General features: G+C 41.2%; 3 pseudogenes; 2 read left to right on the forward strand and 1 right to left on the reverse strand.

The window, feature by feature from the left end:
* Nucleotides 1–25,542: 25,542 nt before the first annotated feature.
* Nucleotides 25,543–110,700, forward strand: LOC147433390 (uncharacterized; annotated as a pseudogene).
* Nucleotides 110,701–128,635: 17,935 nt separating this feature from the next.
* LOC147433391 (uncharacterized) lies at nucleotides 128,636–140,847 on the reverse strand (annotated as a pseudogene).
* A 31-nt stretch (nucleotides 140,848–140,878) lies between these two features.
* Nucleotides 140,879–141,871, forward strand: LOC147433392 (uncharacterized; annotated as a pseudogene).
* Nucleotides 141,872–144,179: the final 2,308 nt, after the last annotated feature.

Consider the following 144,179-nt stretch of genomic DNA (forward strand, 5'->3'; position numbering starts at 1 on the left):
TGTTTTACCCCCGTTCTTTTAAAGGTTTCTTTTCGTTAAATATTCGATTGATTGAAGGGCTTTCTGAAATCACATTGTGAAATTACTAAAGTAAAGGAATACATTTTTTTTAAATGTCTTAACAATGTGGTAGTAATTAGTTAAATTATGGGTGCGTGCGGGGTGGAAAGCGGGGGAAATTGGATGTCCTTGTGACACCATTTCCATAGTGCTGGGTGGACCCGATAAGTCGAGTGCTTTCCAACTTAAGTTAGTTTTTTAATGTCATAATAATCAATATCTAATTCTCCTAAATGATTTTCTCATATTAAACTGATCATTTAATGTGGGGAAGTGCCAAGGGAGAAAAAGCTAGAATATTGGTTAAGTTAGCAGACCGGCCACAGTAGGGATCCAAAGGAGGGAAAATAGGGATCCAAAGGGGGGGCCATCTGCAAAAGAGCCATGAGAAACAACGGGCTAAAAAGACCCTAGGGTTCAGCCCATTAAGACTTCCAAAATGCTAAGGTTCCAAAATTCAAAGGTTGTGTCCAAAGGTCAACCTTAGGGAAAATTGGATGCTTGGTGTGTGTGCCCAAAAAGTCTTTCTGCATCCCTACATGGGAGGGGGCGAGCCCCAAATCTAGGGGATGAGAGAGAAAACCACACACACACACACAGGCTCCCTTTACACAAAGGGAATGAGGGACACATGTCAGCTCCCTAGGCCAGATGCCCACAAGGTGTGCCCAATTCCTATTGGAAGACCCTTGAAGTGGACCAATGAGAATTAAGCTAGAGTAAATCTAGTTTAATTAATTTAATAAAAGAAACCAATAAGAATTAAGTGTCCTAGAAGACTATTGGGCAGTCTCCCAAGGGGTCCAATGAGCATTCAGAAGCCCCATGGCTTGCCTGATTCCTATTGGCCAGGAGGCAAAGGGGTCCAATGAGAGTTTAGTTTAATTATTTGATTATCTAAAGCTCTCACAAAAGGGGAAAGAGGGACACATGTCAGAAGGCTATCACTTATGCTGCTTAATTCCTATTGGCTTGACCTGGGGAGGTCCAATGAGGAAAAAGCCAGCCTAACTTAGCAGCTAGGGCTCGCCCAAGAGAGAGGGGGGGCTGATTTTTGCTTGGCATTCACTCTCACACTCTCACACTTGACCATGTGTGAAGGAAAACACTCTATCTCCTCCCAAGCTTTAATGGAGAGCTCATCACCTACTCCAAGCTTGTGAGATAGAAGCCTACATCAACACTCTCTTGGCATGTGGATGCAAATCCAACCAAGAGCCAAGCTTCAATGCATGCTCATCTTCTCTACCAAGCTAATTACTAAGCTAAACTATGCTAATATGAGTGATTATGTGAGGAGATGTACTTCTTTCTCGTAAGATACTTCTTTTTCCTCTCAATCTACTCTCATACCCTGCTAGCTCTCACCATCTTCGAAGGTGTGTGAGGTCTTGGGTCTGAGAACGGGGATAATTCAAGTTGTGTTTGATTAAGTGTTTTGCTAGGTGTATGAAGCTTCCATCTTCATTGCACTAGCTAGTCTTGAAGGAACACAAAGAATTGTATTGTACCATGTCTCTCTTGATGGGAGAAACCATAATACAAAGCCTTTTGGAGGGGGGACCGGCTCCATGCAAATCCGGTCCTCAACTGTTGTCAATAGTTTAATTGCTCTCTCTTTTGAAAGTATTGTCGATGCTATCTAACTAGGTGTTATGCTTTTTGTTGCTCTCTCCACCCAAGCACTCTTGTAATTATCATTAGGAATCTATTCTAATGAAATGCCCACTATGTTCATGCTAATTTCCGCTACAAATAAGATTCTAGGCCATTAAATGTTACAGTTTTTTCTCTAGCTCTCTCTTTTAGAGTAAGTCCCTCATCTTAGGGGAAAGTATGGTGGTTGTGTCCGTAAGAGATCGGGAAAAAAGCACCATGCCTTGAACCAAGGTGAAGTACCTCCATGTGAGGTCCCCACCCCGCGGTATCAACCAGTGGATGTGATGGTGAACCTAGTGGCCACTAGATCTATTGCGGAAGCAAACATGGTTCAGGGTTCGGCTAGCGGACGATCTCTCATCACAAAGTGAGTCGAGTTCGAGCCTACTAGGAGGGAGATCTAGCTCCACCTCGCAGGGGAAGCGTACTTGAGCTATCTAACGATCCTAAGACCCACCTTCCAAGAGGAGATAAAACTCGAGTGCCTTTTTTCCCATATTTCAGAGGCACGTACTCTCGAGGATTCGTCGCTCTAGGGGCAATGAGTATTACTAATATCGAGTAAGCACTATGGGGACAGAGAGTTCCCGACCAATCGGGACCACCCATCTCGTAGGCATTGGCAACCCAAGCCAAGCCCCCACTTTCCACCCCCACACTCACACTTCCTTGTGTGACCTAATTACTACCAGAAAGGTTGTTCAACATAAAGATTCCTTGTTTAATTCCGAATCACATCGTTCGTTAAGACAACCCTTCAACCAGTATTGCAAACAACACCAAGACAGAATTCTAGTAAAAATTCTACTCAAACTTATTCATAAAAGTTCCAATGTTTTGGAGGTACAACATCTCCCCTCCAGCGAGAGTTCACTCCTCCCGTTGTCGCCTAGTTGCCCATACAACTGGGTATGTCCACCGCATAGAAAGCATGTCATGGACACTCCCACCGCATAGAAAGCAAGACGTGGGTTCCCACCGCATAGAAAGCAAGTCGTGGGTATCCACCGCATAAAAAGCAAGTCGTGGATTCAAGAGCCCTTAACGAGGAACTCTGCCCCCTGTGATCAGTAGGGGGATCAGGACTGATTCAACATTGAAAATAAAATGAACATGCCGAGCTAAATTTTCCCTAGCAGACATTCTTGCCTCTTCAAACAGCGTACCCATCAAGTATTACCTTCCTACTTTAGAACTTAGTGTACAATGAATTCAATGCCGAGGTTTTCGTCGGATTTCTCCAACATATTTGGGGATATGTGCATTCCTAACTAACGTATGCAATGTTAATTTAAACAACTTGAACAAAAATTTGACCTACCTCTTCCATTTCTTCATCGATGGCCTGTGAGATGGCCGGTATTTGTTCCTCCATGGGAGCTTTCCCCTTCCCGTTGACATTGCTGGTTCCCGCCTCGCGGTCATGGGCACCACCGAAGCGTGTTCTCTTAACCGGAGCCATTTGTCTCACTACTTTAATTAATTAACTTGGAGAAAGAGCTAAGGTTCGCAAGCATCATAACAATCCAATAGATAGATTAGCAACATTAATTAATCCCTCCTATATGAGAGGTCTAGATTTTCGTATAGCAATCATTAAGGATGACACATAATCCTATGGGAACCGGCTCTAAATGATAATTACTCGGCTTACATGATTAAGAATAATAGGATTTCACTAATGGAATTACTAGAGAGATGAATTAAGTATGATTAATCTCTTTCCTAGCAACTAGATGATGCAGATTTACCTTATGCATATGTGTGAGGAAAGTCAACTCATAGAGACTTAATGACAGATTATATTTTTTGTTAATTACACCTTAATGCATAAAGGAAATGAAATTAATTTAGTTACAATATTAATGAGTGATAGAAAGAATGATTCTCTTCAATCTACACAATTACTAGCTTACCGATTAATTACTATGTTACCTAGAGAGAGAAAATTCCAATAATTATGCACTAATCATTAATCGAGAGTGATGAATGGCTGATAATTCAGCTATGGAATGATGATTACATAATAAAATATGGTTAAAGAGAATTTAGAGAGTAACTATAGAGAATTACGACTAGGAATAAGCATAATAGACGAGGAATTTAGATGTTAGAGAAAAGAATTTACAGATGGCATTAATTAAACCGTGGTTACCGTGATTAAGGGCTGATAATCTTCTCAATTTTCTGATCTAATCGAGCTTCTTGAGATGAGAATTCGGCGGCACCTTCCTCCTTGCTTCTCCTTCAAAAAGTTGTTGGAATTAGGGTTGCAGAGAAACACACACAGCTTGGAGAAGACGAAGGAAGCTCAAGGCACACAATAGAGAGTGTATAACTTAGTGTGCAATGGAAAGATAGATAGCCCTAGAGTGATGGGCGTATATACAATGCACGGGGGAAAAAACCTCCTAAAGAGGGGAAAAATGCCCCGGCAGTCCTAGTGTGTTCACACACATCACTACCACATGTATATGGTAACAAATCCCCCCTGGAGTGATGCGGTGAACGAGAGTTGGCACATGAGTAAAGGGAAGTGCCATGCCCTGAGGACAGGATCAGTCCACAAAGGGGAGTAAGCCCAAAGCTTTGAGGAAAGCTTCAAGCTTCTCACGAGACAATGCCTCTGTGAAAAGATCTGCAAGGTTTTCCTGTGTTGGCACATAAGCCAAGCTGATCTCTCCTGCTAAGAGCCTCTCCCTGACATAGTGGTAATGCACCTCAATGTGCTTTGTGCGAGCATGAAAAACTGGGTTCCTCGCAACTGCCAATGCGCTCTGATTGTCAGTGTAGATAGTGTTGGCAGTGTCCTGTCCAACACCCAAATCAGCCATAAGGCGTCTGAGCCATACACACTCAATCGTAGCTGTGAAGACTACCCTGTACTCAGCCTCACAACTCGAAGTGGCCACAGTAGGTTGCTTCTTGCTCAACCATGATATACATGAACTGCCAAGCATGAAACAAAAACCACTTGTGGACACTCGCGTGTCAAAACAACCAGCCCAATCTGAGTCCAAAAAAGCATGTAAGTCTGGCGGCAATGATCCCCCCTTGGGATAAAACAAGCCAAGATGTAAAGTGCCACTAAGGTAGCGGAAAATCCTCTTGACAGCCTGCCAATGCTTAGACCCTTGGCTATGCATAAATTTGCTGACTTGTGAGACTGCAAACTGAATATCCGACCTCGTGTTGCATACATAAATGAGGCAGCGAACAGTATTTTGGTAAAGAGTGACATCAGCAGGATCGCCAGCATCATGTAGACTCAACTTCAAACCTATTTCCATGGGAGTCGCAATAGGTTTGCAATCCTCAAGTCCAAACTTACATAGCAATGTCTCTATGTAACTTTTCTGACACAAGGCAATATCACCATCACACTGCTTAAACTGTACCCAAGTAATGATGCAACAGCCCCAAATCTTTCATCTTGAAAGTAGCATTCAAATCAGCTTTAAATTCAGCAATATGTCTTTCATTTGGTCCAGTGACCAACAAATCATCAACATAAAGAACCACAATGATAAGTACATCACCCTCACGCTTTACATACAATGTGCTTTCTGTTGGACTGTTACGAAAGCCTTGTTTGACCAAATGAGTGTCAGCTTTCTCATACCAAGCACGAGGAGATTGCTTCAACCCATACAAAGCCTTGTTATGAAAAAACCGCGAGGCTGCGTTACATAAACTTCCTCAAATATGTCACCATTCAAGAAAGCAGTAACAATGTCTGATTGATGTACATCCCAACCAAAATGAGCTGCCAATGCACATAGAAAACGTACAGTAGTCATACGACAAGTGGGATCAAAAGTTTCTTCATAATCTATGCCTTTTTGCTGTGCATAACCCTTTGCAACAAGTCGAGCCTTATGGCGATCGATCTCACCATCCGGCTTGTGTTTCAACTTGTAAACCCACTTCGTACCAATGGCCTTTTTGCCAGGAGGCAAATCACATAAATTCCATGTGTCATTTTCTATAAGTGCATCATATTCTGATTGCATGGCAGCCATCCAATTTTTTGAATTCTGTGCTTCATCAAAAGACAGAGGCTCCTCAACATCATGTAAGCTAGACACAGCCAAAGCATAACAATCTGATGCATAAGTTGCATGGCGAGAGCCTGAACGAGTATGACTAGACAAAGGTGCATCCAATTTACTGTCACGCAAAGTGTGCACCAGCCATTTTGGCATACCTTTAGCCTGCTCATTTTCAGCCCTTTCCTCATCAAGTACATCATGTACGTCTGCATCAGTAATAGGATGATCTAAAACATTTTCAAAAACCAGGCTATACATTTGCCTCATTGGAACTTACATTCGTATTTCCACCACTGAAAAGAGGCAACAAAGTGTCATAAATGTCATGTGAGCTTACATTACTGTCTCTAGTACATGACAGCAAGGGCTAAACAGAATCTTCCACAAACACTACATCCCGAGAAACCAAAATACGTTTTGTTTGCGGATGATACAACCTGTAACCTTTGCTTTCAGTACTATAACCAACAAAAATACATTTGATAGCCTTATCATCCAATTTTCTGCGCTGCACTTGTGGCACCAAAGCATTTGCCAAACAACCAAAAACACGCATGTGCTCAATAGAAGGCTTTCTATCATGCCATGCTTCATATGGAGTAATAGACTGCAAAGCTTTCGTAGGACACTTGTTAAGTACATAAGTGGCACACATGATGGCCTCAAGCCAAAAAGAATGCGGTAAAGCTTGACTTTTGACCATACATCGTGCCATTTCCGTCAGTGACCTGTTTTTCTTCTCAGCAACACCATTTTGTTGAGTTGTATAAGGCACTGTACATTGGTGTTTTATCCCACAACTAGTCAGAAATGCATTAAATTCATGAGACATATACTCCCCCCCTCGATCGGAACGGAGGGTGCCCATAGTACATTTCGAGACATTTTCAGCCATAGCCAAAAATTGTTTGAAGCACATAAAAAAATTCGGACTTCGCTTTAAGCGGAAATACCCATGCATGCCTGGAGTAATCATCAATGAAAGTCACGAAGTACAGGTAATTGCCCAAGGACGGGGTTTGCATGGGCCCACAAACATCACTATGCACAAGCTGCAACCTGCATGTGGCCCAAACTGAACCATTCTTTGGAAATTTAGAACGTTGCATCTTACCCAAAATACAACCTTCACAAACATGTTTGACAGGTGGTTCAAGAGGCGGCAAAGAAGCAACCATATCAGATTTCTGCAAACGCAACAAACTGGCAAAATTCAGATGACCAAAACGTGCATGCCAAAGTTTTGCATCTGAAATAGCCCTTGAATCTGCAACAGCATTTGCAAAATTTTGTCTACACTTGTCATACAAAGTGAGCTTATACAGCCCACGGCACAAAAGTCCAGATGCAACAATTTCATCACCAGAACTGAGATCATGAACTGTACATCTGTCATCCACAAATTTGACTACAAGTCCAAGTCTAGCAAGTGCGGATACAGACAAGAGATTCTTCTTGATCCCAGGTACATAAAGTGCATCAACAAGTGTGAGGGAACTGCCATTAGCAGCACTAAGCACAATCTTTCCAACTCCCTGAACTGGATAAGAGGCGTTGTTGGCACAAGTGACTGAATTCCCATGAGGGACAGACTCAAGAGAGGTAAAAAATTCACGATGTGAGGTAATGTGCTTTGTAGCACCACTGTCGAAATACCACACATGTGAACATTAGGAAAAATTTGAACTCACAAAGGGGCCCTTTAAGGAGTTTGACTTTACCTCTCTCTACCAAAACGGGCGCATGGATAAATTTTTGCAAATAAACTCCAAAGTTGGCGGAGGTTTGACAGTTAAAATGTCCTCTTCAAGCTCTATCTATTGATATATAGCATGCCATGAGATTCCTCATATTTTAGAAGATTCTTTTTTTGATTCACCTATGATGTGACAACTCTGTCGGAATCTAAGTGAATCAAAAACAATAATCTTCTAAAATATGAGGAATCTCATGGCGTGCTATATATCAGTAGATAGAGCTTGAAGAGGACATTCTAAGTGTCAAACCTCCGCCAACTTTGGAGTTTATTTGCAAAAATTTCTCCATGCGCCCCTTTTGATAGAGAGAGGTAAAGTCAAACTCCTTAAAGGGCCCCTTTGTGAGTCCAAATTTTGCCTAATGATCTGCAGCAACTGACAAGCATGCATCATGGACAGCACGATTGTAAGTGCACTCTGCGCTAAAAGCCCATTCTGCATCAACATCAGCAACACAATCTCCTTTCACAGAAGACTCAACAATGCCTGCATTTGTAGTGGAACCAACATTTGCAGTGGAACCACCCTCTTTCTTCTTAGCCTCTTTGGCCTTCAACTTAGGACACGACTTGATCAAGTGATCATTGGCTTTACAATAATGGAAACGCATCTTCTTTTTGACCTTATCACCAGAATTTCCAGACAAATTGCTGCCAGCAAAAGCATTAGGAACATAATTTTTTCTACTCGCAGCAGAACCATAAGAAGTGGTTGCATTACTGTTACCACCCTTTCTTTGAGAAGCAATAAAATCCTGTTCAACTGCACGCTGCCTAGTCCTGTTTTTTCTAGAAAGTGACTCTTGCAACAGCAATGTGCATAATGCATCAAACTTGACAACTTCAGGATTTCCTTGGGTCATCAGTCTCCAAGTACTAGCAAAAGTCTTGTAGGAATCTGGTAAGGCATCAAGAATAGTCTGCAAAAGGGAACTGTCTGAAATGACTTCACCTACAGAAATAAGCTGCTCATTGATATCCTTGACACTAGCAAGGAAAGTGTCCATATCATCGTCCTCATGCATAATCTTCGACTCCAACTCTTTACGCAGCAAAGCAATTTTAGCCTCATTGCGGCTTGCATAAAGACCTGCTAAAATATCCCAAGCGTGTTTTGCAGATTTTGTTGAACGGATGTGAGGAACAATGGTGCGCTTCACAGACAACGCAATCAATGCATGAGCCTGCGCATCCTTAACATCCCAATAAGCTTGTTCTACAGTAGGAAAAACAACTCTAACAGCTGCAATCCTTGCAGCAAGACCTGCAACATCCTCAACATCGCCTACATCCTCAGAACCAGGACGTACATCAATGCCCTGCACAATGTTCCAGACACCCTTTGACACAAGAACATGTTGCATCATATAAGCCCACATAGGGTAGTTGTCCCCATCCAACCTGTCCTTAGCAGAAAACATCTTGAACACATTTGTGTTGTTGTTGTCAGCCATGGTAAATGTTGCACCTGATGTGAAAACTGCCCGAAAATAGGAGAAATGGAGCAGGAACAACCTGTGGTATATAGCACAAACCGTAGAAGACTATAAGGCACCTGTTATGCATAAAACAACACTGACAAAAATTCTGCACAAAATGACGAAATAGCCTGTGCAGTACTGCCTGTAGTGGAAACGGAGGCTGAAATGAGCCCAAATCAAAATTCTGAGTAGACCAAGCTCTACGAGTTCTCCCAAAATTTTTGTCGACTTGCGAACGCTCGCCAAAGCTCACTGAAATCGGAGAAAGTGAGCAGGCGTGTGCTGGAGCAGCTGGTGACTAAGACCGGGAGGATGTGACGTGCTCTGATACCAATTGTTGGAATTAGGGTTGCAGAGAAACACACACAGCTTGGAGAAGACGAAGGAATCTCAAGGCACACAATAGAGAGTGTATAACTTAGTGTGCAATGGAAAGAGAGATAGCCCTAGCGTGATGGGCGTATATACAATGCATGGGGGGAAAAACCTCCTAAAGAGGGAAAAAATTCCCCGGCAGTCCTAGTGTGTTCACACACATCACTACCACATGTATATGGTAACAAAAGTGTGTAAACCGGCAGCACCTTCTTAGGGTGTGTAGGTGTGTGCGTATGCACTGTGTGTGTGTATGAGCATAAGTGTGTGTGTGTGCGTGTGTCTGTGTGCAGGTCTTTAAATAGGCTCCTACAAGCTGAGTCTTTGTGCTGCTATAAGCATCTGAGTGAGCACTCAGTCCTTGCATGGTAAGTCTAGTTCCCTACTTACAAAGTGTCAGGTTGGCTAGTTTAAGTGACTCTGAGACTTAGTTGCTGGCTTGGCAGCTTTCCCAGGACTCCCACAAGGCAAGAGGGCGCCCCCTAGCTGCTAAAGCTGATCTGGAGTGGGCTGGAACCTGTTCCCACACAGCCTCGAGCCCCCGATACCTCCCCGGACAATTTTTAGGAAATTTGGTTCTAGGCTAAGACGGGTCATATGAGTCGGACTTTGATGCCAAAAATTGCTATACGAAGCTCTAACTAAGACGTACTGGCTCGAGTACCTACCATATTTAGCAGCCCTCGGGGTCCGAAAATGCATTTTTTCAAATTTGGGATACGGGTGCAGTTTCGAGACGGTCAAAAACTGGACGGGTCGGGTGACCAAAAAGTTACGATTTTTGGAAATTTTTCACAAAAATTATTTTAATTCGCATTTTGAAGCTTTATAACATTCTTAACATCATGGCACTGACAGAATTTGGAAAACTGCTAAAAATAGTAACTTTTTTCATTATATTCATTTCATGGTACAAGGGTGCTCTTTTTGATCGGGGTCAAAGACCTTACACTCCACTTTCCTACCGCATCTCGGAGTGGATTGAAAGTGTTGATGGGAATTAAAAGACTGTTTAGGTGACCATGCTTTCACAATGCGAGATAGAACTAGGTTAGATTCCTCTAGCTCGTATCCATTGGATTTGGTGCAAGTCTAGGGTGTCGTCCATTGGATTTCCTTACAAGCCTAGTCGACTATCTAAAGGATGTTCGCCAACGGTAGGTTTTCTGCGATCGTGTTAGGGCGGGCACCTCACTGGTGGTATGAGAGCCTTAAGTTTATTTGGCTAGATTTGTTAAATGCAAAAGACTTATTTTAAGACATTGTTTTAAAGGCTGTATTGATCTTCCTTGAATGTTATAACTACAGGAAAACCCTGACTCATACCAAGGGGGTCGTATGTTGCAGCAGCTATATGCATCCGCTTGTTTGTCTCCATCCATCGAGGTCAGGAACACTTGTGATGTAGACCTTAGAGCTCTTGACAAATCCCCGTCCTTCCCGTATCGAACGGGGATGGGACCGCATTGTATGTTGGATTTTTGGAAGTGATTACTTCCATATCTATGCCTCGACAGGAGGTATCCTGGAACTGTTGGGTATACGATCAGGTTACATGTATCATTCCCCCAGATTGTGTAGCCGTGATCAACCGAACCTGTCCCCTTTCAGGATTCAGTGTCACCTTTGGACTTCCCCAACTCCCCCTTGTATATAGGGAGTTGCACACCTTAGCTATCCGCCCCTAATTCACTTCTATTTCAGCTAGTGTATTCCGTGGTTATGAGGAGCCACATTACTCACCCCTGTCTGATGAGAATCTCAGTTCTCGTCACCCTGACAACTTCTTTTTCCTAGCAGAGGGAGAAGGGTATTCCGTGGTTATGAGGAGCCACATGAGAACTAAGGATCTCAGTTCTCGTCACCCCGATGACTTCTTTTTCCTATTAGAGGGAGAAGGGGAGAACGAGATCGAGTTTACCCCCTTAGCCATCCTTGATCATGTTCCTAGCTACCTAGCTGACTCTGTCCCCCTTGAGGGGGAAGAGTAAAATCCTTGTAGTCACTAAGGCCACAGTTTTCTGGCCAGATTTTGTATATACTTCCATATAAATAAAGACGGTGGCTTTTTGTCATTCTTATTGTTTCAAAATGTTATGTTTTAAGAAAGTTAAAACTCTCATTTTTCTATAGAATGGTCTTCGTGATTACGAGAAGGTCTTAGTCCTTATGCATATGGAGCAAGCCGCTCAGACTTCTTCGAATTATTCCTTCCGGTTTTCCATATCCTTAGAATTTTGGAAAAGACCTTCCTTCCATGGAGTTTTAGTCGACTTTGCTTAAGCCCTTTTCCTCTGCTCAATGATACTATTATTTCATTGAAGCATCTCAGTCAACAACTATAGAGAAAGATCTTATCTGTCTGGGATGGATAGAGAAATTAAAAATCATTAGACTTTACCTATTCCTTGCCCATCCAAATTCTGATATAGTAATTAATACACCTGATGGAAATGTATTAATGAATAGATGGGTCTATGATCAGGCCACAAAGGTGATCTCTCCCGACCGCATGGCAGTCGCAGGGTGATCGAATTCCGATTTCTCTTTGGATTACCTCCTTTACCAGAGAGGTATAATGTCCTCAATGAGAATGCTAACCCTCCCACTTATCAGATGATGGAGTGGAGACATTATCATAAATCGTATGAAATGCCTGGTTCTTCTGGTTTTTGCCTCATGGGCTGCTGTAGGATAATGTTTATGTCTTGAATGGTATACTTCTTGAAGTTAGAAGGTGCATCAAGAATGTCCCCTTCTTTCTCCAAATTATCACTCATGGATGACCAAGCAGCTTTAAGAGTCCTCTTGCATTCTTGCAATAGAGCCTTCCTTTCTACCTTGGTTAGTGTACTTGATTGGCTAGCAGCTGCTATAGATTTAGTGAGTTCTTTAGAATTAGTTTTGGCCTTTTGTCACCTCTTCTTCTTGTGATTGCCCCTGGCGGGAGCAAAGCGAACCCCGAACCCCGATAGCCTCTAAAACATCGGGGACCGAATGGCGCGCCTCGAGCCTGTCACAGTAAAGCAAACAGGGGCACCACCTAGCTTCAGCGGCTAGGACGCAAACAACACACCACCATAACAAAGTTTTCATCCAAGGGAGATGGATGCTTGGGAGTAATGATGAAGAGGAAGGGAATGAGATCAAGTGAGAGAGAGAGAGAGAGAGAGTGAGGGGGTATAGCGGCTTAGTACTTAGGCACCACAAAAGGATGGCGAATCCGCACACCCTTCACACATACACAAGCTCACTCCAAACACAAGACTAGGTGGCGATTCTGCACACCTCACATGGGCAAAACATTGCAAGAAAACATACTCACAAAACCTCAAGCTTTATTTAGAGAATAAGGCGATGAAATGGGGAGCATAGGGTAGGGGAATGAGAAGGGAGAGCGTGGTAGAGCACATGGCGGATAGGTGGGAGTTGATGGCGAAGACTCGCACGAGGGTTATGGCCATCATCCTTCATTTAGTTTCCCTTCATCTTCCATAGTCCAAGGGTGTAGAGGTCATGCTTAAGACGAGCATGGTGATTGCGGTGATGGTGATGGTGTGGGTGTGTGTGTGTGCACTAGGCACACACAGTGCATAGTGTACTCTTTGGTGATGTTGTGTGTGTGTTTAGTGTGATGGTGACCCCTCTTTATATAGGGGAGGAGGGGGGAGAAATTCTAGAATTTAGAAATGAAGAAATCATTATCTACATAGGCCATGTGACTGTGGGCCCCACTTGTCTGGCTGTGTGTATATGTGCCAGAACAGCAGTCTCATGAGAGAGAGACTAAGAGCGAGAGATGGGTGGATAAAAAAAAGTGAGAGGTGACATGGAGAATAAAGTAATTACAAGAGGGGAGAGAGGGGAGTGTGTTCAGAGGTGAATCTGTGTACAGATGTGTGTGAACACAAGAAAAAATCAGGTAACCACCGGGTAGGGATGGGTCTGTGGGCACCTTTTTTAGTGAAACTGAGTGTGTGTGAGTGTGGGGGAGGTTATTTAGCTACAAGACAAGAGACATGGCGCCCTTTAGAGAGAGAGGGGGGTATTTGGGTCATGGGATATGATAGGAGAGAGAAAGAGGGGGTGGGGTATACTATTTTGGAAGATAGGGTAAGTTGCATGTGAGTTAGGGTGCATTATTGGTGAGTTATAATGCATTATTGGTGAGAGGTGGGGTGGCTTGAGGGGAGAGAGAAAGGAGAAAGGACAAAGGGAAGAGAGAGGGGGTTGACCTTTTGAGTGGAGGAGAGGAAAAGGGCACACGGCGGGGCAACAGTGAAGCAAAAAGGAGGCAAGGTGGGGATGGGCTACCCCGCAGGCATGAGGTGGCCTATTTTACCTTTCTTATATATTTACATAATCATACTTTATTTTTTTCTTACTTTTTCCAATGCCTTTTATCACTCCCTCCCTAAGAGGGGGTTTTCATGGGGTGGGGACGAGAGAAGAGGGGTATGGGAGCTTGGCTTGTGAAAGGCCCCCATCATTAGCCCTCCCCTTTTGGCTAGAGGCATTCATGTCTCTAGCTCATCTGTTTGATCATTATCGTTGGAGGTGGCGGCTGATGGTGTGTCCTCATCTGGAATGTCAATTGGTGGAGCCTGGTCAAATCGAAGAAAATAAGGTTTAAGTCGCCAACCATTTACCCTGGCTTTATGAAGTTTTCCATCAGCCTCCATAGTCTGGTAGCTTCCATTGGCATACTTTTTCCTGACGATGAAAGGACCTTCCCATCGGAGTAGGAGTTTCTTATCCTTGCGCGTGTCGAAGCGATTGTCGTAGCGGAGCACCAACATTCCTTTCTTCAATTATTTTTTCCAGAGATGCTCGTTAAAGCTAAGCCGTCTATGCTCTGCTTGTGCTGCATAATAGTTTATTGCTTCTTCTCTGTCCAGTTGCAGTCTTTCCAAGTTGATGATGTGATCTCTCAAATGCATGTTGGGCTGTTGAAGCTGGCTTGCCATTACTCTGAGACTTTGTAGTTGCACTTCAATGGGCAAGATTGCTTCCTTACCAAATACTAGATGATACGGTGTGAATCCCAAGGATGTACGAAATGAAGTTCTGTAGGCCCATAAAGCTGGTAGTAGATACTTATCCCAGTCTCTAGGATGATTGTTTACCTGCTTGGTAATAATTTTAGAAACCATTCCATTTACCTTTTCAACTAGGCCATTACATTGAGGGTAATATGGTGAAGAGTTCCTCCTTGTAATGCCCAGTTTTTGCATTAATTCTCCTACCAAGTCTGCTCTGAAACCTGGCCCTCTATCAGAGATGATCTCTAAAGGTGTGCCGAACCTACAGCATATGTGCTCGTAGATAAATTTAGCTACCTCTACCGCTGTGATTCTAGTGGTGGCTGTAGCCTCTGCCCATCTAGTCATGTAGTCGACCCCCATGATAATGTAGAATTTTCTTGAGTTGGCCCTAGGTAATGGTCCAATGGCATCGATACCCCATTTTTCAAATGGGCCATATGAGAGAATAGGTGTCTGTGGTTCAGGCATAAATGACCTAGTGCCGGCCTTTTGACACAACTTACACGTTTTGCACCAGTGGTGTACATCACGGTTGAGGCTAGGCCATATGAAGCCTGCCTGCAAGATTTTCCTACTTGTTATGTCTAGGGCAAAGTGACCACCACAAACTGCGTCGTGACAACTAGCAAACTCCCGTGATTTCCTGAGAGAGAGGGACCTTCCTAAGTATTTGGTCTTTACCCTTACAGTACAAACCGTCATTGATGAGTCGATACCTTGTGGCCTTCCGTGTCAGCCATTGCTTTTGTCCCTTTGTTAAATCTGATGGGCATTCCCCTGTTTCCAAAAAATGCATGATGTCAGGCAAGGCATCACTTCCTTGAAATAAAGGGAGCTTTAGTTTTATTGCTCCAACCACCACTCCCTGTAGTCTTTCACTTGCTAGTTTTGAGCCCTTGGGATATGGTGTATTTGAACTTCTTCAAACTTACCCAACAAGGTTTTTACACCACTTAAGTGAGTCCTTAAACTAGGATTCTTGCATGTCCATGCTCCATTTACTTGCCTTACCAGAAGTAGAGCATCCCCAAATACATTAAGGCATTGTACACCTTGTGAGACGCACCATTGTAGACCCTTGGTTAGTACTGCATACTCAGCTTCATTGTTAGAATGTGAATCTAACAATTGGCCCAACGAAAATACCTTTGTCCCTTTTTCATCTAAGACCACTATGCCTGCAGCTGCTTTGTCGGACGCTCGCTTGTAGGCTCTATCAAAGTAGAGAGAGTATGATCCTTCTACCATCGGTGGTACTGGAGGTAATCGGACTTCTCCTTCCTTAGATTGCTTCTCCTTCCCTTCAAAGACTTGGTAGGTCATGAGTCCCCCCAAACTTGCCCTTGTCGTGCTTTCTACCTGTACCATGTAGTCAAACTCTTGTAGACGAACTAGCCATTTAGTAATTCTAGCAGACACATCCATGTGTTGTACAACATAGGGAAATATTTCATCCGTGGTTAGAATCACAAATTGCTTAGGCAGCAAATATGACCTAAACTTTGTAGTTGCAAATCTAAGAGCTAGGACTAATTGTTCCACATGGGTGAAACCTTTCTCTCCTGCTGTCATCATTCGACTAGAGAAGTAGATTGGCCTCATGAAAGATGTCGTCGTATCCTTTTGGAGTAGCACAGCCCCCAATGAGTCATCACCAACACTTGAGGTGACATAGAATTTTTCATCCCACTTAGGTGGTGAGATAGTTGGTAAAGTGGCTAAGACCTCCTTTACCTTGTTGTAGTGATGTTCTCTTTCCTCGTCCCAAGTGAAAGTTGATCTTTGAGTGAGTTGTTGCAGTGGTAGAACAAGTTGTGATAGTAGATGTATGAATCTACTTAAGTACCTCACCTTCTGTAGAAAAGAGACCAGTTGACGTGCGGTCGTTGGTGAAGGTAGGGCAATGAGTGCGGACACCTTACTTGGGTCGGCGTTGATACCTTTCGCTGAAATTTCATGGCCTAGTAGAATGACTTTACTCTCCCCAATGTGGCATTTATCCACATTTAATTGCCCACCTAGGCTCTGCAACCTGGCCAAACCTTCAGTTACCTTTTCTAAATGTGAAATACGGGAGCTATATATACAAAAATCATCAATGAACACTCTTATGGATGTTCCAAAGAACGGTTGAAAAACATATGTGACATATCTTTGGAATGTGGCAGGTGCATTTGTGAGACCAAATGGCATAACCCTGTATGCAAAACAACCCCATGGCGTGATAAAAGTGATTTTTAGCTGATCTTCCAAGGCTATGCGTATTTGAAAGTATCCTGAATAACCATCACAGACGGTATAGCATTCAAAACCCACTACTTCATTCAAAATTTCATCCAAGAAAGGGAGAGGAAAGTGGTCTCTCTTTGTAGCTGCATTTAGTGGTTTGTAGTCAACACAGACCCTCCACTTACCATTCTTTTTAGGCGTCACCACTACGGGTGACACCCATTCTAAGTTTTCTACAGGATAGATGAATCCCGCCTCCAGCAGTTTCCTTACCTCGGCCAAGAGTGCCTTTTCTTGTATTGCCCCCAGTCGTCGTAGCTTTTGCACAACTGGTTTCCTTCAACTTAATATGATGTTCCACCACTGTAATGCCTGTGATTCTTTCATAGTTGTCAATGAACAGGTTAGGAAATCGCATCAACATTTGCAAAAAACTATCTTTCTCCTCAAGTGTTAATTCCGTAGACAACATACCCTTCAACCTACTTCCTCCCAGGCCAGGTGATTGGCTCTCCTCTTCATTGGGTTGCCCTTTTCGTGATGGATCACCAGTTGTGCTTACCCTTTGTGGATCCTTCATAATGATACCCATCACATCAATGGAGCTGTCACTTTCGTCGGTGGATGTGGTCTCCTCCTCAGAACTGGAAGATTCGCTAGTGGTTTCATCTGCCGATGTTTCCAGATTCATTTGCTTCTGCTTGCCAATCCTCATGTCGTAGTAGATTGTCTCCCCTTTCTTACTGGTCATGCGTAGAAGGCCAGTACCCCAGTCCTGTTTTGCCTTCATGGCCATCAACCATGGCCTTCCCAAAATTAGTGGATAGCCCTCCCCCTTAGTAGGCATTACAAAAACATCTACCTCTACCTCAGTGTTGAAAGCTTTGATTTTCACGGCACTTACAACACCCACACACTTTACTTTTGCGTTGTTTGCCATCTTTGCCTTGCATGGAGAAGGCCTGTCAACCTCGAGCCCTAATCGAAGCATCATAGCTTCGCTCATTACACAGATTTGTGCACCTCCATCAATGTAGGTGTTTCCAACCCTCTTTCCTTTTATGTTTACGTCGACAATTGGAAGGATGTCATCCATGTTGCATCCCGAAATTGCTCCGGCTACCTTTGTTTTGGAGCGTCTTGTACTTACCATTTTAGACCATTGTCGCCTTACTTTAGGTACAAGATGTAGCAACTGTGGCCATGTAATCTTCGTTCCTTGCTCTGCCACATCCAATGTTAGATCATAGGGCTTAGAACTTTCCCCTAGCTGGAAGTCGGTGATGCCCAATTTTCGTCGTGGCCTGGATGGCCTCTTGCTAGTTTCTCCTCTCATGCTTCTCTCATCATCTGATTGTGTAGCTTTCTCCCTCCTAGCTCTTTTCACAGTCATGGCTTCAAGTGGTTCTAAAAAGGTTACCTTCTCCTTACCCTTGTCCCTCTCCTTTGCTCTGGGTGGATCCACTACTACGGCTTTTCCTTTCTCTTCTAGCCTTATGATGTTTACAGGGCGATCAGGTGGTGGGGCTGGTGGAAGAGGTGGGATGGATGCTTGTAGTGGTGTCTGGGGTGGACGTAGAATTTTTTTTGGTGGGGGTGGTGCTCGGGGTGGGGGTGTTCTTTCTCTAGGGGGTGACAATTGGTTCCTCCTACCTCCTCTATTATAGTTTTGTCGTGGTTTGGGACAGTAGTACATACCGTGACCGTCTTCTCCACAGTTGTAGCAATGATACTCCCTGTTTTGTCGTCGTGCTCTTCCAGGGTCTTGATCTCTTTCTTGACTCCTCCCTTGTTGTATTAAGTGGACAGAAAAATTCTGCAGTTGGTCAGTAATATGGGCCAACATATCTTGTTGGTCATCTCTTACCCCAAGAGCCGGTGGTGGTGGTATGGTGGTTGTCGTAGTTGCTGGTCGATGTGATGTTCCTGCTTCTGTTGACTCGGTTTCTTTGGCTTTCATTCGCAGCTTCTTGTCCTTAAGGCGAGCAATCTCAACGGCTAACTCGTACGTAGCCGGGAATCTACCTTTCACCTTCTCCTTGAGAAGCGGCCATAAGCCATGCGTGAACCGATATTTTTTTAGGAAATCGGGTGCGGCTTCCCCCCTTGCCAGTGACTCAACCCACCGTTCCCACAAATCCACAAATTTGGACTCATAGGTGGCATATTCTAAAAGACCCTCCTGCTTCAAGTCTCTCAACTTGTCCCACAACTTTTCTGAAGTGGTACCTCCCCCAAAGCGCCTCTTAAAAGCGGTTTTTAAGGGTCCCTAGGCATCCTTGGTTGCTTGTGGAAGTGCATTGTACCATGATCTAGCTTCTAGCTTCATGAGATACTTAAAGATTCTAACCCGGGATTCATCCGTATCTTTGTTGCTCACTACACATGCTACTTCTAAGTCATCTAGGAAGTCTGTTACCAAATCCTCCCCCCTTCTTTCCTTTAAATGTTGGAAATGCTACACTTGCCATGATTACTGAGAGAGATCTAGAAAGACACACTTCTTAACTTGCAAAAGTTTTTTTCTTCTTTACAAGGAGGCGTGTATACCCTCTTATACTAGGACATAGATTAAAACTTCAAACGGTACATTGCCTTGTACCAAAGGTAGGACAAATGGTTGATCTGATGCCAGAACCTCAAAAAATCGCTCCCCACCCAGCATGGTGTCAATGACGTGCTGGTAGTGAGCCTTCAAATCCAGTACTACCTTGATTGAGCGTACACGTGTTGGTATGTGTGATCTGTCTTGAGGTAGGTTGTACTGATTCATGTGAAGCTTAGAGGTGCTTAGTCACTGTCCAAGCTTGTGGGAGAGGGTGGTGTTCTTTCCTGAAACAAACTCAGTAGATCCCTAGTTTCTCTAGTGAGAGTGTGAGCCAATGATTCCGTTATCTGTGTTGCAGCATCAGGTGCCACTTGAAAACTGACTATGATAATTACCTCGGTGACTTGAGTTACCCGATTCTCAAAGTAGAATAGTGTTGATTCTCTATTTTGTAGAGCTCCTTCCATTTTGTTATTGTGGGTTGGTTGTAGGTTGCGGACATGGTTTCGACCTTCTCCTTCTTCTTCTTGGCACTTGGCCTATGTATATCCACTGGGTTTGGCGTGTTGGTTGACTCTCCCACTGCAAATCGATTACCGTTACGCCTAGCACTCGAGCTTCGATGGAGATGCGGCGTTCGTCTAGTTGTGCTTGGAGCTCTTCTTCTTCTGTCGTCCAATTAGCAAATCCTGCTAGCCATTCATCCATTCACAATAGTTTAGGGGTTTCAGTCTTGTAAACTGAAGGGTTTCACGAAAAGATCCTCCGTGGGGGCACCAAATGACAGGAGCAAAGCGAGCCCCGAACCCCGATAGCCTCTAAAACACCGGGGACCGAATGGCGCGCCTCGAGCCTGTCATGGTAAAGCAAACAGGGGCACCACCTAGCGTCAACGGCTAGGACGCAAACAACACACCACCATAACAAAGTTTTCATCCAAGGGAGATGGATGCTTGGGAGTAATGATGAAGAGCAAGGGAATGAGATCAAGTGAGTGAGAGAGAGAGAGAGAGAGAGAGAGAGAGAGAGAGAGAGAGTGAGGGAGGGGGTATAGCGGCTTAGTACTTAGGCACCACAAAAGGATGACGAATCCGGACACCCTTCACACATACACAAGCTCACTCCAAACACAAGACTAGGTGGCGATTCCGCACACCTCACATGGGCAAAACATTGCAAGAAAACATACTCACAAAACCTTAAGCTTTATTTAGAGAATAAGGCGATGAAATGGGGAGCATAGGGTAGGGGAATGAGAAGGGAGAGCGTGGTAGAGCACATGGCGGATAGGTGGGAGTTGATGGCGAAGACTCCCACGAGGGTTATGGCCATCATCCTTCATTTAGTTTCCCTTCATCTTCCATAGTCCAAGGGTGTAGAGGTCATGCTTACGACGAGCATGGTGATTGCGGTGATGGTGATGGTGTGGGTGTGTGTGTGTGTGCACTAGGCACACACAGTGCATAGTGTACTCTTTGGTGATGGTGTGTGTGTGTTTAGTGTGATGGTGACCCCTCTTTATATAGGGGAGGAGGGGGGAGAAATTCTAGAATTTAGAAATGAAAAAATCATTATCTACATAGGCCATGTGACTGTGGGCCCCACTTGTCTGGCTGTGTGTATATGTGCCAGAACAGCAGTCTCATGAGACAGAGACTAAGAGAGAGAGATGGGTGGATGAAAAAAAGTGAGAGGTGACATGGAGAATAAAGTAATTACAAGAGGGGAGAGAGGGGAGTGTGTTCAAAGGTGAATTTGTGTGCAGATGTGTGTGAACACAAGAAAAAATCAGGTAACCACCGGGTAGGGATGGGTCTGTGGGCACCTTTTTTAGTGAAACTGAGTGTGTGTGAGTGTGGGGGAGGTTATTTAGCTACAAGACAAGAGACATGGCGCCCTTTAGAGAGAGGGGGGTATTTTGGTCATGGGATATGATAGGAGAGAGAAAGAGGGGGTGGGGTATACTATTTTGGAAGATAGGGTAAGTTGCATGTGAGTTAGGGTGCATTGTTGGTGAGTTATAATGCATTATTGGTGAGAGGTGGGGTAGCTTGAGAGGAGAGAGAAAGGAGAAAGGACAAGGGGAAGAGAGAGGGGGTTGACCTTTTGAGTGGAGGAGAGGAAAAGGGCACACGGCGGGGCAACAGTGAAGAAAAAAGGAGGCAAGGTGGGGATGGGCTACCCCGCAGGCATGAGGTGGCCTATTTTACCTTTCTTATATATTTACATAATCATACTTTATTTTTTTCTTACTTTTTCCAATGCCTTTTATCACTCCCTCCATAAGAGGGGGTTTTCATGGGGTGGGGACGAGAGAAGAGGGGTATGGGAGCTTGGCTTGTGAAAAGCCCCCATCACCCCCATTGGCAACAATGAGCTTTTCAATGAGTTGAAACCCATGTTGCCACTTTACTTCATCTTTAATGCAGTCTTGTGCTTCCACATAATACAAGTACTCATTCTTTCTAGAGAAATTAGAAGGTGGAACGAAATGTGCTTTGTCGAGATCCTCCTCTTCTTGTTTCTTTTTCTCTCGTCGCTCTTTTTCAGCCTGTTTTTGAAACTTCATATGCCTCTTACAGAATCTTCATCCTGGTTTACCTAGAGGGATCTCAAGAGGAACCTCCCTTTCTTTCAAGATTAATCTTACCTTTTCTAGCTCTTCCTCAGGGACCTCCCAATTGTTATCAGAGTCTAGGTTTATAAGGGTGTCAGACCACCCCTCTTGATCTGCATCATTTGACACTTTCGTCATTTTCAACGTGCAATGCAGAGATTTGGAATGTCTCTTAGAATTGTTCATCCAATATTTTCCATCCTATAATTGGTTGTACCATTCTAATTGGAACAATATCATATCCATCTAGGTCATAGAATTGAATTGGTCTTAGTAGAGCACAGGTGGATAATGTTGCCAACACATGAATCCACTCCAAGGGATCTATCAAATGTTCAGGGAATGGTTGTGGAACATAAGAACCATCTGATACACTTCTATTTCCATTAAGTCTTTCTGGGTTGAAATCCTTGTTGTGAGAGGCTCCACACATCCATAGGTCTTCTCTCCCATCAAATGTGGTAACTCTTGTTGCTTCAGAGGAAGCAGAATCAAACTCATGCACTGGAGACTGTGTAACATATGGATAGGAATGATTCTTGCGATTGACTCGTGTAATTACAGAGTTATGCCTTAGATATAGGTAATTATAACCCCAATCTTGAATCATTTGCAATTGGCGCATGAATGGTCTACCTAGGATCACCTCATAGTTGGTCTCCTTGCCAAAGTCAACAATGGCAAAGGTGTGCTCGTACTCGATCCCACATGACTTGACTAAGGCCTTCTCTAGTAGCCTTATAGAACTCTCCAGACTACCATCAGCTAGTTGTAGATGCATTTGTGTGCTCCGAATGACAGGTTTTCCCCATTTTTCCCACATCAACTTTATGGCTATGCTCACTCCATCCCCACTATCAAGTATGGCTGTTGAGACTACTTCATTTATCTCCATTGGAAGTGTGGCATTGCCTTGATCATCCTCATAGTACTGGCCCACTTTATTGATTGGAACCGGCATCACCTGTTTATTTTCTTGAGATGTAACATCTTGAGTGTGTACCTTTTGTAGTACTGTGTGCTTCCCCCATAAGCCTTGATCAGTTAAGCACCCAGCCAAATCGTTCCATAATTCTAGCCTAAGCTTTAGGAGATCAATTAGGGTAGGGTACATGTAACCGGTGTAGATAGTATAGCATGTAAATTCCCCATGTCCCTCTCTTTTGGTATTTCTCTTCTTGTAGATGGTATCTTTAGAACCGTGGAATGGCTCTCATACTCTCCCAAATAGGATGGCATTGTATGAAGAGTATGCTTACTACGTGTAGAAGCCCTTATTTGTGCTCTCCCTCATGGAACGGTAAGTTCTCAAAATCTTTTTCCAAAGGTTGATCAAAGTCAACCTCTAATAGTGGGGGGGTACCCATTGAGGACAATAGTTCTTGGACCTTATTGTGAACTGATTCACACATTTCCCTAGCCCAATTTTCATCAATCTCTGGAACATCCTCCCCATGAAGAAACCTATGATTTGGTCTAAAAACTTCCTCTGGTTGCATTTTGTAGGTCATTGGCTTATTTATTGGCTCTGGTGGTATAGGCTCACTCGATCCCCCTCTCCATGCTAGATGCACCCTCAGGAATGGTTTCTAACGTAGGCTTCAATGAGATAGGTCCTTTAGGAATGGCAGGTGGGGGCCCTTCTAACATTGATTGAGCTTCTCTGATCAATTTTTGATGTACAACAAGATTAATATTTTCTTCCTTCACTCTTGAAGCTTCTTAGGGAGATCTTCTAGAGCTACTATGTGACTTCTATGTGCCTCAATGGTTGCATCTAGGGTCTCATTGATCTTATCAACTATAAAATATCTTTTTGATCCTTATTTTGATAGATGTATAGTGCTTGCCATAGATGTTTAAGGACTAGACATGAAAGAAGGGTCTCGTGTTCTAGAACTAGCATATAGCTTCACATGTAGAGCCATTAATACTGGATTTCCTTCTATCTATGAGCGATAACTCTCTGCGTTAGAACATACAGATCATACCCAACAGCAGTCGAAAGGCCAAAAGATAATTATCAAAGCTGATGACCATAGCCAGAAACTTCTTACTCTAGATAGGATTCCTTGGTCTGAAGTTAAGTTACCTGAAGATTGGCATATTGATATTACTTCGACACTACTGATGTGCGCCCTAAACCATAGACCTTGACAATTTCAGATATGGTGCAACCCCATTAGTATGTGGTCACACCATTTGGCAAAGCCTTGCTGAAACTCAAGCAAAAAGTTGGGGAGCCTGTCAAGGCTCAACGCCGGCTGCAACGTTCCTTGTCCATTAGTCCATCGTCTTCAGCTGTTCCTTTATCTCAAATATTTCAACAGTGTGCCCATGACACCACTCTTTAGGAGGGGTGCAATGTTCTTTGTCAAGCATGCAAAAGGTTGTTATCTTCTGCACCTCCAGTTGCATCTCTTGCACCACCACTAGAGGATGAGCCTACACCAATTAAGTGAGTCCAACGTTCTTCAGGTCCATATAAAGCCTTTTATTATTTTGATGTTTTTTAGAAACCTCCTGTAGGAACCTCAAAATCCATAGAAATAGCTTCATACATGGTCCTAGCAGATAATGTAAAGCCTAGATACACTATGCACGCTAGGCAAACAAACTGGATCACTGTAGGAATGAGAGACCTATGGGAAAAATGTACATTAATAGATGCACGTGTAAATAGAGTACATATAGATACTCAACTTCTTATTGACCACTACAAAACCGATTTTCATAATACATTTAATGTGAAAAACACTGTACTTTATCAACTAGATGTCAAGCTAGATCAACTAGCCTCTATCTATAGCAAGCATACACAGAAAGATAGCCATACTAGCCCTAGTTCTTGGCCATCAACTTGTTGGGGTAAGCCCAACTTGTGGTGACAAAGTGGTGTCTATCTATGAGGCTTGCATAAATTGGTTAGACCGGAGGTCCCTAACACCTTAAGGTTTTGGGGTCTGGATGGCTAGACCAATTTGTGGAACGTCACAGTTAAGCGCATATGCGCGGAAACAATACTGGGATGGGTGACCTCCCGGGAAGTTGTTGCCCCCATGACCTACAACTGGTATCAGAGCCATGGTTCAAAGTACAACCTCTGAGTCCGTGGAACAGGACATGTTGATGTTGACTTCAACCTCTGAGCTAGCTCCCGGCCACGTTGAAGCTCTCAACCTCTGAGCCCAGAAAAAGACGAAACACGTTGGTACTCAAGGGGACGGGAAAGTCCCAAGTTTGGCTTAAGGGGGCGATTGTTGGGGTAAGCCCAACTTGTGGTGACAAAGTGGTGTCTATCTATGAGGCTTGCATAAATTGGTTAGACCGGAGGTCCCTAACACCTTAAGGTTTTGGGGTCTGGATGGCTAGACCAATTTGTGGAACGTCACAGTTAAGCGCATATGCGCGGAAACAGTACTGGGATGGGTGACCTCCCGGGAAGTTGTTGCCCCCATGACCTACACAACTCCCATTCCACAGTTTAGGTTCACCAAGTAAAGAAAAGAATTTATGTCGCCAAAACATATCCCATTGAATATGTATAGATCTAAAGAAGGTGAAGCCTCACCTAGTGCAGAATCCGTGGTAACCTCTGTCGTCACAGATTACACAATACCAAAAAATGATTTATCACACTGCATTAGGAAAGTGTGAGATGTCACTTATTTTAACATTGATAAAGTATATGCCATAGATATAGTGACAGTACTATAGTATATGTCTAATTGGGCATATAAAAAAAGATTAGTTGGTAGTTCTGCACAACAGGCTACTGAAATGTTAGCTGTAGGGTTTGTGGGTATTCTAAAGGATTGGTGGGAACATGCAACCCCTGTACAAATAAATTTGGTTGTGCCTGTCCAAGGAGTAACCCTGTAAAATCCAAATCCACATCTGCATATAGGCCCAAAGCTTACATATGTAGACGTAGATACATATCTCATCCCACTTCTTCACTTGCTAATAAACATATGTGTTTTATATGCAAACAGAAAGGGTATTGGGCCAAGGATTGCACTAAAAGGTCGAAGAAGTTCAGACACATGGAACTTAAAGAGAACATGTATTACACAATTGTTCTCTCTGTCATTGATGTTCTTTCTTCTTCTGAAGAATCTAGTTCTGAGTGGGAAACGGAGGCTACACCCATTAATGCTCATACATTTGATTACATTACCTGCACTCAATATGATGCAACCTACATTCCGGGGGAGAGGGAGAAGGTTTTCTCAATCTAAGCATTCTACATTATTGCAACCTCGCCAACCTCATTCATCTCAACCATGGTCTCGCCCAGCACCAGAAGATTCAACCAATGAATCTACAGAAGAACAAGAGCAGACATATTGGGAACCATGAAAAACAGAACCTTTTGTCAGAACAGGCACAAGTAAAGCTGCATCAAAGTTCATGGCTACTGCCTTTGAAACCTATGCAGAGTCTAGCAAACAGCATATGGCAATTACGCAAATACCTCTGTTTGCTGAGAAACGCAAAGGAAAGACCTTAGAAAAACATTTGGCCAAAGAAGTCCCCAATCCTAAGAACTTTCTACATCAGTTAATCACTGATAAAGTTAAACCTAGAAGTGTAGAAGAATTCCAGATTCCATTTTCTCCACACCACCACCAAGAAGGAGAAACCCAATAGGCACTAAATATGGTTATGAGACATCAGGTATTTACATTCCATTATGAGCGTAAGGAAACTACTTGTGCTTTGGTATCTACCATTGGCATGCATCATTTAACTGTATGTGATAATCAGCTTATCAATAATCTAGTTTTACCTAATCCTAAGCATGATAGGTTTCTTACATGGTTTCCAATCACATTTGAACATTAGGTATTTACATTCCATTATGAGCATAAGGAAACTACTTGTGCTTTAGTATCTACCATTGGCATGCATCATTTAACTGTATGTGATAATCAGCTTATCAATAATCTAGTTTTACCTAATCCTAAGCATGATAGGTTTCTTACATGGTTTGTAAAAGAAATAGAAAAATATGCAACAAAGATTACAGAGCTGACTACCAAGATTCTGGAGCATGCTAGTGATTATCCATTAGCATTCTGGGAACATGAAAACAACATGATCACATTGCCTTCTGTTCCAGATGCTAATCCTACAAAAGCATCACACAAAGACATGAGTTTAGCCGACTAGAAGCTCTGCAAAGAAGAGATTGATCCTCTTCTACAAAAAGGAATGATCACCCCATCATCTTCTCCATGGACGTGCAAAGCTTTCTATGTAAACAAGCATTCTGAATAAGTTTGGGGAAGAAAGAGTTTAGTAATCAACTACAAATCTCTAAATAAGTTTTTGATCTTGCCAAAACATCCAATCCCTCTCAAAGATGATCTATTAAGAAGAATCAAGGGATGTCAGATCTTCTCAAAGTTTGATGTCAAATCAGGTTTTTGGTAATTCAAAGTTCATCCTGCCCACAGGTACAAAACAACATTCATAACTCCTTTTGGGCAATATGAATGGACTTGGCCTTCCTTTTGGTCCCAACTGCTTCCTTATGTCAAGAGAAAGTTAGCAAGACTTTCCTGCCCATTGCACACTGCTGCATTACCAACATTGATGATATCCTCATTTTCTCTAAGGATATGGCATTCCATATGCACCACCTACAAGAATTCTACAACTTGCTACAGAAGTGCGGGCTGACACTATTCTTGACCAAATGCAAGCTTGTGACAATAGTTGAAGCTGATTTCTTGGGAATCTCTATTTGTAATCATACAATCAAATCCCAAGAGCATGTACCTTAATGTAGGACATCCTCAGCACTATATCACATGGAGGCCACGTCATCAAAAGTGATGGGATCCACGGTAGTGAGCTCAGGCATGCATCACGATGCATTTCGGGCCATTGGAATTTTTAAAAAAATCGAACTTGCGCGAATTTATCGAACACGGGCATGGGCGTTTCACAATATAACCACAAAAACTCGGGCACTAGCACAACATGGTCATGCGGGTGAGTTGGTCAAGGTGCTTGCTTACCAAGCACCAGGGCGTTGAAACTCGGGCAACCCCAAAAAAATTTGGCCCCTCCATTTGGCCTCTAGATCTGTGCAGCGAGAACACTGGCCACTGATCCCATCACTTGGGCTTCATGTATGGCCCATGTGATTTAGTGACGAGGGTAGAGGCCATCCAATTTCTAAGTGGTGAGTATATATAAGAGAATCATTTCAATTCTTAAGCCTATCTAATGACTAAATATAAGAGAACCATTTCAATTTTTAAACCTATATAATGATATACCATTGTCCTAAATACTAAATCAAATCTTTAAAATACTTAGGCATAAAAGTGTTCCAAGACACTTTTATTTACCAAACCCCGGTTATTAAACTATTGTTAATTAATAATTGATCATAGGTTTTTCCGGGGAAAATGCACCACTAAGTAGGCCGAGAAAGGGATAGGAGAGGACATGTGAACAAAGTGACTGGATGATTGGGTTACTCATATTTTGGTGTACTACCACTCTAAAGCAAAGGCATGATCAACATCCTGGCTTTTCTTTAGAGTCTTAGAGGACTCTCATTCCAATAGTTATCCTGATGTCAAATCAAATAGCTAACACGCTCTTACAAGTTGTGTAACTATGTCCTTTTCTAAAAAAAGATTGTTGCCACTTAAAGGCATTGTTTTTTCTTCGAGGGTACGGTCACGAATACCCACACTCGTTCTCCCCATGTAGGCAACAATGGAGGACGTTTGGACATACCACTCCTCTAGACTATCTACGATGGGACATTTATTAGGGGGTGGCAAGGGGATCAATGGTCCTCATTGTGCATGGTAGGGTTGGGAGGCTCATATTAATCGATCATCATGCACTAAACATGGACAAGCTTAAAATTTAAGCTCGGGTCCAACGAGCACCCGCGTTCTTTTTTGGTAGTCTCTTAGCTTTTTCGCTTATGAATGTATTTTCAAGTGGTGAGTATATAAGAGAACCATTTCAATTCTAAACCTATATGATGACTAAATGTAAGAGAACCATTTCAATTTCTAAGCCTACATAATGATATACCATTGTGCTAAAGAATAAATCAAATCTTTGAAATACTTAGAAATAAAAGTGTTCCAAAAGAAGAAGAAGAAGAAGGTGTGTCACGCACCTCCTCGCCTACACTTATCTCCTTGGGTCAGATGGGACGCTCCTCTCACATAGTCGATGCTCGTGGTAAGCCAAGTCGCAAAGAGGAATCCTCCTTGTAAGCCCACAACACCTCCCTCACACACACAGAGAGAAGCGGAAGCAGAAAAAGCAGAGAGAGCAATACCATTTTTTGACTCAAATCCCAAATTATGAGTGTGTCATCATAGTTAGGGAGCTTTGTGAGCAGCAGGATGAGCTTCAAGAAGCGACAAGTGGCCGCGATTACTAGATTGGGAATCAAATTCCATGCTTTGACCAGGTTCACCATTGCATTTTGGAAAGCTCCTAGTGATGTGTACTCTTGATTGGGGAGTAGTGGGAAGTTGTATGAGATCCTTTTGTCGTTGGCATTGAGGGCTTCCCATTGTTCCCACTTCCATCTCCTCTCTGTGGGGTAGTAAAGCGGGTCCGCTTGTATAGCTTTTAGGGCCCCTTTGTACATCTCATATAAAAATCTTTATTCCTCAAGTACCTGTGTATCCATGAGGGCTATTCTTGAAACATTTTCTCCCACTCTTGTGTCCCAAACTGTGGTGGCTTTTGGTCTCTTTTGTGCTTGTGAGATGAGCACATATCCAATGGCGCGCCAAGTATTGGATTTCTGCAGTAGCAGCAGTGACAATGCGGATCTCCGTGAAGTCTGTTAGATTCTGGTGGGCCGCAAATGAATTTTCTTTAAAGCGCATCCATGCCTAGCCAACTTCTTCTTTGACGAGCCTTACTATCTGTTGTGCCATGCACACCAATATCATCTGTCATATATGGGTACACTTGAAATCTTTCAGCCTTATTAGGCCACTCAATGTAGGGGATAGGAGCAATCTTCTTTAGCCGAATATGTAGGAGGAATGGATCTGAAGTGAACTTCCAATCCTCCCCATATCGTGCTTTCAGCTATGAGATATATATATCTCTCTCCTCTACATCTTTGTTCCCAAATAAGTCCCTTAGATGCCTCACCTGTTCTTCAACTTGGGTTTTTGCGTGGCGGGAACCCGTTGTAGAAGACTGGCCTACGGGCATTGTCATTCTTTTGTAGAAATGTTTTTGAAAGCATCTATGCCCTCAGCTTGCACTGGACTATGTGGGGGAGTGTGAAGTTGAGCCCAGTCTGGATACGAATGTGAACTTATGGGGTCCTTCGATGTACTCCCTTCATCAAGATGCACCGTGTTTTGTTGTTCTACTAAGGAGGCTCTAACCCTAGAGAGAGGTAGTGGGCTTCTAAGCCTAAAATCACGCAACCATGAGTAATTAAGCTTCCATTTTACTTATTTGTTATTGTAATTAAGATTAGGAATAATTTCCCCTCTCAAATCTAGAGAGAGGTGGGTTTTAAGAGGTTTTTTAAGCCTTTTCTAGAGAGATAGGTTAGGAAGGGTATCTATTAAGCTATGACCTATTGAACAGAGGTTAATTAGACTCTCATTCTCCCTTATATTAATTTTAACTGATAGGTTATTAAGACCAATTAAGAGGAAAGAGTCAAAAAGCAGTTTTTTACACTGTTTTTCACTTTTTCTAGAGAGATGGAGTAGTAAACAATTTCATTTTGTACAAACCTCCGTTATAGAGGTGAATTGTGTTATTTTTACATTCCTATCAATTTAGATTTGATAGTTGATCTCTGTATTTTTGTTAAACCTAGAGAGATGATGTAAAAACCCTATTTTTTAATTTTGTTAGAGAGATGGAGTAGTAAACAATTTCATTTTGTAAAAACCTATAGTACAAAGGTGAATTAGGGATATTTTTAAATTCCTATCAAGTTATATTTGATAGTTGATATCTGTATTTTTGTTAAACCTAGAGAGATGATGTAAAAATCCTATTTTTTTTCTTTTTTTTAGAGAGATGGAGTAGTAAACAATTTCATTTTGTAAAAAAATCTAGTACAGAGGTGAATTAGGGTTAATTTTACAGTCCTATAAAGTTATATTTGATAGTTGATCTTTGTATTTTTGTTAAACTTAGAGAGATAATGTAAAAACCCTGTTTTTTATTTTTTTTAGAGAGATGGAGTAGTAAACAATTTAATTTTTTTAAAACCTCTGGTATAGAGGTGAATTAGGTTAGTTTTACATTCCTATCAAGTTAGATTTGATATTTGATCTGTGTATTTTTGTTAAACTTAGAGAGATGATATAAAACTCTATTTTTTTACTTTTTTTAGAGAGATGGAGTAGTAAACAATTTCATTTTGTAAAAACCTCTGGTAAAAAGGTGTATTATGGTTAGTTTTACATTCCTATTAAGTTGGATTGGATAGGTGATCTCTGTAATTTAAAAAATCTAGAGAGATGATGTAAAACCCTATTTTTCTCACTTTTTTAGAGAGATAAGATATCAAGAAAATATATATTTTAAAAACCTCTTGTGAAAAAGTGTATTTAGGTTAGTTTTACCTTATTATCAAATTAAATTTGTTAAATACTCTCTATACTTTTAGAAAAGTTAGAGAGATGATATAAAAACACCACCTTTCTAGAAAGAGAGGGTATCAAGCAAAGTTATTAAGTAAAAACCTCTAGTGAAGAGGTTTAATTAGTGTGTTTCTTCATTCTTATTAAGTTAGAATAAAATAATACTCTCAACGTTTTAATTAAAGTTTAGAGAGAAGGTATTGAAACACTAAATTAGGAATTTTTAGTTCTCTAAGAAAATATCCACACCTAGATTTTTAAAATTACTACTAAGTTAAGTAAGTAGGAACATCCAAGTATTAACCTTGAAATCTTTCTTAAAAAGTTGTCTCGCACGAGAGATAGTGTATCTCTCCAAACTGAACAAATACGCTAAAAATTATTTATTTATTTTTTTCTTCCCTAATCTCGTAGAATTGAATTCTTACAGCATTTGTCAAGAATCCTTCTCACCACTTTAGTTTCTAAGATTAAGTTAACCGGGATGGCACCAAAGCTTACACGTAGTGGGGTGGTATACAACCAGGCCGGTCCAGCCAGCCTCCCCCTACACGGGTCGAAGAAGTCCCGGTGATGATGGAGGAAGAGCCTCTACAAGTTGGGTCTTTTTATAGGACTAAGTTCTTTATTTTAGTTTTTTTAAAAGTCATACGAGTCCCTAGTTTGTTTCCCCAAAATGAAAACATCGACGATAAGAATTGGTTTCTCTAAACCAAAGGAAACACGGTTACGTTCACGTATTTACATTCAAGTTGAAAAGAATGTCTTCCATTAAATTACCTTTTTAGGTTATAACGTTTCTTTAGTAAAACCATCAGGTCAATTCTAAATCAGGTGATTTTGATCCCCAGATGATTGTACCTGACGGACGGAATCTTAGGCACTCATAACTCTTATGGCGTTTCAACACGAGTGCTCGACTTTTTTGATTTCTCTGCCTCTTTAGTTTACCTCATTTTTGGCCAGCCTTGCCGAGGTAAATAAGCTACCAACTCCCTTGGGCTATGGGATTGGTAGTGTATATATGCCCTCCAAGAATTGGATCACACTCACTTTGAGTGGGGGTCCCTTGGTGCTTTTGTTTTAAGTCTTGGTGACGGTCTCAACAGGGCCAAGCCAGGATTTGAATAATCCAACTCTTAGGTTGAAAGAATTACTTTTTTCAAAGTATAAAATGTATTAGATTTTCTAAGCTATAGACCACTCTTTTCAAAGAAGGGGGTCTCGGTTATCTACAAAAACTAATGTTTTCCCCCAATCCTTTTAAAGGTTTCTTTTTCGTTAAATGGTAGACAAGGTTAAAATACTATCTTCCATTGATTGAAGGGCTTTCTGAAATCACATTGTGAAATTACTAAAGTAAAGGAATACATTTTTTAAATGTCTTAACAATGTGGTAGTAATTAGTTTTTAAAAAATAGGTGCATGCGGGGTGGAAAGCGGGGGAAATTGGATGTCCTTGTGATACCATTTCCATAGTGCTAGGTGGACCCGATAAGTCGGGTGCTTTCCAACTTAAGTTAAGTTTTCTCTAGGTCTCTCTTTTAGATTGAGTCCCTCATCTTAGAGGGAAGTATGGTGGCTGTGTCCGTGAAAGATCAGGAAAAAAGAACCATGCCTTGAACCAAGGATGAAGTACCTCCACTTTCCCACCGCATGTCTGAGCGGATTGAAAGTGTTGATGGGAATTAAAAGACTATTTAGATGACCATTCTTGAGAGAGAACTAGGTTAGGTTCTTCTAGGTCGTATCCATTGGATTTGGTGCAAGTCCAGGGTGTCGTCCATTGGATTTCCTTACAAGCCTAGTCAACTATCTAAAGGATGTCCGACAGCGGTAGGTTTTCTGTGATCGCAATAGGTCGGGCACCTCACACCCCAACACATGAAGCTATAAAGATGAATGAGTTCTTTGCCTTGAAGCAAACTTGCATAACCTTGGAAGAATATTACTCCAAGTTTGTGACTCTGTGGAGGTATGCGCCAGATGTAACAGGTGACCAACAAGTGGCGTGTTTTTGTCAAGGTCTCATTGAGTCCTTGAATACTAGCTATACGACCCTAGTCAATCCAAGATGCACTCATAAGGGCAAAGCCTCTTGCAAAAGGGCTTACTTTTACCCTTGTAGGAGAAAACCCATCCCAGAATGCTCAAGCACCATAGTTGAGGTGTAACCAAGCAAATCCCGAACCTACTCCATTCAGGCCTCGTGTTTACTCCACAAATTAGGCTAGATCACCACGTGGAAATTGTTTTGGATGTGGAGAACATGGCCACTTTTAGGGAGATTGTCTCAAACTTGTCCAAATAGATCAACAAGCACCTGGGAGAGGTGGACATGGTGGACGTAATTAAAATGGTGGGCGTAACAGAAATGGAGGACAAGGAAGAGGACGTGGAGCAATTGCCATAGTGAATGTTGTTAATGCGGAGGAACCCACTCTTGCAGATTAGTCTAGGAGTCGGACACTTTTTTTTTTCTGATAGATACCTAGGTGTAGGTATCTCCAAGATGAGGGCATCTTGAGCCTTTTTAAGGTTGACCCTTTTTAAGGGGGGTTGAATGTAATGTCCCCATTACTCAGTCTTGTACATATATCCAAACCTATCATGTGTTGAAGAATATGATGTTAAAGAATATTTCCATTGTGCTATGGGCGGCTGGACACTGACTATACTTTGTTGTAAATATACTTTGGATAATAGTTCAAAGACAAGAAGAGAAGAGCAGCTCGTTGAATGGCTACTGCTGCAGGGTAACGATTCTGTGTGTGTGTGTGTGTGTGTGTGTGTCTCGATGTGTGTTGGTGTGTGTGCGTAGTCTTCTTTTCTACCTTCTCCATCACTTGCGCACTCTACAAAGTGGTATCAGAGCTCAGTTTAAGGAGCCACAGTCAATACACAGATTTCCGCAGCTCTGAAAAACAGCAAAAAAGAGAGGTTTTTTTTGTCATAACTCGCTTACCCGAACTCGGAATGCAGTGATACAGGAGTCTATCTTTATGTTTTTGGGCATTCCGGACGCATTGGCATACTGAGATTTGCAAAATCTGCAATTTTTTGTAGCAAACAGCCAGCTCACACAAGCATAGGAGATTTCCAGTTTTGCACTCGACAGTAGATTTACAGGTTACAGGTGAAGAATTTAGCATTTACATAGGTTTTGGAGAGCGACATGGAGCTTTTGCATCATGATATTTTGTTATCAAAGATTATGTTTGGTTGTTGTGGGTCCGTTATGGACAGCCGCCTATGTAAGAAAGGTTGTGGGAAGAAGTTGAGGCGGTTATATTGTCAGATTGAGTACTTTGTGGTTATGTATGGATATGCGGTTAATGTATTTTGGAAAACTGCAGCCTTTGTGAGGTTCGAGTGAGGTTTTTTGAAGCCTTGCCTTGGGAGCTTTGGTACCTTGGCAAGGTGGATTAGTTACTGGAGCGAACCCCCGACTGGCCCCGCGAAAGACCTCATATGTCGTTTACGACTATGGAAAGAAGGTGGATGTATGGATATGTGGTACATGACAACGTATGGATTGTATTTGCATATAGGTCCATGTGGACATTGTTTTAGAGTATTTATGCATAGTATTGAGTCAGTCTGTGGAAAAATTAGTTAGTGGATTTTCCCTTGATAGTGAGAGATTTTGTGTCAGTGTTTATGAGCACTTTGGTTGAGATTGTCACTTGAGATATTGTCAAAATACAAACGAAACTCTGCCAAAATTTTATCAAAATCCTTTGGAAGCAATTGAGAGAGTGAAGATGGCAGAAAGTTCAACTGAAGTCACACAGATTGTTGGAGAGAAGCTGACCAGAGGGAACTACAGCATATGGTCTTACAGGATGCAGAACTTTATCATGGGCCAAGGTTTATGGGATTACATTACAGGTGAACAAGAGTGTCCCGAGGTTGGTTTGGAACCAAATAGAGAGAATGTTGAAGCACATAAAACATGGCAAGCAGGAGTAGAAGCTTACTAGAAATGGATCGAGAATTCAAGGAAAGTGATGCATTGGATTTCACTATGCATTAGTGACTTCTTTATACCACATGTGAAGAAGGCTCAATCTCCAAAGGAAGCATGGGAGATACTACCAAGAATGAACAACTTCAATACAGAACCACGAAAAGTTCACTTGAAGCAAAGGTTACATTGTCTATGGCGAGGAAATAGATCCATATCAGATTATGTGACAGAGATAAAGGAAATACAGGAAGATCTTGCGAGTATGAATGTTGAAGTTCCAGATGATGACTTAGTTTCGGTGACATTGAATGGTTTGGGACCGGAATACAAGTCATTGGATACATCTATATCTGTTCGAGGACACATGTCTGATTTTGAAGAGTTAGTAAACCTTTGTTTGCAAGAAGAGGTGAAGTTAGGCAAGTCAGGTCCTTCTACATCAAATAACTATTCCAGAGATCAGATTTTTTACTGTAGAGGTCGTGGAAACAATAGAGGTGGAAGAGGAAACAATGTTGGAAGAGGTCAATGGAAAAACCAACAAAGCCAAAGTTACAATGATTATAGCCAAAGAGGAAGGGGGAGATCCCGATCTCATGGATGTGGAGGTGGACGATTTGTACATCCTCAAAGAGATGGATATTGTAACAGATGTGGCATTTATGGTCACTTTGAAAGAGAATGTTACACAAGGCTAAATCAAAATCGTGATCATGGTGGAAGAGGCCGAGGTTATGGTAGACATGGAGGAAACTTTGTTGGATACAATCCTCATGGTCAAAGTATATATGACAATAGATCAAGTGGACATTTATTTCCTATGGAGCATGTTGTTGGAAGCATGGTGGAGTCACATCATACAGATGATTGGTATTTAGATAGTGGTGCCACAAATCATATGACATATCATGGTGGATGGTTTGACAGAAAAGAGAAGTTAGAAGAGGATGAGTTTGTCGCTACAGGTGATGATACTATGCATCGGATTACACATGTTGGTTCAGTTCCATTGCTAGAAAAAGACGGGACATACAACACATTGGGAGATGTTCTATATGTGCCTTCAATCACAAAGAATTTAGCATTAGTTGGACAAATCACAGATCAAGGGTTGCAAGTCCGTTTTAATTGTTATGGATGCTTCATAGAGGAGTTTCACAAAGGCAGGCCAGGTAAGATATTGGCACGCGGAAGAAAGAAAGGTCGCTTGTTCTCATTGGAAGCTGGAGATCCATGTTTACACAGTGATATGTATGCAAACAAATCAGCTACTCAAGATAATTGGGCAGAGTTATGGCATAAGAGGATTGGTCCTGTCAATTTTAGAAGACTAAAGCATATGCAATCAAATCAAATTGTACGTGGATTGCCAAAGTTTGGCAGATTGAATGTTGATCATGTTTGTGAAGCTTGTCAATTTGGAAAGAAATCTCGTTTACCATTTCCAAAGAGGGAGAGAATTTTCCAAAGTCCTTTGGAAATTGTTCATTCAGATATTTGGGGACCTTGTGATCATGCAGAGTGCACCACAGTTCAAAAGATCAAAGAGGGTGCGTTATCTAGTTGATAGATTGACATACAACGGCTACATGCGTACACATTATGCATACATGGTTTCACCTATGCAACATAAAGAGCCTACATGTTTTCAAGAGGAAATTGGAAAATCAAAATGGGAGTCAGCTATGGATGATGAGATGGATGCTCTTGTGAAAAATGACACTTGGGATTTGGTTCGCTTGCTAAGTGGAAAGAAAGCAATTGGTTCAAAATGGGTATACAAAGTCAAGTGCAAGTCAGATGGTAGTGTGGAAAGATACAAAGCGAGGCTTGTTGCTAAAGGTTATGCACAAACAAAAGGTCTTGATTATGATGAGACATTCAATCCAGTTGCAAAGATGACAACAATCAGATTGGTGATAGCAATGGCAAGTATGTTTGGTTCAAAATTACGGCAAATGGATGTGGATAATGCATTTTTGAATGGTGACTTGGAAGAAGAAGTTTATATGATACTGCCAAAGGGTTATCAACATCCAGAGTTTCCATATTATGTGTGTAAGTTGAAGAAAGCATTGTATGGTTTGAAGCAAGCATCTAGAGCTTGGTGTGAAAAGATAACCAGATTCTTGAAGAAGATTGGATTTAAACAGTCTACTGCTGATCATTCATTGTTTTTGAAGCATGTTCATGGAGAGATCATCGTTATTGTTATCTATGTTGATGACTTGATTCTCACTGGAAGTCATGATGAGCAAATTTTGCATGTCAAGAAGAGTTTGTTGAGAGAACTCAACATGAAGGACCTTGGTGAGTTGAGATATTTCTTGGGAATTGAAATTGTCAATACATTATCAGGAATTTGGATGATACAAAGACAATACGCATTGGATATGCTTGAGAAGTATGGAATGACAGCGTGAAAACCGGTTGATACACCTCTTGATCAAAATGTGAAGTTGTTTGATGATGGACATTACATTGAGGATGTCACTATGTACCGCAAGATGGTTGGAAGCCTTATTTACTTGACAATAACAAGGCCAAATTTGAGTTATGCAGTGGGTGTTGTGAGTCAATTCATGCAAAAGCCATGTAAAAGTCATCTTAATGCAGTGAGACGGATTATGAGATATGTGAAAGCCACTGTCAGTTATGGAATGTTTTATGAAAAGAATGGGAAGCTTTGTCTTTATGGTGAAACAGATGCAGATTGGGCAGGAGATTTTATGGATAGAAGATCTACAAGTGGTTATGCATTTTCCATTGGCAATGGAAGCAATCAACTACAGCATTATCAAGTACAGAAGCTGAATATCGTGGAGTAGCTTTGGCAGCATGTGAAGAGTCATGGTTGAGAGTACTTATGGTAGACTTTGGTTTTGACTATCTTGACAGTATCATTATATATTGTGACAATATTAGCAGCATCATGTTGGCAAAGAATCTAGTTTACCATGCTCGCACTAAACACATTGAGGTACATTATCACTTCATTAGAGAAAAAGTTTTGGTAGGTGAGATTGATTTGGTGTATGTGAAGACAAATGATCAGGTTGCGAATATATTCACAAAAGCTCTTGGAAAGGAGAAGTTTTGCTACTTTCGTGAAGCATTGGAAATTTATCATATGCAAGCTCACTCTGAGCTTGAGGGGGAGTGTTGAAGAATATGATGTTAAAGAATATGTCCATTGTGCTATGGGCGGCCGGACACTGACTATACTATGTTGTAAATATACTTTGGATAATAGTTCAAAGAGAAGAAGACAAGAGCAGCTCGTTGAATGGCTGCTGCTGTAGGGTAACGATTGTGTGTGTGTGTGTGTGTGTGTGTGTATCAATGTGTGTTGGTGTGTGTGCGTAGTCTTTTTTCCTACCTTCTCCATCACCTGCGCACTCTACATCATGTACATATTTGCCAAATGAATAAAGATGTGTCTTTTTCAACCATTCTTGTGCACATGTGTATCCCCGTACAAATCTATGCACATCTTAAATGTCTAATTAGTTAACCAATCTAGAAGGGTTATTTAAATGAATAAAGGACCTTAGGATGTTCGATTTAAATCAATAAAAGAACCTTAGGATGTGAGTGGATAAGAGGATAAGCTTGAGCTTATGAGGCATCTCAAGCTGGGGAAAAGGAAAGTCAACTTTATCCTATTTCCTATTGGTCAGAAAAGGGGCCAAAGTGGGCTACCCTGTGAAAGTTAATTAAAAAGGGAGGCTAGGTAATTAAGGCAAAGGGTAGTTTGAATGTGATTGGCCAGGAAAAGGGGCTTTAGTGGACTAGCTTATTAGAAAAGGGGCTAGCTGATTAAGGACCAAGTCATGTAAGGCAAGTTTGACAAGTGGGAAAGAGGAGGTAAAAAATGCACATTTTTTATCCTAGGTGGACGCCCAGTTAGCTTGCCACTTCATCTTTTCCTGCCCAATCAGCTTTCCATGTGTGCCTAGCCTACCCAATCACTTTCCCAGTTGGCAGTCCAATCATATGAGCTGAAAAAGGTTATAAATGGGCTCCCCCCCCCACTTAAAAAGTTTCATAGCTTGAATCCAACCACAATATTGAAGGAAGGCCATCACCTAAGGTAAATAAATGGTGAAAGTTAATTTGAGTTAAGTGATTTATTTACCTTAGGACATGAAGGAAATTTATTTAGTCCAAATACTAGATGCTACTTTCCTTTGCCATACGTATCACCATTTTCTTTGCAAAATTGTTTTATGTGCCAATGACACCACAAAGGTGGTTCATGGGCATGCAAAAGGGATTATGATGCATAAAATTAAGGTAGGTAAAGGGGGGGAAAGTATTATGTTTTAACGTTTGACCTTACTCTTGGTATGAGACTATATATATATATATATATATACACACACACATATATATGTGTGTGTGTGTGTGTATATATCTATATATATACATATATATGTATATATAGATGTATATATATATATATATATATATATATATGTATGTATATACATATGTATATGTATATGTATATATGTATGTATATATATATATATATATATATATATATATATATATATACACACACACACATAGACATACATGGCTATTTTCATGTGAAACTTTTAGAAGACCACCTATCAAAGGTATTAAAAACTAGTGTTAAGGACAATCCTTTTTGTACCACCTTTCCATGCTATTAACCTAAAGTCCCTCATAGTGCGAAAACTTTGAAAGTTGGCAAAGTGCCAAAATTATAGCCTTGGTATTGTGAAGCTTTCATAGTACTTAAGTGTGTAGGGGATGTTGCTTACAAGCTAGCACTACCGAAACATTCCACGGTCCATTCTCTACCCATGTCAGTCATCTTGTAAGAGGTGGTAATTGTTCATGCAAGTCTCCACCCAACCACAGTTATTATAGTAGCTCAGTGTGCCCCTGACCACCCATTGGACACACCTTTTATAGTTTCACTTAGAACCACCCTTTTATTGGCATTAATGCACACGTTAAGATCGCATGTTGGGATCTTATAGTTTAATCCTTTGTACTTTGAGAGTAGTATGGGCTTGTAGACACTTCACATTGCCTGAATGCACTCCATGCACATCCCGTTTTTAACATTTTTATACATTCTCTCTCTAGAATCCTAGTGAGAGAGGGTCCGTTTTGTACTTGTAAATGATTATTATTTTGACTAACGTAAACTAGAATCAAAATAAACCTTTTTGCAATTCTTTTGACTAACGTAAGCTAGAGTCAAAATAAACCTTTTTACAATTCATTACATTTAGCCTATGCTTCCTTGTGCTTTCTCTCTCTAGATAGCTACTTTTTAGAGAGAGAAAACTTGTGAATAATACTAAAATATAAAATTATTTAAACCTCTATGTATGAGTGTTTCAATAATTAATCTTTGCACCTAATCAATTTCTGTAGATTAAGTGAAAAAAATAGAGAATAACTGCTTTTTAAATGCTTTTCTCTAAAATATGCTTAATAAGTATGTGGTTAAACATGATAATACTAAAATATAAACTCATTTTAACCTTTGTACATGAGCTTCTCAATAATTAATCTCTACAACTAATCAGTCTCTCTAGATTAAGCCATAAGTAGGCTAAAAACCCACCTCTCTCTAAATATAATGATCTCCCTAAATATAATGAGAGATAAGGGTAATTAAGAAGGAGGAAGATTGCATGTATAAAAATTACCACAAAAATCAGTAATTTAGCAAGCCCATTTCTCATGATTGCATGAGGTTAAGCTAAACTCTAATTACCTCTCTCTAGGATTATGAAAATCACTAGAAATGGAGAAATTAGGATAAGGTTTGGGACTATGGAAGCTTGATGATCAGTAATGTACCTTGTATTCTTGAGTTGAGATCTCCTCACTCCTCCTATCCACTAAATTGAAGCCCCAAACCATGGTTTTATAGAAAAAATAGAGAGAATCCATCCCACATGACCTATCAAATCTATCAGGAAGCTCTCTATCTCAAAAATGTCCTTTTTATATCTTATCTACATTCCCTAGCTGACTCAAAGTACCCCACATGTCATAATAGTGCTTAATGTTTATTTACTTCAGGTCCATTAGCTTGGTTTTTCCCGCAGTGGATAATTCTAGCAAGCGGGTTAGCTAGTGACCTTCTGAGAAGGAGAAGGGGGGAATTGGGATGAAGTTCAGTTAGGGCAGTCTCGGCTTCATCTTTCCACAGATATTAATTTGGATTGTTTTTCCCGTTGATAAATTTTTTATGTAATTTGATCTTTCGCATCTTGGTCACATTTTAATTAAGCAAGACACGACTTAAAAGCCGTAGATATTTGTATTAACATATCCTAACGACCTCCTAATTTCTAGGAAAGTAAGTCCAGAGACCTAATTGGACTGTAGCATGTTCTCGCAAAATACTAAATACGCGACTTTGATTGTCGGCCCGAAAAGTGTTTCGTAAATCTGGTCTTGAGTTGCCTGATTCTAGCCGAAAATAAAATGGTCCCTATTTTTAGGACTAGAATTCAAGGAGAAAAATTTATTGGTCCGAACGTCTTTTTGGCCTATTTTGGGACCTAAATCTGTAATGAAAATTTCTATAATTTTTCCTTGAAAATTGGAAAATTTTTTATTGGATCAATGAGTCTTCAAGGAGTAACATCCGTGACCAGAGCTATGGTCCTGGGATAACAGAACAACAGATACATCATTTTCAGACTTAAAGAAAAGAATTTACAAAGATACGACTAGGGAATTTATCAAAGGACGGAACATTACAGTCAATAAGGCAGAGCATCTCAAACAAAGAGGGCTCTTGCAACCATTGGAGATTCCCAATGTGAAATGGGAAAGTATCTCCATGGATTTCATTGTCGAATTACCCACCACTAATCGTGGGTATGATATTATTTGGGTAATAATTGATAGATTAACTAAAATGAGTAGGTTTATTCCTACTAAAATGACAATGAAGACACCTCAATTAGCTCGACTATTTATTGAGAATACATATCGGCTATATGGACTCCATGCCAATATAGTGAGCAGTAGAGATCAAAATTTTAACATTCACTTTTGGAGAGATCTGTTCCAACATTTGGACACCGTGCTGCTTAGTCTTAGTACTGCAGATCATCCAGAGACGAATGGGCAAACTAAGTGCATCAATCAAATCCTAGAAGATATGTTAACACTAGGTTGGTAATGGGACACTTTTATGTCCTGTTAAGTGACCATTTTCCTTGAAATATGTCAAGAGTTTCAAAATGTATTTTGAGGTTCTATCTATCTAGAAAGTTGTCTCATGAGCTGAAAAAAACTCGACATTTTTTTGGAATACCAATTCCATCTTTAACCTTGTCCTTGCACAACATTTCACAATCTAAACTGTGTGAAAAAACAGGTCCTTTTTTTTGGCTTTTTTCAACTTTTTGCAACTATACCACTCTAGAATTCATGTTTGTGAGGTCTATAATGCTAGAGAACTATCTTTAGTAGTTGTCAACATGTCCTGATGCTTCTAGGGAGAAATAAATGTGAAAGTTGTAAATTATGACCAAATTACAAAAATTGCCAAATCTTATTTTTTAGCCAATTTTAGCTCTTCTATGATTTTTTGGGTGGCTTTCATGATGTCCAAATGCAGTTTTGATTTTCTATGTCACATATTGTAACATAAAGCTAATATTCCTTGAGTTTTGGGGCACCTAATACCCTATTTTGTATAGTAGACAACGATGGTTGATTTTCTCAATTATGGAAGAAAACGAAACATTCTAGTATATCAAGTATAGCTTTTTCAATATTGTTTGTTTCTTGTGACGACTACATGCATTTTGTAGGTAGTAACCATATCTAGTCATAAGAATCAAATTTGGCTAGATATTGAATAGTTTCTATGGGATTCTACAACTCATAATGTTGAACCCAGTTTTTTCATGTTTGCTGTATTTAGCACTTCATCTTTGTCCCCAAGATTTCCCTTGGTAAGAGATGTATTATTCTTTTGACATGCTCCATGGCTCCTTATCAACCTAAAGGACAATAGGGAACTAAGAAAACATGCATATATTATTTGTATTGAGCGTGGCTATAGAAACTTTGATGATATGTTTGCAAAATGGTAAAAATTCAACTTTTTTGTACCTATTTCTTTTGGCAAAACAAAAATTAGTGAGTGAGAAGCAATCATAAGTTCTGATCACCAACCCATTGAAGTTAACTAGGGAATTTATCTCAAGTCCTACAAAAATCCCTAATCTTAGTTTTATGCAACAAAACGTAAGAAATGACTATTTTGATGAAAATGTACTGGTCCATCAACTTTGGAGGCTTGGTGTGACCAAAAGGTGAGAAATTTTACAAGTTTTTGATTTTTTCCATGTGTAGTAGGCCTTGAACTATAACCTCATGAAAGGATTTTACAAAATGAGTGGATCTACTATGGTTTTGGAGGTTTTTTTCAAAACCCTGAAATGACACTTTTATGTCCTGTTAGGTTACCAACCTAGTGTTAAGGAACTATGTAAGTAAATCTCAAACAAATTGGGAAGATTACCTTCCAATTCTCTGGAGTTTGCTTATAATAGTTCTAAGTACATAACTATAGGATTTAATCCATTTATATTTATGTATGGGTTTCAACCTAGGTCACCTATTATGGTGGGGTTAGCTAATGAGCGTATATATCAAGAAAAGGATTTTCTATAGGATCATTTTGATATGCTTAAAGTATCTTGTCTAAATGTTCATTAGGCACAAGATTGTTATAAGCACTATGTAGATGAAAACAAGTGACGAAATGAAGAAGGCGATCAAGTGTTTCTCAAGGTCCCTAAACATTTAGAATCTATGAAATAGGACCAACGCCTAAGCTATCTCCAAGATATTGTGTACCTTTCACAGTTCTTAAGAGAGTAGGCCGTGTTGCTTACAAGCCAGACCTACCAGAGCATTCTCAAATATATTCAGTGTTTCATGTTAGTAGTTATGGAAATGGCTACATGATAATGAAAACATTATCGATAACGGTATTCTTCTAGAACTCATAGAAGCACCAATTCTACCATGTGAACCATAATGTATTCTAGAATTTCATAAGCAACACACGCATTGTCATGTTAAGTGCCTAGCTCTTGTCGAGTGGAAGGACCATCCTATCGAAGGTTCCACACGGGAAAAACTTAGCCTTTTGTGAAAATGGTTTCCTACTTTTGTTTTTGAGGATGATAACTCTTTCGAAAGGGAGGAGTTATACAATGGTCCTTAAGAGGTCCCTTTATCATGTTTTCTATTGGTCAGAAAAGGGGCCAAAGTGGGCTACCCTCAGAAAGTTAATTAAAAAGGGGAGCTAGGTAATTAAGGGAAAGGGCAGCTTGAATGTGATTGGCCAAGAAAAGGGGCTATAGTGGGTTATGTTATTAAAAGAAGGGGTTAGCTGATTAAGGACCAAGTCAAGTAAGGCAGGTTTGAGACAACTGGGAAAGAGGAGGTCAAAAATGCATATTTTTGATCCTAGGTGGATGCCCAGTCAGCTTGCCCCTTCATCTTTTCCTAACAAGTCAGCTTGCCATGTATGCCTAGCCTGCCCAGTTTGCAATCCAATCATAGGAGCCCAAAAATCTTTTAAATATGCCCTCCCCCACAATTAAAAAGTTTCATAGCTTGAATCCAACCACAAGATTAAAGGACGGTCATCACCTTGCGAAAACTATTGAGGATATTTTCCATACATAACAAAATACTTGCGTGATGGCTCCTAAGCGTGTACGATGAGACCCTAACATGCAGACGGTACCTAGGGATGCTCCCTTGGCATCCACACATGGAGAAGAAGATGTCCGAGCGGGAAATGTGGTTGGTGCTCTAACTTTTAAGGTTATTTACCATTTATGTACAAATATTTTAATTTACGCTAAGGTAAATAAATAGTGAAAGGTAATTTGACTTAAGGTAATTTGAGTTAAGTGACTTATTTACCTTAGGATAGAAAGGGAATTTATTTAGTCCAAATACTAGATGGTATTTTCCTTGGCCATACTTATAACCATTGTCTTTGCACAATTTTTTTATGTGCATCAATTGAAAGGGATTGCCAATGATGCCACAAAGGTGGTTCATGGGCATGCAAAAGGGATTATGATGCATGAAATTAAGGTAGGTAAAGTGGGGAATATATTCCGTTTTAATCGTTTGACCTTACTCTTGGTATGGGACTATATATATATATATATATTTATTTATTTATTTATATACACACACACACTTATATATGTGTGTGTATACATATATATGTTATATTAGAAAAAGGATCTCTAGCTTTGTAATTAGGCTAGAGAGAAGTGAATATTTTACTAATTTTTCATTAATTTAGAGAGAGTGTTTGTCTACTAAAAATTAAGTTAATCCCTCTGGTATAGAGGTTAATCATATTGTGCGCTCCTTGTCACACTGTCGAAGCAAAGGACTTGCCGATACACCGTGTGCGAGCCACAAATGGCTCCAAGCACACAACAAGCCTAAACTAGCAAGCTCAAGAGAGCAAAGGGTGTGTCACTCACAGCTCTACGCTCGCCTTCGTGGTGGATTCCTCGCTGCGATGAAGAAGAAACTGCAGTCGTGCCGCGCTCAACCGCTTCGCCGCCGTCGTGCCTTCGTAATGCTCGATCGCACACACACTCTCCCCCTCTCTCTCTCTCACATACACACACACACAAGGAGGTGAAGAAGAAGAAGATGGAGATGGAGATGGAGCAAGAGCACTCTTCTATTGCACAAATGAGAGAATGAGTGAATTTTAGGTTTAGTTGGCTTTTATATGAGCTCACCCCATTCACACTTGGGCGCCCATTCTTAGCCAACTAATCCCTTGAATGTCCCAGTTAGAGTGTGCCTCTCATCGGTGATCACTCTTACCCTTTTCCTATTGGTCCGACAAGCCCGGTACCTGACTCTACCAAATACATAATACATGTCCGTGGTAGGTGATGGGGTGTCCGTGAGCCGTGAGGGTTAACATGCCCCCCTTCCTGATGTAGATTCCGTCCTCGGAAGCTATTGAGTTGAAGCTGGTTCGTCGAGGTGGAAGAGCATTTGAGATGAATGTCCTTAGCCTTCTTCAGTCACTGCAAAATCAAACAACATTGGCACAGTAATTGCATTCTCTTAAAAAGCATATGCAGTTTTAGGTAGACAAATTGATTGGTAAAAGAATTTCAAACAATTTGTTAGCAATGAACATTAAATTGCAATGTAATCAAATGCATAAACAGATGTAAAGGTAGAAAATTAAACAAGTCTGGGGTCGCTAATTTGACGGTCGAAAGGCACTAGAGATCGAATATTAATACCATGGGTAAGCTTCTTAATTATCTGTGGTCAATTAAGTTGTTTAATCGCGAGAGCCAAGTATTCATGTTTGAGGGCTGACTAGAGGCTATATCTAGAAGACCTTGTAGTTAAGCTACCATAAAAGGAATTTCTCATGAAATCATCGCCTGACTGATTACTTTTTCTTTGACCCCCCAAAGTCTTTTCACATTGATTCAATTATGATGTGTGTGCTTATTTTGTATGCCTTGGGTTTTTTGCTTTTCAAGGAAAAGCGCCCACACTGGGAACCTCTAGGGCTCTAGTACCATAGGCGATACATGTGAGTGAAGTACCAATTTAAGCAGGGATTTCTCTTCCAGCTTAAAATTTTACATTGTGGCACTTTGATTTTTTGTTTGTTCATTTTCAGCATTTTAATTTTGTAACTTTGGGGGGTCATATAACATTGTTACCCTCCCCAGGCTCATCACATTAGTAAACTCCCTTTATAATACTTAAGCTAAAGGTCAACAGGGTTAAGCCCACTAGAAAGCCCTAGTACATTTCACACAATGCTGCCTAAATCGGATTAAGAACCTAAGTAACCATTGCTTATTAGGAAGGCATTCCCCATGGTATGAAGAGAATATTTCTAATACCTAGCTTGGTCAAACTAGCTTAGTCGGACTGCTTGAGTTTTAAACCTAGACAACTGATTATGACAAAATACTACATTGAATTAAATGTTTGATACTAAGCAAATGCGCTGAATATTATGCTACCAATCACAATCAAAGCAGACAAACATGGATGCAAAAAGATAAGGGCAATGCTAATGGACATAAAACACCTGTTTGTGTTGATGGTCGCGCTTGATTTGAAGTGTGAACGAGAGAAAGGTTCCATGAAGGTCCAAATCCTATCAATAGCAACACGCTCCTGTACACACTAGGAAACAAAAGGAATATCTCCAGGAGGCACATTAGTGGGAAAATAGAACTTCGCTAATCTCTCAACTCTAAAACAGAAACACTCCTATCGTACTAATCTTACCTACCCTCCATCACTCAAGTGATGAGGATCAAAGGTGTTTTATGGCATAGGTTTCTGTTTCACTGTACCAGATGTGACATGTGTAGGTCTGAGTCAATGTTTTGACTTTTAATGTGCATACTCATTTGCTAATTTCTCTTGCTCTTTATTTTTTTATTTTTTTGTTTTTTGTGAGTATAAAGCTTTATATGTACATTCCCTAAGATTGGGAGATATAGAGGTCAGGGAGAAAGGTTGAGAGGGAAGCAAGTGAATGATGGATGTCCACAAACACTCCCCCCTTCCTTGGGTAGATCATACCGTTTGAAATGAGCTTGTCACCCTTTGAAACCAATTGTTCCAGTTGGTAATAGGTGAGGATTTTTGCCAGTAGTTTTCTATTACCCTAGGCGCCTCATCGAGTTGCAAGGGTGGTAAGGTACTCTCCCAGGATCGAACTTGAAGTGGTTCATCAGGTGATTCTTGAACACTGGGAGGTGTGGATTCTTTGGTAGCTTCATGGAGGTCCACTACTATAGATGGAGGCTGTGTAGAATCTTTTACCTCTATGGATGTATTACATGAGGAGCTAGAAGCTTCATGGAACTCCCCCCTTCCTGAGCTAGGTGGAACAAATCGTTCTTTCTTTGGTACCCAAACTAGCTCTGGACTAGGTGTGTAGCATTCTGTGATCTTTCCCTTTCCACGATCATTGATTCGTTTTGGAGCTACGGGATTGGGCTCACTTGGGTTAGGTGATAGATAAGAGCACAATCTACGTTTTGGCACCCAGATTTGATCATTTCCTTGATAGTAGCCTTGGGCTTCCAATAGTCGTTTAGGGATCCATCGCAACATTTTCTTACTTTTCTTGGAGCGAGTGGTACGTTTCTTACAAGGCTTGTCATAATAATCAATATCTAATTCTCCTAAATGATTTTCTCATATTAAACTGATCATTTAATGTGGGGAAGTGCCAAGGGAGAAAAAGCTAGAATATTGGTTAAGCTAGCAGACGGGCCACAGTAGGGATCCAAAGGAGGGAAAATAGGGATCCAAAGGGGGGGCCATCTGCAAAAGAGCCATGTGCAACAATGGGCCAAAAAGACCCTAAGGTTCAGCCCATTAAGACTTCCAAAATGCTAAGGTTCCAAAATTCAAAGGTCGTGTCCAAAGGTCAACCCTAGGAAAAATTGGATGCTTTGTGTGTGCCCTAAAAGTCTTTGCACATCCCTACATGGGAGGGGGCGAGCCCCAAAGGTAGGGGATGAGAGAGAAAGCCACACACACACACACACAGGCTCCCTTTACACAAAGGGAATGAGGGACACATGTCAACTCCCTAGGCCAGATGCCCACAAGGTGTGCCCAACTCCTATTGGAAGACCCTTGAAGTGGACCAATGAGAATTAAGCTAGAGTAAATGTAGTTTAATTAATTTAAAAACATTTAATAAAAGAAACCAATGAGAATTAAGTCTCCTAGAAGACTATTGGGCAGTCTCCCAAAGGGTCCAATGAGCATTCAGAAGCCTCATGGCTTGCCTGATTTCTATTGGCCAGGAAACAAAGGGGTCCAATGAGAGTTTTGTTTAATTATTTAATTACCTAAAGCTCTCACAAAAGGGGAAAGGGGGACACATGTCAGAAGGCTATCACTTATGCTACTTAATTCCTATTGGCTTGACCTGGGGAGGTCCAATGAGGCAAAAGCCAGACCTAATTAGCAGTTAGGGCTCGCCCAAGAGAGAGAGGGGGCTGATTTTTGCTTGGCATGGACACACACACACTCACACTGGACCATGTGTGAAGGAAGAATACTCTATCTCCTCCCAAGCTTTAATGGAGAGCTCATCACCTACTCCAAGCTTGTGAGATAGAAGCCTACATCAACACTCTCTTGGCATGTGGATGCAAATCCAACCAAGAGCCAAGCTTCAATGCATGCTCATCTCCTCTACCAAGCTAATTACTAAGCTAAGCTATGCTAATATGAGTGATTATGTGAGGAGATGTACATCTTTCTCGTAAGATACTCCTTCTTCCTCTCAATCTACTCTCATACCCTGCTAGCTCTCACCATCTTCGAAGGTGTGTGAGGTCTTGGGTCTGAGAACGGGGATAATTCAAGTTGTGTTTGATTAAGTGTTTTGCTTAGTGTATGAAGCTTCCATCTTCATTGCACTAGCTAGTCTTGAAGGAACACAAAGAATTGTATTGTACAATGTCTCTCTTGATGGGAGAAACTATAATACAAAGCCTTTTGGAGGGGGGACCGGCTCCATGCAAATCCGGTCCTCAACTGTTGTCAATAGCTTAATTTCTCTCTCTTTTGAAAGTATTGTCGATGCTATCTAACTAGGTGTTATGCTTTTTGTTGCTCTCTCCATTAAAGCACTCTTGTAATTCTCATTAGGAAGCTATTCTAATGAAATGCCCACTATGTTCATGCTAATTTCCGCTACACAGAAGTTATTAGGCCATTAAATGTTACATTGGTATCAGAGCTCAAGGTTTCTCTTTTCTTGCTCAAGAAGGGAGGTCCTCAAGCTAGCTACAAATGGTTGGTATTATTAATTGCATGTGAGTAAGTAGAATAGGGATTTTTCAGCCTTGCAGTGCGCCTGCCTTTGTGCAGTTAACGGGGCATCACCGTCGAGAGCTATGGTCTTAATAGTGGAGTCCTACGGGGCTTGCCTACGGCTTAACCACTATTGAGCTATTAGAAGCTTGACAGGAGCCGGTGCTGTTTTGGTGTCGAAAGACCCTCTCTTCTATTCCTTGCAATTAATGGTATTCGAGTCGCGGGTAGAGTAGCTTGAGTGCTTTTTTCTAAAGGGGTAAAGAGGAGTAGCAACTAGGGCTTGAAGTGCCAAAGTACACCTAAAAAGTTTACACCTAAAAGTTGTTAGAATGGCTGACAATAGTAAAGAGAGTGAAATTAATGTTGATAACTTTGATTTTGCTCATGAGCAAGCTACTAATGATGCTTCAATGCTTGTTAACTATCTTGTTTCTAGGCTTCAACAAGCCATGGGCAATCCATCTCTCCAAAGTGAAGTGCAACGGCAGCTCCGTGCTCACGGGATTCTCCAAGCTTATCACCATGACGAGAGAACACCTAGGAAGCCTCCTTGTGAGACTACCAAAAGAGGTCTCTCTCCGATTTGGGAAGAAGAAGAGAATCCATATGAAGGGCTCAAAAATTTACTTCTTGATGATGCATCTCCTTCCCAAAGGAGAACTCAAGAGCCTCCACCGAAGGAACGAGAAAGAAGCGAGTCTCCCGCCACCTCGGCGGAGATGGCTCCACGAAGACGGCGGGCTAAACGCTCTCCATCACCACCAAAGAGGAGAAGACCATCACACTCTTCTCCACGCCATAATTCAAAGAGGGATGATAAAAAGCAAGAGAAGAAAAAGGCGAGAAAGAGGACACCCTCTTCTCCATCTTCTTCATCCTCTTCCTCTTATGAAAGCTATGGTGAAGACGACAAAGATCAAGACAAGAAAAAGGCGAGAAAGAGGTCACCCTCTTCTCCACCTTCTTCAAATTCTTCACCTTCTGAAGAAAGTGATGGTGCAACTTTTGAACCATCAAAAAGAAGAGGCCATAGGAAATCCTATGCCGCATGGAAGAGGTCGTCCAAGCTGAAGAAATTCAAAGAGGGAGGGAAGAGCATCTCTTTCCTTACCTATGATGGCACCTTCGGTGCTACAGACAAAGTTTTGGCCTTTATCCAACAATTCGATGCGGCGTTTGGAGATGAGGGCTTCACGGAGTCCTCTAAGCTACGCCATGTAGCTATGCACTTTCAAAAGTCCGCCAGACAATGGTGGTCTAGCCTACGAGCCAACAGTGAGGCTCCACGAACATGGAAGGCTTTAAGACCTTCCATTATGAAGCAGTTTTTGGCCACCGATGCCAAAGACAAAGTACTCACCGAATGGCGAAGCTTAAAGCTCTCTCCCAATGAATCCATCCACAAATATGTAGACAAGTTTTGGGACCTACAACTCAAAGCCACTGTCTTCAAAAAGTTGGATTTTGGAGAGCAAAAGCAACAATTTTGTGCAGGCTTAACTGAAGAAATGGCGGAGTATGTCAACTCCCAAAGGCCACGTACCATATCGGCGGTAATACACCATACTATGGTGGCCTCGCGAATCAATTTCCAAACGGGGGGTAAAAGAAATAATAAGCCCCCGGAAAACAAGGGTTCCAATGAGCCTAAGGGGAAGGACAATGTCCAAAAGTCTCCTAAGGGCAATTCCAACAAAGCTAAAGAGAAGGGAGTTTACAAAGGAAAGAATAAACTCTCTCCTGAAGAGCTTGAGCGTTATCGTAAGGATAACCGGTGTTTCAAGTGCGGCGAACAAGGGCATGCGTACCGCGCTTGTCCCCAAAAGAACAACCGCCAAGATCCTCCTAGAGCTTCTTTGGTTGAAATCCAAGAGGAGGAGATTCACCAAACTCACCACAAAGGATCTCCTCTATGCCATGCTTGGGGAAAGGTAAGAGAACATGATGCTTTTATTCTCTTTGACCCTAGTTCTACTCACAATTTCATATCTATGGAGTTAGCCACCAAGCTAGGCATACAATCCTACGAGATGGGAGATATCCTACCCGCAGATAGTGCCTTCAAGGGGCAAGAAGCTTCAGTCACTCCCTTAATCGAGAAATTGAGGCTTCATGTCCAAGGCTATGTGGACAAAGAGGACTTCTTTATCTCTCCTCTCAAGCATGAGGATGTAATCCTAGGGGCACCATGGTTTGACCGCCTGGCTGCCGATGTTAAATTTCCTAAAAGGAGAATCTCCTTTAAGTTCAGGGAAAAAGACATGTATATAGATGCTAAGGAGATGGGTAACACCATCCCCATTGTACATACACCAGCTTTCAACAAGTCAATAAAGAGCTCTATTTCTGTGTACATGATTTTTGTTAAAGATTCTCAAAATGAACCTAATGCTTTAGCAAAAGAAAATAAAAGCAACCAAAAGGAATTAGAGTTATCCAATTTTCTCAAGGGGTTTCAAGATGTTTTTATTGACGACATCCCTTGTGAGCTACCTCCTAAACGAGGTAATGACGACCATGCAATTGAACTTCTTCCAGGAAGTTCACCGCCTAACAAACCTCCTTATAGAGTTTCTCAAGCTCAACAAGAGGAGATTATGCGGCAAGTGCATGAGTTAGTTGAGAAGGGCATGGTTAGGCCTAGCTCATCTCCATTTTGCTCACCTGTGCTATTAGTGCAAAAGAAAGACGGCACATATCGTATGTGTGTCGACTATAGAGCACTAAATAGGATCACTATCAAGAATAGGTTTCCCGTTCCACGGGTAGAAGACCTATTTGATAAGCTACAAGGATCGACCTACTTCAGTAGGATTGACCTAAAAAGTGGCTATCATCAAATAAGGATAGTTGATCAAGACATTGTAAAGACCGCATTTCGTACTACATTTGGTCTTTACGAATACATTGTCATGCCTTTTGGCTTGACCAATGCACCAGCCACATTCAACCGCTTGATGGAGAAGCTGTTCAGGCCTCATCGAACCTTCACTGGAGTGTTCTTTGATGATATTATCATCTACTCTAATTCATTGGAGGAACACAAGCAACACCTCCAGGTAATATTTCAAGTTTTAAGAGAGAATAAACTTTATGTTAATCGAAAGAAAAGTGAATTTTTCTTGCAAGAGATTCAATATTTAGGTCACATTATCTCTCAAGATGGAATCCAAATGGATCCATCCAAGTTAGAGGTAATAAAAGGATGGCCTAAACCAAGGAATCTTCATGAACTAAGAAGCTTTATAGGTATGTGTGCATACTATAGACGCTTCATAGAAAAGTTCTCACGAATTGCGGGACCATTACATGACCTAACAAAGAAAAGTGTTAGGTATACGTGGTCTGCTAAGGAGAACAATGCTTTCGAAAAGCTTAAAGAAAAGCTTATCTCTCAACCTGTGCTTACACTACCGGATCTCTCAAAACCATTTGAGGTCCAATGTGATGCTTGTGGTGATTGCCTTGGGGCTGTTCTACTCCAAGAAGGGCACGCCATAGGCTATGAGAGTCGAAGGCTCGACCCAGTTGAGCAAGCTCTAGGCATATACGAAAAAGAACTCCTTGCAGTTCTACATGCCTTAGACTCATGGAAGCACTATTTATTGGGGACTCCTTTCATTCTGCGAACGGATCACCAAAGTCTTAAGTACTTCATGACGCAGACCAAGCTCTTCGACAAACAAATGAGGTGGGCAAATTTCCTTTCGCAATTTCATTTTCATATTGCTCACATTGCTGGCATGCATAATCAAGTAGCCGATGCACTCTCAAGACGACCGAGAGTGAATGCGGTTTCCATAGCAACTCACAATGATCTATCTTCAATGATAGATGAGTATGCTATTGATCCCGATTTTAGAGATGTGATTTCAGCCCTTGCATTAGGGAAGAAAGAAGAACCATTTACTTTACAAGATGGTTATCTTCTCTATGGCAATAGACTATGCGTTACTAACTCACTACGTGAGAAAGTAATGTATGAATCTCATGCTCCCCCATATGCGGGGCATAGAGGGATTCAGTCTACCCTAAAGGGAATTGAAACATATTTCTATTGGCCTACCATGAAAGTGAACATACACGAGTATGTTTCCAAATGTGTGGTATGTCAAAAGACAAAATTTGATAGAGGGAAGCAACTTGATTGCTTCAACCCTTGCCAATCCCTAATTCACCTTGGGAGAGCATATCCATGGATTTTATCTTTGGATTGCCTAAGTCTATCCATGGGAATACGGGAATATGGACGATAGTAGACAGGTTCAGTAAACAAGCTCATTTTATACCTGTCAAAAAGACTATCAAAGCCCATCAAATGGCAACCCTCTTCATTTCACAAATTTTCAAGTACCATGGCTTGCCAATGTCCATAGTGTCGGATAGAGATCCTAGAATGACCAGTAATTTCAGGAAGGGTCTCTTTGAGAATTTAGGAACAAGGCTAAACTTCTCTTCGGCCTATCATCCACAAACTGATGGCCAAAGTGAAATAGCTAACCTAACCATTCTCGATCTACTAAAAGCCTATGTAACGGAAGTAGATCAAAGATCCCAATGGGAGAAGTACTTACCCTTAGTAGAGTATGCTTATAATAACACTGTACATACATCCACAGGAAAAGCACCTTTCGAGGTAATTGAGGGAAGATCAAAAAGTCCCTTGCTACTTAAGGTACATGGGAAGATCTTCGCTGCAGATGAGTATAGCCGAGACCTACAAGAATCTTTCCAAAAGATTAAGGATGCTATCTCTATCTCACAGCAAAGGCAAAAGGCTGCTGCTGACAAGCACAGAAGAGCCCAAGCCTTTAAAGAAAACGATTGGGTCTTGTTAAAGTTTCCCAAGGCTCGATTAAGGCACACGACGGGCAAGAATCCTACGGGCCACCAAAAGTACTATGCTAAACTAGCAAAAAGGTACTATGGTCCCTTCCAGATTCTTAGGCCAATCAATGAGATGGCCTATCAACTTAAGTTTCCCAATCATTGGCTCATACACAATGCTTTTCATGTGAGCCTATTAAAGCCTTACAAAGGAGAGCCACCTCAAGAACCAACTATTGAAGACCCACCGGAGATCGAGGACCACGAGGAGGTGCTGCAGCCTGAGTCCATTCTCCGACATGAAGACAAGGTATTAAGAGGCGGTAAGACTATCCAACGATATCTTATTAAGTTTAAGAATTATCCTTTTGAAGATGCTAGATGGATGCAAGGCATACAATTAAAGGATAACCTAAACCTTGTCAATGCTTACAATGCTTCCCAAGAGTAAGCAAATGTACAAAATGTTAAAAATGAACAAAATTTTTGTCTTATAAGACTCTCTTTTTCTTTATTTGTGCACAAAAATAAAGTAGTATGCATGCTTAGATCAAGTTTGCGGAGACGACGTCTCCCAAACACCAAGTAGAGCTTGTCACTCTACTATGGAAGACTGATAGGACTAATGTGCAGACATGCTTGCGGCAGCCTCAACCTCTCAAGCACCAAATGGACTAGTCATCCATTATGGAATGATGTCGTAGGGTAACATAGGGATCCTCTACCCGCTAAGAAAAGGACTCATGCATATGCTTTATCTTCTCTACACCATAGTCGAGGACGACTATGATTTCAAGAGAGAGGTAATGTCATAATAATCAATATCTAATTCTCCTAAATGATTTTCTCATATTAAACTGATCATTTAATGTGGGGAAGTGCCAAGGGAGAAAAAGCTAGAATATTGGTTAAGCTAGCAGACGGGCCACAGTAGGGATCCAAAGGAGGGAAAATAGGGATCCAAAGGGGGGGCCATCTGCAAAAGAGCCATGTGCAACAATGGGCCAAAAAGACCCTAAGGTTCAGCCCATTAAGACTTCCAAAATGCTAAGGTTCCAAAATTCAAAGGTTGTGTCCAAAGGTCAACCCTAGGAAAAATTGGATGCTTTGTGTGTGCCCTAAAAGTCTTTGCACATCCCTACATGGGAGGGGGCGAGCCCCAAAGGTAGGGTATGAGAGAGAAAGCCACACACACACACACACACAGGCTCCCTTTACACAAAGGGAATGAGGGACACATGTCAGCTCCCTAGGCCAGATGCCCACAAGGTGTGCCCAACTCCTATTGGAAGACCCTTGAAGTGGACCAATGAGAATTAAGCTAGAGTAAATGTAGTTTAATTAATTTAAAAACATTTAATAAAAGAAACCAATGAGAATTAAGTCTCCTAGAAGACTATTGGGCAGTCTCCCAAAGGGTCCAATGAGCATTCAGAAGCCTCATGGCTTGCCTGATTTCTATTGGCCAGGAAACAAAGGGGTCCAATGAGAGTTTTGTTTAATTATTTAATTACCTAAAGCTCTCACAAAAGGGGAAAGGGGGACACATGTCAGAAGGCTATCACTTATGCTGCTTAATTCCTATTGGCTTGACCTGGGGAGGTCCAATGAGGCAAAAGCCAGACCTAATTAGCAGTTAGGGCTCGCCCAAGAGAGAGAGGGGGCTGATTTTTGCTTGGCATGGACACACACACACTCACACTGGACCATGTGTGAAGGAAGAATACTCTATCTCCTCCCAAGCTTTAATGGAGAGCTCATCACCTACTCCAAGCTTGTGAGATAGAAGCCTACATCAACACTCTCTTGGCATGTGGATGCAAATCCAACCAAGAGCCAAGCTTCAATGCATGCTCATCTCCTCTACCAAGCTAATTACTAAGCTAAGCTATGCTAATATGAGTGATTATGTGAGGAGATGTACATCTTTCTCGTAAGATTCTCCTTCTTCCTCTCAATCTACTCTCATATCCTGCTAGCTCTCACCATCTTCGAAGGTGTGTGAGGTCTTGGGTCTGAGAACGGGGATAATTCAAGTTTTGTTTGATTAAGTGTTTTGCTTAGTGTATGAAGCTTCCATCTTCATTGCACTAGCTAGTCTTGAAGGAACACAAAGAATTGTATTGTACAATGTCTCTCGTGATGGGAGAAACTATAATACAAAGCCTTTTGGAGGGGGGACCGGCTCCATGCAAATCCGGTCCTCAACTGTTGTCAATAGCTTAATTTCTCTCTCTTTTGAAAGTATTGTCGATGCTATCTAACTAGGTGTTATGCTTTTTGTTGCTCTCTCCATTAAAGCACTCTTGTAATTCTCATTAGGAAGCTATTCTAATGAAATGCCCACTATGTTCATGCTAATTTCCGCTACACAGAAGTTATTAGGCCATTAAATGTTACAAGGCTTATGTTTTTTAGCACTAGTTATGGTCACTAAAGAAGCTTTAGGGACCCACCTGTATGTTTTCTTCGTTACATTAGGATGAGTCTTGTCGGAAGCAATATGCATTGCTTGTAGCATATTTAAGGGTACAGGCATTTCATCCCCCTCAGGTGTTACCCAGGTCGTCCCCCTATTTCCCCAAGTGTCTATGGTTGCTGCTAGGTGGACCCAATCCACATTGTTCGACTCAGTCATCCCAGGTAGGATATCCATATAAGGAGAATCTTGGTCAATGTTTTTATCCTTCTTACAAGTGTAACAATATTGTAGTGGGGCCGAGTGAACTGTGGTGTCAGAGCGATGATCAATAATGGTTTTACTCCCTAAGGGGTGTACCTTACCAGTCACCAAATCCACTCTAAGGACAGAGTCTTGGAATTGCAAATAGACATGATTTTTAGACCAATCATGAACCATTTGTGCTTCCCTCATGAATGGTCGTCCTAAAATCATTTCATATGACATAAGGTGTTTAGAGAAATCCATTACAATGAACGTATGTCGTACGTTGTGTCCTAGAACTTTGATCTTAAGATCCTTGAGCATCCCCATAGGTTTGGCTATGGTACCATTTGCCATCTTTACCACAATGTTAGTAACACTGAGGCGGGGTTTTCCCATGGATTCCCAACAATCTTTTCTAACGATGCTAACTCCTGCACCACCATCAAGAATTCCCTTTATAGTTAATCCCTTGGTAGTGATGGGTAGGGTCGCTTTAGACTCGTCGCCTTCAAAATACTGCCCTAATTCGTTAATGGGTACCTCGATCACAGACTCGTGTCCATCTAAGTCAAGTGATTGCACATGATTTTCCTCATCATTCATAATCGAGTCAGGCCTATTTGGTTGCGCAAACTGCGGTAATCCCGTTCGTAGCTCTCCGTTAAGGAATGCTCGAAGTGCAAGGAATAACTCAGGATCTCCATACAGCTTTGCTATGATCGTGGTTCGGACCTTAGAAGACATGAATTCCACTAGTTTGGCAACATTCATTGGCATTTTGCAGGGTGTAGATCCTTGACTAGGAACTGGTGAGGATGGAATCTCATATTCCTCAATGGGATCAGGTATTCCTTCGTTAAACATCCTTTCCAACAAGAAGGGTGTATGCTCACTTTCTGATGTCCCGTCCTCACTCCCTTCTTGGATGATACTAGATATGGCTAACGGTCTATGGTTCATGAGGGGTGGATGAACTTGCGTGGGAAACACTGTGTCATGAATTTTGACATGCATGGGTTCTGGTTCTAGTTTCCTTTGAGTCTCCTCCACTAAACCTCTTAGATGTTTCACCTGCTCAATCTCGTCTACTGGGTTTGGGTACGTCCCAATCTTCTTTTTACAATTCTTCCCTTTTTGCCCCTGCGGTTTATCTTGGGGGTCTTGGAATGGATTTGGAAACACTTGTGGTGTTTTCAGAGGCTCTTTATGGTTTTCTCTTATTTGGTTTTCATTTGGTTCCATGTTACGGTTTTCTTTGTCGGTCTTTCCCTTTGTGGTATTGGTTCTAGTCTCCATTGTCTCGATTGAATCTGAATCATCCTCGAGGTCATTCATATACACGGGGTCATCTCCTGTTCCTATGTTTGTTTTGGAACTTGGCTTTGAATTTCCCGTATTTTGCGACCTCTTCCTTCGTGTCTTCTTTTTCTTTGCTTGGATAACTGACGCGGTATCTCTCTCGTCGAGGATATGGTCTGGCCCTTGAAGCATGGACCGTGTAATCGCATAAGCGGGTGCGACGGGTGGTATTGGCGATGTCACACTAGCAATTTCGACCAAATTTAGGGGTGTGATTTTAGGCGCATTTGGGTTATAGGGGCATTGGGCAATCAAGTGATCTATGCCACAACGATTACATGTGAGTATTGGCATTGCAGACGTGCTCCCTTGATTCATTTGCATCTGTGCAGCATTCTTTTGCAGCCTAATAGGGCACTCCGCTGCCCGATGTGGTCCACCACACTTGTAGCATTGAAGAGGTGGCCTCCTAGCCTGGGTGTTGATATTTTGACCTCTGGATGCGAGAGCAGCAGCTTGATAAACCGGCTTGACTTGCCCCCAACAATCTTCCATGTAGTATATAGGACACTCTTCCAATGTATCAAGTCCGTAGGCAATACTAGTGTCTATTTCCTCCTCACAGCCATCTGCATAAGCATTAGATGGCTCGCAACCCACTTGGTTCATAAGGGCGACTATTGGATGCGGGGGCTGCGGTCCTAGCACAGGAGGTGGTAGCGGTGTAGCTTGTACAACATTTTGAGATCTAGGGACCATGTGTTGCGGTAGTTGCTCAACAGGTGGAGCAGGCATCAATACAGGAGCTCGAGGCGCATCCGTCCAAGCTACAGGTGGTCTATTTGCCATCATACGTTTGATCATTAAACAATCCTTAGCTTGGTGACCATACCTACCACATGCGTTGCAAGTTCCATTAAATTTTACTCTAAACGTAGGGCACTCACTAGTGCTATGTGGACCTAAGCAAATGGAACACCATTGTTGCTCCCTTCTTGGATACATGTGACTATTTTGAGGGGGTCGATTATCCTTAAGAGACTCATGGATTGCCTTGGTGAGGTCTGTCAAGAATGTCTCAAATACCTTTGGCTCATTGGCAATGGGCTTTGCAGTCATGGGTTCATACTCAATGGCTTGTGAGCTAGTGGATCTCGTGTCAGTAGACACCCTCATGCCTGCTATCATCAAGTTGTCCTCTAATTGGATTGCATTGGCAGTGACATCTTCCCAGGTTGTGATACCTCTAATCACTAGTCCATTATAGATTCCTTCATTCCTCAACCCTCGAATGAATCGATCAAGTAGTTGGTTATTGTTGAAGCGCTCATTTATAGGGCAGCGAGAGTTTAAGTGCTTTAGATGACTAATGAAGTCCCTTACTGACTCTCCTTATTTACGTTCGGCCTTCTATAGCTGAGATGCTACACCCCAAAGCACACCTTCTCGTATGTACTCCTTTAGAAACAACCTTCAAAGGGTAGGGTAGATTGTTTTCTCGTCCACCCTTAGGGTTCTATACCAATCTCCAGCCTTCCCACTTAATGTCAAGCTTAAGGCATTGCACTTATGTAGTTCGTTGTGTTCCCCTAAGGAATCACATACTTGTTCAAACACTTCAATGTGTTTTCTAGCATCTTCGTCCCCATTGAATTTTTGCGTGAGTTTGGCAATTTGTACTGCCTTACTTCTAGGCTCTCTATCAGATGCATGACGCATATTTTCCGCGATAGATCGACCTATGGTTTGAGCAAACGCTGCCAAGTCACCTATGTGAGGAGGCAGGGCCGGTGGAGGTACTCTTGGAATCATATGTGGGAGAGGGACGGGTACCGGTCTTGGCATATGTGTGGATGATGCAGGATATGGAACATAACCGGGCATAGGTCCACTCGGATAAGGGCTAGGGAGCGGCACTCGAGGAGCATGAACAAGTGGTACAATTGGAGGTGTGGGGGCCATGTGTGCATAAGGGGCTAGAGGCACATACGGTCGAGGCCCCATATTAGGTACTACGACACTAGGTAGTGGCACTGCGCTAACCGTAGATGTCATCGGTACATTCTCTGTCAGGCTTATCCCTGGAGTGAGCACTATGTTTTCCTTAATAGAGGGTTGAGCCAAGTTAGGGAAGCTAAAGTTGTCGCTCGGAGGCTCAGATTGCATAGAGACCCCAGGTGAAATGATGTAAGATGAGTCCATGGGACTCATTAGAGGAGTCTCCATTTGTGATAGAGTAGGCTGTTGAGCCTTGCTCGCATCTAGAAATCTCATGGGGCCAGTTGAGAGTATATTTACCCCTCGGTTTTGCCTTTCCGATTGAATAATGCCATGGATAACATTACAGATCATTTTCTGTTGATCTTCGATGCTCGTGGCACTAGAGGTGGATTGTACAATCTCTATCCATCCTACATGGTAGGCGTGGCCAGAGTGTAGATCCATCAACACCTCAGTGTGGAGGTCGTATGTCCAATGATCATTAATGAACAATCCTTCTAGAGTCGACGTGTTAACGATTTCTTGTGAGGTAGAAGCAATGTTGCTCCCCGTGGTTTTATTTGTCACCAACGGTACTCTAGAGGGAACTTCTGAAGGAGGCAACTCAACAGGGCCTTCTTGGTAAGAAGTTGGCAGGATATCCACATGGACACTCTTTGGGGGTGTGGGGTCCACGTGCGATGTGAAAGGAGAGTCCACTTCCCCACCCCCTTCGTGTGCTTCATTTGCATCAAGTTCCGAGCGAGTAGCTCTACCTAATGTTTCCATGAAACGGCTAAACATACTAGTACTAGGCTGTGGAGCTTCGGGAGGTGCATGGCCATCTCTCTCAATGTTTTGGGTAGGGTATGCTTCCATGATTTCTGAGTCGGAGGAGGAATCACTAGCGGCTATTTTAGGGTCTTGGGTGGTGCTACCTTGTGTCCCCGCTGAGGGTCTAGAGCCTATCGTGGATGGGTAATGGGTGTCTGTATGAACAGAGGCACCCTCAATATGCTCGTGTTCTAGCACCCGCCCAGAGCGTAAGTGCATGTGCTTTTGATACCCTAAGGTGTCAAAAAGTTGCTCTAGGAGGCCTTGTGACTAGTTTTTTGCGTGTTTTTTGTTTGTTTTTTTGCTAGATTTTTTAGAGCGTGTCGTGGAATGGGCCGTGTGATAGCTCGAAACGAGCGTATCTCTAGGAGGGACGCGCTGTGCTTTACAGCCCCCCGTTTGGTTCTATTTTGCTCCAGAAAAGACCGAAATAGTCTTTTCCTAGCTGGGGAATTAGGCTCCAAATAGCAAGTCTAAGGGTGCAAGTGGGAAGAGAAGGGAGGAGAGTGGAGGAGTTGTCCCACATGCTCTCATTCCCTCTTGAGGGGGTAGGGTATATATATAAGAGTGAGTCTAGTATATATCATAAGACTGAGGACTGAGGCCTGGGCCTGGGCCTGGGCTTGGGCTTGGGCTTGGGCTTGGGCTTGGGGAAATGATCCCGATCTAGCTTTTATAGAAACCAACCCGTCCGTTTTAAAACTCATGTTTTTTATTTTCGAAAATTTAACCCCCCCCCTCACTCACGTTTTTATTTTTCGGAATTTGTTTTTTTGATTTTTTTTTTTTTGGTGCGCGTTGACCTCACCTACCTGCTTTCTGTCTCACCTAATTACTAGCCTGCTTAATTAACTAATTGTGCGTCTAACTGTGCACAAACCAAAAAGCACAGAAAATGCAGAAAATTAAAACTTGACAGAACTGTGCAGTGCAAACCAGAAAATGCAGAAAACGCAGAAACGCAAGAAATGCTAACTGTGCAGTGCAAACCAGAAAACGCAGAAAACGCAAAAAACAGAAATCTCCACACAACTACACACACTCATTCCCTGCCTTTCCTATGATAGAAATTGCACCACAAGAAAGCGTAAAGTGCTTAACCGAGCTTAGTGTAGGGCATTTCCCCGGCAACGGCGCCAAAAATGTGCGCTCCTTGCCACACTGTCGAAGCAAAGGACTTGCCGATACACCGTGTGCGAGCCACAAATGGCTCCAAGCACACAACAAGCCTAAACTAGCAAGCTCAAGAGAGCAAAGGGTGTGTCACTCACAACTCTACGCTCGCCTTTGTGGTGGATTCCTCGCTGCGATGAAGAAGAAACTGCAGTCGTGCCGCGCTCAACCGCTTCGCCGACGTTGTGCCTTCATAATGCTCGATCGCACACACACTCTCCCTCTTCCTCTCTCTCACATACACACACACACACAAGGAGGTGAAGAAGAAGAAGATGGAGATGGAGATGGAGCAAGAGCACTCTTCTATTGCACAAATGAGAGAATGAGTGAATTTTAGGTTTAGTTGGCTTTTATATGAGCTCACCCCATTCACACTTGGGCGCCCATGCTTAGCCAACTAATCCCTTGAATGTCCCAGTTAGAGTGCACCTCTCATCGGCGATCACTCTTACCCTTTTCCTATTGGTCCGACAAGCCCGGTACCCGACTCTACCAAATACATAATACACGTCCGTCGTAGGTGATGGGGTGTCCGTGAGCCGTGAGGGTTAACACATACCTTATTTTAACATGTTATCATATTAGATTAGGAAAATAATCTTTGATATTGTAATTAGAATAGAGAGAAATGATTATTTTATTAATTTTTTACTTAATCTAGAGAGATAGTGTATCTCTACTAAAAATTAAGTTAATCCCTCTCGTATAAAGGTTAATCATACCTTGTTTTAACATGATTTTATGTTATATTAGGAGAAATATTTCTAGTTTTACAATTAGACTAGAGAGAAGTGATTATTTCACTGAGTTTTTAGTTAATCTAGAGAGATAGTGTATCTCTACAGAAAATTAAGTTAATCCCTCTGGTGTAGAGATAAATCATACATTACTTTAACATGTTATTATGTTAGATTAGGAAAAGGATCTTTGGTTTTGCATAACCGCTTTTTAGAAATTATATTTTTTGACTTTCCGGAAATGGACCATTGGTTGGTCTCCAGATGGATGTCCCTATTGGATCAAAAGTTAGGCACTCCCAACATTCAAGGTATTTTCATGTGAGTGCGTGAATAGGATCTCTCTTAGCTCCCTAGCCTACCAATGGTTTTGCCTCTGCTATCTTCTCACGATTGAAAGACATTAGAATATAAACAAGTCGACGAGCGTTGTTGATAGGAACTGGGCTCAGAACTTGTTTACGTGTCAGCTCTTCCGCCATCATACCTATAGTGACTGTTGTCTTGGATGTGGATGTCAAGGTTATTGCGGAGTATTCCTCTTTTAGTGTTGGCACCTTAGGAATCCATTTTCCTCTCTCTCTCTCTCTCTCTCTCTCTCTCTATGGGCAGTACCAATCAATAAAAAGTATGTACAAAGAAAGCCAATCAAGGTGGCTTGTGAGAAGAGTGAGGAGGGTAAACCACCCTGGAATAGAATAATGCCAGTGTAGAGAACGAGTGGAGTAGTGGAAAAACATTGAAGTCCACCCCCAAGTCCAAAGAAACTCAAATTGTCGTTGCTCTAGAAGAACCCTGAGATGCATCCCACTGGTTCCGTAGCGTACATAACAGCTCTGACAAAATCACATAAAGTGTCTACTGTGGAGGAAGGCGTGGCACTAAGAATGTGTAAGAGTGATGCTGGCTACAATAGAGAAAATGGGCTCACAGTGCTGTACAGTGAAATCATGTGCAATGGGTCTGGAATCACCACTAGCAATCCTATGTGGTATGTATGATCGTCCAAACTGAAAACCAAGTATGCATCCTCCCCCTCAAAATAGATGAAAATCTTAGAACTGAATAGTGAAGATGCCATGAAACCGCTCCCCAAGTGACAAATCCCTGACAAAAAAAATGCGCTCAAGTAGGCAACAAATGGAGCACCAAACCAAAAGAGCATGATGGTACAACCATAAGTAGTGATGTGGAGACTCCGGAAAATGCCAAGCACACTGAATACAAGAGGGGCCATGACTCATCCTCGTAGAACTGCCAAACCCACATGAGCAATCATCCACATGAAATACATAATCCTGTGACTAATCCAAGAAGACCAAATGAAACTCTAGAATTGACACAAGAAAGCATGTGATAGACTCGCGTTGATCCGAGCCTATCACAAATTTTTGTTTATCATATTTTGTTGGTTTTCCTTGCTTCTAGAGGTTTACAATAAAAGAAAGAGTGAGAACAACCTCTTGGAAAAATTTAAAAAAAATGATTTTTTCTTGACTAGTTCACCGGAGGTGAAGGGTAGAGGGAGAACCTAGTGGTAAAGGGAAGGGAAAATATGTAAATGTGAAAAGAAAAGATATGATGTGGTTGTGGAGCCATGCACCCATGATTCAAGGGTCATGAGTGGCTCATATCATCATGGCTTTGGAGCCATATGATGATTCAAACAAATGGGACCCAAGTGGAAGACTTGGTAAAGGAAGAAACCAGGCACATGATTTTGTTGAATTTTTAAAAAATACTTCCACTCCAATCAAGGAAAAGTTGTCTTCATCAAAGTTGTAACTGACAAGCTGAAGATTTTGGCCATATTTGTTTTATAATTTTTGCATCTACGGTCTAGGAGATATGGCCAAAATGGTGGACGGCAGTTTTTTCAACTGTGGTGGAGACCACCCCCCTACCTTTACACACACACACCCTTCCTTTTCCACATTGAGACCTTCTTTTAAATCAGCCATTAGTCTTCTCACCCTCCTCTCCTTCCTCCTCTCTCTCAAGCTCAAAAATCCATCAAAGTTCCTCTTCTAATCACCTCTCAAGTCATGCCTAATCTTGTTGTAATTCATAAGTTCTCACTCAACCCCTTTCTATTATTACTAGATATGTATTGATTTTATGTAGATTCTTTACATTTTAAAATAAGGAAGCTCTTGGACTCAAGCTATGGAGGAAGGAGTGAAGACAACACAAGTGATGATGGAGCTAATTGGTCAACAAATCACTTGGAAGGAGCTTCTTCATTGGTTGAATGTCCCTAATCAAGCTTCATTTGTACAAATTACACTTGTATCTTAACCTCACTCCTAATCACTCTCTTTCCTATATAAAGAGGCCTTCCCCTTTGTAATTTCAAGCCTCCCTCAGCCCATTGAGCCTTTGTATCACTCACCATGAGCCCATAAGCTCATTCATTCACTCTATTCTTGCACATCCTAGAGTGCAAATTGTTTCATGCTAGTAACCTCTCCTCCTCTTACTTGTGTTAATTAAGTGAAATGTTGTATATGCGTGTGAGAGTGCTTGATGTGATCTTGGCTAATCCTTGAGTGATTGTTTGGTAATCTATATGCTATTTGTGTTGGGAGTGTTTGAAGTCATTCATTCCTTGTGCACACACCACGGTTAATGCTTCATTCATAGTGCTCTCTCTCTCTCTCTCTCTCTCTCTCTCTCTCTCTCTCTCTCTCTCTCTCTCTCTCTCTCTTTGTGTAGCGGTCCTAGTCCACGCTTCCAAGACTAGGTGGTGGCCTCATCTCATTTCCCTTGTGGCGCAATGGAGTTTGTTTTGGTGTAGAGGCCGCCATTCCAAATTTCCTTCGTCATAAATTGGTGCCCCCACTGAGGAGTTCTCAAGCAGCGCTCTATCAATCCTATGAAGGAAGATCCATCAAATTCTCCGAGACTTCCACTATGGTCTCCCCAAGAAGCTCGAGAAAAGAAGCGTCTTTATCTACAAACGGCACGTATGCGGGTAAAGAGAGCTAACTACACATACCCTTCTTTGCTTCAAGGAAAATTTTGTAGTCATCAAGTCCCTAGGTCAAAAAACTGTGTTGAGTGCTTTGTGGCTAGTGTGAAGACACTTCCTTTGAAGCCTCGACTTCAGGTGGTGAAAGCACTCTCAAACTCGGGTATTAACAAGTTTTTGGAGGGGGAGCTACACATCAATGGGGTGCGGTATTGGCAAGAGGCTACATATGGTGATGCACTCCAACTACTACTAGCAAGAAGGCTCAAGGTGGTTGAGAGGGTAGCCATCGAACCCTATGAACTCTACAAAGCTGAAGATGGTCACACCAAAGCTAGGCTAATCACCGGTGAGCAAATTCTTCGCATCTCTCAAATGGTGGGATCCAAGAGAGCTCAACTTCAATGAAGTGCTTCATGGAAGGTTGTAATTAATGCACCAATGAATAATCCCATTTTCCACAACTTTCAATCAGTTCAGAATATTAGGGTGAATGTGCGCATTGATAGAAAGATTTTTTTCCAACAAAGATTGGTCTTCTATTTTGGAGCTGAGAGGTTGAGAGAGATATTGCTGTCCCCTGACCCTATAATATTTCCTATTTTGGAGTATAATGTATCTTTTGATGTTCACATCTTCATCTTGCTTTAAGCATACTCCATGAATCATAGGGATTTATATGGACCTTTCCAACCTCTTGCTAGACAAACTGTGCATATAATAGCTAGCACAAAGATTAGGTTCCAAAACATCATAAGGGACTTACTAGGCCCTCGTCGTCTAGCTGAGATTAATGCATCTATCAATCCATTTATTCTACTCTTAATAAGATATGATTTGGGCCTAGACGTTTTCATCTTTGTGCTATATTGAGAGGAAGGCAACCCACTTTTATGATGGCTTTCCCAAATTTTTTCGGGCGTAGTGGGGAAAATGCTGGGGATTTTTTGGATAACTTGGAGATGGCTTTCCTTGTCTCCGGGAGGGATGACGAAGCATTGAAATTGAGAGCTTTTCCTTTGGTGCTCAAAGAAGAAGCTAGGGTATGGTTCCAGGCTCTAGATCCAACCCAAAGAATTGATTGGGAGGGATTGAAGGTGGCTTTCCTACGAAGATTTCAACGAGCCAATTCGGCAGAAGAACTATGGCAACGGCTTCTGTCCCTTCATCAAGTTGACCCTCATGGTTATGCAACCTATGAGGAAGGTTTTCTGAAACTTTGGGGGCAATGGTCAGACTCACTAAACCCTGGTGAGCGAGCTCCCAATTGCCTCCAAAAGGATCGATTTATCTCAGGTTTGTACCCCTTGCTAAGGGAGAAGGTAAAGGGCAAATTTCCAAATGCTTTTGAAGATGCCTTAAGAATTGCTAGGGAAAAGAATAGAAAGATTCTCTATCAAGCCCAAGTTGGCCAGCTAGCTTTGGGAGGCAATATCACAACTATGGAAGCTTCTCACATACCTCCAAATGTGCCTAATGCACCAGACCTCAATAGAGGTCAACAAGAAGATATGCTCCAACAAATAAACAATCTCACAAACCAGCTAGAGGGGTTGAGAGTAAATCTTGTGTAGGGTGCAAGAAGGCCTATTGAGGGAAATGGTGGGAATCGGCCACCAATGCGACGTCAAGCAAGGGAAATGTTGTGTTACAATTGTGGGGAAATTGGCCACGGCATGTATAATTGCCCTCATCCCAGAAGATATGACTACCCTGTCAGAGGTCCTCGACAACAAGTAAGTCCACCCCGTGCTAGAGCTCAAGCACAAGAGCAACCGCAACCTCAAATTTTGCAGCCACCTCGTGCTCAAGCTCAAGCCCCTGCTACTCAACCAAATGTGAGCATCATAAGGATGGAGGAGGTCCTCAAGGGCAGAAGCAACCAGGAAGAAATAGCTAAAGGGAAGATGAAGATAGATGAAGTGGCTACAATGCCTATCAAACGTGTGCGTGTCCAAGATGAAGTAGGTAAAGAAACAAGCAAGGATGCAAGCAATGAAGCAAGTACATCTCGGGCAACTAAAGATGAAGCCAAGAAGAGAAAGACCCGTACTAGGTCTCAAATTGACATCTCTGATTTCCCTATGGGATCTCGGACACAACCTTATGACTTGACAGCTGATGTGAGTTTTCAAGGACCAAAGATTACTTGGCCACAACTACTTCATATCTCCCCAAAGCTTCGACGACAATGGTCAAAAATGGTGAGCACGAGGGCAAAGCGAAGTAAGCTAGTGAGTGTAATCAAAGCATATGGTCTCAAGGATATAGTGCCTTTGGTGGAGGATCAAATCAAGGGACAACGGATTCCAAAAACTTACATTGACAGTGGAGCAGAGGTTTGTGTCATGACAGAAAAGCTAATGCATCAATTGGGTTTAGAGGTAACGGAATCATCAAACTTTAGGGAAAAAATGGCCAATAATGTCTCTGTCACTTGTGTGGGTGTAGTGAAAGCTTTGAGAGTTTCTGTTTTTGGAATCACTACAGAGGTTGATGCTTATGTGATGCCAGTAAAGGGAGAAGGATACCCCCTTATTTTAGGACGACCTTGGCTTATGGGTATAGGAGCTAGGCAAGATTGGGCAACAGGAGACTTGGAGTTGAGGCCTCGCATGGGTGGCCATAGTCGGAAGGTGGTTTATAACCTAAAGAATGGGCGACAAGAGAACCTTGAACTAGAGACGTCAGCTGATGAGGGGAGCTCAAGTGGATGCTCCTCATCCATGGACGAGGAAGAGAGTTCAAGTGAAGAGAGTGATAGCACTCTCGAAGTCATGGGCGTCACCATAAAGGAAACTACCTCATCATAAGACAACCCAAGGATCCAAATGGAGAATGTGTGGGATGCCAGCCTAGAGGAGATGTTATCCAAGGATATAAAGGAAGAAGTAAAGGAGGGTTATGTAAATGTTCTCAAGAAGCATGCATCATTGTTTATTTCTGATTACACTCACATTACAGGTGTCACGGCAGTGAAGCATCATATCCATCTAAAAGAAGGGAGCAAGCCAGTAGTACAAAAACTAAGAAGATTAGGAGTTGTGCAACAAAATGCACTGTTGTCTGAGGTGAAGAGACTCTTAGAAGCAGGATTCATATACCCAGTAGAAGATTCAGAATGGGTCTCCCCAGTAGTGGTGAGGCCAAAGAAGAATGGTAAATGGCGAGTGTGTGTGGATTACAAGCCACTAAATGCTGCAACAAAGAGGGACCACTTCCCTCTCCCATTTCAAGATGAGATTCTAAATGAAGTAGCAGGCCATGAGAGATACACAGTGTGTGATGGCTACTCTGGCTACTTTCAAATACGCATTGCAGAGGAGGACCAGAAAAAGACTACTTTCATCACACCATGGGGATGTTTTGCATTTCGAGTCATGCCTTTTGGTCTCACCAACGCTCCAGCCACCTTTCAACGATTCATGAACATGGTCTTCCAACCTTACTTTGGTAAGTCCATAAGGGTTTTCATAGATGACTTTTGTATTTACAGCTCCAAAAGTATGCATCTCGGCAAGATTGATGAAGGATTTACTCGTTTAGCTAAGCTGGGTGGACAACTAAACAAGGACAAATGTCACATTGGGGAAAGCAAGGTTACACTATTAGGGCATGTAGTGTCCATTGATGGAATCGAGGTAGATCCTGAAAAGATAGAAACATTGCTAAATCTACCTTCCCCAACTTCCATCAAACAATTAATCTCCTTCTTGCAAAAGCTAAGATATTTGAGTAGATTCATACACTTACTCTCCCAAGTGATATTTCCTCTACAACAGCTGACTCGTCAAGAGACGCTTGTCTGGAGTGAAGAAAGTGAAGGGCATTTTAGAGAGATTAAAAAAATGTTAGGGTCACTCCCTGTAATCCTCCAACCTTGTTGGGAAGAAACATTCTTTGTAAACCCTAGTGTGGGAGAAGAAGCCATTGGTGCTGCCCTCCTACAAAAAGATCCAAAAAACTCCTTTATGAGGCCTGTGTATTTTGCTAGCCGCCTCATGGAAAACACAGAGAAGGCCTACACCCTAATGGAACAGCTAGTGTTAGCTCTCATGTTTGCGGTAACCAAATTTCGGCCATACTTGCTGCTGAAGAGGTTTGTAATTATCACTGTGGAGGATATGTTTCCCTATGCAGTACAACATATGGAAATCTCTGACAAAATAGCAAAGTGGGTGGTGCGACTTCAAGAGTTTGATTATACAATACAGGTTGAAAGAACAACTCGAGCATGCTTAGCCGACATTTTAACAAACAAGTGCTATGAAAAAGTTTGCCATTTGAAGAGAAAGGAACTTCCACCACCTCCAGCTGTAGAGGCTTTGGTCAATGCTTATAGCCTCTACTTTGATGGAGCATACAAGAGAACCAAGGATAAGGCAGCTGCAGGCATCGTGGTCTTATCCCCATTGGGAGAGAGGATCCATGGTGAAGGGATCACTCTAGAAGATGTCCACTCCAACAATGAAGCAGAATATCATGCTCTAATTCATGGCCTTTGTTGGTGCCTCGATAATTCAATTAAGAGATTAAACGCTTTTGGTGACTCCATGCTTTTGGTAAGGCAAATGCAAGGTACATGGGCTTGCAAAAATGCCCGTCTCTCTACTAAAATGAGAGAAGCAAGAGCTCTTATGAGGAGATTTAGGGAGGCACAAGTACATCATGTACCAAGAGACCAGAACAAGGATGTAGACCACCTAGCATCATCAAAGTTAAATGAGTCAATAGTGGGAGCAGTGGCCATCAAACTTCCACTTCAGCAAGGCAAGGAGGACTTGGAAGATATTATGCACATTCTGGAGCAAGGAGAGGCTCCTAAACACTTGAATGCAGGGGAAAGGCGATGGTTAGCTAGGAAGGCTACCAGGTATCGCATAGTAAATGATGACTTGTATTGTCTTGGTAAGGATAGTGTGCTTAGGAGAGTTCCTTTGAAGAGTGAAATTGAAGAGATTTTAAAAGCTTGTCACGATGATATGTGTGGAGGACACTTTGCACACGACGTCACTAGTAGAAAGGTTCTACAAGCTGGGTTTACTTGGCCAAGTCTTCATCGTGATGTCAAATATTGGTGTCAAACATGTGATGAATGTCAGAAAGCAGGACCACGACGGCTCATAGCTGAACCTCAGAACCCAATAAAGGTATATGGGCCCTTTGAGAAGTGGGGAATTGATGCCATAGGGCCTCTACCACGCACTCAGTCAGGTAAAGAGTACATCATCATGGGAGTAGACTACATGACTAGATGGGCTGAGGCTATGCCGACCAATAGAATTACTGCTAAGGATGTGAGTCAGTTCATCTTTGACCACATCTGTTGCCGGTTTGGCACCCCTCTTGAAATACTATCTGATAGAGGACCAGGGTTTAGAGCAGACTTGGTAGGAGAACTCATGAAGAAGCTAAATATTCAGCATCAACACTCTACTCCTTACTACCCTCAGTGCAATGGTTTGGTGGAAAAGGTAAATGGAATCATTTGCAAAATTCTCACCAAATAGGTACATGCCAGGCGCCAAGATTGGGACAAACACCTGAATGGAGCTCTATGGGCCTATAGAACCTCCTTCAAAACCACATTAGGGTACACACCCTTTCATTTGGTTTATGGAAAGGAGGCGCTTTTGCCCATTGAAGTCAAGTTAACAAGTCTTCGAATATTGGGTAGCCAGGTAGGCTCTCAAAAGGAGAAAGTACATCAAAGGATCATGGATCTAGAGAGGCTGCAATTGGATCGTGAAGAAGCCATCAACCACTATTCTCAAGAAGCAGAGAAGCGCAGAGAAAAGTTCAACAAAAAGCTAGCATCCAAAGACATCAAAAAGGGATCTCTGGTGCTTCGTTATGACAATCGCTTCGACACTCGTAAGGATGGAAAGTTTCTTTTCCGATGGGAAGGCCCGTTCTTGGTCACCAAAAAGTTCAAAAATGGCTCTTACAGACTTCAAGACATTGATGGTAAAGTGCACAAGACCAGGACAAATGGATGGCGTTTAAAGCCTTATCACATCAGGATAAGGTCAGCTCAAGATCAAAGAAAGTAGGCTAGAGGCATAAATACCCCTAGCCAGGTTTGAGGGTGCTATGAACCGAGCCTATCACAAATTTTTGTTTATCATATTTTGTTGGTTTTCCTTGCTTCTAGAGGTTTACAATAAAAGAAAGAGTGAGAACAACCTCTTGGAAAAATTTAAAAAAAATGATTTTTTCTTGACTAGTTCACCGGAGGTGAAAGGTAGAGGGAGAACCTAGTGGTAAAGGGAAGGGAAAATATGTAAATGTGAAAAGAAAAGATATGATGTGGTTGTGGAGCCATGCACCCATGATTCAAGGGTCATGAGTGGCTCATATCATCATGGCTTTGGAGCCATATGATGATTCAAACAAATGGGACCCAAGTGGAAGACTTGGTAAAGGAAGAAACCAAGCACATGATTTTGTTGAATTTTTAAAAAATACTTCCACTCCGATCCAAGAAAAGTTGTCTTCATCAAAGTTGTAAGTGACGAGCTGAAGATTCTGGCCATATTTTTTTAATAATTTTTGCATCTACGGTCTAGGAGATATGGCCAAAATGGTGGACGGCAGTTTTTTCAACTGTGGTGGAGACCACCCCCCTACCTTTACACACACACACACCCTTCCTTTTCCACATTGAGACCTTCTTTTAAATCAGCCAGTAGTCTTCTCACCCTCCTCTCCTTCCTCCTCTCTCTCAAGCTCAAAAACCCATCAAAGTTCCTCTTCTAATCACCTCTCAAGTCATGCTTAATCTTGTTGTAATTCATAAGTTCTCACTCAACCCCTTTCTATTATTACTAGATATGTATTGATTTTATGTAGATTCTTTACATTTTAAAATAAGGAAGCTCTTGGACTCAAGCTATGGAGGAAGGAGTGAAGACAACACAAGTGATGATGGAGCTAATTGGTCAACAAATCACTTGGAAGGAGCTTCTTCATTGGTTGAATGTCCCTAATCAAGCTTCATTTGTACAAATTACACTTGTATCTTAACCTCACTCCTAATCACTCTCTTTCCTATATAAAGAGGCCTTCCCCTTTGTAATTTCAAGCCTCCCTCAGCCCATTGAGCCTTTGTATCACTCACCATGAGCCCATAAGCTCATTCATTCACTCTATTCTTGCACATCCTAGAGTGCAAATTGTTTCATGCTAGTAACCTCTCCTCCTCTTACTTGTGTTAATTAAGTGAAATGTTGTATATGCGTGTGAGAGTGCTTGATGTGATCTTGGCTAATCCTTGAGTGATTGTTTGGTAATCTATATGCTATTTGTGTTGGGAGTGTTTGAAGTCATCCATTCCTTGTGCACACACCACGGTTAATGCTTCATTCATAGTGCTCTCTCTCTCTCTCTCTCTCTCTCTCTCTCTCTCTCTCTCTCTCTTTGTGTAGCGGTCCTAGTCCACGCTTCCAAGACTAGGTGGTGCCCTCATCTCATTTCCCTTGTGGCGCAATGGAGTTTGTTTTGGTGTAGAGGCCGCCATTCCAAATTTCCTTCGTCAGCGTGAAGCCAAGCATGCAAATGAGTAGGTTGCATAAACTATTGGTAGATGAAGATAGATCATCCAATGCACACATAGTACTCAAAACATGAGATTGCCGACTCTAAAGTGCCTAGAAATGCTGGCCAAAGGGTCGACCTCCCCAAATTCACGAGAAATGTCAAGATCCACCAAATGAATCTTTCCTTTGGACCTGACCACCCTAATGCATAGCCAGAAACCAAATCTAAAGGAAGAGGAAGTGGTAGTAGGCACCAGTCTAAAGTCCAGTAGAACTGAGAGAAGCAATCTCTAGAATGAACCAGAGATGGTTTGGCCTCAGTGTGCATAAAAAGGCGCCACCATCAGTCTGCAAAGGCTAACTCTTCTTTGCTGATCTGAGAGTATCTGAATCCACGCAGGTGTCAATCTCTAACATATGAGGCACCACACCTCTGGTGATCCCAAAATGCATTATAATGAACTTAGCATCCAAGCATCTAACAGAAAGCCAAGTCTGCAAAGTGGCAGTGGACCCCAGATCCCAAGTAGTCCAATCAATATGAGTCTGAACTCCCAACTAGAAACCCTTAGAATCACAAACACGAGCATTCCTTATGAGAGGCTAACACTTAAACTCCTCTCGGAGAGTACGTTGTCTATGAATAATGACCCTCCACAACAAGGAATAGCAAGAATGGAGCCCATGAAATATGAGTAGGCCTGCGAGATAACTGCATCCAAGAATATGAATCTATATAAAGATGTCTAGGTACCACCCTCTCCGAAACACACTATAAAATCATTGAATGGGGAAAGGTCTTCCAAGGTTCATTCCCAGGGAATATCCCGTGAATGAGACACCTGGAGATCAAGGCTCTATTCTGCATCTCAATGAACTTTTGGTGCACTCAAGGAACATGGGGTGAACTAGGCACACATGTTTACATGTTATACTTTAAATTTGTGCTTTGCCTCGGAAGACGTGTGCATTAGTGTAGTGATAAGGCATTGAACATATCATGTACCTTTTTCCACCCCGAGGGACGTCACTAATTTCTTTTTGGATACTTTCTAACTCCTTTTCAATGTCTAATTAAGGGGCTTATATGTTTCTTTTTCATTTTCAGTTGGCTCTTCTGAAAGTATCGTTGTTTTGACTTATTGGCTTCTATGGTTATCTCCTGCAGGGAAAGTCACTTTTGTTGCAAAAAGGAAGTTACAATTAGGCTATGCACTTGATTTTCCAAGAAGACTGTGGTACCCAAACACCGACCCTGCATAGCCTAATTGTAACTTCCTTTTTGCACTAAAAGTGACTTTCCCTACAGGAGATAATCATAGAAGGGCAATAAGTAGAAACAACGATACTTTCAGAAGAGCCAACTGAAAATGAAAAAGCAACATATAAGCCCCTTAATTAGACATTGAAAAGGAGTTAGAAAGTATCCAAAAAGAAATAAGTGATGTCCCTCGGGGTGGACAAAGGTACATGATATGTTCAATGCCTTATCACTACACTAATGCGCACGTCTTGTGAGGCAAAGCACAAATTTAAAGTATAACATGTAAACATGTGTGCCTAGTTCACCCCATGTTCCTTGAGTGCACCGAAATTTCATTGAGATGCAGAGTAGAGCCTTGATCTCCAGGTGTCTCATTCGCGGGATATTCCCTGGGAATGAACCTTGGAAGACCTTTCTCCATTCGATGATTTTATAGTGTGTTTCGGAGAGGGTGGTGCCTAGACATCTTTATATAGATTCATATTCTTGGATGTAGTTCTCTCGCAGCCCTACTCATATTTCATGGGCTCCATTCTTGCTATTCCTTGTTGCGGAGGGTCATTATTCATAGACAAAGTACTCTCCGAGAGGAGTTTAAGTGTTAGCCTCTCATAAGGAATGCTCGTGTTTGTGATTCTGAGGGTTGCTAGTAGGGAGTTCAGACTCATATTGATTGGACTGCTTGGGATTTGGGGTCCACTGCCACTTTGCAAACTTGGCTTTCTGCTAGATGCTTGGATGCTAAGTTCATTATAATGCATTTTGGGATCACCAGAGGTGTGGTACCTCATATGTTAGAGATTGACACCTGAGTGGATTCAGATACTCTCAGATCAACAGAGGAGATTTAGCCTTTGCAGACTGATGGTGGCACCTTTTTATGCACACTGAGGCCAAACCATCTCTGGTTCATTCTGGAGATTGCTTCTTCTCAGTTCTACAGGACTTCAGACTGGTGCCTACTACCACTTCCTCTTCCTTTGGATTTGGTTTTTGGCTATGCATTAGGGTGGTCAGGTCCAAAGGAAAGATTCCTTGGTGGCTCTTGACATTTCTCGGGAGGAGGTAGCATCTCAGACTTCGTAGATTTAGGGAGGTTGACCCTTTGGCCGGTGTTCCTAGGCACTTTAGAGTCGGCACTCTCATTTTTTGAGTACTATATGTGCATTGGATGATCTATATTCATCTACCAATAGTTTATGCAACCTACTCGTTTGCATGTTTGGCTTCACGCGATTCTATCACATGCTTTCTTGTGTCAGTTCTAGAGTTTCATTAGGTATGCTTGGATTAGTCGCAGGATTATGTATTTCATGTGGATGATTGCTCATGTGGGTTTGGCAGTTCTACGAGGATGAGTCATGACCCCTCTTGTATTCAGTGTGCTTGGCATTTTCCGGAGTCTCCACATCACTACTTATGGTTGTACCATCATGCTCTTTTGGTTTGGTGCTCCATTTGTTGCCTACTAGTGCGCATTTTGTTTGTCAGGGATTTGTCACTTGGGGAGCGGTTTCATGGCGTCTTCACTATTCAGTTCTAAGGTTTTCATCTATTTTGAGGGGGAGGATGCATACTTGGTTTTCAGTTTGGATGATGATACATACCACATAGGATTGCTAGTGGTGATTCCGGCCCCACTGCAGATGATTTCATTGTACAGCACTGTGAGCTCATTTTCTCTATTTTAGCCAGCATCACTCTTACACATTCTTAGTGCCAAGCCTTCCTCCACAGCAGACACTTTATGTGATTTGGTCACAGCTGTTATGTACGCTACGGAGCCAGTGGGATGCATCTCAGGGTTCTTCCAGAGCAACGATAATTTGAGTTTCCTTTGGACTTGGGGGTGGACTTCAATGTTTTTCCACTATTCCACTTGTTCTCTACACTGGCATTATTCTATTCCAAGGTGGTTTACCCTCCTCACTCTTCTTACAAGCCACCTTGATTGGCTTTCTTTGTACATACTTTTTATTGATTGGTACTTCCCATAGAGAGAGAGAGAGAGAGAGAGAGAGAGAGAGAGAGAGAGAGAGAGAGAGAGAGAGAGAGAGAGAGAGAGAGAGAGAGAAATGGATTCCTAAGGTGCCAACACTAAAAGAGGAAGTCTCCGCAATAACCTTGCCATCCACATCCAAGACAACAATCACTATAGGTATGATGGCACAAGAGCTGACACGTAAACAAGTTCTGAGCCCAATTCCTATCAACAACGCTCGTCGACTTGCTTATATTCTAATGTCTTTCAATCGTGAGAAGATAGCAGAGGCAAAACCATCGGTAGGCTAGGGAGCTAAGAGAGATCCTAGTCACGCACTCACATAAAAATACCTTGAATGTTGGAAGTGCCTAACTATCCATCCATCAGGGACATCCATCTGGAGACCAACCAATGGTCCATTTCTAGAAAGTCAAAAAATATAATTTCTAAAAAGCAGTTATGCAAAACCAGAGATCCTTTTCCTAATGTAGCATAATAACATGTTAAAGTAATGTATGATTTATCTCTACACCAGAGGGATTAACTTAATTTTTTGTAGAGATACACTATCTCTCTAGATTAAGTAAAAACTCAGTGAAATAATCACTTCTCTCTAGTCTAATTGTAAAACTAGAAATCTTTCTCCTAATGTAGCATAAAATCATGTTAAAACAAGGTATGATTAACCTTTGTACCAGAGGGATTAACTTAATTTTTAGTAGAGATACACTATCTCTCTAGATTAAGTAAAAATTTAATAAAATAATCACTTCTCTCTATTCTTATTACAGTATCAAAGATATTTTCCTAATCTAATATGATAAAATGTTAAAATAAGGTATGATTAACCTCTATACCAGAGGGATTAACTTAATTTTTAGTAGACATACACTATCTCTCTAGATTAATGAAAAATTAGTAGAATATTCACTTCTCTCTAGCCTAATTACAAAGCCAGAGATCCTTTTTCTAATATAACATATGTATACACACACACACACACACATATATATACATATATGTGTGTGTGTGTGTGTAGATATATATATATATATATATATATATATATATATATATATATATATATATATATATATATATATATATATATATATATATATATACACACACACACACACACACACACACACACACACACACACACATACATACATACATATATATATATATATATCTATATATGTTTATATGTAAACATATAAACATATATAGATATATATATATATATATGTATGTATGTATGTGTGTGTGTGTGTGTGTATATATATATATATATATATTCATATATATATATATATATATATATATATATATGAATATATATATATATATATATACACACACACACACACACATATATGTGTATATATAAATATATAAATATACACATATATATGTGTGTGTGTGTGTGTGTGTGTGTGTGTGTGTATATATTGTCCCATACCAAGAGTAAGATCAAACGTTAAAACGGAATATATTCTCCACTTTACGTACCTTAATTTCATGCATCATAATCGCTTTTGCATGTCCATGAACCACCTTTGTGGCATCATTGGTAATCCCTTTCAATTGATGCACATAAAAAATTTGTGCAAAGACAATGGTTATAAGTATGGCCAAGGAATATACCATCTAGTATTTGGACTAAATAAATTCCCTTTCTATCCTAAGGTAAATAAATCACTTAACTCAAATTACCTTTCACTATTTATTTAGCTTAGCGTAAATTAAAATATTTGTACATAAACGGTAAATAACCTTAAAAGTTAGAGCACCAACCACATTTCCCGCTCGGACATCTTCTTCTCCATGTGTGGATGCCAAGGGAGCATCCGTAGGTAGCGTCTACATGTTAGGGTCGCGTCGTGCACGCTTAGGAGCCATCACGCAAGTATTTTGTTATGTATGGAAAATATTCTCAATATTTTTCGCGAGGTGATGGCCTTCATTCAATCTTGTGGTTGGATTCAAGCTATGAAACTTTTTAAGTGTGGGGGAGGGCCTATTTATAAGATTTTTGGGCTCCTATGATTGGATTGCAAACTGGGCAGGCTAGGCATACATGGCAAGCTGACTTGTTAGGAAAAGATGAAGTGGCAAGTTGACTGGGCATCCACCTAGGATCAAAAATATGCATTTTTGACCGCCTCTTTCCCAGTTGTCTCAAACCTGCCTTACTTGACTTGGTGCTTAATCAACTAGCCCCTTTTTTAATCACCTAACCCACTATAGCCCCTTTTCTTGGCCAATCACATTCAAGCTGCCCTTTCCCTTAATTACGTAGCTCCCCTTTTTAATTAACTTTCTGAGGGTAGCCCACTTTGACCCCTTTTTTGACCAATAGAAAACATGATAAAGGGCCCTCTTAAGGACCATTGTATTACTCCTCCCTTTCGAAAGAGTTTTCATCCTCAAAAACAAAAGTAGGAAACCATTTTCACAAAAGGCTAACATTTTCCCGTGTGGAACTTTAGATAGGATGGTCCTTCCACTCGACCAGAGCTAGGCACTAGCTCAACATGACAATTCGTGTGTTGCTTATGAAATTCTAGAATACATTATGGTTCACATAGTAGACTTGGTGCTTCTATGAGTTCTAGAAGAATACCATTATCCATAATGTTTTCATTATCATGTAGCCATTTCCATAATGACTAACATGAACCACTGAATATATTTGAGAATGCTCTAGTAGGTCTGGCTTGTAAGCTACCCGGCCTACTCTCTTAAGAACTGTGAAAGGTACACAATATCTTGGAGATAGCTTAAGCGTTGGTCCTATTTCATAGATTCTAAATGTTCAGGGACCTTGAGAAACACTTGATCGCCTTCTTCATTTCCTCGCTTGTTTTCATCTACATAGTGCTTATAACAATCTTGTGCCTAATGAACATTTAGACAAGATACTTTAAGCATATCAAAATGATCCTATAGAAAATCCTTTCCTTGATATATACGCTCATTAGCTAACCCCACCATAATATGTGACCTAGGTTGAAACCCATAATAAATATAAATGGACTAAATCCTATAGCTATGTACTTAGAACTATTATAAGCAAACTCTAGAGAATTGGAAGGTAATCTTCCCAATTTGTTTGAGATTTACTTACATAGTTCCTTAACATATCTTCTAGGATTTGATTGATGCACTTAGTTTGCCCATTTGTCTCGGGACGATCTGCGGTACTAAGACTGAGCAGCACAGTGTCAAAATGTTGGAGCACATCTCTCCAAAAGTGAATGTTAAAATTTTGATCTCTACTGCGCACTATATTGGCATGGAGTCCATATAGCCGATATGTATTCTCAATAAATAGTCGAGCTAATTGAGGTGTCTTCATTGTCATTTTAGTGGGAATAAACCTACTCAGTTTAGTTAATCTATCAATTATTACCCAAATAATACCATACCCACGATTAGTGGTGGGTAATCCGACAATGAAATCCATGGAGAAACTTTCCCATTTCACATTGGGAATCTCCAATGGTTGCAAGAGCCCTCTTGGTTTGAGATGCTCTGCCTTATTGACTGTAATGTTCCGTCCTTTGATAAATTCCCTAGTCGTATCTTTGTAAATTCTTTTCTTTAATTCTGAAAATGATGTATCTGTTGTTCTATTATCCCAGGACCATAGCTCTGTTCACAGATGTTACTCCTTGAAGACTCATTGATCCAATAAAAAAATTTCCAATTTTCAGGGAAAAATTATAGAAATTTTCATTACAGATTTAGGTCCCAAAATAGGCCAAAAAGACGTTCGGACCAATAAATTTTTCTCCTTGAATTCTTGTCCTAAAAATAGGGACCATTTTATTTTCGGCTAGAATCAGGCAACTCAAGACCAGATTTACGAAACACTTTTCGGGCCGACAATCAAAGTTGTTGTATTTAGTATTTTGCGTGAACATGCTACAGTCCAATTAGGTCTCTGGACTTACTCTCCTAGAAATTAGGTGGTCGTTAGGATATGTTAATACAAATATCTACGGCTTTTAAGTCGTGTCTTGCTTAATTAAAATGTCACCAGGACACGAAAGATCAAATTATAAGAAAAATTTATCAACGGGAAAAACAATCCAAATTAATAGCTAAGGAAAGATGAAGCCAAGACTGCCCTAACTGAACTTCATCCAGCTCCCAATTCCCCTTTCTTCTCCTTCTCAGAAGGTCATCAGCTAACCCACTTGCCAGAATTATCCACTGCGGAAAAAACCAAGCTAATGGACCTGAAGTAAATAAACATTAAGCACTATTATGACATGTGGGGGGATTTGAGTCAGCTAGGGAAGGTAGATAAGATATAAAATGCACATTTTTGAGATGGAGAGCTTCCTGATAGATTTGATAGGTCATGTGGGCTGGATTTTCTTTGATTTTTCTATAAAACCATGGTTTGGGGCTTCAATTTAGTGGATAGGAGGAGTGAGGAGAGCTCAACTCAAGAATACAAGGTACATTATTGATCATCAAGCTTCCATAGTCCCAAACCTTATCCTAATTTCTCCATTTCTAGTGATGTTGCATATTCCTAGAGAGAGGTAATTAGAGTTTAGTTTAACCTCATGCAATCATGAGAAATGGGCTTGCTAAATTACTGATTTTTTTGTAATTTTTATACATGCAAGATTCCTCCTTCTTAATTACCCTTATCGCTCATTATATTTAGAGAGAGGTGGGTTTTTAGCCTACTTATGGCTTAATCTAGAGAGATTGATTAGGTGTAGAGATTAATTATTGAGAAGCTCATGTACAAGGTTAAAATGAGTTTATATTTTAGTATTATCATGTTTAACCACATACTTATCAAGCATATTTTAGAGAAAAGCATTTAAAAAGCAGTTATTCTCTATTTTTTTCACTTAATCTACAGAAATTGATTAGGTGCAGAGATTAATTATTGAAACACTCATACATAGAGGTTAAAATAATTTTATATTTTAGTATTATTCACAAGTTTTCTCTCTCTCAAAAGTAGCTATCTAGAGAGAAAAGCACAAGGAAGCATAAGCTAAATGTAATGAATTGCAAAAAGGTATACATACATACATACATATATATATATATATATATACATACCAAGAGTAAGGTCAAACGTTAAAACAGAATACTTTCCCCCCCTTTACCTACCTTAATTTCATGCATTATAATCGCTTTTGCATGCCCATGAACCACCTTTGTGGCGTCATTGGCACATAAAACAATTTTGCAAAGACAATGGTGATACGTATGGCGAAGGAAAATAGCATCTAGTATTTGGACTAAATAAATTTCCTTTATGTCCTAAGGTAAATAAATCACTTAACTCAAACTAACTTTCACCATTTACTTACCTTAGGTGATGGCCTCCTTCAATATTGTGGTTGGATTCAACCTATGAAACTTTTTAAGTGTGGGGGGGAGCCCATTTATAAGATTTTTCGGCTCGTATGATTGGACTCCCAACTGGGAAAGTGACTGGGTAGGCTAGGCACACATGGCAAGCTGATTGGGCAAGAAAAGATGAAGTGGCAAGCTGACTGGGCATCCACCTAGGATAAAAAATGTGCATTTTTTACCTCCTCTTTCCCACTTGTCAAACCTGCCTTACTTGACTTGGTCCTTAATCAGCTAGCCCCTTTTTTAATAAGCTAGTCCACTAAAGAGCCTTTTGCTGGCCAATCACATTCAAACTGCCCTTTGCCTTAATTACCTAGCCTCCCTTTTTCATTAACTTTCTCATGGTAGCCCACTTTGGCCCCTTTTCTGACCAATAGGAAATAGGATAGAGTTGACTTTCCTTTTCCCAGCTTGAGATGCCTCATAAGCTCAAGCTTATCCTCTTATTCACTCACATCCTAAGGTTTTTTTATTGATTTAAATCGAACATCCTAAGGTCCTTTATTCATTTAATTAACACTTCCATATTGGTTAACTAATTAGACATTTAAGATGTGCATAGATTTGCACGGGGATACACATGTGCACAAGAATGGTTGAAAAAGGCACATCTTTATTCATTTGACAAATATGGACATGATAGGTTTCGATATATGTACAAGATTGAGTAATGGGGACATTACATTCAACCCCCCTTAATAAGGGTCAACCTTAAAAAGGCTCAAGATGCCCTCATCTTGGAGATACCTACACCTAGGTATGTATCAGAAAAGAAAACTGGCCGACTCCTAGACTAATCTGCAAGAGTGGGTTCCTTGGCATTAACAACATTCACTAGGGCAATTGCTCCATGTCCTCTTCCTTGTCCTCCATTTCTATTACGCCCACCATTTTAATTACGTCCGCCATGTCCACCTCTCCCAGCTTGAGGTGCTTGTTGATCTATTTGGACAAGTTTGGGACAATCTCCCTGAAAGTGGCGATATTCTCCACATCCAAAACAATTTCCACGTGTTGGTCTAGCCTAATTTGTCGAGTGAACACGAGGCCTGAATGGAGTAGGTTGGGGATTTTCTTGGTTGCACCTCCAACTATGGTGCTTGAGCATTCTGGGATGGGTTTTCTCTACAAGGGTAAAAGTACGCCCTTTTGCAAGAGACTTTGCCCTTATGAGTGCATCCTGGATTGACTAGGGTCGTATAGCTAGTATTCAAGGACCCAATGAGACCTTGATAAAAACACGCCACTTGTTGGTCACCCGTTACATCTGGCGCATACCTCCGCAGAGTCACAAACTTGGAGTAATATTCTTCCAAGGTTAGGCAAGTTTGCTTCAAGGAAAAGAACTCATTCATCTTTATAGATTCATGTGCTGGGGTGTGAGGTGCCCGACCTATCGCGATCACAGAAAACCTACCGCTGTCGGACATCCTTTAGATAGTCGACTAGGCTTGTAAGGAAATCCAATGGATGACACCCTGGAATTGCACCAGATCCAATGGATACGAGCCAGAGGAACCTAACCTAGTTCTCTCTCGAGCATGGTCACCTAAATAGTCTTTTAATTCCCATCAACACTTTCAATCCGCTCCGAGATGTGGTGGGAAAGTGGAGGTACTTCATCCTTGGTTCAAGGCATGGTGCGTTTTTCCCGATCTTTCACAGGCACAGCCACCATACTTCCCCCTAAGATGAGGGACTTAATCTAAAAGAGAGAGCTAGAGAAAACTTAACTTAAGTTGGAAAGCACCCAACTTATCGGGTCCACCCAGCACTATGGAAATGGTGTCGCAAGGACATCCAATTTCCCTCATTTTCTACCCCGCATGCACCCATTTTTTTAAAGCTAATTACTACCACATTGTTAAGACTGTTTAAAAAAATGTATTCCTTTACTTTAGTAATTTCACAATGTGATTTCAGAAAGCCCTTCAATCAATCGAAGATTTAACGAAAAGAAACCTTTAAAAGAACGGGGGTAAAAAATTTAGTTTTTGTACATAATTAGGACCTCCTTCTTTGAAAGGAGTGGTCCATAGCTCAGAAAAGCTAATACATTTTAAACTTTGAAAAGTAATTCTTCCAACCTAAGAGTTGGATTATTAAAATCCTTGCTTAGCCCTGTTGAGACGGTCACCAAGACTTAAACAAAAAGCACCAAGGGACCCCCACTCCAACTGAGTGTGATCCAACTCTTGGAGGGCATATATACACTACCAATCCCTAGCCCAAGGGAAATTGGTAGCTCATCTACCTCGGCATAGCTGGCCAATTATTAAAATCCTTGCTTAGCCCTGTTGAGACGGTCACCAAGACTTAAACAAAAAGCACCAAGGGACCCCCACTCCAACTGAGTGTGATCCAACTCTTGGAGGGCATATATACACTACCAATCCCTAGCCCAAGGGAAATTGGCAGCTCATCTACCTCGGCATAGCTGGGCACTCGCGTTGAAATGACATTAAGTTTGAGAGTGCCTAAAACTTCGCCCGTCAGTTACATTTATACGGGGATCAACATCACCCGATTTAGTTGACCTGAAGGTTTGCTAAAGAATGACTATTCTACAAACTTAAGAAGGCAATTGGTAGAAGACATACCAATTGCCTTCTTAAGTTTGTAGAATAGTCATTCTTTAGCAAACGTTCAGGTCAACTAAATCGGGTGATGTTGATCCCCAGATAAATGTACAAGGTAATTGGTAGAAGAGAGTATTAATCAATTCTAACTTGATAATAATGTAAAAATACCCTAATTACACCTCTCCACCAGAGGGTTTTACGTAATAAATTTATGTGATATCCTATCTCTCTAGAAAGGTGAAAAAATAGTATTTTTATATCATCTCTCTAACTTTTCTAAAAGTACAGAGAGTGTTAATCAATTCTAATTTGATAATAATGAAAGAAAAACCTAGATACACCTCTATACCAGAGGGTTTCACAAAATTAAATTGATCGATACCCTATCTCTTTAGAAAGGTGAAAAAAATAATATTCTTATATTGTCTCTCTAACTTTTCTAAAAGTACACAACCTAGATACACCTCTATACTAGAGGGTTTTACTTATTTAAATTGATGGATACCCCATCTCTCTAGAAAGGTTAAAAAAAAGTATTTTTATATCATCTCTCTACCTTTTCTAAAAGTACAGAGAGTATTAAGAAATTCTAATTTAATAGTAATGAGAAAAAAAACTAGATACATCTCTGTATCAGAGGGTTTCACTTATTTAAATTGATGGATACCCAATCTCTCTAGAAAGGTGGAGAAAATAGTATTTTTTTAATCATCTCTCTATTTTTTCTAAAAGTACAGAGAGTATTAAGAAATTCTAATTTGATAATAATGAAAAGACAACCTAGATACACCTGTCTACTAGAGGGTTTTACTTATTTAAATTGATGGATATCCTATCTCTCTAGAAAGGTGGAAAAAATAGTATTTTTATATCATCTCTGTAACTTTTCTAAAAGTACATAGAGTATTAATCAATTTTAATTTGATGCCAATGTAAAAATAATCTAAATACACCTTTGTTCTAGAGAGTTTTACTAAATCAAATTATTTGATACCATATCTCTCTACAAAAGTGAAAAAATAGTATTTTTATTCCTTCTCTCTAGCTTTCACAAAAATACAGAGAGTATTTATCAAATCTAATTTGATATTAATGTCAAAAAAACCTAAATGTACCTCTATAGTAGAGGGTTTTACTAAATAAATTTGTTTGATACCATATCCCTCTACAAAAGTAGAAACAATAATGTTTTTACCCCTTCTCTCTACTTTTCACAAAAATACAGAGAGTATTTATCAAATCTAATTTGATATTAATGTAAGAATAACCTACATACACCTCTGTATGAGAGGGTTTTACCAAATAAATTTGTTTGATACTCTATCTCTCTAGAAAATAGAAAACAATAGGGTAAAAACTGTTTTTTGAGTTTTTTTCACCTAATATCCCTTCAGAGGGTTATGATCAAAGGGTTATGATCAAATAACATAATGTAATAATATGTATTAATTAGAACCTTCAATTAAAAGCTTAAAACCAGATAGACTCTGTAAGTACTCCCTCTCTCTAGAAAACCTCTAAAAAACGGGCAAAAACAGCTTTTTAGGCAATTTTCCCCTAATTGGCTTTAATAAGCTATCAATTAATATTAATATTAGAGATAATTATGGTCTAATGAACCACTTTTCAAGAGGTTATAATATAATAATCACCCTTCCTAACCTATCTCTCTAGAATAGGTTAAAAAACCTCTTAAAAATCCACCTCTCTCTAGATTTGAGAGGGGAAGAGGACATAGATGAGAGAGGGAATCATTCCTACACTTAATTACAATAAAAATTAACATGAATAATTAAATACCCATGATTGCATGGGCTTAAGTATAAAACCCATTACCTCTCTCTAGGGTTAGAGTAAACCCTAGAAATGGAGGACTTAGGGTTAGGGTTTGGGCTATGGAAGCTTGGGGGAGGGAGGAGTACCTTGAGAGCTTGAAGTTGATCTTTCTCCACAAGAAAATGATGTCCAAATGAGCTCTCTAGCTTGCTTTTTATAGGTGAGGGGAGGAGGGAGTCTTACAAGAGCTGCTAATTTAGTCAGGGGTTCCTTTTCATAAAAAGCTTTTTCCCCCGATGAACTGATTTCTTGAAACTGGCCTTGCGGTGAGGCTCTGTGCAGGAGGGAAAAGTGATAAAAAGCGGGATGAGTGTAGGCAGGATGGTCCTCGCCTTCATCTTCTTCTCGTTTATTAATCTATAATTTTTTTCCGCTAAATAATCCATTTCGTAATTTGAATTTTTGCGACTCGGACATATATAATTAGGCCAGGGACTTATTAAAAAGCCATAAATAATATAATTAATTTATTTTAATTACCCATAATTTCCAAATTATTATGTCCATGGTCGGAAATGGACAGCGGCATGTTCTCTCAAAATTTTTGCGTCCTGTGGTTTTATTTAAGAAACCGAAATGAGGACCGTAAATTTGGTCCCGGGTTGCCAGACTCTGGCCAAAAGTAATTTCGTCCCTAGTTTTAAGGCTATTATTTAGGGAAAAAAATTTTATATGTCCAAATGTCTTTTTGGACTATTTTGGCTCCTAAATCTGCAACGAATTTTTTTTTATTGTTTTCCCCTAAAAATAGAAATTTTTTTTATCGGCCTATACCGAGTCTGGGTCTGTTGAGAGTAATATCCAGAGTTATGGTCTTAGGTCAATGGAATAGTAAATACATCAATCTCAACAATGCAGAATAAACTATTCACAATTATGAAGTTTAGAGAATTTATAAAGAACGGGATATTACGCCAAATGGAGCAAGTACATTGTGACATATCTTAAGCATGGACACACTGACATAGAAACCCCAAACATCGAAAGAGAGCCATTGAGGTTGAAGCTGTTAACTACCCAACTGATTCAGGATCAACTTTATCATAGGGGTAAGGATGGTAACTTAAGGATGTGTGTAAACGAAACGGATTATTTGAGTATTTTGACTCAATGCACATGCTGGAGTCAGAGGAGGAAATTTCTCAGGAGAAACCACTGCCAAATTGACCAAGTGGTCTGGTTTATGGCGGCCTACTTTGCACATGGATGCTGAGGAATATGTTAAGTGATGTGATGAATGCCAAAGGGAAAAATCACCTATCACAAGGGATGACATGCCACTACGACCCATGGTAAGTACACGTGCTTTTGCTAAATGGGGCATTGACTTTGTTGGACCAATTAAACCACCCACACGTCATACACATACAGAGTATATAATTGTGGCCACAGACTACTTTACCAAGTGGGTTGAGGCAAAGGCTACAATTAAGAATGATGCAAGGACCACTGCCAAGTTCCTTTAGAACATTTTCACATGCTCGGGCTTCCAATAGAGATTGTGAGTGACCAAGGGGGGCACTTCGTGAATGAGGTCATCAAATTTCTACTTCAAGAAGTTATGATAATTCACAAACGCTCTGCTCACCATCCGCAAACCAATGGGAAAGAAGAAATCACAAACAAGATTCTCTGAACTGCACTTACGAGGGTAGTTGAAGGCAATTGAACAGACCGGGAGCAGAAACTACCTTCTGTTCTTTGGGCATATAGGACAGCCTATAAGCTCATCAGTTGGACTACTCCATTTGAGCTCGTTTCTGGGATAGATGCAATTCTACCAATAGAGTTCCTCGTGCCAACTTTGAGGGTAGCAAAACAATTGGATTGGACGGGCCATGAATTGTCTCAATGGGTTGATGAGCTAGAAAAACTTGATGAGACCTGCTTGCTTGCAGTCATTGGCATGTATGCTGAGAAACGACGGCAAAAGCAATGGTATGATAGACATGCGAAGACAGGGAGGTTCAAAGAAGGAGACTTAGTACTCTTGTATACATTAAAGAAGCACAAGCACAAGCTCAAAATGAGAGGATTGGGACCTTTTGTACTTAATACAATTACCCCTAGTGGTGTTGTGAGACTAGAGACAGTTGATGGTGAGAAAATGGCCAACTTCATCAATGTAAGTTGCCTGCAGAAGTACGAGGAACCGCTCACAGAGGACATGCTTCAAAGAATGCATCAAGTATGTACACGCAAGGAAGCTCAGGCTTTGCTCAAACAACAAGCTCAAGAAGAGGCAAGGGCTAGAGTGGCAAAAGCTAAGGAGCATCAAAAGGCATCAATATTTACCATAAAAGTGATGGATGAGGAGTAATATGTTTAGCCTTTTCACATTCATGTTCGTGTGGATGTAGAGAGAACCACTTATGAAGTTTCAGCCTTAATTGACTCACGTGCAGATAGCAATGTTCTATCCTATACTGTGACGAAGGAAACTTGAAATGGCGGCCACTACACCAAAACAAACTCCATTGCGCCAGAAGGGAAATGAGATGAGGGCACCACGTAGTCTTGGAAGCATGGACTAGGACCGCTACACACACACACACACACACACACACACACACACACACACACACACACACACAGAGAGAGAGAGAGAGAGAGAGAGCTATCACTATGAATGAAGCATTAACCTCAATGTGTGTACAAGGAATGGATAACCTTAAGCACTCCCAACACAAATAACATGTAGATTACTAAACAACAACTCAAGATTCAGCCAAAATCACATCAAGCACTCTCACACACACATAAAATATCTCTCTTAATTAACATAAGTAAGAGGAGGTGAGGTTACTAGCATAAAACAATTTGCACTCTATAATGTGCAAAGAATAGAGTGAATGAATGAGCTTTATGGGCTCCTGATGAGTGATACAAAGACTCAATGAGGCTGAGGGAGACTTGAAATTACAAAGGGGGGGGCCTCTTTATATAGGCAAGAGAGTGATTAGGAGTGAGGTTAAGATCCAAGTGCAATTTGTACAAATGAAGCTTGATTAGGGACATTCCACCAATGAAGAAACTCCTTCCAAGTGATTTGTTGACCAATTTGCAACTAATTGGCTCCATCACCACTTGTGTTGTCTTCACTTCTTCCTCCATAGCTTGAGTCCAAGAGCTTCCTTATTTTAAAATGTAAAGAATCTACATAAAATCAATGTATATCTGGTAATAATAGGAAGGGGTTGAATGACAACTTATGAATTACAACAAGATTAAGCATGATTTGAGAGGTGGTTAGAAGAGGAATTTGTGATGGTTTTATGAGCTTGAGAGAGAGGAGGAAGGAGGGGAGGGTGAGGAGACTAATGACTGAGTTTTAGAGAAGGACTCAATGTGGAAAAGGAAGGGTGTGTATGTAAAGGTAGAGGGGGTGGTCTCCACCACAGTCAGAAAAAGTGGCGTCCACCATTTTTGCCATATTTCCTGGACCGTAGCTGCATAAATTATAAATAAATATGGTCAGAATCTCCTGCTCATAAGCTACAACTTTGATGAGGAAAAATTTTCTTGGATCGGAGTGGACATATTTTTTAAAAATCCAGCAAAATCATGTGTGTGTTTCCTTTCTTCACCAAGTCTTCCACTTGGGTCCCATCTGTTTGAATCATCATATGGCTCCAAAGCCATGATGATATGAACCCCTCATGACCCTTGAATCATGGGTGCATGGCTCCACAAACACATCATATCTTTTCTTTTCACATTTACATATTTTCCCTTCCCTTTACCACTAGGTTCTACCTTTCACCTCCTGTGAAGTAGTCAAGGAAAAATTCCCATCCAGTCTTTTTTTGAATTTTTTCAAAAGGTTGTTCTCACTCTTTCTTTTATTGTAAACCTCTAGAAACAGGGAAAACCAACAAAATATAGTAAACAAAAAATTTGTGATAGGCTCGGATCATAGCCCCCCCAAACTTGGCTAGAGGTATTTATGCTTCTAGCCTACTTTCTTTGATCTTGGGCTGACCTTATTCTGATGTGATAAGGCTTTAGACGCCATCCATTTGTCTTGGTCTTGTGCACTTTACCATCAATGTCTTGAAGTCTGTAAGAGCCATTTTTGAACTTTTTGGTGACCAAGAACGGGCCTTCCCATCGAAAAAGAAACTTTCCATCCTTACTAGTGTCGAAGCGATTGACATATCGAAGCACTAGAGATCCCTTTTTGATGTCTTTAGATGCTAGCTTTTTGTTGAACTTTTCTCTGCGCTTCTTTGCTTCTTGAGAGTAGTGATTGATGGCTTCTTCACGATCCAATTGCAGCCTCTCTAGATCCATGATCCTTTGATGTACTTTCTCCTTTTGAGAGCCTACCTGGCTACCCAATATTCGAAGACTTGTTAACTTCACTTCAATGGGCAAAAGCGCCTCCTTTCCATAAACCAAATGAAAGGGTGTGTACCCTAATGCGGTTTTGAAGGAGGTGCTATAGGCCCATAGAGCTCCATTCAGGTGTTTGTCCCAATCTTGGTGCCCGGCATGTACCTGTTTGGTGAGAATTTTGCAAATGATTCCATTTACCTTTTCCACCAAGCCATTGCACTGAGGGTAGTAAGGAGTAGAGTGTTGATGTTGAATATTTAGCTTCTGCATGAGTTCTCCTACCAAGTCTGCTCTAAACCGTGGTCCTCTATCAGATAGTATTTCAAGAGGGGTGCCAAACCGGCAATAGATGTGGTCAAAGATGAACCGACTCACATCCTTAGTGGTAATTCTATTGGTTGGCATAGCCTCAGTCCATCTAGTCATGTAGTCTACTCTCATAATGATGAATTATTAACCTGATTGAGTGCGTGGTAGAGGCCCTATGGCATCAATTCCCCACTTCTCAAAGGGCCCATATACCTTTATTGGGTTCTGAGGTTCAGCTATGAGCCGTCGTGGTCCTGCTTTCTGACATTCATCACATGTTTGACACCAGTATTTGACATCACCATGAAGACTTGGCTAGGTATACCCAGCTTGTAGAACCTTTCTACTAGTGACGTTGTGTGCAAAGTGTCCTCCGCACACATCATCGTGACACACTTTTAAAATCTCTTCAATTTCACTCTTCAAAGGCGCTCTCATAAGCACACCATCCTTACCAAGAAAATACAAATTATCATTTACTATGCGATACCTGGTAGCCTTCCTAGCTAACCATCGCCTTTCCCCTGCATTCAAGTGCTTAGGAGCCTCTCCTTGCTCCAAAATGTGCATAATATCTTCTAAGTCCTCCTTGCCTTGATGAAGTGGAATTTTGATGGCCACTGCTCCCACTATTGACTCATTTAACTTCGATGATTCTAGGTGGCCTGCATCCTTGTTCTGATCTCTTGGCACATGATCTACTTGTGTCTCCCTAAATCTCCTCATAAGAGCTTTGGCTTCTCTCAGTTTAGTAGAGAGATTGGCATTTTTGCAAGCCCATGTACCTTGCATTTGCCTTACAAAAAGCATTTAATCTCTCAATTGAATTATCGAGACACCAACAAAGGCTATGAATTAGAGGTTGATATTCTGCTTCATTGTTGGAGTGGACATCTTCTAGAGTGATCCCTTCACCATGGATCCTCTCTCCCAATGGAGATAAGACCACAATGCCTGTAGCTGCCTTATCCTTGGTTCTCTTGTATGCTCCATTAAAGTAGAGGCTATAAGCATTGACCAGAGCCTCTAGAGCTAGAGGTGGTGGAAGTTCCTTTCTCTTCAAATGGAAAAATTTTTCATAGCACTTGTTTGTTAAAATAACGGCTAAGCATGCTCGAGTTGTTCTTTCAACGTGTATTGTATAATCAAATTCTTGAAGTCGCACCACCCACTTTGTTATTTTGTCAGAGATTTCCATATGTTGTAGTGCATAGGGAAGCATATCCTCCACAATGATAATTAGAAACCTCTTTGACAGCAAGTATGGACGAAATTTGGTTATCGCAAACATGAGGGCTAACACTAGCTGTTCCATCAGGGTGTAGGCCTTCTCTGCGCTTTCCATGAGGTGGCTAGCAAAATACACAGGCCTCATAAAGGATGTTTTTGGATCTTTTTGTAGGAGGGCAGCACCAATGGCTTCTTCTCGCATTGGTGGCCGATTCCCACCATTCCCCTCAATAGGCCTTCTTGCACCCTGCACAAGATTTACTCTCAAACCCTCTAGCTGGTTTGTGAGATTGTTTATTTGTTGGAGCATATCTTCTTGTTGACCTCTATTGAGGCTTGGTGCATTAGGCACATTTGGAGGTACGTGAGAAGCTTCCATAGTTGTGATATTGCCTCCCAAAGCTAGCTGGCTAGCTTGGGCTTGATAGAGAATCTTTCGATTCTTTTCCCTAGCAATTCTTAAGGCATCTTCAAAAGTATTTGGAAATTTTCTCTTTACCTTATCCTTTAGCAAGGGGTACAAACCTGAGATAAATCGATCCTTTTGGAGGAAATTGGGAGCTCGCTCACCAGGGTTTAGTGAGTCTGACCATTGCCCCCAAAGTTTCAAAAAACCTTCCTCATAGGTTGCATATCCATGAGGGTCAACTTGATGATGGGCCAGAAGACCGCTACACACACACACACACACACACACACACACACACACACACACAGAGAGAGAGAGAGAGAGAGAGAGAGAGAGAGAGAGAGAGAGAGAGAGAGAGAGAGAGCTATCACTATGAATGAAGCATTAACCTCAATGTGTGTACAAGGAATGGATAACCTTAAGCACTCCCAACACAAATAGCATGTAGATTACTAAACAACAACTCAAGATTCAGCCAAAATCACATCAAGCACTCTCACACACACATAAAAGATCTCTCTTAATTAACATAAGTAAGAGGAGGGGAGGTTACTTGCATAAAACAATTTGCACTCTATAATGTGCAAAGAATAGAGTGAATGAATGAGCTTTATGGGCTCCTGATGAGTGATACAAAGACTCAATGAGGCTGAGGGAGACTTGAAATTACAAAGGGGGGGGCCTCTTTATATAGGCAAGAGAGTGATTAGGAGTGAGGTTAAGATCCAAGTGCAATTTGTACAAATGAAGCTTGATTAGGGACATTCCACCAATGAAGAAGCTCCTTCCAAGTGATTTGTTGACCAATTTGCAACTAATTGGCTCCATCACCACTTGTGTTGTCTTCACTTCTTCCTCCATAGCTTGAATCCAAGAGCTTCCTTATTTTAAAATGTAAAGAATCTATATAAAATCAATGCATATCTGGTAATAATAGGAAGGGGTTGAATGACAACTTATGAATTACAACAAGATTAAGCATGATTTGAGAGGTGATTAGAAGAGGAATTTGTGATGGTTTTATGAGCTTGAGAGAGAGGAGGAAGGAGGGGAGGGTGAGAAGGACTCAATGTGGAAAAGGAAGGGTGTGTGTGTAAAGGTAGAGGGGGTGGTCTCCACCATAGTTGGAAAATTTGGCGTCCACCATTTTTGCCATATTTCATAGACCGTAGCTGCAAAAATTATTAAAAAAATATGGTCAAAATCTCCAGCTCATAAGCTATAGCTTTGATGAGGACAACTTTTCTTGCATCGGTGTGGACGTATTTTTAAAAGATCCAGCAAAATCATGTGTCTGTTTCCTTCCTTCACCAAGTCTTCCACCTGGGTCCAATCTGTTTGAATGATCATATGGCTCCAAAGCCATGATGATATGAACCCCTCATGACCCTTGAATCATGGGTGCATGGCTTCACAAACACATCATATCTTTTCTTTTCACATTTGCATATTTTCCCTTCCCTTTACCACTAGGTTCTACCTTTCACCTCCTGTGAACTAGTCAAGGAAAAATTCCCATCCAGCCATTTTTTTGAATTTTTCCAAGAGGTTGTTCTCACTCTTTCTTTTATTGCAAACCTCTAGAAGCAGGGAAAACCAACAAAATATAGTAAAAAAAAAAATTGTGATAGGCTCAGATCAACTGCATGGGAAACATTGGGCAGTAGACCCGCACTGGTTAGTGTTCCAGTTGACTTGTAAAGTTTTTCTTGTGAGGAGACCTCAGTAGAGGGTAAATGCACTGTCACTATATCTATTCAAGGCCATTTGATGCAAGATAACTCATTAGGCAAAATTTGGACTCACAAAGGGGCCCTTTAAGGAGTTTGACTTTACCTCTCTCTACCAAAATGGGCGCATGGATAAATTTTTGCAAACAAACTCCAAAGTTGACGGAGGTTTGACAGTTAGAATGTCATCTTCAAGCTCTATCTACTGATATATAGCACGCCATGAGATTCTTCATATTTTAGAAGATTCTTTTTTTGATTCACTTAGATTCCGACAGAGTTGTCACATCATAGGTGAATCAAAAAAAGAATCTTCTAAAATATGAAGAATCTCATGGCGTGCTATATATCAGTAGATAGAGCTTGAAGAGGACATTCTAACTGTCAAACCTCCGTCAACTTTGGAGTTTGTTTGCAAAAATTTATCCATGCGCCCATTTTGGTAGAAGTCTAAATGCAAATAAAAATTTATCAAAATACAAGTCTCAACATATCAATATGTCTAAATGGGTTCCAAAGGACTTCCTTAAGGCACAAGGATACTACAAAGGAGTAACTACCATTTTCCTACCACGAAGGCCACAGATGTCCCTTAAAACCTCTCCTAAACCACATACAGCTTCTTCAAGGAAGCCAAAAAGCTATCAATAATGGAAGCCAGTGTGCAACCACAACCAACCCCAGTGGCAATTGTCTGTAAAAGCACCCACATTCCAATGGGGGAAATCATGTTGAGCAACATGCAAAGTATTCTCCAACTAGGCATGGAACAGAAAAGTGGGTACCCAAGTAGCATATCCCTTTATCAAAGTATTTACAAATGCTAGATATTGCTTCAACATCCCATTCTTTAAGTGACCTATTAGCTCCAATCCCAAGCATATCACCACTATCCCTACCTCTTGAAGTTTCAAACCAACCTCTGGTATCCCATTCCATTTCTCAAGTGGCTAACACCTTAAAGAACACCACTCTAAGCTTGCAAAACAAGATTTTTGGCTTGTCCCTCTTCACTCGAGTTTCACCTAAAAGTATCAATCATAGAACAAAGCCTAGGAAGGGGGGAGGGGTCCTATAAAGAGGAGTCCCATGAACACTTTTAGTGACAAAGACTTTGCTCAAAGGGAACTTAATTTGATTTGTATTATTCTTTGGCCAAGTCTTTCATGATGGATGCTTGGTTAGACACTTGCTCTCCTAGCATTGATCCTGAGGGCCTCCTGATAGTCCATATCCATGGCATAGAGGAGGATATAGTCTCCTTCCATTTCAGACTCTCTCGTTACTTTTATGCACCCCTTGGAGAGGTTTATTGCGGGGCACATTTTGTGGAGCTTTTTTATTAGCAACTTCATCCTTTTACGCATTGCAAATCTTGCACATAGTTAGTGTTGGTGGCTGCCTCACATATTTGTTGGCAATGTCGTACTTACTTTTGATGCTATGGCATGGGCCACATGCAACAAATTATGGGCATCACACCTCAACGATATGATCTTATAGCACTGAGGATACCTGACCCAGGGGAAAATCAACGATGACTACCAGTGGAAGGTCAAGATCAACAATGGTGAGATGATTGCCTTCAAAGACTACAACAACCAATTTTACAAGTTCTTCTTCCACAAGAGTCTACCCGCCAATTTTGGATTGATGTGTGTATCCTTCTTTGGAAATTTCAGAATCGACCAAGTCTGGTGAATCTCCCAACTATACAGATGCCTTATTATAATGAGGAAGCACTCTTTCCTTTGCCACAGACACCAACATAAGGTTTTCTTAGGGGACTTTCCTTGTATTCAAAGATCATCAATGATAACATATATGTAGAGGGGGAAGATGAAGTCCCACCTCCTACACATGAGTGAAAGTCATACCTTTCAATAAGAGCAGAAAGCCAAGGTACTTTTTTCCTACGGGTTATTTCCCTTTGGCTAAATCCGGTGATGAGCACCATACCAAAAATTTTGTTCTTTTTTATTTCTTTCTTTTGTTTCGTTTGGTCAGGAATTTTTAGCTGAAGAGAGATAGAGATGGAAGATGATCGTCAAGTGAAGATTTTAAAGTAAAGGAATGAGGGAAGCATAAAGACAAGAGAAAGACATAATATCACCATGCAGACAAAAACAAGTGTACTTAAATCCTTATATTTTTTCTATGTTTTTGTAGCCTTATATTTTAGCATGCATGAAATAAGTGAAACATCAAGCAAGCTGATTCTAGTTTTACTTGTGAAAAATGATGGGATATGACTCTAGGTTCTATGTTAGACTATGTTTTAATCATCTCAATTTAGTGATTATGTATGACATATGGCAAAGGAGTATACTAAGTACTTAAGACCACAAATGTACCTGGTTGCTGCTATAAACAATCATTCTTCTAGGATATAGGTAAAGTGTGAGGGTTTAGAGTATTGGTAAAATCCAAAAACGAGAAGAAAAAAGAAAAAGTGACTTGAGTGTGATTGCCTAGTGAGATTCTTGGTAGATCTTGGTTTGCTTGAACACCTGCGAGCCGATGCCTTAGTCTCTTTAGGAGTTAACACCAATGTCTTAAGTGAAACATAAGAAGCTTTATCGCCATGTTTGGTGTTGGTAGTTTTTATGGTTTTCTTTATAGAGCCATGGGACCGATGCTCTCACTTTCATGGGATAGATAGTCAAGTCACATATATATACATTATGATAAGGCCCATCGCCTTTGAGGTACCTTGTGGTTTCTAGATGCTCTAGGCGGAGGTCTATTAGCCATTGCTTGGGTCTTATTGGGGTGGAACCTTTGTTTGAAAGGAAAAAAAAAAGAAGAAGGGAAAAACAAAGTTTTTAAATCTACATCTTTATAATCAATCTAAACTTTTTTTCTTATTTTTAGATGTTTGATTGTGAGTTAGGAAAATTCCTTGAACATTTAATAGATCCCTTCGAGTGGACTCATGTGTTGGCAACATTATCCACCTCTGCTCTACCAAGACCAATTCAATCCTCCTGTGACCCAGATAGATATGATATTGTTCCAATCCGAATGCTATAACCAATTATGAGACTAAAGCTATTGGATGAACAGTTCTATGAGATAATCCAAACCTTTACAATGCACGTTGAGTCTCAATGACTGCAACAAAGATGCACTCGTTAGTTAACACATCTTCTAAGAATAGCCATGGTTGGCATGTTCCTATGCCGCTACTAGAAGCTCAAGGGTATGGATGGGAGTCCTAGAAATTTTTATCTGTATGGTTACCTAAACAAGCATACAAGCCTCTCCCTCAATACAATCACTCCAAGAGATCAGGGATGTCTCCCAAAGCCCCATCAAAATACAAGTTTCAACATATTCATACGTCTAAATGGGTTCCAAAGGATCTCCTTAACGCACAAGGATATTACAAAGGAGTAACTACCATTTGGCTACCACAAAGGTCACATATGTCCCTTAAAACCTCTCCTAAACCACATACAACTTCTTCAAGGAAGCCAAAAATCTATCAACAATGGAAGCCAGTGCAACCATAACCAACCCCAGTGGCAATTGTCCGTACAAGCACCCACATTCCAATGGGCAATAATGATGAACAACACGCAAATTATTCTCCAATGAGGCATGAAAAAGAAAAGTGGGTACCCAAGTAGCATATCCCTTTATCAAAGGGTTTATAAATGCTATCAAGATCCCATTCCTTAAGTGATCTATTAACTCCAATCCCAAGCATATCACCACTATTCTTACCTATTGAAGTTTCAAGCCAACCTCTGGTATCTCATTCCATTTCTCAAGTGGTTAACACCTTAAATAACACCACTCTAAGCTTGTAAACAAGGATTTTGGCTTGTCCCTCTTCACTGGAATTTCACCTAAAGGTGTCACAGCATAGAACAAAGCCTAGGAAGGGGGGAGGAGTCCTACAAAGAGGAATCCCAGGTAAACTTTTAGTGACAATGACTTTGCTTAAAGGGAACTTAATTTGATTTGTATTATTATTTGGCCAGGTCTTTCATGATGGATACTTGGTTAGTTAGACACTTGCTCTCCTAGCATTGATCCTGATAGTCCATATCCATGGCATAGAGGAGGATATAGTCTCCCTCCATTTCAGACTCACTCTCGTTAATTTTATGCACCCCTTGGAGAGGTTTGTTGCATGGCATATTTTGTGGAGCTTTTTTATCAGCAACATCATCCTTTTTTGCATTGCAATTCTTGTGATCAGTTAGTGTTGGTGGCAGCCTCATATATTTGTTGGCAATGTCATACTTACTTCTGATGCTATGGCACGGGCCACATGCAACAAATTGTGGGCATCACACCTCAACGATATGATCTTATAGTAGGGAGGATACCTAGTTGAGTGGAAAATTAACGATGACTACCAGTGGAAGGTCAACAAGCTCAGTGAGTGTACTATATGGGACAAATGAGTCCATGTACCATGTTCTTATTGTTTGAGATTTCATTTGAGGCAGTGTGCTTGTCAAATAACTATGAATTTTGTGAAACCATGAGGATTTTTATAGATTTTTTTTTAAATCTTGCTACTAAAAAATGGCCAAGGTACAAGGGCGAGGTTTGACGCTGGATCAATTGTCCAGACTGCACATCAATGCAAGAAAATTAGAGAACCTAGATATAAAACTAAAAAGGATAAGACTTTTAGAAAGATTACGAGTGGTGCTGTTGTTCACTTTCTGAGGAACCCTAAACCACAAAACTTACATCACGATTAAAGGTAAGAATATCCTACAAAATAACTGGGTTTATCAACAAGCAATCTAGCATCCCAGGGGTTCACCCAAAAATATATAATTGTAGCACATGAGTTCATCTAAGAGGGGTATTTATATTCAAAAAATTTACAGGTTTACATGTACAGGAGGGGGTTATTTAATCCAATTTTGAAAAAAAGTTGTAAGTTTCTTAAGAAAGAGGGGTCATTTTATTAGCTTGTGACTTGTAAGTAGAGGGGTTTTTTAAATACCTTCTGAATGCACCAGCATATACCCTATACCCTTAGACCAGATCTATGTCTTGGACTATAGTAGGGACCTTGAATTTTGATATCAAAGGAAGAAGGCCTACTTGAGCTACTTTAAGATTTTACATATAGGATTTTACGATGGAAACCATAGAATGGATTGGATCATAGCTAATCAAGCAAGCATCCATTGTGCCCAAGGCACGTATACATTTTTGACCACCTAGGCCCATTAGGGGAATTTTGAGGTCATTTTTCTGCCCTCTAAGGAAGTTTGACCAAAAGATTCTCTCAAAAGTTGGGCGTCCGGTAAAATTTTTGCAAATGAGCTCCAAATCTGGCGGACCTTGCATATTTAGATTCTACTCGTCGAGATCTTTCCGGTGATATATGGGTTGATAGGGTTTGGAGGTCGTTACGGAATCTTTTGCTAGGCTAAAAGGTATCTTTTGACGAAGAGTTCGTCAAAAGATACCTTTTAGCCTAGCAAAAGATTCCGTAACGACCTCCAAACCCTATCAACCCATATATCACCGGAAAGATCTCGACGAGTAGAATCTAAATATGCAAGGTCCGCCAGATTTGGAGCTCATTTGCAAAAATTTTACCGGACGCCCAACTTTTGAGAGAATCTTTTGGTCAAACTTCCTTAGAGGGCAGAAAAATAACCTCAAAATTCCCCTAATTGATAGGAAATTTTGGTACAAGGTAAGAATGGAAGACCAAAGGCTAAGCTATTTAAAGCAAAGAGACTACTTAAAGGATTGAAGTTTGGACAATAGGTGTTCACCATTAATCTCAATAAAGTTGAATAACTTGAGGAGGGTTTAGAAGCATCTTGGCTACAAGAATTCTCAGTTGTCTATCCAAAAGATCTAATTGATCTTTCACCTTCAAGGGAGATAGACTGTGAAATTGAAGTAATACCATGGAGTGAACCTATATCCAAGTGGCCTTATAAAATGTCTCTTCCTAGAGCTTATGCAAAATCTTGCAACAAGGGTTCATCCATCTGAGTAACTCTACCTAGAGTTCTATTTCAGAAAAAGAAAGACGATAATCTTTGGTTATGTATTGACTATTGTGGATTGACCATGTAATCATCAAGAAGAAGTACCCTATTCCTTGAATTGATGAGCCACTAGATAGTCTTTATGAATCCAAGTTTTTTATGAAGATTGACCTAAGGTCAAACAGATCCGAGTTAAGGGGTCTGACATCCCAAAGACTACATTCAATACAAGGTATGGGCATTACGAATTCAAAGTGACGTCCTTTGGACTTACTAATACTCTGGCAACCTTTAACCAATTAATGTAGGATATCTTCATACCTTTTTTGGATAACTTTGTGCTGGTATTCTTAGGTGATATCCTGGTATATTCCAAAACCTTGGAAGAACACAAAGAACATGTCTGTAAGATGCTTCAGATCTTGAGGGATAATAAAATGTTTGCTACGAAGAAGAGTAAATAAAAATTTCTCTCACCTCAAACTGAATATCTTGTGTTCATTGTATCGAAATAAGGAAGGACACAGTGGACTTGCCAATTCCCAATAATGTCAGTGAGGTAAGAATTTCCTAGGTATCACAGGATGGTACTCAGTATTGATCTAGAATTATGTAATCATTGTTTACGACACCACTTACACGAATTTTGAAGAAAGGAGTGAAGATTATCTAGAATCAAGGAACTTACATCAATTTTGATGTCCTTAAGAGAATTGTCACTATAGCTCCATGTCTCAAGATACCCGATATTACAAAGGAATTTTAAGTTATTATTGATGTTGGCAGAATCGCAATAGGTGGTGTTTTAACTCAGGAAAGTTGACATGTGGCTTTCACATCTAGGAAGTTAAAAACTTACAAATCTAATTATGCCACACATGATCTTGAGTTACTTGTGGTTGTTCATGTATTATAGATATGGAGACATTTTCTTCTCGAACAAAAGTTCAAGTTAGTTACTGATCATAAGAGCTTAAAGTGGATTTTTACCTAGCCGAACCTCAACATGCGACAACAAAGGTGGATTGAAATACAAAAATACAACTTTGAGATAGTTTATTGTCATGGACTCCTAGCAAGGAGAATGTCATAGCTAATGCTCTAAGTTGCAAGAGCTTTGCTGGACTAATATCTACTCTCTACAACACGACCCCATTCTAACTCTTGTAAGGGAATCAACAACAAAAAACAATCTTGAATACCTAAGAATGTTGAACCTTACCAAGATCGGAGGAAGAATGGATACCAAGAAAACACTCATATTAAACTATGCAGAGAACGATAATTGTCTCTATTATCGACATCGCTTATGTGTACCTAGAGATTCTACACAGAAGAAATAGATCTTGTATGAAGCACGTGATAGCATGTCTTTAGGACATTGTGGCTATGTGAAAACTCTAAATGCTATTAAAAATAGCTACTATTGTGAGTAGAAATGAAAAGAGATGTACCCAACTACGTTAAAAGCTTCCTAACATGCCAGAAGATTGAGGCCGAATGAGTAAAACTACGAGTAAAATTGGATCCACTAGATGTTCTAAAGATGAAGTGGGACTACATAAGCATGGACTTTGTTATAGGATTACCGATGGTACAAGGAGGCTATGACTCCATTATGGTCATTGTCAATGTACTAGCAAAGGTAGCACACTTGATTCCAATGAAGACAACTTATATTTTAGCATCTAATATAGCGTGTGGAATTTCATCAGGGAAATCTATATGATTCATGTAATCCTAAAAAGGACAACAAGTGATAGAGAAGCTAAGTTTACCTCAAAGTTTTGAATTCCAAGCTATAGGTACCCAATTAAATTTCAGTATATCTTATCATTCCCAAACTCATTGGCCCAAATTGAGAGGGTGAGCCGACTCATTGAAGATATTTTAAGAGCTTATTGTAGTGGGGAACCAAGGAAGTGGATGTAGCTCTTACCATTGGTGGAGTATACTTATTATTTGTCTTATCATTGAAGCATAGACATGACACTGTTTAAGGCACTTTATGGGTAGGATTGCTTATCGCCTTTGAGCTTCTCGAATCCTATTATCAGAGTTGAAGCATCTAAGAAAATGCTCAAGGAGATGAATCTATAGCTTAAGGTGGTATAAAAGGAGATCGAAGGAGCTAAGGACTATCAAAAGCACTATGCTAATCTGAAGTGGATTGAAAGGTCATTTCATAAGGGATACAAGATATTTCTATGGGTACATCCAAAAAGGAGTTCATTATCACTCGAGAAGTACAAGAAACTCGGTCCCAGGTATTGTGGGCCATACAAAATTGTAAAATGCATCGGCCCACAAGCCTATAAACTAAATCTTCTAGATCATCTCAAAATTCATGATGTATTTCATGTCAGCATATTGAAGCTTTATATCCTTGACCCTAGCCATAATCTAAATGATTAACAGATCATAATGCCGATGCAAGATCTTATGCAATTACATCCAAAGCATATATTGGAAACTCGAGAATGGACTCTTAGGAGTAGGATTGCCAAGAAGCATCTAGTTCAATGGAAAGGTTACCCAACTTAAGATGCCACCTGGGAGGAGGAAGTATCCTTAGTGAAGAACTATCTAGAGATATTTTTGAGACATATCCAATTTTATATCTTGAACTTATAAGGCTTACTTTAGTTATCAATGTTTGTTTCAGGGATACCGCTACAACTATGGATGCCGAACGGAATGACAAAGATAAAGAGAGGTTACGGGAGTGGTTACGGGGACGGATGCGGGAACCCACATTGCTGCGGGAACTATTTTTTCAAGCTAAAGGCTTACTCACATAATACAAATGTAAATTCCTTTATTTTTATGACTTAAATGGGGACATGGGATTCCAATTTGTAGGAGGATTGAACCCACAACCTCATAACCTAGGTATTTAAGTAAAAAATCCATCTTTTAAAGATAACCTTTTGTAAGTGAAGAAAGAGAGCAGCACGTTTGTAAAGCTTTCCATGTCCAATCAAAGAGAGGATTTTTGAGCTATCTGAGCATCAACATTGCTTGCCATTGTGTCTCTAATGAAGTGTAAGTGATTAACGATTGCTTTTCTACTGTTTAATGTCCAATTTATAGTGATTAAATCTCTCTTTATCTTCTTGATTAGTAAGCTAATTAGAGTGATTTCAGGCCTTAATTGCATTCCTTTTGCATGTAAAAGTACTTAGGAAGCATCTACTTACGTAACTAGTGTGATTTGCAAGCCCAAAAACACTGATTTTCTACCCTGGTAGCTAAGAGATTGCGACTTTTTACCATCTTAGAATCTGAGATTTGAGTGCTTGAATGTGTTCCTCTATGTTATATAAGTATTCTCAATGAGTTTTGTGACATTTGAGTGATGTTTGCTCATTGAAAAGTCATGTGTATGCTCGTAGAAAAGAGTGTTGTGATGTGCGTATTAGCTTGATTCCTTATGTGTTTGGTTATGTTTTGCTTTCATCGTGTTGGTCATAGATCCTGTAGCATTTGACAAACCTACATAGCCTCTATGCACTAGTCGGGTCCTTTCCCATGGCATTGATATGTTGTTAGTATCCTGAAAAGCTTTGTTACGACGTCCAGTCGCAGTGTGCCGCTAACATTGGCGCCACTGTCGGGGAATGAGTACCTAGATTAGCGGGTCTTTTTGCTTATCACGGTCGGGGAATGAGTACCTAGATTAGTGGGTCTTTTTGCTTATCACTGTCGAAGGTTCCTCTAATCTCGATTAGAATACTTTCGTTATCTTTTTGGAGTAGGTGAGAGGTTGGAGTGGGACTTCAAGGTTCTCGAGGTAACCAGAAAGTGGGACTCTTGAGGACCTCATAGATTAGGTAAGGATAGTGTGTGGGACATGCTATGCCTTTGCATTTGACGTTAAAACATCGCATTAGGATTTAGGCGTTTGTGAGCTCTTTGGAGCATTCATTTTGCACCGTTTTTCTGTTAGTCATTTGTCATTTAGTCCTTTCATTCATCTTACTTTTATTTCCGCATTAGGAGTAGGTAGGGTAGGTCTCACTGATCCCGAAAAAAGGGTCGAAAAAACATAAATAGGGAGATTTGACCATAAAAATCGAAAAGCACTCGTATAAGGTAATTGGCTTGTTTGATTGGGATAAAAACTGTTCATAATGGTTTTGATATGATAGAACATCATCTTTTTGTATGAACAAGCTGTAGTAGGAATAGTTTTGAAAATTTTGAATATTTGGCCCCTAGTAAGAGATCGCAATTTCTTACCAGTCATCATACTGCTACATTTTTTCTGCATGACTGTGTTGGGTTAGGGCTATTTAGCATACTGGTCATGTCAGCTCTGAAAAGAAACTCATAAGTTGGGTGTGGTGATTAGTTTAGCATCTAGACAGTTAAAACAGCCATAAACACATGATTTGACATGCTCACAAATCCCACCTTTGAATGAAAACACACTTAGGAGACTCTACTACTTGTGTATAACAACACTGGAAAATCAAACAATGTCACTGTGTGTCAGGTAAGAGACCGCGATTTCTTACCATTCATCATACTGCTATATTTTTTCTACATGACTGTGTTGGGCTATGTCTAGGGAGAATACTGATCAAATTGGTTCATAATTTGGAGTTTTAAATTGTAAGTGGTCATCATTTTAGCATCTCAACAGCTAAAATAGCACATATTGACCGTTCTAGGAGTTTACAAATTCCAAGTTTTGATGAAAACATACCCATTGTACTCTATTGCATGTGCCTAATACACCTAGCTTTTCAAAACATATCACTGTGTGTTAGATAAGAAATCACGATTTCTTACCATCCAACATACAATATATATATTTTGTCATGGCTGGGTTGTCCTATGTTTACTGAGCACACTAGTGTTGTTAGTTCATAAATATGACATTTGAAACTCATGTGGTCATCATTCTATCATCCTGTCTCTGAAACAGCACAGATTGCATTATCTGATATGCTTTCAAACTCCACTTTTGGTGGGCAACATACTTTTTGAGCTCTACTGAATGTGCTTAACATATTTGGAAAATCAAAACATATCACTGTGTGTCAGGTAAGAGATCGCGATCTCTTACCATCCTTCATATTGTTATAAAATTTTGTGCTAGCCTTGTAGAGCATGGTCCCAGGATTGTGAAGGTCTTTACGGATCATCAAAATTCCTTCCGGAGCTCGAGTTATCAGCAATCTTCTGAATCTAGTCAAATAAGCAATCGCGATTCCTTATCATACACATACAGGGTGCTAGTCTTGCAAGCCTTTGGGAAAGAGAAGAGATTCATTAAAAAAAAGAAAAAAGAGTATGGAGCCTTTTTTTCGGTCATTTGGTGCCAAATTGGGGGAGTATAAGTTTCGCATCGTTATACGAGTGGGACAACACCCATAGTCAAAATTTTGGTCTCGGGACGATTTTCGCATAGTGAATTCACTATGGGAAACTGACGAAAAACCAGGCAATTTTGCCCGAAAAAAGTGCTCTATTTTTTCGTGTAGTAGTGATCTACTACCTTCAAAACAAGTTCTAGACAAGTTTGGGTAAGGTCAAATAATTTTGAAAATCTCCCAGAAAAATTAACAAGCACTACAAGGGATTGTGCCTATACCGAGGGAAACACCGAGGGAAATACACATAGTAAATGTTTTTCTAAAAAATGCCGCGGCCTTGGTAAAAGCCCCGGTACTAGCCCCGTTCTCATAACGCCGGTAAAACCCCCGGTATTACCGGGGGAAATACCCGGGGTTTTACCGGGGGATATACTAGGGGAAATACCGGGGCCCTGCTACATAATTTTTTTTTGGATAGGGTGGGGTAAATTGTAGCTTGGGCTTACCCAAAACTACATCCCCTTCAATGTCACCCTTACAAGGATAACTTATGCTTGTTATAACCTTCGTTTTAAGTTTTACAAAAAGCATCAAGTATGTGTGTACTCATAGTGTTTGCATATGCATGTGAGTATGTGCATAGTGTGTGTATGTGCACATAGTAGTGGTTGCACATATAAGATCAAGGGATATCGTGTAAGTGTATAAAGCATCATTTGTGTGCAAAGAAGACATGTGTAGAGAGCTTACATCCCATATGCACTAACATAGTGCATTTACAATTGGGTAGCTTTATGGCTCTCTAGCTACACCATAAGAACTACCTAACGCTTATGGTTCTTTTCGACAAAGTTATGGCGTATGGATGTCTAGGAGAGCTTTATGGCTCTCTAACTACACCATAAGCACTACAATAATGCTTATGGTGTATTTAGAGAGTTTTATGGCTCTCCAAGAGCACCATAAGAACTATCGTAATGCTCATTGTATAGTTGGAGAGTCATAAAGCTCTCCAAGACCACCTTAAGCATTATGGAAATGCTTATGGTACATTTAGAGAGCTTATGATGTTCTTGAAGAGATTTATGCATCTCTAACTGTACGATAAGCACTACCTAATGCTTATGGTATTCTTATAGAGCTTTATTGCTCTCCAACTACACCATAAGAGGTACAGTAGTGCTTATGGTGCTCTTGTAAAATATGGTAATCTTGGAGAGCTTTATGGCTCTCCAAGAGCACCATATGAACTGCCATAATGCTTATGGTGCAATTGGAGAGCCATGAAGCCTTATGGATCTCCAAGAACACGCTACCATAATGGTAATCTTGGAGAGCTTTATGGCTCTCCAAGAGCACCATATGAACTACCATAATGCTTATGGTGCAATTGGAGATCCATGAAGCCTTATGGATCTCCAAGAACACGCTACCATAATGCTTATGGTGCAAGACCACCATAAGCATTACGGTAGTGCTTATGGTGTAGTTGGAGAGATTTATGAATCTCTAATTGTACCATAAACGCTACCGTAACGCTTATGGTGCAAGACAACCATAAGAATTACGGTAGTGTTTATGGTGTATTTGGAGAGCTTTATGGCTCTCCAATTGTACCATAAGCACTACCTAATGCTTATGGTGTTCTTGTAGAGTGACATGGCTCTCTAACTACACCATAAGAAGTACAATAGTGCTTATGGTCCTCTTGTAAAATACCATAATGCTTATGGTGGTCTTGGAGAGATTTATGGCTCTCCAAGAACACCATAAATGCTACCGTAATGCTTATGGTACAAGGCCACCATAAGCATTATGGTAGTGCTTATGGTATAGTTAGAGAGATTTATGACTCTCTAATTACAAGTACATAGAGCGTTACGGACTTACCTAGAGTGCTACGTACTTGCCTAAGGCATTATATGTACTTACCCAAAGTGTTATGTACTTGCCTAAACCGCATTGCATACTTACCTAAAGCATTACGTACATGCCTAGAGCGTAATGGACTTTCATAGAGCGTTAAAGCATTATTGTAGACATGCCTAGAGCATTACAAACTTCCTTAGAGCACTATAAAATTGCCTAAATCACATTGTGTACTTGCCTAAAGCATTGCGGACATGCCTAGAGTGCTATGTACTTGCCTAAAGCACATTGCGTACTTGCCTAAAGAATTGCGGACATGCCTAGAGTATCATGGACTTTCCTAGAGCGCTATGTACTTGCCTAAAGCATTGCGGACATGCATAGAGTGTTACGTAATTACCTAGAGTGTTATGTACTTGCCTAAGACATTAAATATACTTACCTAGAGCGCTATGTACTTGTATAAAGCATTACGGACATGCCTAGAGCATTTTGGACTTCCCTAGAGCGCTATGTACTTGCCTAAAGTGCATTGCGCTCATGTCTAAAGCATTTCGGACATGCCTAGAGCACTATGTACTTGCCTAAAGCATTGTGGACTTCCCTAGAGCGCTATATAATTTCTTAAAGCATTGCGGACATGCCTAGAGCGCTATGTACTTGCCTAAAGCGTATTGTGTACTTTCCTACAACATTGTAGACATGCCTAGAGTATCAAGGACTTCCCTAGAGCGCTATATACTTGCCTAAAGCATTGCGGACATGCATAGAGCGTTATGGACTTACCTAGAGCGCTATGTACTTGCCTAAGGCATTATATGTACTTACCTAGAGCACTATGTACTTGGCTAAAGTGCATTATGGACTTCCCTAGAGCACTATGTACTTTCCTAAAGTGCATTGCATTCGGGCCTAAAGCATTGCGAACATGCCTAGAGCGTTATGGAATTTCCTAGAGCGCTATGTACTTGCCTAAAGCCATGCGAACATGCCTAGAGCATTACGGACTTCTCTAGAGTGTTATGTACTTGCCTAAGGCATTATATGTACTTACCTAGAGTGCTATGTACATAGAAAACTGCTTGTGTGTATGCACTTATGCATACATATGCTTAGCATTATGTATAAGCACTTATGCATCATGCTTAGCGCTTATGTGTGTGTATGCATGCATAATGTGTGTGCGTGTGTGTGTGTATTTATGCATGGTTATGTTGCAATTTACAAAAATAAGCCACTCACCTTTCCTTCAAAGGGCTTCTTGGAGAATAACCCATCGTAGAGGAGCAAAAACGAGCCTCGTGCAATTGATATTGAAGCCCGAAAAGAGTAAAAGTCTGTGCATTAGGATGCATTGACCCACATTAGCGTATATTAGCACACATTAGTGCGTATGCGTGTGCGTGTGTATATGCATATGGATGTCCGTGTGTATGTGTATGTGTATGTGTGCGTGTGTATGTGTGTGTATATGTGCGTGTGTATGTGTATGTGTGTACATGTGTATATGTATGTGTGCGTGTGTATGTGTGTGTGAATATGCGTATGTGTGTATATACGTGTGCATGTGTATGTGTATGTGTGTGTATACGTATGTGTGTGTGAATATGCGTATGTGTGTATATACGTGTGCATGTGTATGTGTATGTGTGTGTATACGTATGTGTGTGTGAATATGCGTATGTGTGTATATACGTGTGCATGTGTATGTGTATGTGTGTGCATGTGTATGCATATGCATGTGTGTGTATGCATATGTGTGTACGTATACGTATGCGTATGCATGTACGTGTACGTGTACGTATGTGTGTATGTGTATGCATATGTGTGTGCATGTGTATGCGTATGCATGTGCGTGTGTATGCGTATGTGTGTACATATGCATATGTACGTATACGTATGCGTATATGTATACATATACGCTGTTAGGCATTTTTTTGCTAAGGTTTTCACGCATATGTACATACCCATGCATGGTGCATCGAATAAAGAATTGCCCATTCTCCAGAGCCAAGTAGCTACGTGGGGCCCACAGGTGTACAAGCAGGACAGTGTGTATATGGTTCATCGATTTTTATTATTATAATTAGCAGTGTGGTTTTATGCAATAATGAGGAGTTGGTGGTGTGAAAAACTTCTCGAGGAGGCTTGTGGGACCCGCATGGCTCCAGACTATGCGAGTGGTATTGTTTGTTATTTCTATGCACTGGTTTGCAAAGAAAGTGGCTTTTCGTTCATGGGTAGCATCACAACGAAGCTTCATGCATGGTAGCGTGTAGAGGAAGATATGTGGCAAGCAATGACATCAGGATGACAGTGGGCCCCACTAGGCGTGCTTTCACTGATAGGGTTTGTGAAGTCATCTACAGTGTCCATTTGATGAATTATGTAGAGAGGTCATCATTGGCGACAAGGTGGGGTCTGTTTCACGTGATCATGCATGGATAATACGGAAAAAGTTGGAGTCGTGGCAATGACACGATGGAAATCCAGTGTACGTGGAGGCATGCAGGACGTGATAGACATTGTTTTGAGCGGTTTCGCTGCCTGGGAGGTCAGCTATGGACAAAAAAAAGGGTGCCCAAGGGTGGCCACAATGAAGGACTAAGTGTGAAACATGCTAAAAGTAAAGGGAGAACCAGCAAATTGTGTGTAAGAGGAAAAAATCAGCAAGGGAGAAGACGCTACCTTGAGAGCTTGTGAGAGGAGCTTGTTTTTGCCATATCTTTCTCATTTGGAGTTAGATTATGGCAAAGTAAAGTTGTATATGGGGGTTTTTGGCCGTTCCGGATGCAATGGTGCTATCAATCTAGTCAAAACAGGTAACCATTTTTTGCAATTAACAGAGCTCTTCATGTATGTGTGTGAAAGCCCTGTCTGTGAATTAGCCCTCTTTTAGTATTAAGAGCTCTATGTTTATGAGCCTTTCCTTCTATTAGTGTCCTATTCCATCAATTTTCTGAGCAATATAAGGGTTTCCTCTCCCCTATGTGCTGATTTTATGTGTGTGTGTGTGTGTGTGTGTGTGTGAAATTGGGTGTTTCATTGAGGGTGATTATTTGAGTATTTGGGTGCTCTAGTTCTTTCTTTGTGGTAAATTGGTGTCATGTGTGTGGAATCAGGACAGAGTGGGCCTGATCCCAGTGCCCCTTTTACGTGTGTGTTATTCCAAGAGTGTGTGTTGGGTGATTGTAGAGGTGTTGTGTGTTGGGTGATTGTAGAGGTGTTGTGTGTGTTTTCTTTCCATCCCACATCTCTTTTGGTGCCCCCACTGAGGACGCTTCTTCGCGGACCTTCAGGCTACAGGTTCACAAACACAGGTGTCTGGCTTCAAATAGGTCCACGTACATGTACAGGTGTTCTTCACCACTTGTGTGATCTCACACATCTTCACTTCTCGTCCCGTGAGTAGAGCATTACTTTACTCCAACAGGTTTTCTTGATTACAGGTTTTCTGCGAGAGGGCTTCTCTCTCATTGAATGCATTTACAGTGGATGTATATAATTGTGGGTTTGGTGGCAGTGAGTCACCCACCAAGAAACCTCTGTTGAGGTTTATCAGTGAGATCAACAATCAATAGATGTACTTACATAATGTGGTTAAAAAACAAGAACAAGCATCTTATGCTATTGACGAAGGAAATTTGCAATGGCGGCCAACAAACTCCATTGCGCCACAAGGGAAATGAGATAAGGGAATCACCTAGTCTTGGAAGCGTGGACTAGGACCACTACACAAGGAGAAGGAGAGAGAGTGAGAGAGAGAGAGAGAGAGAGAGAGAGAGAGAGAGAGAGAGAGAGAGAGAGAGAGAGAGAGCTATCACTATGAATGAACCATTAACCTCAATGTGTGTACAAGGAATGGATAACTTCAAGCACTCCCAACACAAATAGCATGTAGATTACTAAACAAAAACTCAAGATTTAGCCAAAATCACATCAATCACTCTCACACACACATAAAAGATCTCTCTTAATTAACATAAGTAAGAGGAGGGGAGGTTACTTGCATAAAACAATTTGCACTCTATAATGTGCACAGAATAGAGTGAATGAATGAGATTTATGGGCTCGTGATGAGTGATACAAAGACTCAATGAGGTTGAGGGAGAGTTGAAATTACAAAGGGGGGGGCCTCTTTATATAGGCAACAGAGTGATTAGGAGTGAGGTTAAGATCCAAGTGCAATTTGTACAAATGAAGCTTGATTAGGAACATTCCACCAATGAAGAAGCTCCTTCCAAGTGATTTGTTGACCAACTTGCAACTGATTGCCTCCATCACCACTTGTGTTGTCTTCACTCCTTCCTCCATAGCTTGAGTCCAAGAGCTTCCTTATTTTAAAATGTAAAGAATCTACATAAAATCAATGCATATTTGGTAATAATAGGAAGGGGTTGAATGACAACTTATGAATTACAACAAGATTAAGCATGATTTGAGAGGTGATTAGAAGAGGAATTTGTGATGGTTTTATGAGCTTGAGAGAGAGGAGGAAGGAGGGGAGGGTGAGGAGACTAATGGCTGATTTTTAGAGAAGGACTCAATGTGGAAAAGGAAGGGTGTCTTTGTAAAGGTAGAGGGAGTGGTCTCCACCACAGTTGGAAAAACTGGCGCCCACCATTTTTGCCATATTTCCTAGACCGTAGTTGTGAAAATTTTAAAACAAATATGGTCAGAATATCCAGCTCATAAACTACAAATTTGATGAAGACAACTTTTCTTGGATCGGAGTGGACGTATTTTTAAAAAATCCAGCAAAATCATGTGTCTGTTTCCTCCCTTCACCAAGTCTTCCACCTGGGTCCCATCTGTTTGAATCATCATATGGCTCCAAAGCCATGATGATATGAACCCCTCATGACCCTTGAATCTTGGGTGCATGCGTCCAAAAATAGATCATATCTTGAGTCTTTTCACATTTACATATTTTCCCTTCCCTTTACCACTAGGTTCTACCTTTCATCTCCTGTGAACTAGTCAAGGAGAAATTCCCATCCAGTCATGTTTTGAATTTTTCCAAAAGGTTGTTCTCATTCTTTCTTTATTTTAAACCTCTAGAAGCAGGCAAAACCAACAAAATATAGTAAACAAAAAATTTGTGATAGGCTTGGATCATAGCCCCCCCAAACCTGGCCAGAGGTATTTATGCCTCTAGCCTACTTTCTTTGATCTTGGGATGACCTTATTTTGATGTGATAAGGCTTTAGACGCCATCCATTTGTCCTAGTCTTGTGCACTTTACCATCAATGTCTTGAAGTCTGTAAGAGCCATTTTTGAACTTTTTGGTGACCAAGAACGTGCCTTCCCATTGAAAAAGAAACTTTCCATCCTTACGAGTGTCGAAGCGATTGTCATATCGAAGCACTAGGGATCCCTTTTTGATGTCTTTAGATGCTAGCTTTTTGTTGAACTTTTCTTTGCGCTTCTCTGCTTCTTGAGAGTAGTGGTTGATGGCTTCTTCACGATCCAAATGCAGCCTCTCTAGATCCATGATCCTTTGATGTACTTTCTCCTTTTGAGAGCCTACCTGGCTACCCAATATTGGAAGATTTGTTAACTTCACTTCAATGAGCAAAAGAGCCTCCTTTCCATAAACCAAATGAAAGGGTGTGTACCCTAATGCGGTTTTGAAGGAGGTTCTATAGGCCCATAGAGCTCCATTCAGGTGTTTGTCCCAATCTTGGCGCCTGGCATGTGCCTGTTTGGTGAGAATTTTGCAAATGATTCAATTTTCCTTTTCCACCAAGCCATTGCTATGAGGGTAGTAAGGAGTAGAGTGTTGATGCTGAATATATTTCTTTAGCATGACTTCTCCTACCAAGTCTGCTCTAAACCGTTGTCCTCTATCAGATAGTATTTCAAGAGGGGTGCCAAACCGGCAACAAATGTGGTCAAAGATGAACAGACTCACATCCTTAGTAGTAATTCTATTGGTTGGCATAGCCTCAGCCCATCTAGTCATGTAGTCTACTCCCATAATGATGTACTATTTACCTGACTGAGTGCGTGGTAGAGGCCCTATGGCATCAACTCCCCACTTCTAAAAGGGCCCATATACCTTTATTGGGTTTTGAGGTTCAGCTATGAGCCGTCGTGGTCCTGCTTTCTAACATTCATCACATGTTTGACACCAGTATTTGACATCACCATGAAGACTTGGCCAAGTAAACCCAGCTTGTAGAACCTTTCTTCTAGTGATGTCGTGTGCAAAGTGTCCTCCGCACACATCATCATGACACGCTTTTAAAATCTCTTCAATTTCACTCTTCAAAGGCACTCTCCTAAGCACACCATCCTTACCAAGAAAATACAAATTATCATTTACTATGCGATGCCTGGTAGCCTTCCTAGCTAACCATCACCTTTCCTATGCATTCAAGTGTTTAGGAGCCTCTCCTTGCTCCAAAATGTGCATAATATCTTCTAAGTCCTCCTTGCCTTGCTGAAGTGGGAGTTTGATGGCCACTGCTCCCACTATTGACTCATTTAACTTCGATGATGCTAAGTGGTATGCATCCTTGTTCTGGTCTCTTGGCACATGATGTACTTGTGCCTCCCTAAATCTCCTCATAAGATCTTTGGCTTCTCTCATTTTAGTAGAGAGACTGGCATTTTTGCGAGCCCATGTACCTTGCATTTAACTTACCAAAAGCATGGAGTCACCAAAAGCATTTAATCTCTCAATTGAATTATCGAGGCCCCAACAAAGGCCATGAATTAGAGCTTGATATTCTGCTTCATTGTTGGAGTGGACATCTTCTAGACGGATCCCTTCACCATGGATCCTCTCTCCCAATGGAGATAAGACCACAATGCCTGCAGCTGCCTTATCCTTGGTTCTCTTGTATGCTCCATCAAAGTAGAGGCTATCAGCACTGACCAGAGCCTCTAGAGCTGGAGGTGGTGGAAGTTCCTTTCTCTTCAAATGGAAAACTTTTTCATAGCACTTGTTTGTTAAAATGTCGGCTAAGCATGATCGAGTTGTTCTTTCAACCTGTATTGTATAATCAAACTCTTGATGTCACACCACCCACTTTGCTATTTTGTCAGAGATTTCCATATGTTGTAGTGCATAGGGAAACATATCCTCCACAGTGATAATTACAAACCTCTTTGGCAGCAAGTATGGCCCAAATTTGGTTACCGCAAACATGAGGGCTAACACTAGCTGTTCCATCAGGGTGTAGGCCCTTTCTGTGTTTTCCATGAGGCGGGTAGCAAAATACACAAGCCTCATGAAGGATGTTTTGGATCCTTTTGTAGGAGGGCAGCACTAATGGCTTCTTCTCCCACACTAGGGTTTACAAAGAATGTTTCTTCCCAACAAGGTTGGAGGATTACAGGGAGTGACCCTAACATTTTTTTTATGTCTCTAAAATGCCCATCATTTTCTTCACTCCAAACAAGAGTCTCTTGACGAGTCAGTTGTTGTAGAGGAAATATCACTTGGGAGAGTAAGTGTATGAATCTACTCAAATATCTTAGCTTTTGCAAGAAAGAGATAATTGTTTGATGGAAGTTGGGGAAGGTAGATTTAGCAATGTTTCTATCTTTTCAGGATCCACCTTGATTCCATCCATGGACACTACATGCCCCAATAGTGTAACCTTGCTTTCCCCAATGTGACATTTGTCCTTGTTTAGTTGTCCACCCAGCTTAACTAAATGAGTAAATCCCTCATCAATCTTGCCAAGATGTATACTTTTGGAGTTGTAAATGCAAAAGTCATCTGTGAAGACCCTTATGGACTTACCAAAGTAAGGTTGGAAGACCATATTCATGAATCGTTGAAAGGTGGCTGGAGCATTGGTGAGACCAAAAGGCATGACTCGGAATGCAAAACAGCCCCATGGTGTGATGAAAGTAGTTTTTTTCTGGTCCTCCTCTACAATGCGTATTTGAAAGTAGCCGGAGTATCCATCACACACTGTGTATCGCTCATGGCGTGCTACTTCATTTAGAATCTCATCTTGAAATGGGAGAGGGAAGTGGTCCCTCTTTGTTGCAGCATTTATTGGCTTGTAATCCACACACACTCACCATTTACCATTCTTCTTTGGCCTCACCACTACTGGGGAGACCCATTCTGAATCTTCTACTGGGTATATGAATCCTGCTTCTAAGAGTCTCTTCACCTCGGACAATAGTGCATTTTGTTTCACAACTCCTAATCTTCTTAGTTTTGGTACTACTGGCTTGCTCCCTTCTTTTAGATGGATATGATGCTTCACTGCAGTGACACCTATAATGTGAGTGTAATAAAAAATAAACAATGATGCATGCTTCTTGAGAACATTTACATAACCCTCCCTTTCTTCTTCCTTTATATCCTTGGATAACCTCTTCTCTAGGCTGGCATCCCACACATTCTCCATTTGGATCCTTGGGTTGTCTTCTGATGAGGTAGTTTCCTTTATGGGGATGCCCATGACTTCGAGAGTGCTATCACTCTCTTCACTTGAACTCTCTTCCTCGTCCATGGATGAGGAGCATCCACTTGAGCTCCACTCATCAGCTGACGTCTCTAGTTCAAGGTTCTCTTGTCGCCCATTCTTCAAGTTATAAACCACCTTCCGACTATGGCCACCCTCACGAGGCCTCAACTTCAAGTCTCATGTTGCCCATATCTTGCCTAGCTCTTATACCCATGAGCCAAGGTCGTCCTAAAATAAGGGGGTATCCTTCTCCCTTCACTGGCATCACATAAGCATCAACCTCTGTAAAGATTCCAAAAACAGAAAGTCTCAAAGCTTTCACTACACCCACACAAGTGACAGAGACATTATTGGCCATTTTTGCCCTAAAGTTTGATGATTCCATTACCTCTAAACCCAATTGATGCATTAGATTTTCTGTTATCACAAACCTCTGCTCCACTGTCAATGTAAGTTTTTGGAATCCGTTGTCCCTTGATTTGAGCCTCCACCAAAGGCACTATATCCTTTAGACCATAGGTTTTGATTACACTTACTAGCTTACTTCGCTTTGCTCTCGTGCTCACCATTTTTTACCACTGTTGTCGCAGTTTTGGGGAGATATGAAGTAGTTGTGGCCAAGTAATCTCTGGTCATAAGGTTGTGTCCGAGATCCCATAGGGAAATCAGAGATGTCAATTTGAGACCTAGTACGGGTCTTTCTCTTCTTGGCTTCATCTTTAGTTGCCCAAGATGTACTTGCTTCATTGCTTGCATCTTTGCTTGTTTCTTTACTTACTTCATCTTGGACACACACACACTTGATAGGCATTGTAGCCACTTCATCTATCTTCATCTTCCCTTTAACTATTTCTTCTTGGTTGCTTCTGCCCTTGACAAACTCCTCCATCCTTATGATGCTCACATTTGGTTGAGTAGCAGGGGTTTGAGCTTGAGCACGAGGTGGCTGCAAAATTTGAGGTTGCGGTTGCGGTTGCTCTTGTGCTTGAGCTCTAGCACGGGGAGGAATTACTTGTTGTCGAGGACCTCTGACAAGGTAGTCATATCTTCTGGGATGAGGTCAATTATACATGCCGTGGCCATTTTCCCCACAATTGTAACACAACATTTCCCTTGCTTGGCGTCGCATTGGTGGCCGATTTCCACCATTCCCCTCAATAGGACTTCTTGCACCCTGCACAAGATTTACTCTCAAACCCTCTAGCTAGTTTGTGAGATTGTTTATTTGTTGGAGCGTATCTTCTTGTTGACCTCTATTGAGGCCTGGTGCATTAGGCACATTTGGAGGTACGTGAGAAGCTTCCATAGTTGTGATATTGCCTCCCAAAGCTAGCTGGCCAACTTGGGCTTGATAGAGAATCTTTGGATTCTTTTCCCTACCAATTCTTAACGCATCTTCAAAAGTATTTGGAAATTTTCTCTTTACCTTCTCCTTTAGCAAGGGGTACAAACGTGAGATAAATCGATCCTTTTGGAGGCAATTGGGAGCTCGCTCACCAGGGTTTAGTGAGTCTGACCATTGCCCTCAAAGTTTCAGAAAACCTTCCTCATAGGTTGCATAACCATGAGGGTCAACTTGATGAAGGGCCAGAAGCCGTTGCCATCGTTCTTCTGCCGAATTGGCTTGTTGAAATCTTCGTAGGAAAGCTGCCTTCAATCCCTCCTATTCAGCTCTTTGGGTTGGATCTAGAGCCTGGAACCATACCCTAGCATCTTCTTTGAGCACCAAAGGAAAAGCTCTCAATCTCAATGCTTCATCATCCCTCCCAGAGACAAGAAAAGCCATCTCCAAGTTATCCAAAAAATCCCCAGCATTTTCCCTACTACGTCCAAAAAAATTAGGGAAAGGCATGATAGATGGGTTGCCTTCCTCTCAATACAGCACAAAGATGAAAACGTCTAGGCCCAAATCATATCTTATTAAGGGTAGAATAAATGGATTGATAGATGCATTAATCTCAGCTAGACGACGAGGGCCTAGTAAGTTCCTTATGATGTTTTGGAACCTAAGCTTTGTGCTAGCTATTATATGCACAGTTTGTCTAGCAAGAGGTTGGATAGGTCCATATAAATCCCTATGATTCATGGAGTATGCTTAAAGCAAGATGAAGATGTGAACATCAAAAGATACATTATACTCCAAGATAGGAAATATTATAGGGTCAAGGGACAACAATATCTCTCTCAACCTCTCAGCTCCAAAATAGAAGACCAATCTTTGTTGGAAAAAAATATTTCTATCAATGCGCACATTCACCCTAATATTATGAACTGATTGAAATTTGTAGAAAATGGGATTATTCATTTGTGCATTAACTACAAACTTCTATGAAGCACTTCATTGAAGTTCAGCTCTCTTGGATCCCACCATTTGAGAGATGCGAAGAATTTGCTCACTAGTGATTAGCCTAGCTTTGGTGTGACCATCTTCAGCTTTGTAGAGTTCATAGGGTTCAATGGCTACCTTCTCAACCACCTTGAGCCTTCTTGCTAGTAGTAGTTGGAGTGCATCACCATATGTAGCCTCTTGCCAATACTGCACACCATTGATGTGTAGCCCCCCCTCCAAAAACTTGTTAATACCCGAGTTCGAGAGTGCTTTCACCACCTGAAGTCGAGGCTTCGAAGGGAGTGTCTTCACACTAGCCACGAAGCACTCAACACAATGCTTTGACCTAGGGACTTGATGACTACAAGATTTTCCTTGAAGCAAAGAAGGGTGTATATAGTTAACTCTCTTTATCCGCATACGTGCCGTTTGTCAATAAAGACGCTTCTTCTCGTGAGCTTCTTGGGAAGACCATAGTGGAAGTCTTGGAGAATTTGATGGACCTTCCTTCATAGGATTGGCAGAGTGCTGCTTGAGAACTCTTCCGTGGGGGCACCAATTTATGACGAAGGAAATTTGGAATGGCGGCCTCTACACCAAAACAAACTCCATTGCGCCACAAGAGAAATGAGATGAGGGCACCACCTAGTCTTGGAAGCGTGGACTAGGACCGCTACACACACACACACACACACACACACACACACACACACACACACACACACACACACACACACACACACACACAGACACACACAGAGAGAGAGAGAGAGAGAGAGAGAGAGAGAGCTATCACTATGAATGAACCATTAACCTCAATGTGTGTACAAGGAATGGATAACTTCAAGCACTCCCAACACAAATAGCATGTAGATTACTAAACAACAACTCAAGATTCAGCCAAAATCACATCAAGCACTCTCACACACACATAAAAGATCTCTCTTAATTAACATAAGTAAGAGGAGGGGAGGTTACTAGCATAAAACAATTTGCACTCTATAATGTGCAAAGAATAGAGTGAATGAATGAGCTTTATGGGCTGATGATGAGTGATACAAAGACTCAATGAGGCTGAGGGAGAGTTGAAATTACAAAGGGGGGAGGCTCTTTATATAGGCAAGAGAGTGATTAGGAGTGAGGTTAAGATCCAAGTGCAATTTGTACGAAGCTTGATTAGGGACATTCCACCAATGAAGAAGCTCCTTCCAAGTGATTTGTTGACCAATTTGCAACTAATTGGCTCCATCATCACTTGTGTTGTCTTCACTCCTTCCTCCCTACCTTGAGTTCAAGAGCTTCCTTATTTTAAAATGTAAAGCATCTACATAAAACCAATGCATATTTGGTAATAATAGGAAGGGGTTGAATGACAACTTATGAATTACAATAAGATTAAGCATGATTTGAGAGGTGATTAGAAGAGGAATTGGTGATGGTTTTATGAACTTGAGAGAGAGGAGGAAGGAGGGGAGGGTGAGGAGACTAATGGTTGATTCTTAGAGAAGGACTCAATGTGGAAAAGGAAGGGTGTGTGTGTAAAGGTAGAGGGGGTGGTCTCCACCACAGTTGGAAAAACTGACGTCCATTATTTTTGCCATATTTCCTAGACCGTACCTGCGAAAATTATAAAAAAAATATGGCCAGAATTTCTAGCTCATAAGCTACAACTTTGATGAAGACAACTTTTCTTGGATCGGAGTGGACGTTTTTTTTTTTAAATCCAGCAAAATCATGTGTCTGTTTCCTTCCTTCACCAAGTCTCCCACCTGGGTCCCATCTGTTTGAATCATCATATGGCTCCAAAGCTATGATGATATGAACCCCTCATAACCCTTGAATCATGGGTGCATGGCTCCACAAACACATCATATCGTTTCTTTTCACATTTACATATTTTTTCTTCCCTATACCACTAGGTTCTACCTTTCATCTCCTGTGAACTAGTCAAGGAAAAATTCCCATCGAGTCATTTTTTGAATTTTTCCAAGAGGTTGTTCTCACTCTTTCTTTTATTATAAACCTCTAGAAGCAGGGAAAACCAACAAAATATAGTAAACAAAAAATTTGTTTTAGGCTCGGATCACTATCTTTGTGAGTGTGTGAGATTCTTTAGCTATGGGATTCTCATGTTCAAGATCCTTTCGGTGATTTAGGTGGAAGATCCTCAGACACACCCCATTGCGGCATCAAACCAAAGATGTTATATTGTGGCTAGATCTCAGAGTGTGCATCCATTGCTGAGGCCGTTGAGGCATTGTATTCTTGTTGCACTACACTTATTCCCATTTATAGTCAGTGAGACAAGGCAGTAATCAGTTGTTGTGTTTTAGACAAAGATCTTCAAGACATGCAGTGATTTTGGATCACATCAAGGGCTGGTTTTTCGGTTTTTTAGCCATTTTGCTTCGTTATGCTGCCAAAAAGTTCTCATGAATAACCAAGAAAGACCACCATTCTTTCCCTATCATCAAGCACAAAGAATTCGTATAAACTTGCATGTGGATAGGAAGATTTTCTTCCAACAACGCATCGTATTCATGTTTTTCCCAGAAGGGTTAAGGGAAATAATGGAGTCGCCTTTGCCAGTGATTAGTCCCATAATCAACTATGAAGTCTCTTTTGATGTGCACATCTTTGTTCTCTTCTAGGGCACAAGGGTGCGATTTTAACATATTACTTTCACTGAGGCTACCTTAAGCAGTGTTTTCAAGTGGGTTCGTAAGCAGGAAGCTATGTCATTTTCTTACCTTGTGTTCCATGGACGAAGTGATGAGGATGTGGCAGATTTTTTGTAAAAGATGGAGGTTGCATGCATCAGCAACCATGTTCAAGATCCTGCACAAATGTTACGCCTATTACAAATCTGTTCAAAAGGGGATGCAAGAGCATGGTCCAAAGTCTATGAAGAAGAGTTACAAACATCTCAGCCACCTGTTGCATTAACTTGGGAGAATCTTAGGGAGGCCTTAGTGGCTGAATTTGTCAAAGTAGAGGACCCATATAAGGTTTGGCAGGAGATACAGAAGTTAGTGCAGGGAGATAAGCAGCCTATTGATGATTACATCAAGAGGTTTTCTCTTCTATGGGAAGACATGTGCAGGGCATTGCGGCCACAGGTGCCTCCACCAAATATGATGAAGAAGGATAAGTTCCTAGCTGGTCTTAAGGATAATCTTCGTTGGAGGGTAGAGTTAAAGAAGCCAAGAAGCTATGAAGATGCCATTGAAATTGCACGGGGGAAGGAGTGGAAGCTGCAGAGAATGGAGATGAAGCAAGTAGAACCTGTTAATGTGCCTGTAGAAGTTTGCCCAAATTTTCTTCCTGTTGGGCCTCACGTTATGCCGACAGTAGTTAATGCCACAGTGCCAGATGATGGGTTAAGGCAAGAGATGAGACAGATGGTGGATCTAATGAAGAATCTTAGCCTAAATTTGCTAAGCAATGTGGGAAACAATCGTGGCTATGGAAGGCAATCAAATCAGCCCAACAATGATGGTGGACAGAATAATGGCAAAAAGTGGAAGAATGTGCCTACCTGTTACAACTGTGGTGAGCTCGGTCACATCAGCCCACAATGTGACAAGCCAAGAAGGATGGGAGGAGACATGTATCCCTTGCCAGCACATTTGCCAAATAGGTCAAATGACTTTGGCATTGAAATAAATGGAGATCGAGGTCCTAGTAGATTGACAGCGAATGAGAAAGGGAAAACAAAGGTGTTAAGTGTGGTTGGTTTGAAGAAGATTACAGCAATTGGGGATCCAGTGGTGATGCTAGTTGGGAAGAGAACCACACCTGAGAACGAGGGAAGAGATGTTGCAGGTCCAAGTAAGAAGAAGGGAAAGAGCCATGAGGGTGAAGATGTGAAGGAAAAGAGGAAAAGAAGTGCTCGACGGAAATTTCATGTCTCAGACTTTCCACTAGGGGAGCGGAAAGATAGCTACAGCTTGAAAGAGGACGTCACTAGTAGAAAGGCAGGCGTGACATTTGGGCAGCTAGTAGAAATTGTGCCGAGGTTGAAGTGACAGTGGAAGAAGTTGGTCAACCCAAAGGAGAAGGAATCAGAAAGAGGGTCAGTAAGAGTGTTGGCCATTGATGAGTTGTCAGATATTTGTCCCATAGTGGATGTCTGGCACAAAAGGAGGAACCTTGGACAGGGTTATGTGGATGGCGGTGCACAAATCTATGTGATCACACAAATCTGTGTAGAGAAGATGGGCCTCGCAGTTGCAAGTGTATCGGGGTTCCGTATACGATTGGCAAACCATCAAAAGGTGAAGTGTCTAGGTGTAGTGAGAAGCTTGGAGATTGAAGCCTACGTAGTCAAAACAGTGGTAGATTTTCATGTGATGCCAGATGGATTGGGGGCTTATCCAATCATCTTTGGAAGACCATGGTTACGTGCAGTGAATGATGTTCAAGATTGGAAACATGGTACAATCAGCCTATGTGGGAAGATGGGGGGTAAAATATTGTTTGACATGAATAACAGAAAGCCACTAGATGAAGATTATGAGGAGGGGGAGGATTCAAGTGATGAAGAGTCTTCCAGAGTATCAGAGTTGGATAGTGACAACACCACTAGCAGTGATGAGGATGCAGATGTAGCATTCCTATTGGTGGACCTTGGGCGGAGTAGCTTAATTGCCTTCATGAAGGGAATTGAAGATGAGTCTGAGGGCCCATATGAGGTGATTGAAGAGCTAATGCAACCCAAGGTTGAATTGTCAAAGAAGCAAGAACTCGTGGAAAATATGATTAGCACAGATCTCTCAACCATGGAAAGAGAGAAGTATTTACACATGTTGTCAAAGTATTCGGATCTTTTCATCACCTTTTATGAGGAGATTAGAGGCTTCAAGGGGGAGGATTTTCACATTGAGCTGAGGGATGGAGCAAAACTAGTGCGACAAAGAATGAGAAGAATGGGCAGAGAGCAAATGGAAGCCTTGCAAGAAGAGGTGGACAAGCTATTGAAAGTGGGGTTTATATGTCCAGTAGTGGTCACTCCAAAGAAGGATCGGAAGTGGAGGATTTGTGTTGACTTCAAGCCTTTAAATGCAGCCACAAAGAAGGACCCATAGCCTCTTCCTTTTATTGATCAAATCTTAGATTTAGTGGCAGGGCATGAGTGTTACAGTGTCTGCGATGGATTCTCTGGCTATTTTTAGTTAAAGATTGCTTTTGAGGATCAGAAGAAGACCTTTTTCATCACACCATGGGGCTGTTTTTGTTACACTGTGTTGCCATTTGGGTTGTCAAATGGCCTAGCTCATTATCAAAAGAGAGAAAATTGGGCAATATTGCCATTCATTGGCAATTGTGTGAAGGATTTTATTGATGATTTCTGTGTCTATAGCACACGGGCTGAACATTGTGAGAAGCTGGAAATGGTATTAGAGCGCTATAATGAATGTGGTGGTCATCTCAATCCTAAAAAATGCTATTTTGCACAGCCAAGGGTGAAGCTGTTGGGTCACATGTTGTCAGAAAATGGCATTGAGGCAGATCCCGACAAGGTGAAAGCGATGGTTCTTCTCCCTTCACCTAAGGATTCCAAACAGGTGGCCACATTTGTGCATAAAGTAAAGTACATGGCCGGATTTATTCCGCTTGTTTCACAAGTTTTATACCCCTTACAAAAAGTGGCTAAACATGACCCTTTAGTGTGGAACGAAGAATGTGAAACAATATTTCAAAATGTGAAGGAGATTTTAGGAGGGTTGCCCGAAATGCAAGCTCTAGATTGGGAGCAAAGTTTTTATGTGAATCCATCAGTTGGAGAGGATGCCATTGGTGCTATGCTTCTACAAAAAGGAGAGGGGAGTCAATACATGAGGCCCGTATACTGTGCAAGTAGGGTCAAGTTAGTGGCAGAAAGAAAGCTATCTAAAGTGGAGTTAGTTATGGTCAGTGTGGTGTTTGCTTGTTGACGATTCCACTATTACCTCTTGCCACGACCATTTTTTTTCTTAACAAATTATGCTTTTCTACCTCAGCTCATTAATGGTGTAAACATGTCCAAAGCAGTGAAGAAGTGGGTGATTGAGCTGCAGGAGTTTGAGTTTTCATTTCTAGTTGAAGAAAGCACTAGAGCAACATTAGCAGATCTCTTGACATATAAGGAAAACCCTCTTTTGGTCAAGGAAGAGGCGATAAAGAAGGTGGCTGAGGATGTGAAGGAACTCAACAATGCACATGTCTTGTACTTTGATGGCTCATACAAAAAAAGCCATGATGAAGCTTCAGGGGGTATGGCACTCTATGACCCAGAGGGTAAACTTGTGTGCAAGAAAGGGTTCAAATTGGATGCTCATAACAACAATGAGGCTGAATATGCTACATTGGAGGCAGGGTTACATATATGGTTAAGCCATGGTGTGAGAAGTTTATGTATAAGAGGAGATGCTCTCTTGGTGGGTGAAGCAGGTTTTGGGAGTGTGGAAGACCAAGAATTCCTCATTGAGAGAGATGTGTGGCAGAATTAAGAGTATGCTTAAGAGGCTGGAGGCATGGAGCATTAAGCACATTGAGTGTGCTCTCAATAAGGAAGCACATGAAACAGCCCAGGACATGATTGGTGAAGTATTTGTACTTAAGGCTGATCTTCCCCTTTATCGTGGCAGAGAAACTTTGGCACAAGAGGAGGAGTTTTTGTTAACAGGAGTCATTCCACGGATAGTTGAGAAAACAAAGAGGTATGGTTTTGTACGCAGGGCCTATAAATACAAGCTGATTGGTAACACCTTGTACATGAAAGGGACTGATTTAGTGTTGAGGCGTGTGCCATGGAAGGAAGAGCTATACAAGGTGCTCGAGGAGAATCATGAAGGAGCATGTGGTGGTCACTTTGCGTTAAAGATTACATTGCACAAAATTTTACAGGAAGGTTACGTATGGCCGAGCATACAGAAAGATGTGCATCATTGGTGTAGCTCCTGTAAGAGGTGCCAGGCATATGGGAAACATGTTCTGAAGCCAGAGTTACGCAAGACAGTTTTGGCCTTTGATATTTTTGAGAAGTGGGGGATTGATGCAGTGGGACCACTACCCACTACAAGCAGAGGGAAGTGTTATATTTTGACAGCAGTGGATTATCTTTCTAGGTGGGCAGAAGCTAAAGCAGTCAGGAAAATCTCTGCAAAAGATGTTGCAAAATTTGTTTATGAAGACATTTGCTGCAAATTTGGGGTGCCTCTGGAGCTTCTTTCTGATCAGGGACCTGGTTTTAGGGTTGACTTGCTGGATTACTTATGTGACAAAATGGAGATCAAGCATAACTACCCTACCCCATATTACCCACAGTGCAATGGTTTGAATGAAAGGTTCAATTGTGAACTTGTACGGATTTTTGCAAAGGTGACAGAGCATCAAGGCAGAAACTGGGATTTGGAATTACCTAGTGCTTTATGGGCCTATCGCACATCAGTGAAGATGAGCACAGGGTTTACACCTTTCCATTTCGTTTATGGCAAGGAAGCTTTGTTGCCTGTGGAAGTAGAGTTTCCGGCAGTAAAGATGCTAGAAAAGTTACTGGGGCATTCCAGTGATGCATTTGCAAGAAGTGCAGTTGGACAGGATAGTTGCCTTGGAGTATTATGAGAAAATGCAAGACAAGGCATTAGCCAAGGTAAATTAGAAAATAAAAATCAAGGGTATTGAGCAAGGTGATTTAGTGTTACGTTATAACAGCAAGTTAGATAAAACCTTTCAAAAGAAGTTCCAAGTGAAGTGGGAAGGTCCGTTTAGAGTGGTGGATTGCTTTGCAAATGGCACATATCAGTTAGAAGACCTTGATGGGACACCACATGCATCAAGGGTGAATGGGTTGCGACTTAAGCTATATCATGCACGACTGATGCTAGTGGAGAGGGATGAAGAGATTGGAGAAATGGAGCCTGTGTCTTTAAAAAATGTTGCAATATTTGATGCGACGAGTCTCACCATCATGTTTTCTGCTGCTGATCATAAATGATCTAGCAGGCTAGGGGGTGGGACAACTATGTTAGGCATCTTTTTGCTAAGGTTTTCATGCATATGTACATACCCATGCATGGTGAATCGAATAAAGAATTGCCCATTCTCCAGAGCCAAGTAGCTACGTGGGGCCCACAGGTGTACAAGCAGGATAGTGTGTATATAGTTCATCGATTTTTATTATTATGATTAGCAGTGTGGTTTTATGCACTAATGAGGAGTTGGTGGTGTGAAAAACTTCTCGAGGAGGCTTGTGGGACCCGCATGGGTCCAGACTATGCGAGTGGTATTGTTTTTTATTTCTATGCACTGGTTTGCAAATAAAGTGGCTTTTTGTTCATGGGTAGCATCACAGCGAAGCTTCATGCATGGTAGTGTGTAGAGGAAGATATGTGGCAAGCAATGACATCAGGATGACAGTGGGCCCCACTAGGCGTGCTTTCACTGACAGTGTTTGTGAAGTCATCTACAGTGTCCATTTGATGAATTATGTAGAGAGGTCATCATTGGCGACAAGGTGTGGTCCGTTTCACGTGATCATGCATGGATAATACGAAAAAAGTTGGAGTCGTGGCAATGACACGATGGAAATCCAGTGTACGTGGAGGCATGCAGAACTCAATAGTCATTGTTTTGAGCGGTTTGGGCCCCTGGGAGGTCAGCTATGGACAAAAAAAAGGGTGCCCAAGGGTGGCCACAATGAAGGACTAAGCGTGAAACATGCTAAAAGTAAAGGGAGAACCAGAGAATTGTGTGTAAGAGGAAAAAATCAGCAAGGGAGAAGACGCTACCTTGAGAGCTTGTGAGAGGAGCTTGTTTTTGCCATATCTTTCTCATTTGGAGTTAGATTATGGCAAAGTAAAGTTGTATATGGGGGTTTTTGGCCGTTCCGGATGCAATGGTGCTATCAATCTAGTCAAAACAGGTAACCATTTTTTGCAATTAACAGAGCTCTTCATGTATGTGTGTGAAAGCCCTGTCTGTGAATTAGCCCTCTTTTAGTATTAAGAGCTCTATGTTTATGAGCCTTTCCTTCTATTAGTGTCCTATTCCATCAATTTTCTGAGCAATATAAGGGTTTCCTCTCCCCTATGTGCTGATTTTATGTGTGTGTGTGTGTGTGTGTGTGTGTGTGAAATTGGGTGTTTCATTGATCGAGGGTGATTATTTGAGTATTTGGGGGCTCTAGATCTTTCCTTTGTGGTAAATTGGTGTCATGTGTGTGGAATCAGGCCACATTGGGCCTGATACTGGTGCCCCTTTGACGTGTGTGTTATACCAAGAGTGTGTGTTGGGTAATTGTAGAGGCGTTGTGTGTGTTTTCTTTCCAGCCCACAACGTGTGCGTGTGCGTGTGCGTGTATGTGTACATATGTGTGTGTATGTGTAGGTGTGTGTAAGTGTATGTGTATGTGTGTGTATGTGTGAATGTGTGTGCGTATGTATGCGTATATATGTGTATGCATGTACGTGTATGCATATGTGTGTGTATGTATATACGTGTGCGTATACATAGGCGTGTACATATGCATATGTGTATACATATGCGTATACCTGTACGTGTGTATGTGTATGTGTGCATGCATATATGTGTGTATGTGTATATGTATGTATATGGTATGCATGTGCGTGTGTATGCATATGAGTGTGTATACGTATGTGTGTACATGTGCCTATGTATATGCGTATACGTATACGTGTGCATATGCATATACGTGTGCGTGTGTATGTGTATGTGTGCGTGTGTATGTACATGTGTATGTGTATGTGTGTATACGTATGCATATACATGTGTGTGTGTATGTGTGTGTGCATATGTGTGTATATGTGTGTGTATGTGTGTAATTTACAAAAAGAAGCCACTCACGTGTGTATTTTTGTGTGTATGCATGCATCGAGTGTGAGCATGTGTGTGTGTGTGTGTGTGTGTATGAATGTGTGTATGTGTGTGTGTGTGTGTGTGTGTATGTGTAAAATTGAAAGAAGAAACCATGAGATCGGGCACTTACCTCCTTGATTTGAGTGGAGAAGGATGAAAATTTGTCGATGGATGGAGCTCTCGTATTGGGATCACATACAGACACACACACCTGCAAAATCACAACAAACAAGTGTATTAGAAGCATAAGAGGTGTGACAATGTGTGTGTGTGTGTGTGTGTGTGTAGCAAGTGGGTGTGTGTGGGTACATACCTGTAGATCTAGGGAGAAGGAGTCAGATGTTGAAGAGAGAACCCCATCTCCTACCACCCCACCAAGGATAATGCAATTATCACAAGTAGCAAAGATACTCAAACACCATATTCAGCCACCCCAGAGGTGGGTTCATAGGTTCTCAAGACCCCAACCTCCCCCAGCAAGCATTCAAGGAGTATCTGTGATTCCCAACTTTGACCAACGAATTTCAGTATTTCTTACAGAGGTAGAATCCAAAGAAGATCTTCTCGAAGACTTCCAACACTAGATACCTTATGCAAAAGAGCGAGCAAATTATGAGAATATGTTCTTTCAGCAGTTCTGGCCTCAACTACCCAACGAAATTAGGAACAAGGTCGAGGTGTTGGTCTTTAAGGCTCACTACCATAAACACTACCCATTTGGAGCTATCAATGCTCCAAGCACCTTCCAACGAACTTTGGCGGACATTCGTGCATCGCTACAAAGATGAAAAGGGAAGAAGAATAGAAAAAAAAACAAAAACAAAAACAAAATAAAAATAAACTGGTTATGAAAATCCTACTAGGGGCGTGATCAGTCCTTGATGCGTGAAAATCTGAATTCCAGACATGCACAAGGGAAAGACTCATGAAAACCCTAAAAGGCACGAATCTCCTATTAGTAATCTTTGGGATAATATCTTGTGTATATAATTTTTTATTTTCTTTTATTTCTTACTGTGGTTTATCACTTCACTGCATACTTCACTTTGGAGGATTTTATGCAACTACATTTCATGCACCAATCATGCACAAAATCTTACAAATCTCTTTTGTAGAAAAATGGCTGGAACACGTACTTTATCAAGGACCCCTGTCCTACCCCTTGAAGACATGGAGGCCATGGGAGGTAAATTCCTCTCAGGAAAAGTTACTGCAACCTCAGGGGAGATGTGGTCTCCATCCGTGTCTATACCACACCCACTTACAACATCCTAAAGGAAGAGAAGTACCAAAGCACCCTAGTCATCGTGGGCTTGGGAATATTGTTGGATTTGCTTCCAGTTGGAGTGGATATTCAAGCTTGCACTGATTTCATAGCCACTTATGATGCAAGCTCCCAGATTGGCATCTTTACAAGCCATGATGGGTTAGAGATCCAAGTTCAGATAACACAACATCTGGCGACGACGACGACTGATGCATTGTATATGGATCTAACAGTACCAAAGGTAGCCCCGATATCGCTTACTGCATTAAAGACAAATAGAATCATTTGAGAAGGGGCAGAAAAGGGCTTCAAATACAATGAGCTTCTTGACAGGGAGCTGGCGGTCAAACTGCAAGGCTTTGACTTTCTAACTACATGTGGATCATGTTCACCATGTTAGTCAGATGGCCTTAGCTATAGTTATGGAAGAAAAGCCATGTTTTCAAAATGTTTATATAAGTCTTATCGATGGGCTAAAGAAGAGGCAGCCGGTGCTCTACAACCCACAACTGCTTATAAGGATCCTTTACCTTTTGGCTTCCATTCCTTATTGCAATCCAACAATAGCTTCCCTAAAGTAGTTACGCACTTCCCGAAGCCAGCTTAGAGAGAATAAGGAGATACCTGTGGGGGATCCAAGAGACCAAGATGAAGAAACAAGAGAAGAACAACAAGGACCATCCACCTCCACTGTGGATAAGAGGCCTATAGCTCTCACGGACAAAACTCATCAAGAAAAGCTAGATGAGGGTGAAAGACCCCTATCTCCCATCATAAGGTAAGAGCAGCAATGGGTGGAGAAAGGACCCTATGAAATTGCAGATATCCTCCATGGTACTCTTCACAATCGAAAGCGTCAAGGTGAAGCGTGCGAGTACTTCAATACACTCTCTAGAAAGTTACAACATCTGGATATTTTTCCTAGAGGAGAGTGCCCCACAAGGGAGGAGGATCCTACAAGGAGTCCAATTGGGTATACTAATGCTCTAGTAGTCACTCAACATTTGCTTTTACAACAAATATAGGAGCATCAAATGAAGATGTGGGTGATGCCACGTTCTTGAGAGGGCTGCTTATGTTCTCTTTCTCATCTAGGTCTTTGTTGACCCTGAATACCTTCATGCTGTCTATACCTTCGCCCCACTTCTCCATCTGCAGGTCACCCCTGACATTATGGCGAGTTTTTCTCTAGAGAACACCTGTAACTACCCATGCTTCTCGCTCCATAGCCCTCACCCAGAAAACAAAGCAAACACGGTTTTTTTTCACAGTAAAAAAAGCCATGATTACTACGTTAGCGTAGGACCCAAAATCTCAATTCTGCCCTCTCCTTTGTCCATGTGGCTTTTCATGCTGAACGTTGATTTTCTTGACGTGGCTTTTTATGCTGAATGTTGCTTTTCTTACGCCTTTTTGAAGGTTTGCACATCTGTGAGCAAGCATGGGACTCCCTCAACAATTCACCAGTGCGCCATCCCTCTCATCACGTGGATTTTTGTTTGGAACGTTGCTTTTCTTGCGTTGTTCTGAAGATCTGCACATCTGTGAGCAAGCATGGGCCTCCCTAAACAATTCACCAGTGCGCCATCCCTCTCATCACGTGGATTTTTGTTTTGAACGTTGCTTTTCTTGCGCTGGTTTGAAGGTCCACACATCTGTGAGCAAGCATGCAGTGCGCCATCCCTCTCATCACCAACGACCTCGCGCGTGTCATAGCTCTGCATGGCCAATGCAAAGAGATGGCATCTCTCCAGATGCAATCACCTATACTTGCATTTTGAAGGCATGTGGCACTATGCAACATGTTGATTTGCAGGATTTGCGCAACAGGGCCTTACAGGGAAGTAAGCTTTTGCGTTGTTTTCAACATTTGAGAAGAGAGGGCATCTCTTGAGATGCAATCACCTACGCTTTTGTGCTTGACACTAACTTGGACGACTGCTCGACATGTATGGAAAATGTGGTCTACCTCAGAAATAACACATGCTTGAGGAGCTTCTTGTTCGAAATGTCGTCTCTTGGAGTGTATTGATTGCAAGATAGGCCCAACAGGACAGGGCCAGGAAGCTCCAGTCTATTTTCAGTTGATGCAAAGAGATGGCATCTCTCCAGATGAAATCACTTACGTACACTAGTACCTAAAAATCATGCGGCATTACCCCAGATGCAAGGAATCCATGATGATATTTTTAGTCAAAGGTTGTTGCTTGGTGGACATGTATGCCAAATAATTAAGATGACCCAGAAAAGTGCTTGACGAGCTTCATGTCCGGAATGTTGTTCCTTCGAACACACTGATTGCGGGATATGATCAATAAGGACAACTGTGGGATGTTTTCACCTAATGCAAAGAGATGGCATCTCTCCAGATGCAATCACCTATGCTTGTCGGACCTTGTTGGGCAAATCCTGCACAATCAGCATCTTGCATAGTGCCACATGCCTTAGAGAGGTCATCCCTCGAGATGCAATCACCTACACTTTTGTGCTTGACACTAGCTTGGTCGACTGGTCGACATGTATGGCAAATGTGGTCTGCCTCAGAAAGAAAACATGCTTGAGGTGCTTCTTGTTCGGAACATCGTCTCTTGGAGTGTATTGATTGCGAGATATGCTCAACAGGACAGGACCAGGAAGCTCCAGGCTATTTTCAGCAGATGCAAAGAGATGGCATCTCTCTAGATGCAATCACTTACATACACTAGCATCTAAAAATCATGCGGCATTACCCAAGATGCAAGGAATCCATGATGGTATTTTTAGTCAAAGGTTGTTTCTTGGTGGACATGTATGCCAAATACTTAAGATGACTCAGAAAGTGCTTGACGAGCTTCATGTCCGGAATGTTGTTCCTTCGAACACACTGATTGTGGGATATGCTCAATAAGGACAATTGTGGGGTGTTTTCATTTAATACAAATGGATGGCATCTCTCCAGATGCAATCACCTATGCTTGCATTTTGAAGGCATGTGGCACTATGCAAGACGCTGATTGTGCAGGATTTGCCCAACAAGGGCCTCTAGGGCCTTACAGGGTAGGAAGGTTTGGGTTGTTTTCAACATCTGAGAAGAGAGGGCATCTCTCAAGATGAAATCACCTATGCTTTTGTGCTTGACACTAACTTGGTTGACTGGTCAACATGTATGAAAAACGTGGTCTGCCTCAGAAAGAAAACATGCTTGAGGAGCTTCTTGTTCGAAATGTTGTCTCTTGGAATGTATTGACAGGACCAAGAAGCTCCAGGCTATTTTCAGCAGATGCAAAGAGATGGCATCTCTCCAGATGCAATCACTTACGTACACTAGCATCTAAAAACCATGCGGCATTACCCAAGATGCAAGGAATCCAGGATTATATTTTTAGTCAAAGGTTGTTGCTTGGTGGACATGTATGCCATGATACTTAAGATGACTAAAAAAAGTGCTTGACAAGCTTCATGTCCGGAATGTTGTTCCTTCAAACACACTGATTGTGGGATATGCTCAATAAGGACAACTGTGGGCTGTTTTCACCCGATGCAAAGAGATGGCATCTCTCCAGATGCAATCACCTACGCTTGCATTTTGAAGGCATGTGGCACTATGCAAGACTCTGATTGTGCAAGATTTGCCCAACAAGGGCCGACAAGGCCTTACGGGGCAGGAAGCTTTGGGTTGTTCTCTTGAGATGCAATCACCTACGCTTTCATGCTTGACACTAACTTGGTCGATTGGTCGACATGTATGGCAAATATGGTCTGCCTCAGAAAGAAAACGTCTCTTGGAGTGTATTAATTGCGAGAAATGCCCAACAAGACAGGGCCAAGAAGCTCCAGGCTATTTTTCGCAGATGCAAAGAGATCGCATCTCTCCAGATGCAATCACTTACGTACACTGGCATCTAAAAATCATGCGGCATTACCCAAGATGCAAGGAATCCATGATGGTATTTTTAGTCAAAGGTTGTTGCTTGGTGGACATGTATGCCAAATACTTAAGATGACTCAGAAAGTGCTTGATGAGCTTCATGTCCGGAATGTTGTTCCTTCAAACATACTGATTGTGGGATATGCTCAATAAGGACAACTATGGGGTGTTTTCATTCAATACAAAGAGATGGCATCTCTACATATGAAATCACCTATGCTTGCATTTTGAAGGCATGTGACACTACGCAAGACGCTGATTGTGCAGGATTTTCCCAACAAGGGCCGGCAGGGCCTTATAGGGTAGGAAGCTTTGGGTTGTTTTCAACATCTGAGAAGAGAGGGCATCTCTCGAGATGAAATCACCTATGCTTTTGTGCTTGACAATAACTTGGTTGACTGGTCGACATGTATGGCAAATGTGGTCTACCTCAGAAAGAAAACATGCTTGAGGAGCTTCTTGTTCGAAATGTCGTCTCTTGGAGTGCATTGATTAAGAGATATGCCCAACACGATAGGGCCAGGAAGCTCCATGCTATTTTCAATAGATGCAAAGAGATGGCATCTCTCCAGATGCAATCACTTACGTACACTAGCATCTAAAAATCATGTGGCATTACCCAAGATGCAAGGAATCCACGATGATATTTTTAGTCAAAGGCTGTTGCTTGGTGGACATGTATGCCAAATACTTAAGATGACTCAAAACAGTGCTTGACGAGCTTCATGTCCGGAATGTTGTTCCTTCGAACACACTGATTGTGGGATATGCTCAGTAAGGACAATTGTGGGCTGCTTTCACCTGATTCAAAGAGATGGCATCTCTTCAGATGGAATCACCTATGCTTGCATTTTGAAGGCATGTGGCACTATGCGAGACGTTGATTGTGCAGGATTTGCCCAACAAGAGCCAGGAAGCTTTGGGCTATTTTCAACGTATGATAAGGGAGGGCATCTCTCTAGATGCAATCACCTATGCTTTCGTGATTGACATTGCCTTAGTCACCTGGTCGACATGTATGCCAAATGTGGTGTACTTCAGAAAGCACAAAAATTTTCTGAGGACAGGGCTTGCAAGCTCTAGGATGCTTTCAGCAAATGCAAAGAGATGGCACCTCTCCAGATGCAATCAACTATGTACACTTGCATCTTAAAGTCATGTGGCATTACCCAAGATGTTGATATGGGCAAAGGAATCCGCGATGATATTTTTAGTCAAGGGCTATTGCTTGGTTGACATGTATGCCAAGTTGGCTCAGAAAAGTGCTTGACGAGTTTTCTTTTCGGAATGTCATTTCTTAGAACGCACTGATTGCGGGATACGCCCAAGAAGGACAGGGCCAGCAAGTTTTGGGCTGTTTTCAGCAGATGCAAAGAAATGGCATCTCTCCAGATGCAATCACCTATGCTTGCATTTTGAAGTCATGTGGCACTATGTAGGACGTTGATTGTAGGATCTGCCCAATAGGAGCCGGTTGGGCCAGGAAGCTTGGGTTATTTTCAACGTATTAGAAGAGAGGGCATCTCTCCAAATGCAATCATGTACGCTGCCAAGCATGAAATCCTTTACCGACAGTGCCAAACCAGGTATCTTCTCGTTAATTGTCTCACGCATGTCAACATCTTGCATAAGGCCACTGGCCTTCAAGCTGCAAGCGTAGATGAATGTATTTGGAGAAAAGTCTTCCATTTGCAGCTGCTTTCAGAGCTACACTATCACAAGGAACTTGGGCATATCCAACAATCATAGCGTTCCAAGAGACAACATCCTGCACCACATTTGGCATACATATCGGCCAACGCATTGCCAAGCACGGCATTTTTTTGCAACAGTCCCTATTAAAGTGAATTTTCAAGCCCATATTGGCATCTTGCGTACGTCAAGATGCACGCGTATGCCAGACTGCATCTGGAGAGAGGCTCTGGGTTTATGCGCGTATCCTGCAATCAGTTAACGCCGTTTCAAAGAGTAAGCTCCTCAAGCACTTGCAAAAAACAGCACAAAGCTCCTAATGCGGCCTTGTCGGACACATCCTACAATCATAGCGTTCCAATAGACAACATCCCGCACCACATTTGGCATAGATATCAACCAAGGCATTGCCAAGCACAACAATTTTTTGCAACAAGCCCTATTAAAGGGAATCTTACAATTGTGGTGTCCTCACAATAGAACAAAAACTCCTTGAAGGGTATCCTCCTTGGGATGTCGTCCCTTGCAGTGGGTTAAGTGCAGGAGATACTCAACATAGCTGATATAAGGAAGCGCATTGGCGATAGACATTCATTCTCTCGGTGAGTAAGCATTACCATTTTTTTATTTTTGACACTGAGAACGTAGTCAATGAACACACTGAAAATTGCACGTTGCCATGGGAATGGCACGTTCCCTCGTATTATAAAAATTGGGAAGGATTGTGCAAACTCCCCCATGCAAGGAGACTTGCATGTTTTCTTTTTCTTTTTTAAACATAAAACTGGAACAACAAACAATTAATAACATTCACATCTTGTATGATCATCAACATTGAGCTTGACAAAACTCTAACACTCCTTGTGGTTTTCGGCGAGGTACTCCTCTGAAGCACTACGATCGGTATCCAATTTATGTAGAGGTACACATGTGAACCACGACGATCGGTATCCTAAACACTCTCAGGTAGAAAAATCTAACACGCTTTCATGAAAAATATCTCTCTCTCACACACAGTTTCCAATATTTTGTTCGATCTCAATTCAATGCGAATGTAGCTAGCATAGCACTCTAGTTTTAACACGCTCGTCTCGAACAAAATCTTAGTCTAGACCTCAAATCCCGACCATTACTCCCCCCCCCCCCCCTCCCTTTTTTTTTAATTTTTTCCCTTACGATGAATTTAGTCCATGCAATCCATCTTCACACGACATCTGAATGGCATGATTTGGGAGACCTTTTCCAAGAAGGCTGTAGTACCCAAACACTGACACTGCATAGCCTAATTGTAACTTCCTTTTTGCAATAAAAGTGACTTTCCCTCCAGGAGAAAACCATAGAAGGCAATAAGTAGAAACAACGATACTTTTAGAAGAGCCAACTGAAAATGAAAAAGCAACATATAAGCCCCTTAATTAGACATTGAAAAGAAGTTAGAAAGTATCCAAAAAGAAATTAGTGATGTCCCTCGGGGTGGACAAAGGTACATGATATGTTCAATGCCTTATCACTACACTAATGCGCACGTATTGTGAGGCAAAGCACAAATTTAAAGTATAACATGTAAACATGTGTGCCTAGTTCACCCCATGTTCCTTGAGTGCACCGAAAGTTCATTGAGATGCAGAGTAGAGCCTTGATCTCTAGGTGTCTCATTCACGGGATATTCCCTGGGAATGAACCTTCGAAGACCTTTCTCCATTCGATGATTTTATAGTGTGTTTCGGAGAGGGTGGTACCTAGACATCTTTATATAGATTAATATTCTTGGATGCAGTTCTCTCGCAGCCCTACTCATATTTCATGGGCTCCATTGCTGCTATTCCTTGTTGCAGAGGGTCATTATTCATAGACAACGTACTCTCCGAGAGGAGTTTGAGTGTTAGCCTCTCATAAGGAATGCTCGTGTTTGTGATTATGAGGAATGCTAGTTGGGAGTTCAGACTCATATTGATTGGACTGCTTGGGATTTGGCGTCCACTGCCACTTTGCAGACTTGGCTTTCTTCTAGATGCTTGGATGCTAAGTTTATTACAATGCATGTTGGGATCACCAAAGGTGTGGTGACTCATATGTTAGAGATTGACACCTAAGTGGATTCAGATACTCTCAGATCAGTAGAGGAGAGTTAGACTTTGCAGACTGATGGTGGGGCCTTTTAATGCACACTGAGTCCAAACCATCTCTGGTTCATTCTGGAGATTGCTTCTTCTCAGTTCTATAGGACTTCAGACTGGTGCCTACTACCACTTCCTCTTCCTTTGGATTTGGTTTCTGGCTATGCATTAGGGTGTTCAGGTCCAAAGGAAAGATTCATTTGGTGGATCTTGACATTTCTCAGGAGGAGGAAGCATCCCAGACTTCGTGAATTTGGGGAGGTCGACCCTTTGGACGGCGTTTCTAGGCACTTTAGAGTCGGCAATCTCCTTTTTTGAGTACTATGTGTGCATTGGATGATCTATCTTCATCTACCAATAGTTTATGCAACCTACTCGTTTGCATGCTTGGCTTCACGCGAGTCTATCACATGCTTTCTTGTGTCAGTTCTAGAGTTTCTTTTGGTATGCTTGGATTAGTCGCAGGATTATGTAGTTCATGTGGATGATTGCTCATGTGGGTTTGGCAGTTCTACGAGGATGAGTCATGACCCCTCTTGTATTCAGTGTGCTTGGAATTTGCCGGAGTCTCCACATCACTACTTATGGTTGTACCATCATGCTCTTTTGGTTTGGTGCTCCATTTGTTGCCTACTAGTGCGCATTTTGTTTGTCAGGGATTTGTCACTTGGGGAGCGGTTTCATGGCGTCTTCAGTATTCAGTTCTAAGGTTTTCATCTACTTCGAGGGGGAGGATGCATACTTGGTTTTCAGTTTGGACGATCATACATACCACATAGGATTGCTAGTGGTGATTCCGGACCCACTGCACATGATTTCACTGTACAACACTGTCCATTTTCTCTATTGTAGCCAGCATCACTCTTACACATTCTTAGTGCCAAGCCTTCCTCCACAACAGACATTTTATGCGATTTGGTCACAACTGTTATGTACGCTAAGGAGCTAGTGGGATGCATCTTAGGGTTCTTCCAGAGCAACGACAATTTGAGTTTCTTTGGACTTGGGGGTGGACTTCAATGTTTTTCCACTATTCCACTCGTTCTCTACACTGGGATTATTCTATTCCAGGGTGGTTTACCCTCCTCACTCTTCTCACAAGCCACCTTGATTGGCTTTCTTTGTACATACTTTTTATTGATTGGTACTGCCCATAGAGAGAGAGAGAGAGAGAGAGAGAGAGAGAGAGGAAAATGGATTCCTAAGGTGCCAACACTAAAAGAGGAAGACTCCGCAATAACCTTGCCATCCACATCCAAGACAACAGTCACTATAGGTATGATGGCACAAGAGCTGACACGTAAACAAGTTTTGAGCCCAGTTCTTATCAACAACGCTCGTCGACTTGCTTATATTCTAATGTCTTTCAATCTTGAGAAGATAGCAGAGGCAAAACCATCGGTAGGCTAGGGAGCTAAGAGACATCCTTGTCATGCACTCACATAAAAATACCTTGAATGTTGGGAGTGGCTAACTATCCATCCATCAGGGACATCCATCTGGAGACCAACCAATGGTCCATTTCCAGAAAGTCAAAAAATATAATTTCTAAAAAGCGGTTATGCAAAACCAGAGATCCTTTTACTAATCTAACATAATAACATGTTAAAGTAATGTATGATTTATCTCTACACCAGAGAGATTAACTTAATTTTTTGTAGAGATACACTATCTCTCTAGATTAAGTAAAAACTCAGTGAAATAATCACTTCTCTCTAGTCTAATTGTAAAACTAGAAATCTTTCTCCTAATCTAGCATAAAATCATATTAAAACAAGGTATGATTAACCTTTGTACCAGAGGGATTAACTTAATTTTTAGTAGAGATACACTATCTCTCTAGATTAAGTAAAAAATTAATAAAATAATCACTTCTCTCTATTCTAATTACAGTATCAAAGATTATTTTCCTAATATAATATGATAACATGTTAAAATAAGGTATGACTAACCTCTATACCAGAGGGATTAACTTAATCTTTAGTAGACATACACTATCTCTCTAGATTAATGAAAAATTAGTAAAATATTCACTTCTCTCTAGCCTAATTACAAAGCCAGAGATCCTTTTTCTGATATAACATATATATGTATACACACACACACACACACACAGTGTGGGAGGACACTAGTACATTCTTCGCATGTAACTAACCTCTCTTGCTATAAGAGAGATGACGGATTAATGAATGGCAGGTCTAGTTTTGGTCTAGTCTCTCTCCTATAACAGCACGTTACATTGGTAGAGGCGGCGGGCACATGCATAGACATAGGTAGTTAGGGTCTTCTTGATTTTCATCTTCTTGCTTCATTTAGCGATGGCGTACCCCATAGAGCCTGATTAGGCTGGAGTGTCTCGTGTTGTATGTGAGATCCCGCAACAATCATCGAACCCCTGATATCAATCTTGAAGTCGCCCCTCAGCCCCGCTAGCTAAACCTCAGAAATGATACAAAACGCTAAACCTCGCAGCTAGAGACACCATGGACACCTCTGCTTTAGGTGCAGCTACTGATGGAGGCTTCGGCAAGCTGTAGTTCGTCAGAGTTCGACTCTAACAAGGGCTCATCGTCACCATTTTCACCAGAGCCTTCGACCTCAGCTCCTGCGTCCATGATGCCCATGTCCACTGCATTCATACAAGAAGCTTTCCAGATGAACATCCCCAAAGCCATGCCGAACAGAAGCGAGCAGTGGACTGCCATGCAATAGAGCATTCCTTTCAACTCTAATGGTCTTTCCTCTTGTAATACACCCATACTAAACACCTTTCTCTATGGGCCTTGCATTGTAGTTCCCCAGCAGCAGGGTCACTCCAACGGTAATCTCTTAATCATATTAGCGAGCGAGAAAGCATCAGAGAGTCAACAGATTGATGGGTCACTGCCACCACGAGCCATGACAGCCTTGCTTGTTTCATGCAGCGTATTCTCCTACACTGTCATCATCATCGCTTATGTTCCACAAATCCTCAACCCTGCTGCTTCTTTTCATCATCTCACCCTTGCCCTCCTTGTGCTTCTGTTGTTTCATGCGCTGCAGTTCATGCTATCATGGTGGTTTCCCATGGCACCCAAGTCTCACGAATCCACTTTTGCGAAGTCAGAGCACAAGATCCAGAGGACCCCCACGTCAGGAAAGAAGCCTACTTTGAAGCATGTTGCTACTGCAGTCCATACTGCAGTTCTTGTTAAAGCTGCAGGTATTCAGATGTAGTACTATTGGCTTGCATTGTTGGCCAGTTTGCTAGAGAAGGGCAGTGTGGACAACCTGATGACAAATGTCAGCATCTCTGGTGGTGGCACTCATAGAGCTGACCAGGGAGTTTATGGCCAAAAGACGCATGCTGTTGTTTCTGCCTTCACTTCCTCTGTCATTCCTTCTCTTTTCCTTGCCCATGCACACCACATTGCGTTGGTTCCTGAGCTTCCTCTTGTCCTTGATGATTCTATCAACATTCTGGAAAAGACCTCCTCTATGGTTAAGGTGCTCAAGATGATAGCAGATCATGAGGGTGTTCCTCTCACTAAGTCGTAACCGAGTACTATTTCACCCAGCAAGGGAATGGCAAGTTTGTTACTGCGCTTGGATTTTCGTGATTGTTTCGAGCAGTAGGATTTTGAGGAAAAAACTTTTCATTGTGTTTAGTGATACTCTTTTCAACGTTAGATCAAGCATGTAGTTGGTTTTCAATAAAGCAAAACACACTCACTCCAAACTTTGAAGTGGATTGGAGATTGTATGTCTTAGTCATTCCTCGCCCAACCATTCACATTGGATAGCAACCTAGTGCGTTGCCTATGTCGAGAGATTTTCTTGTCCAGTCCTCAATTCGTTCTTCCTCGTCTTGTCCATTACATCTGGATAGCAACCTGATGTTTGCATAAGCGAGATGTTGAGTTCCATGCCTTGATCATGTTCGGCATGATGTCGAGTCTAGCCCCTAAGATCAGTCCTAGCCCCTAAGCCGTTGTATGATCACTCCCCCCAGATGAAGCGTCGGAGTTGATCCCTTTGTGTCAAGCTTTTTCTCAGCCCAAAATTGTAAAAAAGATATCCATCTTTTTTCTCCCTGAGGGGGGAGGTGTGGTGTGTGGTCATGTAGGTCATGTGTCCGACCACTTAGTGTGGGAGGACACTAGTACATTCTTGGCATGTAACTAACCTCTCTTTCTATAAGAGAGATGACGGATTAATGAATGGGAGGTCTAGTTTTGGTCTAGTCTCTCTCCTATAACAGCACGTTACAATATACATATATATATATATATATATATATATATATATATATATATATATATATATATATTGTCCCATACCAAGAGTAAGGTCAAACGCTAAAACGGAATATATTCCCCACTTTACCTACCTTAATTTCATGCATCATAATCCCTTTTGCATGCCCATGAACCACCTTTGTGGCATCATTGGCAATCCCTTTCAATAGATGCACATAAAAAAATTGTGCAAAGACAATGTTTATAAGTATGGCCAAGGAAAATACCATCTAGTATTTGGACTAAATAAATTCCCTTTCTATCCTAAGGTAAATAAATCACTTAACTCAAACCTTTCACTATTTATTTACCTTAGCGTAAATTAAAATATTTGTACATAAATGGTAAATAACCTTAAAAGTTAGAGCACCAACCACATTTCCTGCTCTGACATCTTCTTCTCCATGTGTGGATGCCAAGGGAGCATCCCTAGGTAGCATCTGCATGTTAGGGTCGCGTCATGCACGCATAGGAGCCATCACGCAAGTATTTTGTTATGTATGGAAAATATGCTCAATATTTCTTGCGAGGTGATGGCCTTCCTTCAATCTTGTGCCGTTGGATTCAAGCTATGAAACTTTTTAAGTGTGGCGGAGGGCCTATTTATAAGATTTTTGGGCTCCTATGATTGGATTGCAAACTGGGTAGGCTAGGCATACATGGCAAGCTGACCTGTTAGGAAAAGATGAAGTGGCAAGCTGACTGGGCATCCACCTAGGATCAAAAATACACATTTTTGACCTCCTCTTTCCCAGTTGTCTCAAACCTGCCTTACTTGACTTGGTCCTTAATCAGCTAGCCCCTTTTTAATCACCTAACCCACTATAGCCCCTTTTCTTGGCCAATCACATTCAAGCTGCCCTTTCCCTTAATTACCTAGCTCCCCTTTTTAATTAACTTTCTGAGGGTAGCCCACTTTGGCCCCTTTTCTGACCAATAGAAAACATGATAAAGGGCCCTCTTAAGGACCATTGTATTACTCCTCCCTTTCGAAAGAGGTTTCATCGTCAAAAACAAAAGTAGGAAACCATTTTCACAAAAGGCTAACATTTTCCCGTGTGGAACCTTCGATAGGATGGTCCTTCCAATCGACAAGAGCTAGGCACTCAATGTGACAATGCGTGTGTTGCTTATGAAATTCTAGAATACATTATGGTTCACATGGTAGAATTGGTGCTTCTATGAGTTCTAGAAGAATACCATTATCCATAATGTTTTCATTATCATGTAGCCATTTCCATAACGACTAACATGAAACACTGAATATATTTGAGAATGCTCTGGTAGGTCTCGCTAGTAAGCTACCCGGCCTACTCTCTTACGAACTGTGAAAGGTACACAATATCTTGGAGATAGCTTAGGCCTTGTTCCTATTTCATAGATTCTAAATGTTCAGGGACCTTAAGAAACACTTGATCGCCTTCTTCATCGTCGCTTGTTTTCATCTACATAGTGCTTATAACAATCTTGTGCCTAATGAACATTTAGACAAGACACTTTAAGCATATCAAAATGATCCTATAGAAAATCCTTTTCTTGATATATACGCTCATTAGCTAACCCCATCATAATAGGTGACCTAGGTTGAAACCCAGACATAAATATAAATGGACTAAATCCTATAGTTATGTACTTAGAACTATTATAAGCAAACTCTAGAGAATTGGAAGGTAATCTTC

This window comes from Adiantum capillus-veneris, chromosome 20 (genome assembly GCF_014529385.1).
Source record: "Adiantum capillus-veneris isolate H3 chromosome 20, ASM1452938v2, whole genome shotgun sequence".
Lineage (NCBI taxonomy): Eukaryota > Viridiplantae > Streptophyta > Polypodiopsida > Polypodiales > Pteridaceae > Adiantum > Adiantum capillus-veneris.